This window comes from Denticeps clupeoides, chromosome 1 (assembly GCF_900700375.1).
Source record: "Denticeps clupeoides chromosome 1, fDenClu1.1, whole genome shotgun sequence".
NCBI lineage: Eukaryota > Metazoa > Chordata > Actinopteri > Clupeiformes > Denticipitidae > Denticeps > Denticeps clupeoides.
In genome coordinates, this window is record NC_041707.1 from 17,764,984 (window position 1) to 17,909,162 (window position 144,179).

The following is a 144,179-nucleotide window of genomic DNA, read 5'->3' on the forward strand; positions in this document are numbered from 1 at the left end:
GGCATTTAGGAATTGCCAGAAGAACCAGAAGAATGCAGAACTACACCTGACATTTTGCACCTTCCATGTGCAGAGTTTATGAGATGCAACACTAAAACAGAAAATACATTTATTAATGTTTTATTTTATGAAATGTAAAATTGCTCAATGTTTACTGTAACCACTGTTTGTTCACATTATATTATGTATTCTTGTATTTAGAAATAGAGCTAGCCATACCTCATTGTATAATATTGCTTGTTATATTTTCACTGTAATCAGAATTAAGCCTCAGTTTGTGTGTATATGTGTGTATAGTATTATAGAGTGCATCATATGCCACAAAGATACTCCATCAATGTTTATTTCCAATCCTAAACTCATTAATCAATTGTTTATTGTTATAAAACCACCAGGTCCACTACAATAAGTCAGCATTTATAGCATTCATACGAATGTCTCACAATCAGATGATGGCCAAAAAAATGGCTGACAGTGGAGACTTCACTCATTGTGATGACGCTGAATCCTCTCTAAGCAATATCCAGCTGTTGGAATTTGACCACTGGAACCTTTTACTAACCTTTACATGAACCTTCTAAAATGGTAGGATAGTTTGAGATCTGTAGAGTGCTCATGAATGCACTGAATTCAACACTCACATTGAACATTGTGTAACTATGAAAATTTTAATTATTTTGGAACCTTGATCCTCTTTAGAAATTCCAACATGAGGTTATTGGGATATGCATGGAGTTGACGAGGTGTCATAACTGTTAATCCTATATATTTATCACCTGCTGCTATGAGCCTGTCACCTAAACAGTATTGTTAACTGAAAATGTGTTGTTTGTGTCCTGACTGATACTTGTTTGAGAAGTTCATATTTGTAAGGACAAAAAAAAAAAAAAAAGTGTAAAAACAAAATTCTGAACCGGCACTACTGCAGTAGTTACTAATACCATTGTGCAATGATAAACCTATATTGGATCAGCAGCACTGTATCAGTAGTAAAATCAGATATATTGTGGCAATGTTAATCATGTTACAGTGACTTTGTTCATATAAGCCAAAGATGAACCTGTTCCATATATCTTCACTTTGCATGTTTCATAAATGTAGATGTAGATGTGTCACTAGATTCCATATCTTGATCTTTCTTTATACTGTTTAAGTAATGCAATGCAGAGAAGACAATCATTTTATGATGTAAATACATGTTAGAAACAATATTTAACTACTGACTATTTTTATTTTTAATTTTAATTAATTGTTACAACGTTTACTTTTTGTGTCATGGGCCAGTAATACAACATTGTTCATCAAATATGTTCAACTCACGTTAATGAGTTCTCTGGGTTTTTTGGCTAATTTGTGTTATAGCTAAATGAGTGAAAATGCTTACTCAGGTAAATGACACACATATAGTCATTTTAGATTTTTAATTTTTTAAGATTTTAATTTTTTATATAATGGTTGTTTAGTTGTTAAATGTGTTGAAAATGTCAAATTCAATCCATGAAGTGTTGAAAACTATAGAAGTGTTTTTAATTGAACATCAGTTGCATATTTTGGCTTTTTGTTTTAAATCAGTTTTTGAATATGTGCCACCTGGTATGTGATATGTCCAATCCCGGACAGGAATTTCTGAAGTATTCCCAATGCTATTATATACAAATCTGAAGATACTTGCTGTAAATAACACCATGCTAGGGATAATTTTTCAAATGCTACTGTATATTTATGTAAGTCATTGGAGGAGGAGTGATAAAACTTGAACATTTGTGCATCCATAGTTATTAATGTAAATGTTTGAAAAGCAAATAATAACTGCTGTTTTATGTTTACCTGTTTTCTTTTACTTTCTGGTGTAGATGAAAATTTTTATTCTGCTTCCCTTGTATGTTTCTGTTAAAATCTATCTTCTGCTGATAATATTTCCTATGCAGTTATACATAATTATTACCTCTTAGTATGTTTATTGTCGATTTCTTTAATTAGATATGCTAAAACAATACACCTGTAAATTGAACTCAATCTTATAACACAATAAAAATGTCATCTGTTCATTTTTAAGTCAAAAGTCTATGTAAACTTTGTCGTCTTGGCTATATACAGTCCAGTACAGAAAGACGTAGACGATTAGACTCCAGTTACAGTAAAAGAAGAAACAAATAGGACACAGAGTATGCATATTTAAATCGAGTATTTACATGAAAGTAAAGTGACTCATTGTGAAACACTGCACAGCACATGGTAATGCAACGAAATGTGTTCTCTGCTTTTAACCATCACCCTTGGTGAGCAGTAGGCAGCCATGACAGGCACCCAGGGAGCAGTGTGTGGGGATGGTGCTTTGTTCGGTAGCACCATGGCAGATCAGGATTTGAACCTGCAACCTTCTGATTACAGGGCCACTTCCTTAACCGCTAGGCCACCACTGCCCCAGAGTAGGCATGGTGTAGGCATTTATAAAAAGAATAAATATCTAGATACTTTAAGCTAGTGAACAGTCCGTGTTCGTGTCTGGAGTGGGGAGTCAGTTCAGAGGTACAGCCAGTGAACAGTCCGTGTTCTTGTCTGGAGTGGGGAGTCAGTTCAGAGGTACAGCCAGTGTTCGTGTCTGGAGTGGGGAGTCAGTTCAGAGGTACAGCCAGTGAACAGTCTGTGTTCATGTCTGGAGTGGGGAGTCAGTTCAGAGGTACAGCCAGTGAACAGTCTGTGTTCGTGTCTGGAGTGGGGAGTCAGTTCAGCGGTACAGCCAGTGAACAGTCTGTGTTCGTGTCTGGAGTGGGGAGTCAGTTCAGAGCTACAGCCAGTGAACAGTCCGTGTTCTTGTCTGGAGTGGGGAGTCAGTTCAGAGGTAAAGCCAGTGAACAGTCTGTGTTCGTGTCTGGAGTGGGGAGTCAGTTCAGAGGTACAGCCAGTGAACAGTCCGTGTTCTTGTCTGGAGTGGGGAGTCAGTTCAGAGTTACAGCCAGTGAACAGTCCGTGTTCTTGTCTGGAGTGGGGAGTCAGTTCAGCAGCCAGTGAACAGTCTGTGTTCGTGTCTGGAGTGGGGAGTCAGTTCAGAGGTACAGCCAGTGAACAGTCCGTGTTCTTGTCTGGAGTGGGGAGTCAGTTCAGAGGTACAGCCAGTGAACAGTCCGTGTTCTTGTCTGGAGTGGGGAGTCAGTTCAGAGTTACAGCCAGTGAACAGTCCGTGTTCTTGTCTGGAGTGGGGAGTCAGTTCAGCAGCCAGTGAACAGTCTGTGTTCGTGTCTGGAGTGGGGAGTCAGTTCAGAGGTACAGCCAGTGAACAGTCCGTGTTCTTGTCTGGAGTGGGGAGTCAGTTCAGAGTTACAGCCAGTGAACAGTCCGTGTTCTTGTCTGGAGTGGGGAGTCAGTTCAGCAGCCAGTGAACAGTCTGTGTTCGTGTCTGGAGTGGGGAGTCAGTTCAGTGGTCTCATGGCTTCTGGGGACAAAACTATTGCACAGTCTGGCAAAGCGTCTGCCCGATGGGTGGAGTGAAAAGTGTCCATGTGAGGATGTGCTTTTGTACGGTGAACAAGTAAATACAAGACATACATCTTGTTTACCACTTTTTACATCTACTTCCAGTTTTAATCTGGACACGCACATGGCGGTCGGCTCAGTAGGCTAGGAACCTTTTATTTTGCGCAAATGCTTTAGTCGGACGTTGTACGCTGCTACACAAGTCCCCTGCGCCGACTGAAAATGGTAAGACCCGCGTGTGCTTTCAATGTTAAGTTTTCATTATCTGTTTTTATTAGAATATCTGGTCATTGTCATTTACCATTACTGGGATAAAACAGTGTCGCTCTTCAGAGTACATCGCGAGAATCACGTTTTATTAAAATGGACATAGCTGGAGTGTATTATGTCTATATTGTGTTAATGAATATTCGGGTTAAAATTTTTCAGGCGGCAACTCTGCACACGGACCTGGGAGACTTCAAAATAGAACTGTTTTGTGAACGCGCTCCAAAGTCGTGCGAGGTGAGTTCCTGCTGCGTAAGGTGTTTCACGGATGCGTTATTGGCATTGCAAGGTCAAAATCAATCATAATTAAAAAACAAAATGTAACTTTTGATATAAATGTTTTTTTCTATAGTTCTTTATTGCGTTTCATGTGTCTTTTTAAAGTGCAAGCAAAGTGATTGTCATAGTGACACAATGCAGCACAGCACACGGTGACAAGGAAATGTGTCCTCTGCTTTTAACCCTCACCCTTGGTGAGCAGTGGGCAGCCATGACAGGCGCCCGGGGAGCAGTGTGTGGGGACGGTGCTTTGCTCTGTGGCGGATCCGGATTCATACCGGCAACCTTCTGATTACTGGGCCGCTTCCTTAACCGCTAGGCCACCATTTGTATTGGACCTGTCTTCACCAGATTTCAACAGTAGCTGACATTAGTCTTCTTTTGATAGAACTTCTTGGCTTTGTGTGCCAGTGGGTTCTACAATGGCTGCATCTTCCATCGTAACATCAAAGGTTTCATGGTTCAGACTGGGGACCCAACAGGTAATTTTAATGTGGAGTGTTTTAAAATAAAAATGACTACGCTAGACCCTTTTCCAGGCAGCTTGTTCTGTCAGGCGCATTTGTAACCTCAGCAGAATTCTCATGTAGGCCCTGTATTGTCAGATTATACTATATTATGATTTTCTAGATGCTTGTGTGAAAATCAGTCTTTACAACGAGCATTGTCTTCTTCATCTAACTTCTGCTTTTCTATCTTTATTTTCAGGAACTGGAAAAGGTGGAACAAGTATTTGGGGACGAAAATTTGAAGATGAGTTTAGTGAACACCTTAAAGTGAGTGACTTTGCTTTTTCATTTCCCACCGTTTGAATATGACAGTTATGACAGATTAAAAAAAAAAAAAAGAATGCTGAAGTTTACCTGAGTGCTTTTGCACCCTGCAGCATAATGTCCGAGGTGTGGTGGCAATGGCAAACAGTGGTCCAAACACCAATGCATCACAATTTTACTTCACCTATGGCAAACAGCCCCACCTGGACATGAAGTACAACCGTTTTTGGAAAGTACGTTGTAGTATATTTCATTGCCTCACACACATTGTCGTGTGGCTTTTGAACACGTTTAACCAATGCTCGTTTTTTTTTTTTTTTTTTTAGAATAATAGATGGATTTGAGTCTCTTGACGAACTGGAGAAACTTCCAATCAATGAGAAGACTTTTCGGCCCTTGACAGATGTTCACATCAAGGATGTTACGATTCATGCAAACCCTTTTGCTGGTTAATCTGTTAGTCAAGTCAAAATGGAGCATTTGCTTGTAATGTTTGAGTGGTATAATTAATATACCATTGGCCTTTGTTGTAAATGAACTTTTTTTATATTTTTTGTAATAAAATGTATAAAACAAGCGATTTATTTGATTTTCTGCATTTGCACATTTTATGTGCTAAAATTGTTTGAAATAGCATGTGCAGTGTCCTAAATAGTTGTTTGGTTTTAAGATCTTTTCATTCACAACTTGGGACTTTTAATTTGACGGCCAAGGGAATCATGACCCGGATGTTTTAGCGCTTTCACGTGTTCCTCAGCTGAAGTGAAGCCGCTCTGCCAGTTAGCTCGCGTTCCTTCAGTCTTTTAATTCATTTCAGCTTTTCCAAGTCATGGCAACAGAAGATGCCTTCAAGTACGCGTGAGAACTTTGCTATCATTTTGGTGTCATTTCCACCCGCAACTGGTGATGTATACATACCACGTTTGTCGAAATGCATTCATACGAGTATATCTGAGGCCATAACTAAAGCAAGGCGTGAAAGTGCGAGTTCGTGTAGAGTTCACGGAAAGTTTCAGTGGAGGCGCCTGGTTTCTGCGCGCAGGTGACGTCCCTGAGGGACAAAGTCGCCCTCATCACCGGCGCCAGTTCTGGAATCGGGGCCGCGACGAGCGTCCTGTTCGCCAAGCTGGGCGCCCGCCTGGCGCTGAACGGCCGCGACGTGGAGAACCTCGCCGACGTCGCCAGGCAGTGCGCCGACCGTGGCGCCGAGGTACGGCCCCGCCCGCCCGCAGCACGCCGCGACGGCGACACTGGCAGACGCCGCATGCTTTATCCCGCAGCCTCTGCTGGTGCCGGGAGACCTGACCGATGATGAGACCGTGAGGAAGACCGTGGAGCGGACTGTGGCCCACTTCGGGAGGCTGGACGTCCTGGTTAACAGTGCAGGAATCCTGGCCATGGGCTCCATAGAAACAACCGACTTGGAGCAGTATGACAAGGTCATGAACGTCAATGTCAGGTGAGACCAGCAGTTTCCATGTAGAATACGACATAACATGTCATTTAAACCGATTTAAGCAAGATTAAGCAGACATTGTACGACGTGAACAGGCTTTCAATTATATTTCTGCCCTTTTCAGATCCGTTTATCACCTGACCCATCTCTGTGTGCCTCATCTGATCAGAACAAAGGGCTCCATTGTGAGCGTGTCGAGCGTCAATGGACAGCGATCTGTAGGTATCGCAGTGTGGGGTGACCGAAGTTTCGTCGTTGTGGGCCGTGTGGGGAAAATAGTCAATAAATGTTTTGCTTGTGTTTTTGCGCTGCAGTTCCCCGGTGTTCTTGCCTACTGCATGTCCAAGTCGGCCATTGACCAGTTCACACGATGCGTGGCCCTTGGTAAGACCTCCTTATTGTTGTATTAGATGCATCGACTGTGCGTGAACACGTACAAGGAATTTGGTTTCCGGTTGATGGGGTCTCCCAAGCGGGAGCATAAAACATAAACAGCATAAAACAACGACAATATACAAAAAATGACTGAGATTATACAGGCAAGTGTGAAATGGCAACAGTTCAGCTGTTTAGGAGGGTGACGGCTGGTCCTCTGCCAGAGGTGGAGCGAGGTCTCAGCATTCAACCCGGACCGCTGAAGCAGTGTGTGGGGATGGTGTTTTGCTCAGTGGCACCTTGGCATCCTTACGATTCCGGGTCCACGTTCTTGCCTGATGGGCGGGTCATTGTCTCTGGGGTGAGGTGGGATAATCTGTCTGTCTCAGATGTGCAGCAGAAGCTGTTAAGTTCATCCGCCAGGCTTTTGTTTTGTCTGTAGCCGGCAATGTCTTGCAGGCGTCTCCACACTGACGCGGGGCTGTGGGCTGAAAACCTTTCTCTCAGCTTCTCAGAGTAGCTTCTTTCTTCCTTGATCTCCCTGGTCTGCGTGTTCCTGGCCTGCTTGTACAGCAGTAGGCTCCCTCCTTGGCCTGGCGGGGATGTTGCAGTTTTGGAATGACCCAGAACGTCTTGGTTTGCACACACACATCTTGTCACGGTGTCCAAATGATCAGGTGCAGCTTCAAAGACAGTCCAGTCAGTGCAGTCATTTACACATTTACGTGTGTAACACTTTAACAGTCAAAACCAAATGTGCCAAATTTAACCAAAATGTGCTTTCATTATAAAACATGCGACCATGAAATTGACCTTTGACTTCCTTTTTTTTTTTTTTTTTAAAGAACTTGCATCAAAGCAAGTTCGAGTGAATTCTGTCTGGTAAGTGTTCTTCACATTTGAGATGCACAATACCGAACTTTTTTTCTCTTTAACTATGTGTGTAGGTGTGTAGAATTTCACCATATAAAACCAAGCTTTAACATTTCTATTTGTTGCAGCCCTGGTGTGATCATAACTGAGGTGCACAAACGTGCTGGTTTGGACGCAGACGAATATGCCAAGGTATTGTACGGTAGAATAGTTTGCATTCATTAGTATAATTTGGTCAAGTGGACTTATATTTCATTTGTTTCCATCTTGTTTTAGTTCCTGGAGAGATGTAAGACGACCCATGCCCTTGGGAGACCAGGAGAGGCGGATGAAGTAGCACATGCAATTGCCTTTTTGGCCTCAGACGCTGCCACGTTCATCACTGGGGTGAACCTGCCGGTCGATGGTGGCCGCCATGCCATGTGTCCTCGATAACAGAGAGTTCAAAATCAGGGTTACAAGGTTACTAAACAGGACAAAAATAAAACGAAGCACTTTAAAAAAAATACATTGTCCTCTTTTAGAATGCCTCATTTAAAAAACGAAACATTGACATAAAACCCATTGTCATAAATTTGGTGAAATTGTTTGCAAAATAATAAAAGAAAATCTATATAACATGTCATAACATGTTTAATGGGTCAGTCAAGTTTTTACCTCAAGAGCAGAGAGGAATAAAAGATCAAACATGATACAGCAAAAGCATTAGTAACACTAAATAATATTGACAATGAGCATTTATTAAAAGAAAAAACATTACGCTTGGCTAAACGTTTCCCCTACATAGATTTTTTACAACACATGTAATGATATATATACACATCAAAAAGACATTTATTTCCTTCTCTATGAATGTAAGCACATCACAACAGAACAACTGAATTCAGAAATGAATTTTTGTAATTAATGAATTAAGTACATTGACTTGAAGCCTTAGACAGATTAACATTGTCATATCTTTTATGTTGCTCTTTAATTAAATTCCATGAAACAATTAATTGTTTCAATACTAGTTTCAAACGGCATCTTAAAACCTTCCTCTTTAGAGAATACTTAGACTAACTTGCAACTTTCTTATAGTCTGATTTATGCAAGATGATTGGTCCCAATGAACCAGAACTGATTACTTCATTGATGGCAACATGAAAGCACGTTGTAAATCGCTCTGGATAAGGGTGTCTGCCAAATGCCATAAACGTAATGTAAATTAAAAAGTGAATTGCTGTTAAACACAGATTAATACAGAATTCACATAATTAGTTTGAATTGTACTCACATTTCATGCAATAGCACAGAACTATGAACTGCCTGTAATCAATGGATAAACTCTGAAAAACAGGTTTATTGTAGGATACTGAACAGTTGTCTGCTGTCTTGATTACAGATTCTGTGGAGGTCTGACCACTAGAAATGGGAAGTGGTGTTTTCTGTGCTGCTTTTTATCTTTTAAATAAACATACTGAGTGTGCTAATTCTACCTATTTTAATATTCCTAGTAACATTCAGTCTGGTATGCAGTCCCAGTGAGAATGCGACCAATACAGACTGGATAACCTTGAAAAAGGATGATGGATGATAATGTAGATCAGATCGAGTCAATCCAATTTTGCTTTGAAAAACTGCTACAAAACGGTCCTCGATGAACAAAGACAAAAAAAAAAAAAAAATCTACAACATCAAGTTCTGTGAATCATTTTGATCCAGATTAAAATTTTTGAACAGCTAGGCCGAGAGCATAATCTTGTTTTGTACTCTTAAGAGATCCCTGGTCCAGACGGAATGTGTTGCTCATGCTGAGGGAGTCTAGAGCCCTTGAGACTGGAGACATCATGGAATTCATCCACACACCCACACATGCACATTTACACCTTTAATTCATGTAGCGACCTTTTCAACTGAGTGGTACCAGTTCAAGTGAAAGTCACCGTAATACACCGCAGCGCAGCAAACGGGGCCCGCTAGGCCACCCCTGCCCCAAATCCAGCGGCCTGGAGCAGCTGGTGTAAAGGCACACAACTCGAGGCCAAACCATCACGTGACGCTGCAGGTTTCTGATTGGTTGGAGAAAACGTGCCATCGCTGAGACCGTTATTGTGTCCCGATGCTGCCAGAGGAACGCAATCTGAGGTTCAGAAGGACGCTGCGCTGAAACACGTCCCCGTCCAGGTGCTGCAGTCGCCAACGGTAACGGACCACTACAGACATACGCTAACGTCAGCCAACAGGTCAGATCACCAGTTGGTAACGGGCTAAACTGGAACGACGCGGTTGAAAACGGCCAACGACAACGTTTTGTGTGACGCCACATATCACGGAGGACAAACGTCCGGTCCGGTCTCAGTCCCGTCTGAGCCGCAACGAGCACCTCAGCACTTAATGCTTCAGCCCGTACTGGTTTGTCTCTGCGTCCAGCTGGGCCGGCGGCCCGTGCGGGAAAACCGGCCCAGAGTCCTGTAGTCCGTACTCCAGTTCCTGCATGCTGCCTTCGTTGGCGTTGTCGAAACTGTTCTTGCCGTGGACCTGTTTGAGGTGCTTCCTGAGGACGGGCTTGTGGGCGAACACCATCTCGCAGTAGTTGCAGCGATGCGGCTTGTCGCCGCTGTGCAGGTTGAGGTGGTCGAGCAGCGAGCACTTCTGGGTGAAGGTCTTGCCGCAGATCTTGCACTGGAACGGCTTGATGCCGGCGTGGACGCGCATGTGCCTGTGCAGGTTGCCCTTCTGCGTGAAGGTCTTGCCGCACAGCAGGCACATGAAGAGCTTGTGCATCTTGAGGTGGTTGGCGTAGTTCTCCAGCTGCCGGAAAATGCGCGAGCACTTGGGGCACTGGTGGTGCCACTGCAGGCCCTTCTCCTGGCCGCGGAGGCCGCCCCACAGGCTGCCCCGGGCCGAGCCGCCCGCCGCCGGCCCCAGCGGGTACTCGGGCGCCTGCGTCACGGCCGTCTCCAGGTCGGCGGCGCGCGTCTCCACGGTGGAGTTTATGAGGGAGTGCTGCGGCTCGGGCGAGTGCAGGGGCCTGCGGCCGCCGACCGACTCCACCTTGACGATTGTGATGGGGCTGTCGTCTTCACTGTGGCTCTGGAGGGAAACCGAACGCATCTCCGGTTCTATGATTACATCGTCGTCATACTCCTCCTCCTCCTCCTCCTCTTCTTTCCTGCTCCACCATTTCGTCTTCTTGCTCGATCTGGACCGCTTCTACTGGGGAAGCGCTTTTGCTTTCGCTGCTAGGCCGCAGGTGCTGCCGCCCATCCTTAGCCGCACGTGGTTTAATGAACTTGCTGAGGGCCTGGGTGCACTGCTCCACGATGTGGCCCATCTGCAGAAAGCTGGCCACGGTCAGGTAGTTGACCAGCTCCAGCTCCGGGAACTCCAGAGCTCCGGTGTAGCAGGAGAGCAGAAGCCTCCGTCCTACTTCAGCATCCTGCTGAGTGCTGATCTGCACCTCGTGAGAGTCCTGGAGGAAGAACTGGTCCCTGAGAAACGGCGACCCCGCTGCAAACACCACCTTATGGCCAGGCACCTCCACGTCATTGATGCGAACGGACACGTCGCAGAACCGGCTTTGCTTGCGAAGGGCGTCCATTTTCTGCATCATGGACTCGCCAAATTCTGGGAAGCGGAACTGCAGAATCACCGGGTTCCGTGCCATGGCCCCCTGGGAACATACAGTGTGTGTTAGTTAACGAATGTATTACTCCGTAAGAGCCTCTCTACGACAAGGAATATCACAGGGGATAAAAAAAAAAAAAAAAAACTGTTCCGATTCATTTAGAACTGAAAAAAAAAAAAAAAAAAATCCAAATCTACTTAAGCGATCATTTAAGAATAAAACTGCATAATGACCTTCACAGAACATTTTAAAAGCGCCCTTGCTATGCCTGGTCAATCCATCATGCAGTTGTAATTTTAAAGGAAGCAAAGCAAGAAAATAATGCCCCGATAAAAATGTGGGATGATCCAGAATTTCTCAGAACTTTAACCATCACGACTGTAGAATAATTACAGTGGGGCTAAAAAAGTATTTAGTCAGCCACCAATTGTGCAAGTTCTCCCACTTAAAAAGATGAGAGAGGCCTGTCATTTTCATCATAGGTATACCTCAACTATGAGAGACAAAATGAGGATAAATAAATAAATAAAAATCACAATCCAGAAAATCACATCCTCTGATTTTTAAAGAATGTATTTGCAAATTATGGTGGAAAATTAGTATTTGGTCACTAACAAAAGATCATCTCAATACTTTGTTATATATCCTTTGTTTGCAATGACTGAGGTCAAACGTTTTCTGTAAGTCTTTACAAGGTTTTCACACACTGTTGCTGGTCTTTTGGCCCATTCAGGAAGTGGTGGCCTAGCGGTTAAGGAAGCGGCCCCGTAATCAGAAGGTTGCCGGTTCGAATCCCGATCCGACGAAGTGCCACTGAGGTGCCACTGAGCAAAGCACCGTCCCCACACACTGCTCCCCGGGCGCCTGTCATGGCTGCCCACTGCTCACTCAGGGTGATGGGTTAAATGCAGAGGGCAAATTTCACTGTGTGCATCGTGTGCTGTGCTGCTGTGTATCACGTGACAATCACTTCACTTCATTCTTCCATGCAGATCTCCTCTAGAGCAGTGATGTTTTGGGGCTGTCGCTGGGTAACACGGCCTTTCAACTCCCTCCAAAGATTTTCTATGGGGTTGAGATCTGGAGACTGGCTAGGCCACTCCAGAACCTTGAAATGCTTCTTACGAAGCCACTCCTTCATTGCCTGGGCAGTGTGTTTGGGATCATTGTCATGTTGAAAGACCCAGCCACGTTTCATCTTCAATGCCCTTGCTGATGTAAGGAGGTTTTCACTCTAAATCTCACAATACATAGCCCCATTCATTCTTTCCTTTACACGGATCAGTCGTCCGGGTCCCTTTGCAGGAAAACACCCCCAAAGCATGATGTTTCCACCCCCATACTTCACAGTAGGTATGGTGTTCTTTGGATGCAACTCAGCATTCTTTCTCCTCCAAACACGACGAGTAGACCACATGCAAATTTTCCACCATAATTTGCAAATAAATTCTTTATGTGATTTTCTGGATTTTCGTCATTTTGTCTCTCATAGTTGAGGTATACCTATGATGAAAATTTCAGGCCTCTCTCATCTTTTTAAGTGGGAGAACCTGCACAATTGGTGACTGAATACTTTTTGCCCCACTGCATTTATAGAAGATTTTCTTCCTGTTTGTCAAACCGTGACTTCTCTCGTTCAGAATCATCTTTATTGTCGTTGTGAGCCACATGCACTAATATGAAATATAACATTTTATAACAAATTAAAGGGCGATAGATCCCGCTGCGTGGAACACAGTAATGAAATAGTCAGGATAAAAAAAAAGCAGAAAGTTCCCGAAAGCGCCGCTGTTCTGAGATCAGACGGGCGGACTGTTCGTTCCTCGGATCGTGGCCTGTCGACCGCCGCGTCACGGACGTAAATAAACCCGGACACGCAACACGCACCGAGCGGTCCGTGCTAATGCTGCGTGGGCGCCGCTGCGGGTCACTTTGTCTGCAGCGTCCACGCTCCCGCCGTCGTTTAGCGCCGCGCGAACGCCAGACAAATCGCGAAATTACCTTCTTCTTCACTTCCAGACGCGCACCGACACCCCCGGCGACATCCGGGTCCCCCCCTTTTCCTCGCCTTCTTCCCGCGACGACGGTCCTCCGTGGGAGAGACTCCGCGCTCGTCCGACTCCCGCTGCGGGCTTCGGTGAAAATGGCAGATGTGCCGACGCGGAAGCGACGTGGGCCGCCTGCTGGAGCATTAAAGCGGTACGCAGCCGCTACAACGCCGCTACTCCAGCGCTGCTACAGCGCTGCTCCAACATATGCGCCTGCTCACCACATGTTACCATCAAAATGGCCCCTTTCTTCAAGCGATATATATATATTAGAGGTGGGCATAGATTAATTTGTTTAATCTAGATTAATCTCACTGTAATCTTGGAATTAATCTAGATTAAAATGTCTCATTTGGATTAGATTAATCTAGGTTAAAATGTCTCATTTGGATTAATCTACATTAATCTAGATTAAAATGGCTCGTTTGAATTCTGCCCAAGGCATTCAGAATGTGTGTGCTACCCAAATAATGACTAAAAGTAAGTCTTTGAGAACGGGTTTCTCAAGACAGGTGGTGCATTAGACCAGGGGCTCATCTCCTGTTTCCAAAATGCATCACAAACTGTGAGAAAGCGGTTTTGCTATGATAATTGGTGATGAAAAATAATTATGTTCTATAAGATGTACTTCTGTTTACCAACTGTTTATTAAAAGAGGTCGTGATGAACTGTTTACATTCAGTAGCTTTGTCAATCAGTCCAAGATCTATTTCTCCTTCTTCCACCAGTCACTCAGGCAGACCAGCTTGTTCACATTTTCCGGTGACAAAGTAGATCTCCTCTTCTGCACAATATGGCCTGCTAAAGAAAAACGTCTCTCGCATGGGACAGTTGTGGACGGAGACCCCAAGTATTTACGGGCAATGTGGGCCATCTTACCATACACAGCAGTGTGCTCCGACCACCACTTCAGTGGACACTGATCTAGACTGGCACTGGGCTCTACCTTGTACCTCTCCACAGTGTTGTCTTCTGGTGTCTCCTCATCTGATTCTGATCTTATCAGTAGCAGGGCTGTTTTCTTCTTGGGTGGCTCAGGGTTCTCCTCCCCAAGTGGCTGCAGAGCAGATTCTTCTCCCTTCACCAACTCACTTAGCTTTGCCCACACTGGCTCCCTCTCTGCTCTGGGCAAGCACTTGAGGTCCTTAAATCGTGGATCTAGAGCAGTCGCCACCTTTGATGAATAAAAAACAATAATTATTGATTGATGAAAATTTCACTTTCCACATCCAACCTCCATATTTCTTCATGACTCATTCATCTATTCATTGACCGATCTACTGTCTTAACAGTCTATAATGGTCAAACAATGCAGTTATGTTCTGGTAAGTCTGACATACCTTAAGCCATTCCAGGTTTATATTCTCCCTCCGCTGGTTGAGGTCCTTGGTGGAGGCAGCCTTGAATTGCCCAATATAGGCAGGATCATCATCTGAGATCTTCATCGCGTGCTGGAGGTGGCACAGGGCAGGTAGAACCACAGAGCAGGATACATACTTCTCCCCACCAAGGACCTCAGTGATGTACCTACACAGATAGACAGACACACACACACAGAAACAGAGCAATAAATAATTCATGGCTGATTCATTTAACTCAGATTACACATTTTAAAATTCTTAATCACATTACATTTAAGGGCATGTGTTTCTTAAATACAAAGTGACATTTAAAAGAACTTGTATGCCAATTCATGAACACTCCATCTTTGTAGACTATACCTGCATGGCTCCAGCAGTTTCTCTAGCTTTGAAACTGCTCCAACTTCTCATATTCAGCATTTGTTGGGAGGGCCAGATTGTGCTTCTGCTGAGACAGCGTTGTGTGCAGTGCATCTCTGTTGTGCCTCACGCGCTTGATCATCTCAAGGGTGGAATTCCACCGTGTTGGAACATCTTGCATGAGTGAACTTGTCCAAGGGAGGCTTACTGGACATTCAGCTCGTCTGAGTTGGCCGGACTGTGTTTGAAATGTCCGACCACTTTACGGCACTTGGCCAGTGCACCATCAAAACCTCCTTCCCGAAGTGACATTACAATAGCTCTCTGTACAACAAGCGCAACACAGGGCAAATGCTCGAATGGCAGTTTCCTCCCTGCTGCCACCATATTAGGAGCGCTGTCTGTTCCAATAGTGCTGATTTCGTCAGCTATCCCCCACCGATTAGCGACGTCGAGAAACTGCCTGGCACACGCTTCTGCAAAGTGACGCTCCTCTGTTTTCATCACACCTAACGGACAGACAAAGTAGATCAGAATAAGTTTACTACTAGTAGTAAACAACTAGAAATCATCAAGAAGCAAACATCATGTGCTGGTAATTTGTGGTGTCGTGGTAATTAATAGGCTAAGTAATTAAATAAAATTATGTAATTTAAAATAACATAACGTAGCCTACCTAAAGCGAAGGAGTGAAGTTCCCAGCTGGCATCAATGAAGTGTACAGTAACGGCGAGATAGTTATCGTTGTTGACAGATGTCCAATGGTCCCCAGTCAGTGCTACACACCTCGCCTCTACCATCTTCTCGTCTTTTGCGGCTTTCTCTGCGGCGTGCTGGTCATGTATTCTCCTCATGATAGTTCGCCTCGCAGGTAGTTTGTAAGATGAGTCGCCTGTGGCCGCCTGGAGAACAAGCTCGAGCCCATCATCTTCAACCACGCTGATAGGCCGGCAGCTGGTGGCAATCCATTGAGCGAGGAGATTAGTTAGCTTGGCTGATAGAGCTGTGCTGACGGGCTTGCCTCGGTTGCACTCAAACATAGCAGTTTGATGACGACTCTTCCCCTGCGCTTCATCAGTACTTGGCCCGGCATCCTCCGCATTAGCTAACGGATGCTTTGCGTTTATGTGGTACTTGAGACTGGAAGAACTCCTACAGTAAACTAATTCCACTTTGCACAAGGTGCAAACAACCTTAGTCTTGTCAAGGTTTCCATTGGGAAGCTTCTTAAAAATAATTTTTCCTTGAAGCAAACCCAGCCAGCTGCATCCATGTTACCACGCCACGTTTGATGTGGTAATTTCACAGTTCGAAGACTCGTTCTCGCCCCCTACAGTGCAATTTGGCTAGGTATACATCCGTGCTAAAATATCAAGGTGAAAGTCATCATAGCTTGCATAGTATAGACCCAGCTCCCAACCCAACTTTGTGAATAGATTAACGGCGATATTTTTTTATTGTGCGATAAGAGTCTCACGTTAACGCCGATAACGGCCCACCAATAATATATATATATATGTGAAGTGATTGTCACATGTGATACACAGCAGCACAGCACAAGATGCACACAGTGCATCTTGTGGCACCTTGGCGGATCGGGATTCGAACCGGCAACCTTCTGATTACGAGGGCACTTTCTTAACCGCTAGGCCACCACCACAGTGTGTGTGTGTGTGTGTGTGTGTGTGTGTGTGTGTGTAAATACATGAAATGAGCCGTAGTTATTTAAATACATTTTAAATACACTAATATTTAGAATAATAATTGTGCCGGCGAATTTACAGATTATGCCTTTATTAAAATTGGGATGAATTAACTGGCACGAGGTGTAAAGCAAAGTATAAAGTGCTGTTGTAGGTTATGTTTTGTTATTTAGCCACAAGGGGTCCTCGTTGTCGAACAAAATGTTGGTGAGAACACGGTGTCTCATGACGCTTTTTGGCCAACAGGAAAATGGTCTTTTCTAAGAAAGTACTCTGAAGGTACTATGGCAAATTATTCAAAAAAGGTGAAGAACCTACCTTGGCACAATCAAATGAGAAATTTATTAAAAATATGCCCTTGCCATAACCAAACATATGGTAAATATATATACAGTACAGGCCAAAAGTTTGGACACATCTTCTAATTCAATGTCTTTATTTTCATGACCATTTACATTGTTAGATTCTCACTGAAGGCATCAATCTATGAATGAACACATGTGGATTTATGTACTTAACAAAAAAAAGCTGAAATAACTGAAAACATGTTTTATATTCCTCTTTCTTCTAAATAGCCGCCCTTTGCTCTGATTACTGCTTTACACACTCTTGGCATTCTCTCGATGAGCTTCAAGAGGTCGTCACCTGAAATGTTTTTCCAACAGTCTTGAAGGAGTTCCCAGAGGTGTTTACAGGGTGGTACAGGGTAGTAGTAGCCTAGTGGGTAACACACTCACCTATGAACCAGAAGACCCAGGTTCAAATCCCTCTTACTACCATTGTGTCCCTGAGCAAGACACTTAACCCTAAGTTGCTCCAGGGGGACTGTCCCTGTAACTACTGACTGTAAGTCGCTCTGGATAAGGGCGTCTGGTAAATGCTGTAAATGTAAATGTTTAGCACTTGTTGGCCTCTTTGCCTTCACTCTGTGGTCCAGCTCACCCCAAACCATCTTGATTGGGTTCAGGTCCGGTGACTGTGGAGGCCAGATCTCCACTTTTTGTTAAGTACATAACTCCACATGTGTTCATTTCTAGTTTTGATGCCTTCAGTGACAATCTACCAATGTAAATGGTCATGAAGATAAAGAAAACAAAATTGAATGAGAAGGTGTGTCCAACCTTTTGGCCTGTACTGTGTATATCTATATACATATATATTCCATTTTCCTTTCCAAATGAAAACCCTACATAAAGCAGGCATAAGAAAAGAACCCACACAGCCTGACTGAGTATAAAAATCCCATTCCACCCAGACTGCAAGTCTATCAGCTCCCAGGGAAAAACAGAGAATGTGGCTGAAACTCAGGCAACCAAGGGGAAAAATGTCATCCAGACAGAATTTCCTACTACAGTCAGGATGCCCTAATTCACAACTGGGCCGTACATTTAGGCAGGTAAAGGACACGGAGGAACTGACATCTTGAGCTAAAACTTCTTGCTCCAGTGAGAACAATGAATTCAAGAAGCGGACAGAAAACTGAAGGGATCAAATGTAGAACCTGATTGGACCTGCGGGCTTCTGTTTATTTAACTTTTTTTTCAGTTTGAGTGTGATAGGATCAAACCATCACCTGAAATGTGCCACCCCAGTGCAATTTTCTAAATGGCTTCCATCTAATTTTTTTTAATCTGTGAATTCTCAGGGGATGTATTGCTACAATTATTCCTGTGTACTGGTTTTCTGTTGATATCTGTGGACACTGCAATTTATTGTGCTTTTCCCACAAGCCCAGAGTGTCGGGTGACAGGAATGGTACAGCTCAGTGATCAAAGGCCTCCCTGCTAAATCCAAGGTCATTTTTCAGGCCAAAAAAAACATGTTTTATGATTCAATTTATTTTAAATGCACTTTTTTGGTTTTAACTTGCGGATTACAGACTATATGCGGCAGTTTGTTCATTGGCAGTGAAAATTATCAGCTGTACATGTCGGATTTAGGTTGGTATGTCGTATGCTATTATGTCATTTGATCGTAACAGTAACCTGCAGTAATGTAATTCTGATACTGAAACCATGGTAAATTGTGCGATTGTGAGCTTATTGTTATCCTTGGGAAGGTATTAGCCCGGACAAACAGACCTTGACTCAAGTTCATTCTGAATATCGCAGTCTGGACATGACGGCAGGATGAAGAATCCATTTTCTTGTAGTCTGTGAAAGAACAGACTTCACTAAGCTGATATTTGAGACCTCAGGGGGATGGGGACTTGGCAGCCTTGCTGCCTGTTCTCACACTGGCCGGTGTCTGTGTCTCTATGATTGTTTGCCTTTAAAGACATCCTAGTTCAACACTTTCGCTTCAATGATTGTGTTTTAAAAAAAACAAACTGTAGACCGCCAGTCAAGATAACAATATTTATTTTCCAAAAATCATGAAATCATACCATTGTTATACTTTTCATTTGTTTTATGCAATCCCACTTCCCTCTTTGATGCTAATAACAATTTTGGATATTTTGTTTGGTAGTGATATACACCTCCAATGCAATAAAAAAAAAGAAAATAATGATTTTTGCCATAAATCTTGAAAGGTGTTACACCTCCTATGCTGTACTTTAAGGTCCTGACTTGAAAGTCTTCTATGACGCGCTTTAATCAAAATTTCTCATTTCTTCTGGTCTTCAATTTGTTCCACTTCACTGGACTCATCCACCACTTTGCCATTGACCATGGTCTGGGTGACCACCTTCACGATCTTCCTGGTTCTTACCTCAGGCTCTTCTGCAAAAACAGAGGAAATATGAGATGGACATCGTAATTCCGTTTTAGGTTCAGTTTTCTAAAATGATGACATAAATCATTTGTTTGAATAGCATCTCTGATGGCCCTGTTTCAGACAGAAATACCTAATAGAAATACAGCTGTTGTCAGAAGCACGGTGGTTATTACTATTATTATCATAATGAAGATTATTATAATGTTCTACATGGATTTTGGCTTGCAGGGAGACATGTAACTGAGAGAGAGAGATTACAGGCATGAGAGAGATTACAGGCAGGGCTGGTGAGAAGGAATGCAGGCAAATGGTTGCTTACTTTTGGGAGGAGGCACTTCCTTCACCCTAAAAAACAAAAACAATTTACAATACAATATCAGATATGAGACTAAGGTCAAATCTGTAGATGGGATGATATAGTGTAACAATATAATGTAACTATTGAATTGTAATGGATATTTTTAAACCACTTCGAAGCGGGAAAAATGACTAAATAATTATCCCCTCCGCTCACATTTCCTCTCCCTCCAGCAGCCTCCTGTACGTGGCGATCTCCAGCTCCAGGTTTTGCTTGATGCGCAGCAGCTGCTCATAGTCGGTCTTGGTGCGCTGCATCTCCAGGCGCAGCTGGGCCAGCTCGTCCTCGAGCTGCGACAGCGTGCTCTGCAGACGCTCCATCTCCTGGCTGTACTTCACGCCGGTCTCCGCCAAGTTGCCCTCCAGCACGCCCACCTGCAGGCCGCAACCAGCGCATTTTTAATCCTCGTCTCCTTCGATCACTTCCATTCTGATACATGAATCGCTAGCGGTACAGGTAAACGGCAGAGCATGCTGAGTCCACAGCACAGTGTAAACGGTCCTCTGAAGACTATGCCTGAACACGTTAACCCACTCAAACATGTCCTGGTTACTGAAGTAAGAGCTACAAAGTGCTCAGAACCGTGAGTGGGCGTGCTGATTTTGCAACATGCCTTTGTTGTCCACTCCTAAGTGAGCAATGCCTCCTTTGTTCAGTAACCCCCCACCGTCAGCTCATTCGTTTGGTCGTATGTAATCGTGTATAATTAGAATCTTTGTCCAGGTATGACAAAACGCTGGCTGCCGGATGCAACAAAGAATCCGCAGAAAGACGTGACTCATGTATGTTCAGCTGGCTCTGGCTGTCTGGAGACTATTCAGGGTGGCAATTAATCAGTTTCCACACACCGGCTCGTACACAGCGCAATCAGTACACACCCTCTTAAGCCATTTTGGGGTTCTGGGTAATGACTTTGTTTTGATTGGTTGTTTTTCTGCCAGTTTTCCGAGAGGATTAAAATGTTTAATTCGATTTTCACAGATCAAACGTCACCCACCTGCTTGCGCAAGCTGTCCAATTCCACCTCCAGGGCCTGCAGGAAGCGCCGCCTCTCGTTGAGTTCACCCTGGGCGCATCGTAGAGCTTCGTTGCTCTCCCTCACCTCAGACTGCACTGCCTCCAGCTGCATATGAACGCAAAGTACACACATAAATAATACAGCACAACACAATACAACACAAAACATTATAAAGCACATTTGGTACTCCAATAAAGTGTTCTAAATGTCACTTTATAAGCCCTCACCTTCTTCAGGTACCAGTGCTCGGCATCCTCTTTGTTCTTCTGAGCAATGCCCTCGTACTGGGACCTCAGCTCAGCCATGATGAGCCCCAGGTCAGGACCCTTGGCTGCATCAACCTCCACGCTGACTTGCTCATTGGCCAGCCGTGCCTTCATGGTGCTTATCTCCTGCAATGGTGGTTTAGGTCAACTTCAAATGCATGCATGTGCAGAAGAATATTTTTATTTATAATTAAACTGTGTTTGAAGTTTTTAATTATTTAGTGACAGCCAAGCAAGGCTTTATAATGGACTGTGGGAACCTTTTGAAGGTCCTTGATGTTGTTTTATATTTGTATTCCAAAAAGTGCTTCCTCAAATTACGGTACTGACTTATTTCAAGTAATTAACTTTATTATAATTATCATAAGTAAATTGGTTGTCTTAAAACAAACACACTCCTTAAAAGTAAATTGTTATGAATATTGTGCGATAGCTGGAAATTTGGCTTTTGCATGACAGCAAGATATGAAATACTGGACACCACACCTCTCTCTTTACACACACACACACACACACACACACACACAAATTCAGACATTACTGCGTGTTGTTATGTTTACTGACATCACATCTACAGGGCCAAGGGAAACAATATGATCAGGGTGTGTCTTCTTACAGCCCACAGAAGCAACCACATGATTTAACTGATGTGCTAGTTTTTCTTTCACACGGACAACAGCTTCAAGGAAAGAGGATCTGATTAGGTATATAGGTCACGTACACAAAAATTAAGAAGTAGGCAACCAAACGCTGGGTGTGTTCCTGTTAAGCAGTCCCTTCCCATGAAACATTGAGACTTTGAGGTCGTCCGCAAGCAAGAATTTCTGCTGCGTCAACATTGTGAGTCTGTCTGTCAATGTGTTTTCTCAAGCTGTGGAGACACCGCTTACCTCGTCATGGTTCTTCCTTAAGAAATAAAGCTCCTCCTTGAGGCTGTCCAGGTCCCCTCTGAGAGTGGCGATGATCTGGTCGTGGTCAGATTTGGCCCTCCGCAGAGCCAGACAGTCCCTTTCTACAGACTGACAGAGAGCAGCCTCTGCTTCCCACCTGAGCAGAGGGGTTTCAACAAAAATGGGGAAGCCTGCCTTTTACTCTGTGTTTCAGTGGAACAATAACTGAAAATATTACAATTCTAAATATGAAATTCATTCTTCATTTGGTGATCGTACATGGACAAGCTATATCATGTATGTCAGGCTGTCTAGATTGAAAGGCTTGTTCCAGATTGTGTGATAAAAATATATAGGAAGAAAAAGTGCATGATACCCATATCATGGCTTGGAAAACCTGCAACAAACTGCATACTTTTCAGTGACATCAGGTCAAATGTACATATAGCACTGAGTAAAAATGGCATGTTTCAAAAAGCCTTGGTAAAGATTGCACGTCTTATAAAGAAAACAGTCAAGTATCATTTACATGTATTAATGTGAAGTTACAGAAGGAGAGGCACTCACTTAACCCGGAAGTCGTCTGCGGCAAGTTTGGCATTATCAATCTCCAGCATGATCCTGGCGTTTTCCAGAGTCTTTTTCCTCAACTAAAGAGCAGATTCCGCATCAGAGGAGCACTTAATCATTCTTTTATAATAAGTCAAACATTTCAATGTCAGCTATGGCTGTAGTCTGCAAGGTCATGCAGCAGTGTAGTGAGGTCTATTGTAGTTAATTGCTAAATCGCTTCATGTACTGATTTTCTCAAAGACCAAGCTACAAAGATAAAGATAGTTGATGTGGAATTATATAGAGAATAACATTTTGAATGTTTGAACCAATGGGGTACCAACCTCCTGACCAATAGCATGTGCCTGAGCCATCATCCCATCAATGTCATGGCCCTTTGGAGCCTTTTCAATCATTAGCTGCTTAATCTTCATCTCCAGGTCAGCATTTGATCTTTCGAGGGAGCGCACTTTGTCTAGGTAGCTGGCCAGCCGGTCATTCAGCCCCTGCATGGTCTCCTTTTCACTGGCACTGGTTCCAAAACCATTGAGCGATAGGCCCATGGAGTTAAGCCCATTCCCCACAGACTGGGAGCGGGAGAGGGACAGGGTGCTAATGGAGGAGAGGGTAATGGGTGAAGCTTTGGAGCGGACACGGCCACTGTCCTTCAGAGACATGGAAGAGAATGAGGGCTGACGTCCCAGAGAGTAGCTGCGCATGGAGAGGGCTGAGGTCATGGTGTCCACAGGAAGAATTAAAAACTGACGAAAGAGACTGAAACCACTGCAAAATACATGAAATATAAAAACAACATGTTTACACACTTTACATAATTATTTTAAATTATTAATATTGTTCTTATTATTTTTGAGTACTGTCTTTCTGGCGCAGCATCTAATTAAACATTTCTTTTAGCTTTTTGCTTTTCATCCAGTGAAATGCTACTGAACGTCAGACAAATCATACTGCAAGATGCAGTGACCATGCATGCAAAACACACCCACAATAAACAAACAAAAATCATTCATAAACCAATAAATATATATGAATACTTGTTTTATTATGCCGATGTTTAAAATTTGTATGTGTTTAGAAGGTAACCTTTTATCCAAATGCTCACATTGTTTCAGACAAAAGCAAATAATGAATATTTGACCACAGGAATATAAAAGATAAAATAATTGAAGCAAACTTTAAATATCTGCTCCAGTCTCACTGCACCTTGTAGCAGCTTAGTATGGTCCGCGTCAGTCAGATCTTTAATGCTATGATTGGCTGATAAGAATTAGACCCGCCCCTTACCTCCTATAATTTGTTTTGAATGAAGTTGTTTTACAAATATACATTACTCTCAATATGCATTACAGTTTACTCTCTGAATTTGTCCAAAATGTGGAAAATTTACAATCTGAATCAAAACTATTTTATGGTAGTGGCTTTATCATTTGTTTAACTGCAAGTATCACACCCAAAGGTTTGTCTACTGTAGTAAATGTCTTACAACAACCTGGGAAAATGTATTATAATTCCACAGATGCATTCATCTAAATGTTCACAATTTAAAAAAAATTGGAACCATTAATTACATCTAACAAGATTTATAACATGTTAAATCCAACTATATATCTTATTTCCACATTTGTCATACAATTAGCAAAACTGAGATAACTAATGTCTGAAGCAGATGAAAAAAATTCAGTTTTTCATTATTCAAGCTTAATGTTTTCGTTATAACCAGTACTTACATGGATGCTTGCTCAAAGGGACTTGTTGGATGGAGGACTGACTGGGTGATATTTATATCAGCTGAAGTGAGGTGTGGACGCCTCGCCTCCTACCAGCTGATTGGCTGCTGTCAGTAGCTGGCCCCTAATTAAACATGTTTTTTAAAGGCACTTGGAATACCCTGCCCTCAAATGGTAAAAATACAAGTAGACTGCTTATTAGAGGCATGAAAAATATATATTTTTAAGATGAGAGTTAAAAAGGATTTTAGAAAAGTTTTACTCAGCTCGCCTCTTAGTTTTGTTGCAATAGTAAACAATAGATACCAGTTAGACATGAAACGTGTTTTATTATTACAAAACTTGTACAAGGATTTGCCAGACAGACAAAATAGTAGAAACCAAATAACAGTATTCGTTGTAGTCAGCGTTCGGACAGATGACAAGGAGACAAGCTCCATTGCTTTGAATGATCATGGAGTTGCGGAACACTGGCTCCCATTCACGTTTCGGCAGAACCAGTTTGGGTTCCTCAGCAGATGAAAGAAGGCCCACTCTCTTGACAGTGAAACCCATTGAGCAGCCAGGGACAAAGCAGGCAACACGAGAAGGTTGCTCCACTTGTGTCTAAAGCCCCTGGAGTAGGGGGAAGCTGAAAAATGGAAAGCTGTGACAATGGTGGTGGAGAAAGAGCAGAAAGGAAAAACCCCTGAGAAATTGTCCCATGGCTGGGTGAGGGGGACGGTAAAACTCTCACACATGCCTGACTTGTCTCGGATTCCCTCCGCCTTTCTGCGCACGGCTAGAGCCGCTGTCTGCAGAGTAAACACAGGATTACACCGGACCGGTGCTGCCACACTAAACAGCGCTGGGATGAAAGATGACACACATTCTTTATCCAAAGTGTTTGTATGATTGGCAATTGTGTGAAATCATAACAAGTGCTTTTGGTTTTAGGAAAATGAAGCTTCACATGACAACCGCTTATTAAAAAAAAAAAATAAATCACATTTTTTGCATGGGAAATGTTATTTGGAATATTGCATGACTATTGCCAGGTGCTGTGCAGAATTTCCCATTTGTGGGTCTGATAAAGGATTGTCAATATTTTAAGGGTTATCAGTTAAAATATTTTGTTTTATTAATACATTTCCGAAACTTCTCAGACCTGTCAAGACATGGACTCCACAAGACCTCTGCAGGTATCTTGTGGCATCTGGCACCAGGACGTTAGCAGCAGATCCTTCAAGTCCTGTAAGTTATGAGATGTGGTCTCCATGGCTCGTGCTTGTTTTTCCAGCACATCCCACAGATGATCGATTGGATTGAGATCTCAGGAATTTGCAGTTCATGTCACACATTATGGTTCTTGAGTTTTCACAGTCTGGTAGGGAACGATCAGTTGGGGTGGTTTTACTTCACTTGTTCCTTTTCTAATTTGCAGAGATGGAAATTGGGTTTCAGATTAATTGCAACCTACACTTCCCAGTAGAACATTGCCCACTGCCTCCACTAAGAAGATCTATTGCCAGATATTCCTTGCCACCAGCCAAGGTCCAAGATAAAACACAAATTACAAATTACAACTTCAATAGTTTCTTCATTTTCCAGGTTTTACGCTTGACAGTCAGTTGCCACAGAGCCTTGAGCGACCAAGATCATAATTTGGATTAGTTCAAAATGAAGCGCAGCTCACAAGATCTGCTGATTTAAAGCTCATCTTGGCATCACAAATTTGCCCTCATCTGAAATAGACCCCTTAACAGTTGTCACTGTAACAAAAGATTCAAAGTTATTTACAGCGTGTGACGTTTTTATGTTGGAGGTGATCAGCGTGCTCTGAACAGGCTCTTAGGATAAAGTGATATTGCAGCGCCACCCAGTGGATAAAGATGTCTGTTCACTATCATTATCTGAGTGCTGCCACTGTGAAAAAAAAAATAGCAAAGCAATGGTCCCAAGTGAATTTAACACGACTCACAACACGATCTTTAAACCTACTTCATTTTAGACATACATACCACATACTGTACATGTGTTTATAAGGTGAACTATATTCTTACACTGGGCCTTGCGTTAACTATGACTGGAAATAAAACCTAAACATAAAAGAAGGGCCCTACATAATATTTATTGGCATCAAGTAATCTAAACCAACATAAAAAAGACAGGAGTCACACTAAACACCCACGTTGAAATTCAAGCAAGTTCAATGAATAGCTTAAAATAGTAAAAAAGTAAGCGGTGAACTGCCAGGGTTAAAACACATGTAAGCTTACTCAGAAAATAACATACAGTTCCGAATTCAGAGGAACTGTGAAGAGAGTCAACATGTTCATCCTACAGCAAGGGAATGGCCCAAAACACAAGCCAACACTAATCCAGGACAACGCTAATGAAAAAATAAGAAGGTAAGCTTGAAACCATGGGCTGGCCAGCACAGTCTCCAGACCTAAACCCCATCGACATGGTTTGGGAGTGAAATCAAAGCAGCCTACAAGTGGTACACATTTTTGTGAACTTCTGCAACAGAACAGGGATGAACTCTCCGAAGAATATTGGATTTCTATTGTACAGGGAATGCATGGAGTTCAGCTGTTATATCTGTCAACAGTGGCTGCTTTGACAAGTCATTTTTTTAATTTTTTTACTTCAATTGTTTATTTGTTCTATGCTTTCATTTTCAGAGTACATACATTACACATTTTTGTAATAAAAAGCTGGAATAATGGGAGCGTTCTAAAACGAAAGTGAATGTGACTGAAATAAACACCTATGAATGTTATTGAATGTCATCTTCTGACCTGTTTTTTAAAAAAAGAAGGCTTAATGGGAAACTCTGGCAATTGATCCGGTAAAAATAAGGCTCATCTATCCATATTCTCATATGAATTGTGGAAAAAGCTTCTGGCGCAGGCAATTGTGTGCAGCACTTTTACCAGTTTGCAACAATTATGCTGATCTGTTTTATCTGTCCTGCCTTAGAGCTCGTTCCAACCCCAAGTAAATTGTTCTTTACAACAGCTTTGTTGTCACAGTGCAGCCTTTATTATCCTTATCATAGAATCATAGAGGGGCAGTGGATGCCTAGCGGTTAAGGAAGCGGCCTTGTAATCAGAAGGCTGCCAGTTCGAATCCCAATCCACAAAGGTGCCATTGAGGTGCTGCTGCCTGTCATGGCTGCCCACTGCTCACTAAGGGTGATGGATTAAAAGCAGAGGACACATTTCGTTGTGTCACCGTGAGCTGTGCTGCAGTGTATCACAATGACAATCACTTCATTTTCTTTCAGTCTAGTCCATGGGTCTGATAAGGGATAACGAAGCTTATTGTGACTACTGCACAAAACACACACGACACACATTCTAATTTAGGCAAGAATATGGCACAGAGTAAATGTTATTTAGCAGGAAATTGGATTTTATCTTTAATTTCTAATGCCGATCTTGTGTACATTCATAAAATGCCCGCTAGAGGGCAAACGAATGTAAATTATGGAAAAATGATTCTCCTTCAGTGGTTGTTTATATCATTATTACTGGTATGATGGAAGATTTATATGTTTATTTATATTATATTAACACTACAACAGCAGTTAGAAACTGAAAATCCAAAATCTAACCGCCCCAAAAGTTAAATATATATATTGATGTTTACACCCGCAAACTTCAGACTTTCATATAACATTCAGGCTTTCATATAACAAATAATAGAAATTTCGAAGTGTGACATTTATTTTTTACAAGGAACACAGATTTAGGATGATATGGGTAAATGTATGAATGAACATTTACTTTACATTTTAAAATCTTAAAAGACTTTCAAAGCTTAACAAGAAATTCATTCCAGCCTTCATTCAGCGCCATATAATCACAATCACACATACGCTTTTTTCAATTTATAAAATGCACTTTACAACTACCACAAACATCATGTGAAACAAGTCAGTGATTTAAGCACCAGACTAGTAAACAGGAGTCCTGGGTTCAAGTAACCTGACCATTTACTGCACCGTTGAACATTATTCGTTTTCAGAAGGGTGAAGGCCATTGCTCCAGCAAATGCCAGTGAAGACCTGAACAACTGGAATCTCTTGACACTGTCGTTGTGAGGGCCACGATCGATAGGTTGGTGGTACCCCAGTGGTTGACATACTTACTACCATTTTGTTGCTGAGCATGACCCTGATTTGGGGGAACAGATTTAGGAGAAAGTGATCATCTAATATGTAATTTTGATTTTGCACTTGGATGAAAAGTATTTGCTAAATGAACATAAGATTAAGTTAGTCTCAGCATTGACAGATTTTTAAATGCTGATAACAATGCATTGTTAGTTGTGTTAAATAATACTTTAAACTCTATGCCTACTGTGACAGACTGAACATTTTTGCTATTTCACACGACTGGAATGTGGAAACCATTTATTTCTATATTGAAGAAAAATAAAATAGATCTCAACTGAAACTAAATGAGCTCATCATTTTTGAGGTGTAGCCAAGCATGCCTCCACAATGCAGTCACAGTGCAAAAGAAAATGAAAAGCACATTTTGCGTGGCGAAAGCCAATTGGGAACGTAGCCTGTCAGGATATCAAAGTGAAGCTCCGGTGCCAGAGGTCTGTATACCAGAAATGTCAGTTCAGATTTACTCGAGTGCAGCAAAAGTTCATCATAAAGGATTGTCCTGTTATAATTGTGACTGCTTTATTTACATTTGTCAAGCGGAGTGGCAGTGGATAGAATTCCCCGGGCAATGTAGGTACACTGCAGAATGAACTCACGTGTCTTCACAGATCTACTGCACATACTGTGACGGATCAGTACACTGATCGTGATATATTAAAGCTGAAATGTATCATCATCCAGCAGCATTGATCCTAAAGAAAGGATTGTGATTTGATTAAAATGAAAGTGAATAGAATGTCAAAATCAGCTTTCCTTGATTTTGAATATTGTATATTCATTATATGATGGAAGTGAGTCATATTTACAATACAATCCATATGGCATGATTCTCATTACAATCAAGAGATTTCTTCAATCTTCTGATGCTATAAACTTAAAAAAGGCTAACTGAGAAAATTCAACTCAATATGGAGACTGTCCATAGCACTTCTATCTACTTTTGCCCAATTGTCACTCTTCTATTACTGCAGTGCTACTATGGACTTAAGTGCTGTGGATCAATACAGCTCTTTGTACAATATCTCTACAGAGAGATTTATGAAAGCAGCTCATCAATAGCCAATGGCTGAAATTGTAATTGCTGGACCTGTCATTAAATAAACTGTATTTCCTATTCAGGGTTTAAATTGGAGACCTTGTAAAGTGTCCTGTGATGAATGCCAACAAATTCATCTCATAAAAGCTCATACAGAAAGGTTCAGAAAAATGCTGGATGTAATGGATTGACGAGTCTTTGGCTAAAAAAAAGGTGAATTAAAGAAGAAAGAGAGACAGTTGCCTTCCACTTCACACATTTACACATGCGACACAATCTGTACATGAAATAAAATGACATTCTGTGCAGAATTTTTAAAGGACTTTAAAATACTTTCAAGTCATATTTACACAGACATTAACATACTGAAACAAATGCATGTTTAGTCTAGATAATGCATGACAACCATGGATATCAACCCCTTTTACCAGCATATGTAGCTCTATGTTCCTGTTTCTTCCTTGTTCTTCCTGTTTCTGATGCATTTTTTTTTTAAATCTATGGCCAATACGATTTTGCATTGTCTGTCTGATGACAACAAAGGCATCCTGCATCATTCCGGTTTCTGTTATCTGTCGCCATCAATGTAGTCATGTTCCTCGCCAATGAATTACCGGTGTCACAGCAGACAGTTAGTGTCTGCCAGAAGGCAAGTCCCAGTTGTAGGTTGTAAGATTCATTTGTGCCAGGACTGGGAACGGACGATCTACAGAGATGGAGGTACGATGCTGTAGTGAGCCCACAATGGACATTTTGGATTTACATTTAATAGACAATCTTCTTGTTTTAGGTATTTTCCAAAAAAATGTAACGTCTAAATTCACTGTTAATTAAAATGAAACACGTATCCACATTATCGCCACAAAACACCCAAATTATTTTAATAAACGTCTGTTCACTTTATATTAGCTTCCATTTTTAAAGTCGTTTAACCATTACTTGAGGGAGACAACAAGCCAGTGAACTGATAACGTTAGGCACGTTGATCATCTTTTGTTGGGACGATTCTGACTTACTGTCAGTGAATCCCTGCAGAGGCCCGATGTGCGTCCTGCCAGGAGAGAGCCACTGCTCATCGGGCCCTGGGACTGGCAGGCGGGACCTTGTCATGCTCTGCAAGGTGGCGTACTGTAGGCCCGGGTGCTTTTTGTGTCTTGCTCTGCAGTTTTGAAACCAGACCTACGAAGATGCAACGTTACTGCAACTAACACTGGGTACAGGTTCACTTATTATGACTGAAAAGAAGAAAAGAATATATGACTCTGTGTGAGTTTAAAACCTGCTCTGAGAGACATATAACTTTCTGGCCTTTTTAAGTGACAGGACACAGACGGCCAAAATGGGAAACAGTGGGGAACATTCTCACTCAACACAGAGTTTTGCACTCTTTTTATACACACCGAAACACAGTATGAAGACTGATCAGATCATTGTGTCGTGCTCTAAATGTCACGAGTCTGCCTGCAAGGATGATGTTTCCAGACAGACTGAATGGTGAGCCACCAATAACCTGCCATTGCTCATCATCAAAACAAAGGCGAGGCGTATAGCAGGGAACAACTTGGAACACCCTTTCCTTCAGATTTCTGGGAACACACATCTCACATGGACTAAGGACAGAAAGCACACCGGCAGCTGTATTGTCATTGGTTGCTTTCACAGAAACTGCCCGATCAGCGTCACATCACAGGTTGGTGTGGCTTTCCAGCTGCGTGGCTGCTGACAGCAGAGGTCTCCAGAGAGTCATAAAATCAATGTTACTCAGATACCCACAAATATCATCAAGGTCTAAATGTTTCTTGTTGCTGCCCACTGGAAGGTGCTAGAAATCCATGAAATCTTGTGCATCACAACAGCAGCATCTGTAATGTAATGTACGCAAATAATCTAAGATTGCTGCTTTTATCCTTTATTTTTATATTTATTATTGATGCATATTTCATTTCTGCACTATGAACTGCTATACAGGGTAACCAAAAGGAAAAACTAGTTATACATTTTTTGGAAATGTTTTTAAAGATCATATTAGTTTATTAATTGATGAGTGGGCAATGTGTTTATCATGACCTGTTGGATAGTTTTATGTTATTATGTTTATAATTGATTGACTGTTCAGAGAAATGGTGTGAAGCAGGCCAGTTATTGTCAGTTATATATATTTTCATTTGTTTCTGAACACATATTTCATTGCACTACTGCAGTGAAACACTGCAGTGGTTTTAAAGGTTATTGAATTCAACTGACTAATTATGTTTCCTGGGAAAATATATAAGTAATATATAATATGTATGTATGTGTATACACACACACACACACACACACACACACACACACACACACACACACACACAGTGCACATACATAGTACAGGCCAAAAGTTTGGACACACCTCTCATTCATGACCATTTACGTTGGTAGATTCTCACTGAAGGCATCAAAACTATGAACACATGTGGAGTTATGTACTTAACAAAAAAAGGTGAAATAACTGAAAACATGTTTTATTCTAGTTCTAGTTTCTTCAAAATAGCCGCTCTGATTACTGCTTGGAAACACTCTTGGCATTCTCTCGATGAGCTTCAAGAGGTTGTCACCTGAAATGGTTTTCCAACAGTCTTGAAGGAGTTCCCAGAGGTGTTTAGCACTTGTTGGCCCCTTTGCCTTCACTCTGCGGTCCAGCTCACCCCAAACCATCTCGATTGGGTTCAGGTCCGGTGACTGTGGAGGCCAGGTCTCCACTTTTTGTTAAGTACATAACTCCACATGTGTTCATTCATAGTTTTGATGCCTTCAGTGAGAATCTACGTAAAAGAATCAATGTAAATGGTCATGAAAATAAAGAAAACAAATTGAATGAGAAGGTGTGTCCAAACGTTTTGGCCTATACTGTGTGTACATACACACACACACACACACACACACACACTGTCCGTAATTAGTTGTATTCTTACCTGGATAACACGTCGACTCAGGCCGGTCAAATCCGCGAGCCTCTGCAGTGTCGGACCATCAGGGTTGTTGTCCCGGGTGAACTGGGTCTGCATCACCTGCACAAGCACAGTTCTTTTTATTTGCCACTATGTCTTTCTTATTTTCTATGACAAACATTAGAGAATGTTCCTACAGAAACTTCTCGAAGCAGATCATCACATAAAAACTAAAAAACATTTTTTTGCCCCATAGATCACAATGCCATATAATTCAAATGAAATAGCAATTACTTAATCTCATATGTGTGTAATGCCTTCATATCTCTCACCTAATGCGCACTGTGTTTTTAGAAATATAGATTGTACTGAAAATATTGTCATTTTATACGACCTCAAACCAACTGTTATATATCCCTCATCGTATCCTGGGCCAGGTAAGGCTCCTCGACCGTCCATCCCCCCAAATGCAAAGTCACTGTTCATCTGGACAAATCACATTCATCTTATCTTAAACAGCACACAACACGCTGCACAAACACACGAGTGTCCAAATGACACAGGCCTTCACATCTTCATCTTCATCAAGCTCTCTCTCTCTCTCTCTCTCTCACACACACACACACAGACCTGCAGCTGATCTGCTGTAAAAGACGTCCGTGCTCGTTTTATTGCCTTGGGACGGTTTTCGGGGGGCAAAACGGCTTCGATCGCGACCTGGCGTCCTGATTACAGAGAGAAGGGGAGGAAACACGGCCCGCTTTAGTTCAGTTCCTGCAGCCGCGACGCTCGCTGCGTGATTGTGGGGCGCACCGCTCTCCGCCGCGCGTCCCAGGCTCTCCAGCACGGCGCCGTAGTGGGTGCGGCACAGCACCCTGTCCCGCAGGAGGCCGAACTGCTCGCCCGTGGACAGCTGCCGCTGGCAGGAGGAGCAGGAGAAGCAGGACAGGTGGTAGGTGTTGGTCCGGGCGCGTCGCACCCAGTCGCCGGCGACGATCTGGTGGCCGCAGCGGGAGCATTTTGTGCCGAAAGTGCTGGAGGAGCGAACGACAAGAGAGACGCGGAATTTTCGCGAAACTGCGATATAATTATAGGTAATTTATAGGTCTGCAAATATCGCTTTAGTTTGAGAAACGATGATAATGTAAAACTGTAATTAAAATTAAAGTTTCAAAAAGTTGAAATCACATTCAAGAACTTTTAACCACAAAAATATTTTATTTGAAATGAGTTATGAGAAATGTGAAAAATACCTGTCCGTACACAATATGTGGTATATTATACAGAACAGCTAAATGTTGTTTTGAATTATTAAAAAAAAATGAAAAATAAAAAAAACATTAAAAAACGTGGCACAATTAATTTGGTTGTAAAGGTTTGTAAATATGGGAATATGGGATTGGGGTCTAAAATTTGTACATTTGAAACTGAATATGTGATTTGACATAATTCCGATATATATAATTCCGTGATTTATATAATCCCATTTGATAAAATCGCGATATCATCCGTGATGAATTGAATCCTACTTGATATAATCGCGAAATAATACGTGACTGATACGATACTACTTGATTTACCCCGGACACAATCCATGACTGATACACTCCACTTTGTTAACATTAGGATATAATCCGAGATTGATATAACCCCACCTGATATAATCCGTTTTACAGAAGACGGCGGCGTTTTTCACGTAGCAGCTGCTGTGTTGGCGCAGCGGGGTTCTGCAGACGGAGCATTTCAGACACTTGACGTGCCAGTAGAGATTATTCACCTGCGGCCAGAGCGATTTACTGGTGAAACTGGACACTTTAATTCAACTTAATTAAAATGCAACGTGTAGAGTATTCAATAAAATAAAACAGGCTCGTATTACCGCGTATTATTGCAGAGTAAAGAGTATTGTTAAAAATACAGATTATAGTATTATTAAGGAACAGATTAGAGTATTATTAAGGAACAGATTATAGTATTATTAAGGAACATATTAGAGCATTATTAAGGAACAGATTGAGATGTAAAGGGTTTACCTGCAGCAGGTACCTGTCGCTGATCTCCGCCCCGCAGCTCGTGCACGTGTTCCGAGTGGGAGCAGATGATGGGGGGCTGGAGCGGCGCTCGTGGGGTTCGCAGAACACGGACTGAACACGGAGGATCCAAAAAAAATTAATTGCCAACACATGACACGATTTAATGAATTTAAACGCAGACCCAAAGGAACATATCGTTGATAATATGAATAATATTCATAATAGTATGTAATAGCATTGATATGTGAATACTTATATAATTAATCAGTGTATTATACCATTGCACAGTTCGTTTTTAAAATTGACAGGAATGAAATGGCATTTGATTGCGGTCAGAAATGAAGCAGAGAAGGGAAAAATAAGTCACTTGCCATGTTCTAGTAGCGCCTGGGCTCCAGACCTGGAGGAAACTCTGCGTCCTTTTTCTCGATCTTCAGCCTCGCATCACCTCTATATAAACCCCGTTCATCGTTGATCGGGACCCTAAACAATGAAAAATAATTCCTTTCCCGCCGCATTTAAACTAAACGTCCACAATAAAACACTATTTGGACCCCCTTTCGGTATCGATCCTTCCGCGCGCTGAACCCCCCCCATTCCTGAAATAACGGTGCAGCAGATGAGGGTGCGGGGTGGGCGCGGACGTGCACGGTGTCAATTTAAACTGTCAGTCACGGGGGGCGTCGGGCCACCCAGCAAAAATCGAACTGGCACAAAAATATATGGTCTTTATTCTTTTCTGAAGTGCTAGCCCCGGAAGTGACTGTAAAGTGCTTTCATTAGAATGTTCTTCCCCTTCACATTCAGAAAATAATAAATAGTTAACAATTAATAAAAAAATATCTAAAATAAAAAATCAATGCAGTTAAAAATATTTGATATTTAATGAAGATGTAAATACTTGATGACCTGGATGTTCATTTTATTCCTCCGCTGAGTTTTGAGTTATTTATTAAATATTGTAATCCTCAAAAATGAACAAAATCCTCTTCTGTTGTAAAATGCTCCGGGTCTGGGGTCTGGCTGTTACAGTTGCAGACCACCAAGGTTTTTATCCAGATCTGGTGGGGTCTGGAGTTTCTGCAACACCGAAATTAGAAGTTCATCATCATCTCACCCAACCATCATTCCTGCATCAATAAAACAATTAATATAATCCATCATGCAGGAAACAGCCACTGCAGCTACTCTCTTGTGTTAAATCCACAGGGGCCAGCAGAAGAGATCAGACCACCACTAAAAGAAGGAAAGACGAGGAACGTTCACTGAGGAGGCAGTGACGTCCCAGTGCTGATTAGAAGGAGTAGTGATGTGAGCTGCCGCAAACTGGTGCACAACTGGCTGAAGTTGGCTTCAGTCTGGCTCAGTCTGCTGAGGACGAGACCAGATGGTTTCATTACGTGAATTACATACCGTCATGTACTGCGTTCTCAGAGCAACACCATGGAAATACAGGAAATACTCGGCATGAGAGCAGGAACCTCAAGGTCAAATTGACACTGCTCAGTTGTGTAAACTCCAAGGAGTTTTTTTATAACGTAAAATGGAAGCATTTTTATTGATGATTATGGAGGATTGTACCTCAATTAACTGAACTTTTCGAGTTGAAGGCATTTTCTGCGCTTCCTTAATTTTTCCCCTCACATGAACAGCAGTAGAAAAAGTATTTGGTGTGTTTTTCTGATCTTTGTGACAAGGCCTGTGTGTGATCGCTGCCTGCCTCCTGTACGGGGGCTGCAGGGGGCAGATGAGGGTCTAGATTGCCGAGCTCCTGGACGCAGCACAATGCCAAGTGCCACAATGAAAGATGGCTGCGAAAAGCAAATGTTTAGGTTAGGAGCAATGGGCTGCGCTAATGCAGCAGAGCGCTCTTATCTTGTTTCTGTAGCTCCACTGCAGCAATGCTGGGATTTTCAAAACTTGCCACTTTCCAAAAAAACACACAAATATTTTTCAACCTTTAAATGTTAGGTTTTTTTTTATTTTATATCTGGTTCTGACAATATCTCAGCGTTGCCACTTCGAAAGCCTGCAGTGTGATAGGCTTGTATATTTTGGCCGGGAAGGCCAATGCATGATGGATGCGCCGAAGGAAAGAAATGGCCAGAAGACAGACATGCAAATTGGTTTCAGCTGATTGCTTCGTTTCGCCATGAGGTGACCTCCACTCTGCACCCGCCATTCGTGTTTACAGTGGAGAGGCGGCCGAGAGAGGATGACAGTCAAAGTGGCCCACGGGATTTTTCTCCCCCGCGCGATGAAAATATGAATATACTTGCACAGTGAGTGGCTTCACCAGATGTTCCCACCCATTACCAGGTGTGGGTCTACGCTGGATCCATCAATGCTACAAACCAGCCACTAGTTAGGAAACAATCTCAGATGGTATATGTGCACAATGCATTTGGAACTTCATCAGAAACGCCAACTAAAGGCAACACTAATTTCATTACTATTAACGTTTAGTATGACCTTGATATCCATGTGTTACTAAGCAAAACTGAACAATTTCATAGTCATGGATCTCCTGGTCGTTCACCAGAGAAAAACTTTCCCAAATGTTGTGAGTCATGTGCTGGGATCTGATGGGAACAGCAGTTCTGTTGCTGCATTCTTTGTTAGAACTAGAAGCAGGCAGAGTGTATAGGGGTGCGTGTCTGTGATGATTTGTTCACTGAATAAACGCAACATATCTTCAGCCAAAGCACCAAAGTTACCAAAAATATGTGAAACAACAACATCAGACAACGTTCAATTAGATTCAGGTCTGGGGAAGGTGCGGGCCAGTCCATAGCGTCAATGCCTTCGTCTTGCAGGAACTGCTGACACTCCAGCCACATGAGGTCTAGCGTTTGACAATCTTGGTGTTCTCTGGCAAATGGCAAAGTATTGGGCTATGTTGCCCTCCTACGACCTCCTCCACATCTCCTGATGTACTGACCTGCCTCCATGCTCTGGACACTACATTGACAGACACACGACCTCCTGCAGGACCACGCCTTTATTGGGGTCGTCTTGCTCATTGCCACTAATTTCCACCTGTTGTCTATTCCATTTGCACAACAGCATGAGAAATTTTTTGTCAGTGTTGCTTCCTATGTGGACAGGTTGATTTCACAGAAGTGTGATTGACTTTGTGTTGTTTTAGAGTTACATTGTGTTGTTTTAGTGTTCCCTTTATTTTTTGTGCAGTGTATTTTAGTAACAGCGCTGCTACTCTAAGGTGTATTTAAAATGATTATTGTAATTCAGTGTTTACTTCTATGGGGATATAACTATCCTCATTTGTATGCCATTTGCATACAAAAAACCAGCATTTAAAAAACGCTAAATGGGCCGGTTTCCTCACAAAAACACGTCTCTGAGTAGCACGCCTAGGGTGACAGTAGCATGGAAAAGCTCTCTGATGGAGGGGAAGAAATTCTGAGCAGAACCTGCTGTTTGGGAGCAGGCCCTCCCTCCCATCCTGGCAGTTTGGGAAATGTAAAGTTGTGAAAGGAGGATAAATGGAAGCTGAGAAGAGAGAATAAACGTGGCCTTATGAAAGAGCAGTTGCTGCTAGTGATGTAACAGTCCCAAATGAGTGCTCAGTATAGGAAAGAATACACAGAGGCATGGAAATAATGCTCAATAGACATTCTATTCAAGCAAAGCTGTATGGATGTATTGCAACACAAAGAAGTAGAAGCCCTTTTTAGGAGCATTATGTCAGAATATTTCCAATCAATGGCAAACATAATCCCATTTGTTCATGTCCTGAATAAACATTTTTTGTAGTAATGTTCCTTTTTTAATAACTCTGTAAATGTTCTGAGATTCCACTGCATTGCAGATGATCCTGCCCAGACTGCAGAATATAATGGCCTCAGGCTCTACTACAGAGGTTATGATACATACATTATATGCATACATTTATACATACATTCCTCCCAGGATCGGTGAAGTAGTTTTTTTTATTTTTATTAATAAAATTGCATGTTCCGTCATTGGCAGTTCTTACCTCAGTAACTGTGTATTTCTTCTGAAGCACAACATTGTGGTGTTTGGTCCCGCAGTCAATGCTGCTTGAGACAAAAACAGACCCAGTCGCTGTTTAACAGAAAACAGAATATCCAGAATAAAGGAAAGGTACCAAACAGCACTCAACGAGCACATATCCTGGGGGAGCAGCTACGCACTCTTGACTAATCACCTCATTTTTCTTCATTAACAAGGGGGAGAGGGCCTCTGGACGATGTGCAGTATCAGTTTGCACACATTATGGGTTAGCTGATGCTTATAGGTCTTCTAGGTTCTGAAGAGTCCAGAGTTTGGAGAAGAAACCTGTGTGGCTTCGTCAAAAAAACCCCATCTGAGATAATACACAACGTCCATGGCAAGAAGCCATCAGTCACTAATTAAGCCTTCGCTGAGTGGACAGGAAGTCTGCTAATCTGTAACCCAATCCAGAGGGTGATGGGGAAGCATGGGGGTGCAGGAACCCAACTTCAGAGCTTTCAGCATTATATTCATCACTGTGTGTCGGTCACAGGCTCACAACGCATCGGCGATGAGTTCAACTAAACATCTCCATAAAATAAATGTTTCCAGGTTACCGGAGACCCACAACCATGCAACCATCTGATCTCAATTACATGATGCCACTTAGTCCCACCTCCTACTCAAAAGACCTGTGGGCCTGTATCACCACAGCTAAAGCTAGAATATATTTAGATGGGGTGGAAGCAGGGATTTGAAAATGACACTTGAAGTGGAAGCAGTGGCAATTCCGACCTGAACCACCAGCAAGATGCTGCCTGGTTTGCCCGTATGAATGGAAAAGTGGAAATGGAATGCTTACAATTTTGGATCTTTTTGGACTTTATTAAAGAATGTTACGACAATAAGATCTAAATGGTAACCACAAAAATAACAACATCCTCAGTAGCGATAATAATAATGAAACTGATTAATGACAATTAATAAAAAGGATAATTAAACCAAAAAAAGAGAAAATAATCACTCGTGGCAGAACAGCACCATCTACTGTTTAAAATAAATAGATGCATCTCAATATCGAAGCCGAAGCCAAGGACTTTGGAGGACCACGGGTTAAACTAAATTATGTCACTATCAATTCCAGTTTGTGGTATAAACACGATAAAATGCTTCTGTTGCGTGTTCATTTTTGACAGAATGATTTTCATCCTGGCCGGCGGGGGGCAGTAATGCGCGTCGGCGTTTCCCTCTCGGCGATTCCCGTCACCCAAGAAGGAGTCCGCTACGCTTCTTCATTTGAACTGTTGAAAAAGATCCACATCAGGTGACTATTTTCTTTACGGCAGCGCGAAATGGATCGCAAATCTCGTTTATTTTCTAATTATGAAATTCTCACAGTATTCATTTTCATTGACCATGGTTAGTCGATCGGTTCTGTATTTACAAAAAGAATAAAAAAAAAAAACCCAGAAAAGTTAGCTGCTTGAGCTAGCCAGTGGGAATGAATTCAATCTTGTCTCAGATTCAACTTTTCCTGTGATCACTTTCCGAGGATCAAATGAGACATGATTTACATTGAAATAAACTCTTACCTTGCCGTTTTCAGCGCGGTCTGCCCATGAATTATGTAGCATTTGTTAGTTACAGATGCTGTAAATATTGTTCTGCTGAAGTTTTTTTTAAACACAGTGTTCCTGTTGGCCCAGTTGTCTGAATAAATTGATGCTTTTTATGGAACGTGTGAGGTGGGGGCACAGGGCTGCGGGACTGAATCCTAGGGCCGTGAATAAAAAAATGGCTTCATTAAAACCATGAACCTGGCCTCTTGCAACAGCTGTGTCTGAGCTTTTAAAACCCACAAGTCTGATGTGGACAGTGTGAATGAGAGTAAACATTTTCCCTGGTGTAACTGCATCGTTTTGTTCTGATCTTTAGGTGTCAAAGAAAGGACCAGTCTTTCAGACTATGATTGATTTTCGAGCCTGGGCGGAGTACGTGGTAGAGTGGGCGGCCAAAGACCCCTACGGATTCCTCACCACTGTGATCCTCGCCCTGACGCCCCTCTTCATTGCCAGCGCCTTGCTGTCGTGGAAGCTTGCGAAGATGATTGAGGCCAGGGATCGCGAACAGAAGAAGAAGCAGAAGCGCCAGGAGAACATTGCGAAAGCCAAGCGGGCTAAGAAGGACTGAATAGGTGGCGGGATGCGGCAGAGAGGGGCGTGCCAACTCTTATCCCACAGCTGCCGCAGCCATGACCCACCCTCGGCGTGGTGGAACGACGGTTCATCCTCAGCATGTCTTCTCATGCTGGTAACAATGTTGAACAGAGGCGAGCATTTTGCCTCTTGTATGTGCAAGGAAGCAGTCTCCTGTTCCCTGATATTAACAATTATGGCATTCCATTTATTATGCTATCAGCAGTTCAGTCTTTTTCATTATTAAAAAATTGTTTAACAATGTTTTTATTAAATACATTTTGAACAAACGTTCGATGTTGCCTACAATATCAATGCATTTAACCTTGAATTGAGTGGCTTCTTATTGGAAAGTTCATATTGACCATTTAAATGGGCTCAACATGCCTTAATTAGTTGTTCTTGAGCCCAACTGGCTATGGTCATAAATGCCTGTTTACAGATAATGAGTACAGCGTTTCTATTATAAATAATGGTGGAGGCTGATGCAGCACTATGTTGTGTTATGCTGTCTAGTGATACGTCAATGTGCTGATATCCAGGATTGGACAATTTACAGTTTGATGTATCAATTTAATATGTGTGGGTTTTGGGTTTCATATTTTACAAGATTGATATTTGACCACTAGACAAACTCAATGGCCTTATGTTTTGAGCTGTTTTTAAGTATGTGCCTGATCAATGCAAATATCTTAAAATAAAATTGCTCCCCCCACATAAACATACTTTTCACATTTCCATGTGAAATCAATCATTAATAAACAATGCCACTGTAGATGCTCTTCACTTTATTCAAATCACTGCAAATGATAAACATTGATAACAGCATTACTTCCACACATCTGCTACTTCAGAACTATGCGCAGTCTTAGCAGCAGGGTTGCAACAAATTAATGTTCCATTCATATATATATATATATATATATATATATATATATATATATATATATATATATATATATATATATATATCAACTTGCTTCTTGAAAGTGAAACCAAAAGCTGAATGTTTCACAAAAACTCTACAATCCAGAAAAGGACTGCACCCATCCCTTTTGTGAGAAGCGTGCTCCTTGAAGATGATTATTTCAGTCTACTTCTTTTCTCCTGGTGGTGCCCACGTGCCAGGCTGAAAAGTGTTCCCGGCACTCACGGGGTCCTCGCTGGTCTCCGGCCGCCCAAACTGGGTGGCAGCTGCGTGACCCCTGACATGCGCCAGTGCCGGCCGCGCCACAAGGCCATCTTCGTACTCCTTGCCTTGGAGGGCCCGATCCTTGTCCTCCACCTCAAGTGCTTTAACCTTAATCTGTTCTCTGTACTGCACGTTGTTCAGGATTTCCTTATCAGAGTCAAGAAACAGAAACAAGCATTTCCCGTCTAATATAGTTATACACATACATACAGACTACTCTTCTCATGTTTAATTCTGAAAAACAACATAAACCCCAGCAGCACTTGCACTTACACACTCTCTCTCTCTCTCTCTCTCTCTCACACACACACCCGTTTCCAACGTTCACCTTTCTCACAAATATGTACCCCATCATCACGTTGAGGTGAACCTACCTGTTCCGTGGGTGGCTGCTTCCGTCGACCACGGATCCAGGCTGAAAGTGAAAGAAATCAGAGCTAAAGGAGGCCGTGCACACGAGCACCTGTGCACACGAGCACCTGTGCACACGAGCACCTGTGCACACGAGCACCTGTGCACACTCACCGTCCCACTCTGAAGGTATGCTGCCTTCCCTGTAGTCCAACTCGGAGGGGTTCGCGGCCACCACCATCCTCTTGGCTCTTACGACCCGGCCTGAACGGCAAAAAAGAACGACCAACTTGATTATTTTGTAAAGGGCAGAGTCACGCCTCCATTAAAATAAAATAAAAGCCCCCTCGGTCCGCAGCCAGGCCACCTTCTGTCGAGCTCACCTGTCCAGTTCTTTTGCTCGGGTATAAAGTAATATTTATTCCCCACATGATCCGTGCCAACGTGTTCTCGCACCAGGCCAAACGTTCTCCTGAGCAGAGACGCGATTCGACTCATCTGGACGCCGAACGATCGGGTAAAAGTCCTCCGCCCTGCGCGACGCGACCTACTGCGAGACTTGGCATAATACGCCGGGAACACAGCTGACTGCGCATGCGCACCTCTCACGCTGGCGGCGCAAAAAAACCGTAAACCTCATAATACTTGCGGCGACGAAAAATTCTACAGTAAATCTTTGACAAAAAGGGGACATAAATATTTGCCTATGTATTGGCACGTGGCGAACAATGGTATTTAGAGAATGTACACAAACAAGCAAATAAAACAATTCTATATTTATTGTTTTGTAACACAAACATCACACCAAAAGGATCAAAGTTTGTATTTTATAGTGAGATAAACCAAATCCACCAAACACACGATGAATGTTAATTAGTAAAACAGTACAAATGTATTAAAAGGCAAAAACACTACAATTAGTGTGCGGAACGAGAAAAAAAAACAAAAAAAAAAACAGCACGCGGTATATTCATATTTTATCCACGCACGTTCCGTAAATATCTCCTGCAGGTGAGAACCAGCGTTGGACAGAAAAGCCGGAGGAGCTCCGGTCTCAAACGGATTCTTCTACACATTAGAAAAGTGCTGAAACTAAGTGGTGAAAAATGAGAAAAGCAGCGGGTTTAATGAACACGAACAAGCGTGTGTCCAGTCGCGGGAGAGAGAGAGAGAGATCAGACATTAAAATTTAATACCAATATTGTTTATTTCATTCATTTCAAATCATGGAAAGTGAAACGGCTTCTTCACGGACAGTCGAAATGTATACCTATTTTTATATCAAGCTAATACTCGGCCATTCAGTATAGCTACGTGAAGGCTAAAGTGAACCTTGCATGGAAAATAATTAATTACTTCGTGTAATTAAAAGAAATGAGTGGGGAGAATGAAGTTGAACGTCTGTCTCTCTCTCTCGCTCACCTCTTGGTCAGCGCCGGACACACCCTGCCCCACACCGTCCTCCACACGGCCAGGCGCAGCGCCGGGATGCGCCACGTGTACAGCGTCGGCGTGCACACCGCGTTCAGACGCGCCATGATGGCGAACGCGTTCGTGCCCTCGTTCCTGATCGTCAGCCCCTTGGACGTGAGCTGCCTGACGATGATGTTGACGAACGAGGGGACCCACAGGACGAGGAAGCAGATGACGACGTAGACGATGATGCGCAGCGACTCCTTCTTGGCGTCCCTCTCCGCGCCTCGCGTACAGCTTGACGGTCATGACGAGCTTGGTGACCACGATCAGCTGCAGGGTCATGACAGTGAATGCGCCGATCTGGGCCGCTTTGGAGATCGGGGACACCGGGTTCTGGATGGTGAGTATGAAGTAGGTGTGGGTCCAGCTGTACGCACAGGCGCCGAGGACCACGGGGCGCGTCACGTAGCGGCCGTAGAAGAAGGGGTGGCACACTGCGAAGTAGCGGTCGAACTGAGCGAACAGGAAGGTGATCACGTTCACTCCGAGGAAGGAGGGCAGGATGTGGAGCGTCCCGTTCCGAGACGGGGAGCCCTCCTGCACGTCGAACAGGCCCAGGTAGTAGACTGCGAAGCCGGTCAAAGTGTGGCTGATGCTGGTGTTCAGCATGAAAAGGAAGCGGTTCTGGCTGTGGAGGGCCCTGGTGGACAGGATGCCGGTGACCACAGAGCCGGCCACCAGCACAGCGCAGGTGCCGAAGACGATATGGAAGAGGAAAATGAAGTCATCTTCGGTGTGGGTGAAGTCTACAGAAAAGGGGATGGTCAGGTTTGTAACTACTCCGGTCTGCTCAAAAGGACTTCACGCTTCGTACCGATATCCACTGACGTTTATTTCTCTAATACAGGTTATGAAACGCTGATGGAACACCGTGAAAACTAAAATAAGTTCAATATTTCAAATGAACATTCATCACAAAATATAAACACAAATTGCACATTCCAGATGTAACAAGGCAATAATAGCTTCATAAAATAATATTTACCGTTTGCGCCTGTTTGACCAGTAGTTGAATGAACGTTTGTTTCTTTATCGTTCCTCTTTCGTATTTCTCTGATTTCTCGACTTCTCTCATAACTTTTCTCTCCCGCTACTCCCACATACACTGAAGGCTGCTGGGAAGGAAGGAGATACAGGTTGGTGATGTGGATGGTAGATACTGGGTCTACTTTTCTGTACTTAGAAAAACATGCAGCTACTGATCAATAAAGCCACACTGACCATGGTGTCAATCCGTTCTGTTTTTACTGAGGGGGATTCCAGGCAATGGCAACCTTTTCACAATAAAACATTTACACACATTTACACGACATTTACTGAAGTTAGCATGCTAAGCCTGTGTCCTGGAATGGGCTCCAGAAGCCGTGACCCTGAATAGGACTAAGTGTTTATGGAAAATGAGTCAGCGAGAGCATGCAATGGACAGTGAGATGCTATAGAATTAAGTCCTGAGTCTCCTTGGTCATGAGGACCAAGTCCTATTGCTCAGTATTTCTCCCATCTGCCAAACTGAAGTGGAATTTCTTGAAATTCCAACCACCCATTTACTTGGATTCAGAGACATATTGCTGTGATTTTAGTGGTGGAGGTCACGTTGTGGGTGTCATGACCGGAGGTCAGAAGAGGAAGGAGGAACAGCAGCAGGACATTTGAAGGAAAATGATTTATTATGAATATAAAGAAAACTGGTGCAATGCCCAAAAAGGAAACACAAAAGGAACTTAAATGGACATGAAGGTGTGAGACATGAACATCTGGAACAAAACAAACCAAAGACAAGTTTGGAGTGTCTATATCCCACTTCTGCCAGTATCCATGATCCAATCGGCACCTGGCACCTTTGTTTACTTCTTTTGTACCAGATGGACAGGTTGTGGAGAGGGTTGGACATCTGGCCTCAAAGATGGCATCGGAACTTCAGCTATAGCCTAATAAGATGATCCTTTATTAGTCCCACAAGTAGGAAATTCAATACAAACTTCCCGGTAGCCTATTGGCTGTTGGTGGCTCGAGCTGTGCCTGCTGGCCTGTCCTGGAAAAGGAGATGACCATGAATTGGTAGTAGCCTAGTGGGTAACAAACTCGCCTATGAACCAGAAGACCCAGGTTCAAATCCCACTTACTACCATTGTGTCCCTCATTAACCCTAAGTTGCTCCAGGGGGGACTGTCCCTGTAACTACTGATTGTAAGTCGCTCTTGATAAGGCCATCTGATAAATGCTGTAAATGTAAGTAATTTTTTCAAGGATTTATTTAGTTACACAAATCACTATAATCTAATGGCACCTAAAATATTATTTTAATATTATTGTCACGATGGCTGGACATGGCGAGGAAGAAGGAGGCATTAGCACGACCTGGGTCTTCTGGTTCATAGGTGAGTGTGTTACCCACTAGGCTACTACCTACTACCTCTGCGATCGGCGTTAACTTAATTGCGCATTCGCTTTTTTTTAATGCCGCATTAATAAGCACCAATTTGAGCCGCGCTGGCCTCAGGCCCATCCCGACCCTGACCATCTTCGAGAACGCACTGCTGTTCCTCTTTAGCCTGACCCTGGACACCACGGCCGTGCTCCTCAACGTCTTGGCCTTTCTCACCGTCGCGATGGACCATGTCCACACTGAGCACGGGGGCATCCTACTGTTACTGCGGCTTCCTGGACATGAAAGACAGCTATGTTGTTGTAATTTTTAACTGTGAGATGCCGAGAAAAAAAAAATCTAAACCGAATATCTAGACAGTATAATTTGTGTGCTGTGTGATATGATAAACATAGGATATGAGAAAATATAAACCACTGTAGACTGTATAGTGCTCGTAACAGATGCATCTTTTGCAACTGTGTCATTTTGAAGATATAAAATAACCGGTGTGACACCAGCCCTGTCACCGCACGCCATCAACCCTGGGATCACGTGAGTACTGATCACCGCACCTATACGAGGGTGGTTATTTTGTGAAATTACCAATAAATTTGATGTGTCACATGACCCTCTTCCTATTGAACAGGACGTTAATATCACCAACCATTCCCATTTTATTAAGGTGTATCCATATAAATGGCCCACCCTGTAGTTATGATGCTGTTGTTATGTTCTTATCAAGACAGATTTGATTGTATTTCCCAATAAATAAATATATAAGTAAAAACTCAGACCGAAAAAGTTGTGGCTATCTCTATTTCTATTATAAACTATTTCTCTGGTCCTCTGTGTCATCATGGTATAAATAGTCCTCCTGATACAGGTGGTACATAGATAAAGTGACTCAAGAAAGTATTCACAGAGCATCACTTTTTCCACATTTTGTTGTGTTACAACTTTATTCCAAAGTATATTCAATGCTGCATGATTTCTGCTGTGGAGTATGTTAACCAGCTTATTCACTGACTCGGGTGAGGAGCACTAACCTGGATCTCCGAGTGATTCTGCTTTGGTTATGTTTCTGGCTAGAGGATCCGCTGGATGCACTGACTCCAGCGCTAACATGTCTGTGAGCAATTCAGATTCATATGGTGCAAAGAAACTGTAAGTTATACAATGGTAGTAGTGTATTTATGTGACAGCATGTACAATTAAGACACAGTGTAGTTCGGACTCAAAAGATTTGGTTCAATGGAGACCTCAGATTTGTGACTCATGAGTTATTTAATGGATCCGGGGGATTAACCTGGGTGAGTCATGAATCACACAGCACTACTGGCCATTCTACCATACAGGCCTTATTGGTGGATGCCCTAGCTCTAACAGAGTGACCATCAGATTCTTGCTCACCTCCCTGACTAAGGCCTTTCTCCCCTGATTGTTCAGTTTAGGTGGCCGGCCAGCTCTAGGAAGTGGTTTTGAGGATCAGTGAGGCCACTGTGTTGTGTTTTTTTTTTATTTTTAATAAATTTGCCAAAACCTAAAGTAAATTTTTTTCACATTGTAATTATGGGGTGTTGTATGTAGAAAATTCTGAAGAAATTCTTTTCAGATGCACTGTATGCACACTTTGGATTTGACCTGGGTTTAGCCTATCTGTAAGTATTTCAGTTTGGGTTGCACTTAATTTTAATCATTTTAGTCAGACTCGCATGGTAAATGATCGGTCAGCAAACACGAACTTCCAGACTATTAAACCTATCTGTTCCATATGATTTGATGCTTGTTTATTTGTTTTGGTGATTGGTATGTTGTTCATTTATAAAATAATAAATATTATTATTATTTATTTATAATAAAAAAATAAAAAAATAATACAAATAATAAATTTCTTTTATTAAATGTAAATGGTTTCATCAAGTGATTAATTTTTAATTGTTGCAAGAAAGATACTAAAATGCGTGCAAATAAAGCTGGGCTTTTAAAAAGCTGTACTTGTCAGGTTGGAAATGGCTTTTCAGGTTTCAGCTCTAAATGCACAACGCTCATATGTTTTTCATTTCTGCAAAAAACATTACAGTACATTTCTTTCATTTATCAATTTATTTATTGATTATTATGTAGTAAATTGGTGGTAAATATTATAAAAAATATTCTAAAAAACATTATAAATGTTTTCCCCATGTAGTATCAAAAACAGTTTGAGTTTGAGATTTCAGTATCACGGCAAACCAAGTGGTTTGTTGATCATGTGCAGTTTTTAAGTTGCACGTTCAACTGCCAATCATGTCAGTTTTATTCTCTCATTGCCCAATGTTCCATTATTCTAACATTCACTATTTAAAAATGTCCCCTTAGTCTCACATTTGTGGAGAGCAGCATTGTTGATTAGTCCAGTAGAATTAGCACTGCTTGAAAGTCCACAGATAATGACCCCCATGGAGATTGTTGGCAAAACTCTTTGTCTGTTGGTATCTTAATGGAAGCTCTATTTCCCCGTGGAGTTTTCTGTGTTTCACAACATGCCATTGGTTATGAATATGTGTTTAAGCAAAACATTCCATTCCAGTAAGTGTTTATGACACTTCTGCTGTTGTCAAAGTGTCACGTTCCCCTCTAGCTCAGGTGATGAATGGAGGACGCAAGTTGAAAAATGAGAATGGCGTATTTATTTTCAACTCAGGAAAAAAAGGAAACAACAATGTCCTTTCTTGTAGTGCCACGCCTCTCCTCAAGAGGTCTTGTTGTAGGATCCTCAGCGAGGCCCTCAGTATGAGAGCCGAAGATCGCCCTTGTCCTTCACAGGCCTCGAACCGGTGTCTCCGGGAGCTGCGGCATGGCAGAGCTGTAGTGAGACAGCTTGTCTTCTTATCCTTTGATTATTATGCTTGTAAATCATATTTTCCCCATGCTGCACTCACTGCTGCATGGCTCTGCCTACCCCCAAGTTTTCTGGGGTTACTGCATGACATAAAATCTAACGAGACTTGACTGTCGCTGCCAGTACTTTTTAACTGGTGTTTTTTTGTCTTATACCTCAGTGTGTCCTTTGTGACCCTGTCTAAACATACCCCTGCTAACAATATCAGTGCATTTCTATAAATGGAAGGCTGGGAGCATGAAACCTTGGCGAATGCCATAGGATCCCTGTTCATGATTTTGCAGAGTTGCCAGAAAATATATTAGAGTACCTGAACTTAATCTTGAAGTAGTTGTTGCACCTGTCATGGACGATTTTGAGTGATTTCTGAGAGATTTTTTAACTAACTTAAACTGACATCCTAACCTGTTCATACTATTATCTTAGGTGTCTTCCCAATAAGTAGGACTGGCCTGTGTGAAAAGGACATGAACATTCAGAAGTCGTGTGGCCTCAGAGGCCTACAAAATATACAACACACTGAGCTCAACACTGGCTACTTGGAACGTGACAGTTCTATATTGTTCTCTCTCTCTATATATTACTACTTGGAAAGACAATTCACAAGCATAATATCGACTTCCACTGATAAGCAGATGACACACAACTGTACATCTCAGCCAGATGCAGGGAAGAAACTGAAACATCTAAAACTGAGAACTGTGTAATAGACTTTAAAGAGTGGATGAAAAGCATCTTCATGTTAGAAGACTGTTCTGAAGACTATGATGCACAGATGGACTATGCATGGTGCAGAAAATCAACAACTGTAATGTACCACTTATTGGATGTCCAGCATCATCACTCAGTAAACTCCACCAAATTCAAAATTCTGCCACAATAATCCTAAATGAACAAGAAAATTTGAACACATAACTAAGATCCTGCCTTCACTGCATAACTGTAAAATTTAGCATCAGCTATTTTGCCAACAACATACAAAGCTAAGATAATGGGCGAAAAGCGTTACAGACAGGCAAAGGGAAGCCTCGTATAATTAGCCTGTATACAGAGTTGACTCTGCTTCGAAAGTATGACGGAATATATCATACGTGCAGCCTTCCAGAAGCATACAAACCATTTGCAGTCCATGTAAAGTGAGGAGCCAATTCCTTTCGCCGACTAAACTACGCAGTTACGAGGATACAGAGGATAAGTAATGACAGCGCGACTGCAGCCAAGTGCGAGGCCTGGTTCAGTGAGTGCGAGTTACCAGGGATCCGAAGGTCTGGAGAACATGTGCTTCAGATGTGGCTTAAAAGGACAAAAAGCAAAGACATGCCAACGCAAACAGTGTAAAAGTAGTCAGTGTAAAAGTTCCACACATCGTGACACAACCTGCAGTCGAAAACAGCGACGCGATGATGCGCAGAAAGCTTCAGAGGAAATGAACACGGTGTACGCGTTCCTGATGAACGATGAGAAAGTGGTGATTAAAACACCGCGTGGTATAAAGATGACTGGCTTGATGGTGGACACTGGAGCAACTTCACATATTGTCGCGGATATCTCTAGGTTTATCCAGGATATCTGTGTGGCGTTAGCTGATGTGCTAGGTGCTGATGGCACTCAACTGCTTCGTGGAGTGCAGAGTTCTGGATTGGCGATAACAAAAGGGCAGCGTCACATCACACCGTTGAAACGAGCCTTGTTCATCCCTTCATTCCCGCCGGACATATTTTCTGTGAAAGCAGCTACTACCAACCATAGTCTTCAACACAAAGACGGTACGAAATTCCACATTCATGAGGATAATAGACTCTATTACTTGCAGATTGTAAATGATGAATATGATGACCAGCGCAAGGGTTTTTATGATATGCAGACATGGCAAGAGATTAAGGGGCACTGCAATTAGGGGCAGTGGTGGCCTAGCGGTTAAGGAAACGGTCCTGTAATCAGAAGGTTGCCGGTTCGATTCCCGATCCGCCAAAGTGCCACTGAGGTGCCACTGAGCAAAGCACCGTCCCCACACACTGCTCCCCGGGCGCTTGTCATGGCTGCCCACTGCTCACTCAGGGTGATGGGTTAAATGCAGAGGACAAATTTCACTGTGTGCATCGTGTGCTGTGCTGCTGTGTATCACATGTGACAATCACTTCACTTTCTTTTCTTTCTTATGATAACATTCTGAAATTGCAAGCTGTTGTCGATGGTATGAAAATTAAGGGTAAGCCAAACACATCCGACCAACAGTGTGAGGTGTGTATTCAGGAGAAGTTAATCAAACACGCAACAGAGAGCCTGATGTGAGAGCCAAAGCAGTTCTAGAGTTTGTGTATACAGATGTGGCAGGACTAATATGCAAATTTATGTCCAGAGATGGATATACATTTGCATAATCATTCACTGATGATTGTTCCAGCACAATTTTTGTGTACTTTCTTAAAAAGAGTGACACAGCTTCTGCAACATAGAATTAGGTGCATTAGGTCTGATAAGGGTGCAGAATTTATGGGGAGGAACTTCCAAACACTACTGAACAAAAATGGCATTAGACATGAAACCTCCGCACCATACTCGGCACACCAAAATGGCATCGATGAAAGAAATTGGCGGACATTGTTTGACATGCTAATAGAAAGTGAGCTGCCGAGGGAATTGTGGACTTATGCAGTACAGACAGCTGCTGTAATAAGAAACCGATACTTTAACAGACATACAAAACAAACACCGTACTAAATCCTGACTTGAAGACAACCAAATCTGTCTAGAATGCATACGTTTGGGTCAACATGTTTTTCTTTCAAATAGGACAGGAGAAAACTCGATCCAAAATGTGAGAAAGGAATTTTTGTACGACAGACTATATGGTCTATTATCCTGAAAGTGGGAAGGTTCAGAAACACAGATGGCAAAATTGTTTTGGAATAATGTCCAACAGAACAGATGTTCGATAGAGAGCGCTGTGACGGATAAGTTCTGTCTGTGTGTGTGTGTAAATAAAGTTCTGTAGTTGAATACATACAAGGGAGCACCACCTAAAATCTTGCCTATGGCTCCTAATTTTTTACGGCTAGCCCTGAATAATACTGTATAATAAAAATATAACCTTGTTTAATTATTAAATGGGTTTGACTAAAAGAGAATGTTGCTTTTGTCTCTTCTACTAGGTGCATGTACTATATTGTCTGGATGAAAAAAGAGATTAAAATTGAATTTTCATTGACTAAAATTAAATTAAAATGTAATAGTCATAATAATTCAGACTAGAATCAGACTAAAATGCTCAGACTTTTAGTTGACTGAAACTTGACTAGACTAAAATGAGAATAGATGTGACTAAGACTAATAATAACTAAATGACAGCTTGATGAACAAATACTAGTTTTCGCAAAGTTTTCTGCTTCAGTGTTTTTAGATATTTTTGTCAGTTTTTTTCTGTGGTGTACTGACATATAATTACAAGCATTGCAACAACTGATTTGCTTTAATTGACAATTACATCAAGTTTATGAAAAGAGTTATTTGGAGTGTTGGCAATTCAGCCCTGGCATGCTGTCAATCAACTTCTGGTCCAAATCCTGACTGATTGTTGGAAAATGTATATAAGTTATCATGCAATTACCTTTTTGACATATATATCTCACATTAAACTGTATTAATCTTTGGATTACGCAAACTATGTTAATAATTAGTCTCTTGGGTGAGAAACTGGTGGGCAGGACTTTTGCAGGACAGTTTGCAGAACAGAATGACCATGATTTCAACTGCTGAGAAGCCTATGTGCCAGCGAGCATTACCTTGTGATGTAGCGTCTACCAAGAAACAAACCTACGTGCTAAATTCCTATGATCCTATGACAAATGTACCGCCCTGTACTAAATAAAAAGGCAGGATGCGTCTGAGACTGTAGAGCTGTTGGAGGCATGATGTAATGCGCATCTCTGATCGCTCTCCTTGCAAGTAAAAAGAACTCAACTGCTTCGTGTCTTTCTTCTCTAGTTTATAAGTGTTGGAACGACGTATAACTCTAACACTGATGCAACCCCTTCCCTCATAAACAGTGCTTAGAGTTTGTCAGTTCTTAATTGGATCAAGGTCCGGGAAGTTTCCTGCCTTGTGATGATCTCGAGCCTTGGGCTGGTCAACACGCTGACCTGCGTTAACAAGAGGATTACTGAAATGATCTCAGCAAGTCATTTTGTGGCAGGGCTGAAATGCAGTGGAAATATTTTTTTGGGGGGGTTAAGTTAATTTTCGTAGCAAATAGGAACTTTGCTATTCATCTGATCACACTGCATAACATTCTGGAGTATATGCAAATAAAATGGAAACGGCAAACTTTGTGAAAACCAGTATTTATGTCATTCTCAAAACATTTGGACATGTCCATAGGCAAGTGGCTCACCTGATTGAGCTTGTGGCAAGGGCGTACCTTGACAGGGATGCAGGTAGAATTCCGTGATACTCACGTTATATGGTGTTTTATGTAAGTCTTTTGAGTTTTTAATCTGTTTAGGACTTTATTTTGTGTTTCCACTTGGGGAACATATTGTGATAGTAATCCTGTGATAACGAAATATGACCGAAACTACTTTTTCAGGCTGTAAAAGTTTAGGCTACAGACAGTCAGCATTGATGTTAATTGCCATTGATGCTTAGCATTGATGCTAAAACTGATGATAATTACTGGGCAACATTCTCTAACTGCAGTAAAGATGACATTGTTTGTGTCAAACAAGTTATGTTTAAAAATAAACAAACATTTTATCTATTCAGCTTTTGATGTCATAGTTGTCACAATTGCACATTATCTAATCATCTTTTTCATATAAATAACCCTCAATCAATTAACAAAATAATTCACTATTATATACTGTTAAATGTTCATTCTTGCAATATCTACATTAAAATAGATTTTTCTATGTTCAAAACAAGAAAGTACACCTTGATGCGTACCTAATTACAATGATTTTTCTGTCCACTAGGTTGCGACTCACTCACGCATTCACAAGGTTTTATAAAACTCTATTTTTTTGAAAGCACAAGCATATTTTTCTTGACTGAAATCTGGAAAACATTTGTGGTCAAAATGTGGCAGTGTTTAAGGGGTGTTGGGCGCATTGCTTGAAAAAGGTCATTAGTTATAGTTATTGATGACTTCTTTTTGTGACAGCAGGTGTCACAACTGAACTGAACAAAAAAAAAAGCAGTCCTCATGATCAATAGGTGAGGGGTGTGTGTGTTAATCAGCCAATTGAAGTCACTTTGGTACCTCACTCCCATGTCCTGCATCATTGGTTTATCATCACCTGCTGCTTTTTTCTTTTGTCTGTGTGTTCATCCATTGTGCCAGGTTTTCTTTTTGTTCATTAAAAATTAGGTAATTATCATAAAGTTTATTAAAAATCATGTCATGCTCCTGTGCCTTGTCCATTCCCCTACATAACCGATTATAAAAGCAAGTAGTTACTGAAAAATGCTACTTCTGAACTCACCATTGCTGTGTCTCTCCTGCAAGTGTGTGTTTGTGTAAACACACGCCCACCTCTGCTTCTGGTTGGCTTACCATGAAGTTTAATCCAATTACCCCGGTGTTGTAATGATGGGAACAGTAATTGGTTAAATTGCCTGTTACTGAAATTCCTTTTTTTGGTAACACTGTTATTTTAATTGCATTTCCACCAGGACTGGGGAACATTCACCTTTCACAGTCATAAAAAAACATTCATGTCAAAACGGTGGTATATTGTAACACTATTACACTGCTACATCATGGGATATTGCTGTGAGATACTGGCACTGGTTCACTTTTCTACGGCAATTGGCCTCTGGCTGCATTGCGAGCATGTAACAGTATAGTGGCCATATTTTTTATTTTTCTTATAATCATTTCTATGTTTCTTGGACAACTGAACTTCTAATATTTAATACACGTGACCACAAAAGACCAGAAGAATATTGCGTCCCTGCAAAAATCTGTCTCTACTCTGCTCTGCCAAACACACACACACACACACACACACACACACAGAAACAAAGGAAAGCATCATACATATCTGTGAAAAGACAGAGGTCACAACTGATAACTGAACCATTAAAAGATAACGTTTTCAGAATGTAGAATAACACCAAGTAATGTCATCAGTCTCTCACTATTTGAATGAACTTAAAACTTAACATTCATTTGAGAAATCTGCAAGTGTGCTTTGTTTTACAAATTTCCCAATGTGAGGAGGCATGTGACGGTGACATAAGCCCTGTTACCCTCGCTCAGGGTGCCACCTTTCACCTGTAAAAAGGTGGGTTGGGTCAGTTTGCATTGGCCTGTTAATATTTAAAGTTGTAGCCTGGAGTAACAGTCAAAGAAAAATGCTGAGCACACGCCTGCTGCTCTTATTTCAACTGCATTTTACTTATGGAAGTATCAAATGGAATTATGTTAACTGATGAGATGGAAAGAAGAGAAGTTGACAGAACAAGAATGGAATTAAGAGAAAATGACTTGAGGAGTGTGTGTAGCAGATGCCTGAGACGTGCCCGCAACTTGATACCCATTGGGTACAAACAAGAAGTAGTTCAGCTGTTTAAAATAGCTGTACCTGTGGTGAGTAATGTCCTATTTTACATAGTGTTTATAATATATATTCTATTCTTAATAAATGAAGGCAGAATACATGTTTTCTGTCAAATGTTATGTTGGACCCTATGACTAAAAATGTAACTGATGATTCCATAACTGTCATGTTTGTCAGTGAGACAAAAAATCGGATCTGGTTAAGATAATTACAAATGAAAATGTCATATAATGTTGCCATATAATGTTGCTGTAATAATGTTTTTGATTCAGATGAAATCAACATTTGGCAGAACACATTTCAAGCAATGTCATTTTGGGCAATGTCTAAATAAAACGGGCTTTCTATGTGAGGGGCTTTGAGTTGGAATTAAAAGAATTCAGTTTGTTCAGATTGTGATGCAGCTGAATCTTAAACGTGAATGCATTGTTTCCATACCCTACAGTGCACGTCTCAGCTTGCTGGCTATTCTACGTATTTCATCAGTACCGTCTTCTGTGGACATTTGGGAAGGACTGAGCTGGCTGGGGTTGCACTTGCCAATGCTGTAAGAAACCTACATATGAATATAAGGTCAAACTATGCATATGCATCTGCAACAAATCACAATACTGTGATTAATAGGTGAACAATATCGCTGGGGTCTCCATTGGCTATGGATTATCATCAGCATGTGACACACTAATCTCTCAGGTACAAACCATACTCTGTTTGCACAAACATTTATACAAACATTTTTTTCAAAATTGTGAATTGCAGGTCTGGGCGCCGATTGTGTCCTCGTGTTCATTTAAACTTCCACTGTTTGGCATGCAGGTCAGGTGAACTGGTAATGCTAAGTTGAAAAATGGGGATAAACAATCCCAACACTACAACATACTAGGGCATTAAAAGAAAATCCAGGCTGCTGATGCATCAGTGTCAGAGTCGTAAGTCGACACTCTTTGAGGGAAATTGACAAGTCATGTTTTCTTTCCCTCTCTCTCTCTGTGCACTTTTGTTGTGTAAATGATTCACTCCATGACAGAAGGTGCTGTGACATTTTACTAAACACTTAAAGATGTAGTTGTGTGAGCGACCCCTCCCAGTGCTGTGTGGAGCTGCAGAACCAAACCTGTTGCATGCCGCCCACTGTTGGTCCAGGTGACGTGCACGTGGAGGAGAAAGCAGCAGTGGAAAATGTGGGGAGAGCGGAGGGTAAAGTGATGCTATAAGACGTTTCTTCGGTCTGCCACAGGACTTGGCCAGCTTGGATTATTTCTCCCACCCACTCCAAAGCAGACTGAATGGGAACCATTCCCTTTTAATGCAATGCAGTATACACTACCCTTCAAAGGTTATGGATCATTTAGAAATATCCTTGTTGTTGAACAGAAAACAAATCTTTCGTGCATTAAAAATATATAAAATGGGTCAAAGCTCCAGTTTAGGCATGATACATGTTATAAATAACTATGGTAGCTGGAAAGTACTTTTCATATTTTGTCAGGGAAATATCTAATTGTCAAGGCCTGACTCTGAAGGGGTTTTAGAGTTTTGTGTTGTAATCACCTGATTTCCCTAAGTGTGTGCACTTGTTGGTATGTGTATAAATGCAGTCCTATTGTGTGTTGTCTTAGTGACACTAATTTGTGTTATGGTTTATATTTTGTGCAGTTATAAGTAAATCCCCTGTCCAGTCATAGTTGTGCAAATGCGTCCTTCATTTTCTGTCCCATGACACTAACTGACTTGTGATTGGAAGTGTATATTAAACTGATTGATAGATACCAATAAATAGGTACAACTAATAGAATAAATCTGTACAAATAATGCTTACATCATACATTTCCTTACAGACTTTTGGCAGTGGAAACCTCAAAAGAGTTGGTGTGATTTTGCAGAGGGCTATTCTCATTTCCCTTTTAACATGTCTGCTGTGCTGGACCGCTCTCCTAAACAGTGAATACATTTTAATGGCCTTCCGGGAGGATCCAGAGGTCATCAGGTGAATTTCTGTCACAGGACACTAATAATTTCTTAGATTAAATTAGATTGGCATTCTTATCTGTTTGTTTGTGCATGATTTATCCAAATATACAGAAAGAGGTGTAGATGAATTGGGTTATTTTGATCTGATTATGCAGTTTTCAACCATTTGAGGTCACCAATGTCTTTTAGGGTTGCTCAGATGTATGTGAAGATTTTTATCATAGGACTTCCGGTAAGTATCCCATCACACATATCTGTTGACTATATGAAGGTTTTAGTTACTTTACTTGATGCTCATCCAGAATTGTATTCATAGTTAACCTGCATGAGGTAGTGGGAAGGCAGGCAAATGTTCATCATAAAAGCATCATAATAGATATATCTGCTGTGGCTAGTCCCCCAGTCAACTAGAGACGGAGTCATGAGTACCCAAGGCTCATTAACACATGTTGATTGAATAGTTTGTGTGGTCTGATCTCACAGAGGAGCTACAGAAGCAACTCAGCGTGACTGAAACATCTAACATCACTGATCATAAAGTTGTATTAACAATTTAAAAGTCATTTTTCTAAAGATTTATGTTGTCTACCAATTCCATTCTTATAATCTGATTAACTACAGTTATTTTTTTATTTACACATGCACCAATTTTAAGGAAGGATATTAGAGTTAGGTTTGCAATTCTCAGTGCTGTAGACTATTCACAGTGACTCTTTATTTGAAACTTGCAAATACATCAAAAAAGGAGGGAAATGACAGTATACTGTTTTTCACAGGCAATATTTCTTGTCCAGCTTCAAGTTAAGTATCTACAGAATCAAGTGAGAAAACACCTTTATCTTGCTACTGAAAAGTGAAAATAATACTGTAATCAGCATTTTAATGACTGATTTAATGACTTCGTAAACTACTTCTTTTTAGGGCATAGTATGGCCTTTGTGCATAACTGATATCTTCGCACTAATAATCAGTGCTCTCAGCAACTACATTTTCCTTTATGTTCTGAACCTTGGTGTTGCGTGAGTACTTTATCTTCAAGAGAAAGTATAAAACTGTTGTATTTGCCCTCAAACTGATGTATCATTGTGCTCTAACAGGGGCTCTGCAGCAGCGAATGTAATTTCCCAATACTCCTTAGCCACTATGATATTTCTTTACATTCAGTGGAAAGGTCTTCATAAGGACACGTGGGGAGGTGAGGTCAAACAAAATCCATCAATATCTCCACAAGCCCTTTTGTTTTGTTCTTGTTCTGTGATGGAAATGATACTAATACTGTTGTCCTAATTCATGTTTGGTGCACAGGCTGGTCTAAAGACTGTCTTCAAGAATGGGGTGCCTACATGTGCCTGGCCATTCCCAGCCTGGTGATGGTTTGTCTGGAGTGGTGGACGTACGAGATTGGGGAATTTCTAGTCACAAGGTTCAAGTGAGCCTTATCATTTTAGCTACATACAGTACAGGCCAAAGATTTGGACACACAAAATGAGAAGATGTGTCCAAACTTTTGGCCTGTACTGTACATGGGACTAAGGCAGTACAAGAGTAACATTTAAGGCAAGCAAAACATGTAGACAACAAAGAAAACAGACAGTGCAAAACCAGTGAAACGAAAAGATAATATGTGTGTGTGTCAGTCCAAAGTCCTTCAGTGTTCATGTGTCTGATGGCTTGTGGAAGGAAACTTTTTTTCTGGCAGTTAGGGCCCATTTTTCGAAAGGGCAAGAGGGTGAAGAGGCATGTGAGGGGAGTCCTTCACAATGCTGGTGGCTTTCCTGATGCAGCGTGTGTGGTAAATATTCATTATGGAGGGAATAGAGACTGTCCTCACAATCTGCTGTAGGGTCTTGTGGTCCGATGCGGTTCAGTTCCCAAACCAGACAGTGATGCAGCTGGTCAGAATGCTCTCAGTAGCCCCTCTATAGAAGGTCAATTTCCAACAACTGGAATTGCGTATCTATGAGACAGCTGGTAGATGAGAAGTTAACAACTATCATAGTTATTATAAATTCTATGCTCTGCAACTACACTGTCTGTAGAAACTTGTTTCTCTGTGTTTATGATACTTTGCCCGGTTTCAGGTCTTATAAATGAAGTGGAACTGGGGACGCAGTCTATTGTCTACGAGCTGGCCACCATGGCATACATGGTACTCTAATCTGTGTTGATATGCATTATAGATAACTCAGTTAAGTCAGTTTAAAGTTGCAGTAATCATACTCAGTTTTGTCCACTTTCAGTTCCCTGGTGGTTTTGGTGTTGCAGCCAGTGTGAGGGTAGGGACTGCCCTGGGATCAGGAGACACAGAACAAGCAAAATTATCTGCCCAAATGTCCATGGCCTGTGCAGGTAAGAACCAGAAAAGTTCTCAATTTAATTTCCTTTCCAGGAGCTAAGGTCAGTCCTTTCAGTGTGTTTGCAATGATTACAATGCTTTTTTTTCCTTTTTTTTTTAAATGCAGTTTCAGTGTCATTGGTCATAGCAGTTGTCTTTGGAACCACAAAAGACATAATCACTTATATTTTCTCTAGTGATGAGTAAGTACTATTTTGTTGAATTTGCAAGTGAGCAAATGAACACTTTTAGTTTATAACTCTCTGCTCCCATCTGGTGGATATATTTCACCTTGACAGCTGACACCTAAAAGGTTTTTATTTATCGGTCATAGTGGAAGAGATGCTGTTATCCAAAGAAATCAACTGTCACTGCTTAGAGGGCCTCTCCAGCATTTGTGTCTCTAAGATAGCATATATCAGTGATATGTTAGGTTGGTAAATTTGAACCAATGTCTTTGAGGGCCATTAGGTTAACCATATTTAGATGACCATAGTGGCTGTTCCATAACTGCATGTCCTTAGTTCATATGGAGAATTAACCATTCATTTACTATAAATCTACAATTACTCTTAGGCCCACAACTGTTTGGAGAGTGAGAATGTTCATAGTATGGAATTTATAAAAATGTTCTGTTTCAGGCACCTCCGTAAACGAGTTAGTGAAGTGATGGTCATTTATGCTCCTCTCCATCTTATAGATGCAACAGCGGTAAGGCAAAACAGCTATATTGCCAAAAGTCCTGTCCTTGTTGACATATTGTATATATCCTAACAAACCTAATACAAATTTTAGGCTGCTGCTGGTTGTACTGTGAGAGCACTGGGGAAGCAGAAGATTGGGGCCATTTGCAATGTCTTTGGTTACTATGGTCTTGGTCTCCCCATCGGAGCATCCCTTATGTTTGCAGCAAAACAGGGAGTGATGGGTATGCAATGGGCGGAGGAACGATGTTCAATTAGGAAACTGTGTTGACGCTTTGGTGTGTTTCATGTTTGTTGACTTTGCACCCAGGTCTGTGGACGGGTCTATTTGTCGGTGTGCTTGTGCAGACAGTTATCATTGTTGTCTATCTCATCAAACTAAACTGGAAGAAAGCTACGCAGGAAGTAAGTGCTTGTGACCTTGTCTGTGGCCAAATGTAACCGCAGACTGCATTAATGTGTTGCATCTCCACCAGGCACTGGTCAGAGCTGGAGTGCATGTGAGTATCACAGACACAGGTACGGTCCATTCATTTATTGCATTTACTTCCATTCACTGAGTGCAGGTTCAGTCCCCCTGCAGCAATGCAGAATGAAGTGTGTTGCTCACTTATGCAATGGTGGTAGGAGGAGGGGGAGTTGTTTTCTATGACTGCACAGTATGCAGTTGGAAAATGTTTCTGCTGGACTCATGGTCCAACATGAATTTAACGGTTGAAACAAACAAGTGCTGACAAGAATTGCATCAGTTGTACTGCGATTGTAGTACCAGGGCAAGTACATGTTTAGATGGATATATATTGTAGCCTCTCATTTTGCAACTTCCCAACAGACATGTCGCAAGAAGTTCCATCTGAGAATACAAGCACCTCTTTACCTTACACCGAGAATGAGATCTTGTCAGACACTGTGGACCATGGTGCTGTGACCACTGTAGGAGAGCCTCTGTCCAACAAGGATCTTGCGTTGCGTCGTGGAATGACCCTGGGGGTCATTCTTATCATCTTTACTGCAGGAGTCATCACTCATGTGCTGTTGACCATAAAAGAGTGACACACACCAGGGGTCTTATTTATAACCACTGCGTACGCCCAAAATGGGACCTAAATGTGCCCCTCTTCCTATGTATCCGTTGCAATTTTTAGTGCAAAATATGCACACGTTCATGCAAACTCTGGTCCATGTGTGCAAACATTTTCTGGTTTCCTGTTAGAATACATAGAGAAAATAAAGGCATGGGCACAGATGGCCCAGAGTATCCTGTTGGATGTATTCCCTGTAATTTTGAAATAAATGAAAACTACACTTGTCCATCTATTTATTAAGGAACATGTGTGAACCTCTATTAGAGAATTTGAAGGTGAAATTAGATATCTAATGAAAATCTGGCATGATTGGAAACTGCGGCATATTTATAAAGAAACGTGGTTCAAACAACATCATTAAAGGTCCAACAAATAAATATATTAACATGGGGTACATTACAAAAAAGAATTGAAAAAAAAACAATCATGGGTTGCATTAGCATTTATTGTCAGTTTCAACCAAACTCCAGGTAAACCCTTTATTTAACACTCTGCCTGCTCCAGTACATGCACTATATATACAGTCCATAAATGAGAAAGCAGCAATCATTCCATTTTATAGGCAGTCAACAGGTCATACGGAGTGGGTGACCTACACAGAGTAAGTACTGGTTTGTATTCTTTGTAACATAGAAAACAGGAAGGTGAGATCCTTCCAGTCAATGAAATATAGTTTTGTTCCAAGGCATCTTTGTTCAAAATCAGTATTAGTATTGACCAGTAGTAGTCAATAGTAGTAGTCAATAGAACGCATAAGATAGGAAATCAGGAAGGTTTACGGGTGGGGTATTAATATAGTCAACTCACCTTTTGACCTGAGTTTTTATCCTAATTATTTACTGATGGACATCAGTAACTAAGTTCTACCCCTTCAAATCTGATGAGCCGATTGGCCTGATTGCATCATTTTATAAATATATTTTTCAAGCTCAAATATGTAAACGTCAAATGCTAAAGTGGTTGCAACCATGAGTTGAACTATAAAGCACTACTAATTTCAGACTAGACTACTGAAGGATTACGGGGAGGGTATAAAAAGAAGAGATGTCATCATAGGCGCCTACTATTGTTGGGGGGCTGGGGGGCATTACCGTGTCATACAGCATGCCGATATAAGCTGACTTTATTAATACAAAAATGGTATACTACACCGTTCTTGATGCAATACCACAATGGTGCCATAAATATTTTCAAGTTTGCAAACATCTGCTTGTAAACTGAGAAAACTGGAAAAATGTTCAAGGTGCATGTTTTACAGGTCCATGGTGCGTGGCCATTGACACTGACAATACAGATCTAGAAAGTACAGATATAGTCTTAGTGTTTTAGATGCAAAAATGAAAACTGATCTTCTTTATTTTTTCATATTTTTCATAGTCTGACTAGTTATTAGATCTTGAGGTAAAACATTATTGGTGCTGCAGGCTCCAACATACCCACAGAGTTGGCACCTATGGATGTCATCGTATGCATCTTAACACATCTTATACAACGCAGGTGGTCAGGGGTACAAACACATATGATCTCTACCAAGTAGTTGACTTATTTGATCTGATTCCTTGACATTGAAGCAGGTTCACTGTATATTAATTCTTGGTTCCTCAGAACAAATTCCCAATATGCAGAAAATGGCTTACAGAATCACCGATGGTTTAATGTTTCTGGAGAGATGGGATCTGTGCATGACTTTGTCAACAGAAGTTTGCCTTTGTTAACAGATTTTTGTAAGTAAATGTGACAAAGTGTTTTGCTTATTACATTAAACATAGTATTATCAGTGATATATCCAAAGATTTCTGCTGAAATTTATTTTTTACATTTTTTTTTAAACAAATTTCTTTATTATTTCTGTTGCTTCTTATCTTTTCTGGTCACACGCTGTTTAATGTATTCATCAGTTAGCAAGCATCAAGCATATTTAACAGGACAAGATGCCACTCCTTTGAAACGAGTTGTTGAATGTACAGTTATTCTCCTTTCAACAGAACGCTTTATGCCAACAGTGTTGCTCACTTGCTAGAACTGTCGTTGTTATTTACATGTCTGCATTTGGAACTGTAGATGGCTGCCAGGCTGATATGTATTGGTTAAAAAGTTCACCCACATACATCTGCCTGGCAGGTTTTTCTGTTTGATGTTGATCAGTTTTTAGCCACTTATGAAACTACTACTATTTGAGTCTAAAAGAAAAATTAGTATTTTAATAAATAAGGAGTTTCAATTTGGGCATTTTGATGTTCACGTTTATGCGCCAGAGCAAAAGGGTGGATAATGTCACTATATTTGATGGGAATATGATACCGTATTACCGTATATGATAAGGTGTTCCGTTGCAGCTGCTGCACAGCACATCCGAGCAACAGTTGAAATTCGGGGCTTGGGCTGCAGTTGTAAACAGTTGTAGTGCGAGTGGGTGGAGATGTAAAGAGTTTTGGAATAGGACAGTTGTCTCTTTTTTGTCATGCAGGGCAGGTTGTAGATATGGAGGCGGTGGTGAGTCAGGGTGGGTGCAGAGCAGCAATCTTAATCACTGGTGTCATGGTTCTCATTGAGGAGGGTGTGCCAGCGCTCAATCTTCTTGTCTTTGTTCTTCAGACACTCGTACCAACACTTCAGATGCTCTCCTTTAGCAGAGATGCCCAGCTGGCAACCTCCTGTCAAGGGTTGAAGGCATTGAAAAAGATGTGTTTGATAAACATGTTAATCTCCTTCTACTGAGGAATTACATTTCTGAGAATATTTTCATATGCTTACAGTTATCCTTACTTTACATTCTCTCTATCACTACTAAATGATACATTTGTGGCTGGTTCTTTGGTCAAGATGGAGCATTCATTTTGTTTTATTTTGCCCCTGTTTGGGACATTTTCTGGATAAATAAAATGTCAGATTTCCAAATACATACCACTCTGTTGAAAGCAGGATTTCACATAAATATGTGACAAGCTCATGCTGGGTACAAAAGTGAATGTTTATTTAAAATGTATTTAATGTGTTTTCTAGTTTTACCTGTCTTTTTTTCTTGTTAATGCATAAAATGTTCTGGATAATGTACTGTAAATGTTATAGATGTATTGTCTTTTACATAAAAGGAAAAATAGAAAGTGCTGTTATTTTATATTTTCAGATCATCTTGTGTAGCTTAAGCTTTGTTAACCTTTTAAGAATATAGTAAAATATCTTTATAGCAACCTGATCATCATAAAAAAAGAGCACTTCAACTAAAAGCAGTTAGAGAAAAGAACATGTGTGAATGCCATGTCTTTATGGACTCAATAAAAGTCAAGAGGGGGTCAAGAAGGTTGACCAATTAAAAAGAAGCAATGAGTGCTGCCTCTGTTCTCACCAAAGTAGTCATTAAATTTGCCAATGTCGTAGTCCCAAACTGAAATGTCCAGTATCTTCTTGGCCAGTTCTGCATGTTTAATTTCATAGCTAAACTCCTGTAAAATAGCCACATGTAGGCTCATTAATTAAATAAATGACTATTTTAATATATAAAATATATTCAATACATATACAGTATGTATTCATGGTTGGCGCGTGACCTGACACCTCCAAGGCTGTGGAGTTTTCATGCTTCCCCCTGTTTTGACGCTGGTTTCCTTCAGATTCTCCCGTTTCCTCTCGCCATCCACAAGCACGCACACTAATTGGATTGTTGACTCTAAATTGACTGTATGAGCGTGTGATTGGATGGTGTGTTGGTGTGTGTGCACCCTGCCCTGGTTGAATCCCCAGTAACAGCCACAACCCTGAGTAACAGCACTACGCGGTTAAGGAAAGTGTGTTCATGAAGTCAGTGCTTGTGTGTTTGTGTGTTCTTGTACATTTGAAAGATTTAGCTTTACTGTAGTGAGCTTAGTGGGTACCTTCTGAGGTTTAAAGGTATGGCTAGTTTGCATATAATTCACTATCTGTTGGCTGTGTGTAATGGTGACTCACAGGAATCACTCTTTCCAGACAGACATTGAAGTTCTTCTTCTGGTTCATCTTCAGCTTCTTAAGGGCGACTCGGGTTTCTCCGATGAACTGTTATGTCCAAACTTGTCCTCATCGCACACAGACAGCCTGCAGTGGAGACATTTGGGATACAGTCAGCCCCACCCCACGCCTCCTGTCACCTGAGCCACCCTGAGAGCGAGCTCACGGATCTCCCTACCTCAGGGTTTTACGCTGCATGTCCTCATCTGTGATCCCGTGATACACAAGAGTCTCATTCCAGGTGGGGTTTCTGGTGTTGCGTAGGGTCTTTGTGCGTAGCTTGGTTGACTGCAATGTGGATAATTTGGTGATAATTTGATATTTTGGGAATTTAAAGTTTAACATAACTTGAACATAACTTTAACTATAAACACACTAAATTAGAAGATTATAAAAATATATCTGCAATGATTTGGCTGTGGTGGCCTTCGAGGCAGCGGTTAAGGAAGTGTCCCCGTAATCAGAAGGTTGCCGGTTCCAATCCTGATCCGCCAAGGTGCCAATGAGGTGCTATTGCGCAAAGGACAACAACAACAACATTTATTTTTATATAGCCCAAAATCACATACAGTATGTCTCAATGGGCTTTGACAGGCCCTACATTTGACACCCTCCACACTTGACCCTTCTGCACACAAGGAAAAACTCCACACAAAAAAAACTCTAGGAGAGAGAATTTATTTGGATTTATTTGCTGGTCTATTCACTGGGGTCTGCCAGTTGTCTGTGTGTTTGATTCCGTGTCTCGGAGAAAAACAAACAGAAGCAGCGGAAGATGGTTGCACTGTACGACCGATACTGAAATATGTGGTATATTGGTGCTACAGTGGACCGGTACCCTAACTAGGACAGCCTAACTAGGGTGAATTTAACTTTTTCTGTGTCTAACAGTTGATAAACTGGACTTTATAATTGACACTGCATCAAAGTGAAGTGAAATGAGGGTCTAGGATTTTAACAAAAAGCCAGAGAAAACAGATAGGTTTTGAGATTGGATTTAAACACTGAGATAGTGTCTGAGTCCCGGACACTGACTGTGGAGCTCTACAGGAGAAGGATCTGCTCCCAGCTGTGACCTTCTGTACTTTTGGTACCAGTAGTGACCCCCGCACCCATTGATCGAAGGGGGCGTGGCGGTTTGTAAAGAACATTTACATTTACATTTACGGCATTTGGCAGACGCCCTTATCCAGAGCGACTTACAACGTGCTTTCAAGTTACCATCGATGAAGAGATCAATTCCGGTTCACTAGGACCCCAACTATGAATACATCTATTTAATTCACTCTGTTGTAGATTCTGTACACAAAGTTTGACAACAAGAAAATTACAATTTAATCTAAATATTCTTTAAAGAGGAAGGTCTTGAGCTGTCGTTTGAAGGTGCTCAGTGGCTGAGCTGTTCTGACCTCGAGGGGAAGTTCATTCCACCACCGAGGGGCCAAGACGGAGAAGAGTCTAGCTGAATGTTTTCCTTTTACCTTCAGAGATGGAGGGACCAGGCGAGCAGTACTGGAGGCTCGGAGTAGACGAGGTGCAGTGCGGGGTGTAATAAGGGCTGTGAGGTAGGATGGTGCTGCTCCATGTTTGGCTTTGTAGGCCAGCATCAGTATTTTGAACCTGATGCGTGCAGCTACTGGGAGCCAGTGAAGGGAACGTAGCAGAGGGGTGGTATGGGAGAATTTGGGAAGGTTGAAGATCAGTCGTGCTGCTGCATTTTGTATGAGTTGAAGAGGTCGGATGGTACATAGTGGTAGACCAGCTAGAAGGGAGTTGCAGTAGTCCAGTCGTGAGATTACTAAGGACTGAACCAGTAGTTGGGTGGCCTGGGTTGACAGGTAAGGGCGGATTCAAAAGTTCACTCAGGTATTGGCGAGACCATTTAGAGCTTTATAGGTCAAAAGTAGGATTTTGTAGTCAATCCTAAATTTGATGGGTAACCAGTGCAGTGATTGTAAGACTGGGGTGATGTGGTCAAATTTCCTAGTTCTAGTTAGAACTCTGGCTGCAGCATTCTGAAATAGCTGGAGTTTACTCATGCACCTACTAGAGCATCCACACAGTAATGCATTGCAGTAATCTAACCTTGATGTAATAAATGCATGGACCAACTTTTCTGCATCATGCATTGAAATGATATTTCTTATTTTTGCAATATTTCTAAGGTGAAAGAATGCTATCCTAGTGACATTATCTACGTGCAAATTGAATGAGAGACCTGCATCAATGATGACACCTAGATCCTTTACTTCAATACTTGGTGAGATAGAAAGGCTATCCAGGGTTATGATGTAGTCAGCCATCTTATGCCTGGCTGCTTGAGGCCCAAGTACAAGCGCTTCTGTCTTGTCAGGGTTTAACAGGAGAAAGTTGGTGAGCATTCACTGTCTAATGTCCTTCAGACAATTCTCTATTTTGTTCAGCTGCTGCCTCTGATCTGGCATTGCTGACAGATACAGCTGTGTGTCATCAGCGTAGCAATGAAAGCTAATACCGTGTTTGCGGATGACGTCACCTAAAGGTAACATGTATAGTGAAAAAAGTAACGGACCTAGGACAGAACCTTGTGGAACACCAAACTCTACTTTACTATGTGAAGACGAAACACCATTGATGTCCACAAACTGATATCGATTGGTCAAATATGATCTGAACCATTCAAGGGCTGTTCCCTTAATCCCAACAACATTCTCTAACCTGGCAAGGAGAATAGCGTGATCGATAGTGTCAAACGCTGCACTCAGATCAAGCAGGACAAGCAGCGAGATCAGAGGCCAACAGCAGGTCACTTTAACCAGCGCTGTCTCAGTGCTATGATGAGATCTAAATCCCGATTGATATACTTCCTGGATATTGTTACAGTCTAGGTATGTGCTCAGCTGCTGGGCTACGACTTTTTCTAAGATTTTTGATATAAACCGGAGGTTGGATATCGGTCTATAATTTGAAAGCTGACTGCGATCAAGATCAGGCTTTTTAATCAGGGGTCTAATGACTGCTACCTTGAACGAACTTGGTACGTGGCCGATACTAAGCGACGAGTTAACAATTTTGAGGGTAGAATTTATAATATCGGGTGCTATTTGCTTAAGGAACCTTGTTGGAATCGGATTCAAAGTGCAAGTACATTGATTTGACGACCAGATTAATTTAATTAATTCATGCTCTTTAATAAGGTTGAATCGTTCTAATCGGTGGTCGTCTATTAGAAGATTATTTTCCATGGAAATATCGGCAGAGCTATTTGTTGTGCTTTTAATCTTCTCTCTATTCGCGACAATTTTAGTATTAAAGAAATTCATAAAATCATCGCTACTATGATGATATTGAGTGGTAGTATCCGTTTCTGTCTTATTCCTGGTTAGTTTGGCTATAGTTTTAAACAGGAATCTGGGATTATTTTTGTTCTTGTCTATTAACGAGGAGAGATACGTTGATCGAGCCGCGCTAAGAGCCTTCTTATAGTTAAGTAGGCTCTCCTTCCACGCTATTCGGAATACGTTTAATTTACTTCGACGGCATTTGCATTCTTCTTAAGCGAGCGCGTGTGATCATTATACCAAGGAGTTAAGTTTTTATCTCTTACTATATTCCTTTTGAGGGGAGCGACTTTATCTAACGTACTACGCAGTGTTAATTCTAGGCATTTGGTCGCTTGGTCGAGTTCAGCGGGGTCTGACGGTGAGTTTATTAGCGTTGATAAATCTGGTAAGGTATTAATAAACCTCTGTGCCGTACTTGATGTAATTGTCCGTTTGTCTCTATAACGAGGGGGATTGAGTTTGTTGTGTCTGAGACATATTTTAAAAGTGATGAGGAAATGATCTGAGATCATTTCAGATTGCGGAAGAGTAACTATATCTTCTATATTTAAACCGAAGGTCAGTACAAGATTGAGCGTGTGACCACCTTCATGAGTAGGTCCTGTTATATGTTGGTTAACTCCAACTGAGTCTAATAAAGACAGGAATGCTGTTCTTAGTGAGTCTTCTAATTTATCACAGTGGATGTTAAAGTCGCCGACAATTAGGGCTTTATCCACAGATACAACTAAGTTGGAGACAAAATCTGTAAATTCACTAAGAAACTCAGAATAAGGTCCAGGGGGGTCTATAAATAATAATCAATGGAATGAATTTAGGATTTTTATTTTGTGAGACTACATGAGTTATATTGGTATGTAGAATCTCAAAAGAGTTAAATCCATGTCCAGGTTTATGAGTAATACCGAGGTTATCTTTATAAATTACTGCGACGCCACCTCCTCTTCCAGTTAAGCGAGGTTAGTGTACATAGCTGTATCCAGGAGGACTAGACTCGTTCAATGCTACAAATTCGTTTTGTTTTAACCAAGTTTCGGTCAGGCACAGCACATCGAACCCCTGATCTGTAATAATTTCATTGACAATGAGCGTTTTAGGTGTGAGAGATCTAACATTTAATAATCCTATTCTTATGTCGGGGGTGCTGGTGGTACGTTCAGAAGGAGTGATAGTAACGGGTAGTATGTTCCTGAAACAGACACCCCGCCCAGCCCGTGGAACAGACACAGTGTCAGCATATTATTGAGTTTTATTATTAATGTTTCTTGTAGAATCTCTTGTTTTAATAGAGCGAGGTAAAGACACAGTGACAATATTGTACACGCTGGGTGGCGACTCTACGCAGATGGCAGACACTCGGTTTAGCCGGTCTGTCTGCTGCCTGGTCTCGGCTCTGGCGAGTCAGTTTTGTTTTTTGGTTCTAAGACTATGAGCTAAATTTTTAAGACAACTGAGTGGCGCCCGCCCAGTTGGGGTGGATGCCGTCTCGCCCAAAAAGACCAGGCTTCCCCCTAAATGTTGGCCAGTTATTAATAAAACCCACTTTATTTTTTGGACACCACTCCGACAACCAGCGATTTATGTCGAGGAGCAGCTACAGATCTCGTCGCTACGCCGAAACTGCGGTAATGGGCCAGAGCATGTTACTTTATCCGACATCGTTTTAGCCAGTTCAAGCATCTCTATAAAAGTATCTTTAGTTATTTCCGACTGGCGTAGCCGGACGTCGTAGCGCCGACGTGAATCGCTATACTGGAGTACCTGCGGTTACAGGGTTTTATTCGCTGGTGCCGCTATCCTCACGTTTCTAACTAGAGTCGCCAATGACGAGAGCCGGTGGACTGTAGGACCCAGCGGATGCCTCGCTGAAGGGGGGAGAAGCGGTTCTGAACGCGGACCGGTGTGTGGTGCCCAGGTGGTGGGGGAGCTTGGCGGGAAGCTCGCTTGCGTGATTTACGCCGAGCCGTCACCCAACTGCCCTGCTGTCCGGAGGGCGCTACTGGTACCGGCGCCGGGGTAGACACACTCACCGGCTGACTGGGCTGGTGCGCGTCCGGAACTAGAAAGGAGTCAATTAAGACTTCTGTTTCCCTAATTAAATATAAATTTCGGATGCGCTCCTCTAGCTCGGCTATTTTCTCCGTCATTTCAACTAGTCTCCTACACTTCCCACAGGTGAAATCCTCACTACTGACGGAGTTCGTCAAGCTGTACATTTCACACACTGCACATGGGATTAGCGAGGGAGCCATAACTTACGTTTTTGGTGAATTTGCGTGAGGACCTTCCCCACACACTGCTCCCCGGGAGCCTGTCATGGCTGCCCACTGCTCACCAAGGGTGATGGTTAAAAGCTGAGGACGCATTTCGTTGTGTCACCGTGTGCTCTGCTGCATTGTTTCACAATGACAATCATCACTTCACTTTCAAATTCGGTGGATGAAGAAACAGATAAAACTATTCTGCATGTACCTTGTACCCTCCTTCCCCAAAGCACTTATCACACCCTGCACTGCACCTCACCCTGTAAGATCATCTAAACTCTTCTCTGCTTTGGCGTCTACAGTTGGAACAGACCATGGGATATTGCAGGTTTTCTTTGTTAATAAATCAGACAAAATGTAAACAATTCTGTATTATCTGTCAGTATGGGGTGCTGTGTGTACATTAATTAGGAAAAAAATACTTTTATTTTAGCAAATGGTTGCAATATAACAAAGAGTGAAAAATTTAAGAGGGTCTGAATACTTTCCGTACCCTCTGTAGGTGGTGGAATGAACTTCCCCTAGATGTTCAAACAGTGACTGGGGGCTTTAAACAAAGGCTAAACACCCATTAAAAAGTCTTCCTTTTTGTTCTTATTCTACATGCTATATATGGAAAAAAAAGTTTGACTGATGATATGTTTAGACCAGATTTAGACCAGATTTTCACTGATAGTGAATGCCATCACAGCACCTGTCAAATGCTGTAAATATAATGTAAATTTCCTAAACAGCCCTGCGTTGAGTCCCCACGTCCACCAGGTGGCACCAAATGCAGCCTCTGTCACTCTCTTTCTCCCTCAGGACTGGTTAACTGTAGTTACCTTGCTGGCTCCAGGCAGCAGGTGCAGTTTGATGTAGGGGTCAGCCAGACCATTGGAGTCCATCGGCTTCAGACCCTGCAGATGGAGCACCAGTTTAAATTAGGCAACAAATAGACTGCAAGTTTGATCCTGACACATTGTTTGATTAGCATATACGTAATTTATATATTCAAGTATGGGACAATGAAGCAGTATCTTGTGAAGACATTCACTTTGTCTTCTGGTAACACGTAAGGTGTGAAGATGTGCCCGCTCTACTGTAATGCTGCGGTCCTCCTGGAGAACTAGGTGTCGGCTTTCAGCATCTGTGTTCGGCCCCAAGTCACTTTCAGCTGCTTCAGAGTTAGGTAATTAGGGCCCCTTAAGAGCAGGGTAGTGCCCACACTCGCCTTCACTCGAGATTGTGTAATGCTGCGTGATTCTTTTTTTGGTTTGTATGTGCTTTTTCAGGCACATATTTCTGTTTACATTATTAAAACCCATTTATGTTAACATGGCACGGACTGGTATCTTCATCCCTCAAAGATGTGGCATGACATTTACAATCTATTAATAATTTATAATCTATAAATCTACAATTATTTAATGAGATCAATATATAAAGTATATCCCACAGCAGTGATGGCACAAAATGGGTTCAATAAACAAACAAACAAACAAATAAACTAATAAACTAATGTCATAGTAAACATAAGAATGTATGCTTTTTGCATGAATATTGTTCCTGCTCTCTTACTTTTCCTCTAATGATGTTGCAGTGAAGGCTGCTGTTGTCCTGGTCATACAGAAGGCTGAACTCCAGAGCTCCCAAAGTGGCTGAAAGAAGCACAGAGATGATCCAAAACATTTACAATGGAAAACACAATGGGAGTTCCATGGTGTGTCAAATCTACTCGAACTTTATATGTATTGGAAATCCAGTTTAACCCTTGTGTTGTGTTAGAAAGCTGTAACACCTGTGGTGTTAGCGGGTCAATTTGGACTCATGATTTAAAAATGCTTGAAAATGCTTAAAATCACCAGTTTTCTTCAAATTTTGGTTTTCAGCTAATTGCTGGCTTAGTATGTAGTCATATAAATGGAACCAGTGTGTGAATAGTTTTTTAGTTGGCTCCACACACACAGTATTTTAAAATATACCACTCGTTTTTGATTGCAAAAACTGTTTAAATTCACTAAATATATTTCTTTTTCTTATAGAATGAGTAATAATAAACTATAAATATGTTATAAACTAATATTAGAGTACACCTACCAAAAATGTTTATTTTTTTTTTTTTATTATTTAAAATAATTAATAATAGTGACATCTTTGGTGTTTCGGGACAAAACGAACCCACATAGATAAATGGTAGGATAAAGACAAGAAGTCAAAAACAATTTTCCATAACCCAAGTCTTGTCTCCCTGTTGTCAAAACGTAGCACACTTGATAATGCATGAAAGGACTGAAGCAATATTGTGGCACGAAAAATAGGGCGTCCTGACTCACTATGCCATAAGCTGCCCGTAGCTTCATTACAGGATCTGTATACCCTCGCAAGAAGCAACAGTCCCATGTAGGTATTGAGCTGTGTTTTGTCCATCTCTGTCCAGCTATCACCAAACACTCTTCTTCCTTCCATGTTGGTCATCTCAAGTAGGATATTCTGAATAGGTCGTGAAAAGTACAGTTCAAATGCTGTCTTGGGCGTGTGACACCACGTATCTAGTAGGCCCTGGAGTCATTCTGAGGATGTTCTCTGTTGGTGCCCTGGATTGGGTTTGAAGAGGGCTTGATAACCATGAAATGTCACCTTTTCTGGACTTGAAAACCTCTTTTTGATCATCTGTGACATCTGGGTCCTCCTCATTGGATGTTTGGTCTTGTTCAGGGTCATACTGAACGTCATCCTCATCCACAGACACATCCTCCTCAGCTTCACTTTGCCCTCTATCCTCAGGATCACCATCATTACCAAAGATATGATCCAGTGCCTCATGAACAGTATACCTTTTGCTCATGTTGTCTGATGCTCCTACAGAATTCAACTGATACTATCCCACTCTTTATATGTGCCAATGTTTATAAACAATAAATCAATATGCTGCGAGAAGGTTTGAGTTCACATGGGGGGTGGTGTATGTGCACCTGTATGCATGTGTTTCTGAATGTCTCTGTCTGTGCCTGTGCATGTGAAAGAGGCCTGTGTGTGTGTGTGTGTGTGTATGCGTGTGTTGGTGATATGGGCCATAACTGTGCACATTGGGCCATACTTGATCCTCAGAGCAACCCATAGATTTAAGTGATGACGGGTCATTTTGGACCCGTAACACCACATATGTAACTTTTTTTTTTTTGAGACCTTTAGAATTTAAGAAAATTGTGAAAATTGATTTACTGCATTTAAATAAGTGTGTCTGAGGATTAGGTGAGGTCTCATTCCAGGACAAAAAAGGAAAGTGTACTTTTTACACAGTGTCACGGGTGGGCTGGCATGAAGGAGGACGCATTCGCAGGACAGGGGTTTAATCCAAACTTCACAAGACAGGGGAACATCTACACGCACAATGACCCGACGGCGAACAGACACGAACAGGATAGCTTTATACAATTATATAAATATACACCAGGTGAACACGATCAGGGAACATTACATTACACGAACATGAAACTCCGGTCCAGACTACGGATCCGGAGTAACCCCTGCCGTTCCGGATCATGACACACAGTCACAACAGAAGGGTTAATAAGAGCAAAAATAGGCCACTGTGTTAACACCGAAAGTCAATTACAAAAGAGTCACTAAAGGAAAACTAGATTACAGCAATGGGACAGACCCTAATCAGAAAACAATCATTTAGGGCATAAAATAACACAAGTCACATTACATCACAGCTAAAACTATTTCCAAATATCTGTTTAAGAATACATTTCTAATAAAATACCTATTTACTGCCTCTGTCAGGAAAAAATGTCATTATATTCTAATTTTATTTGTCACATACATAATCATACTGTCAAGTCCATGACGAGGCAGGTGTACGGAGAGGAGGACGAAGAGTGACGAGAAGACGAGGAATGAAGGACGCAATCACCTGACATCACGAAACCAGGGTTTAATGGCACAAGACAGGGGAGACATCCGAGACGTTGACACTGGTGAACATGGAACATAACTTTAAAGACCTGACGGCGAACAGAAACGAACAGGGCAGCTTTATACAATTAACACAGGTGAAAACGATTAGGGAAGATTTCACATGACAACAGTGAAACTCCGGTCCGGATCGTGACACATACATGGTATGATATGCAGTGAAATGCTTTAGCGACTGCTACAGACCACAGTATTGCAAGTATACAATGAACCAAATATTACAAACATAACCAAATATTACACTTTTATGTCTTTAACATTAAACATAAAATATATGTAACAGGTAGGGTGAAGGTGTGCAAATGAGTGTACATTTTCACTTAGGGGCGTATTCACTTTTGTTGCAAGCAGTTTGGACATTATAGTCTGTGTGTTTAGTTATTTTGAGGGCGGAGCAAACTGACAAGCTGTACATTGTTTACTTTACATTTACAGCGTCACATCTTCAGTGTTGTACCAAGGAAAGATATAATAAAATATTTTCATATTCAAACCGCAAACTTCTGATAATGGATCCCAGCAACACTGTAACTTCCAGTCACCCTCCTCCTTCAATGAGGAAGTGGGGTTTGTGACAGCTGTCAATCACCAATATGTTTACCTCAGATTTTTTGTTACATTATTATAGTTCAATTCCTATTCTACATTACATTTTCAATTATATTGAATTCATAGATGATCACACTGGATTAAAGATTCCATTGACATATTTAATTCACATTTAGTCAGTGGTGCAGGTAGCCCAGTGGGTTTGTTGTAACTGTAATATTTTGGGTCAAATCAGTGGAGGGCTATATTTAGGGTTCGACAGAATTGTTCCAATGTTCATAAGAAATCATAGCGCATACAATTCTACAAAAAGTCTTATGTTAATATGCTAAAGTATATGATTGCATTTATCATTACATAAGAATTATCACTTGTGGAAAAAGTACTGAAAATGTAAAAGTGTCTTTACCTTGCATAATACAGCACTTTTATTCTACTTTTAGGTGGTATAAATGTACAAACTGTCTTCAGACCACCCCATAAAACATTTTGAGCACAGTTGGCCACAGAAGCACCAAATTCTGAATTGTATGGTACAATAAAAAGAGAAAAGAAAACCCAAAGTATCCAAAACTGTGAAAATGTTCAACAACTCCTTATTAACAAGCTTCTTGTTTTTCCTACATCAAAGATTAATATACAGATTAATATATTTGCTGGTCTTAAGCTCATCATTCGCTGATGACCACATTGTTGTGTCTGTAGGGTGTCATATTGTTACATAAGGGAACATAATTGCATATTTTCTTTGAATAACTTCTGTTTAAAGAGAAGTAGCACTGTGTCAAGACAATAATATATAACATAACCATATAACCATGGTTTATCTAAGATGCAAGCAATTTTGTTAATGCATTTGAACAAACGCTGATCAAATATTGATTTATCTTAACCGTGCAACAAATTGTGCAACAATGACAGAAATACAGTCATGTTCTCCATCTGCAGACTTTTGCTTGTAGGAGATCATTCCTTAGTTTACAGAGTTGGAAGAGACCAACACCCAGTTCTTCTAGCACATGTCCACATATCAACATGAAGATTATGGACACTTTCACTTTTTAGACAGCATTATGTGTGTAATTTACACTTTTTAAATAGTACCTTCCTGAACACTTTCTGTTGGGTACTGCTGTATAACAGGTCGTGTGTAAATGGTACAGTAAGTGCTGGCAGAGGTGATATAAGAATAAGAGTCAGTAAGCGAAGTTGATTTTTGAAAAAATTATCTTATCTTTTACAAACGCTCAGTCAGGTTGTGGTCATAGGGTAAGCAATACATTAAAACAATGCAACACAATGAAGAACTCAAAGAAGAAAATTATAATGATTTTTATTGCCAACATTCAAAAATTTAAATATTTGTAAAAGCTGAAAGCACGTCACTATATCATAACAAAATATGATAAACAAATGAAATAAAAGAAGAAACTGTGACTGCTGCTATATAAAGGACAGAAAAAAGGGGAAACCCACCAACACTCTAGAGTTAACTTATCTTCCAAACATCAAAGTCCAAAAGAAGACAATAAAGTCATAACGGTGGCTCTGAAACAGCTTTTTACAAGACATATAGCAGCAGTAGCCCACCACACCAAGAAAAGATCTGCTGATGTGTAGCAGACTGCTATGAGCAGGAGGAAGTGGAGAAGGAAGAGTAGAACTGCATTTGTCACAAACCTGACCCCCCAATCAACATTTTCATTAGGTCAAATAATCACCATATTAATTCATTAAAAGTAAAGTGATCATGGGTGGCACGACTGAGGGCTGATGGGAGAAGGAAGCACACAGATGGTACATCTGGGAAAGGGGAGTCATTTAGTATCACAAAAAAAAAACGGCACAACGGATGGAAACGGATGGATCAGGACTGCATAATCTGCCGCATGGGCATCTGCTGTGACGGACCCGTGGCCCCGGGACATCATACTACCCTCCACTCAAGGGTGCAGCTCTGATGGCAGCGACAACCACAGGGCTCCGGCACTGCTGTAGTTGGTGGTCCTCCCTGGCACTGAAGGACCCGGAACCTCCGGATGCTGTCCTGTCATGTGACATAGCAGTGGCTCCTGCTCCACGGGACACCTGACATATGTCTGGTGTGTCTGTGTTCTCCTGCAGGGTACTGGCTGATCAGACACTGCAGGCTGTGGTGGACACCCAGAAAAAGCTCTACCAGCCCGCTTAGAGTGGTTGAAGTACAGGGAGCAGTCATAGGATGCTGAAGATGGCATGGCACGACTGCAGTGACCAGGCAGAGGGCAGGATGCTGCGCTACTGACGATGGTGGGCGTGCAATGGTGGTAGTAGGCGACCCCTGTGGACTCCTCTCGAGTGGTGGTGGTAGGCGTGAGCAGGGAGGAGGAGGGGGTGATGTTCTCTGCTGTGGGCTGGAGTGCTGATACAGTGCTGTTGCCTGCGGGGGGACATCAGTGCAGAAGGAGAATGAGTTTACGATTAACGCAGGAGAGGCGGGGTTACCTCAAAGCAGGACCGACATCACAGCATCTGGCTGGCAGCAATCCATCGCATGCTTTGTCCAGCACTCCACCGGATCGCAAAACTCCTCCTCGCTCTCACCATCTTCATGCACCAGGAAGTCATGTGGGCCCACACCACACTGGTGACAATTCAGGAAGGGCACTGTGGGAGGTACAGACCCTACACTGTCCAGACACCAGCTTGCGTTGTTCTCACTCTCGTTGCTGTCTGTGTCATCCGCATCAACAGGGAGGCTTCACAGCAGGACGCAGAGGTCCTCGCCCGACATCTCGAACATGGTGGGGGGTGCGTCCTCCATGCCCACACCGATTCCTCGCCACTATCATTGGCCTCCTCGTCGCTCTGCCAACTCAACTGCAGATTGTGCCACTTCCAGGAGAGCCAAAACAAAGGAAACAGGATACAAATGGAAACTAACTCACAGGCGTGAGGCACTAGGCCAGGAACATAAACAAACACAATGTCCACATTAATGCAGCAACGATGTCTGCATGCTGCTTCACAGGTTTTATGAAGTCCCGATACATTGGTGTCAACTGGGATGGATCAGGACTCCATAAAAAGCTGTGACGGCCCCATGGCCCCGGTACGTCACAATGGGAGCTCATATATAATCCAGTGATTGCTCTGTAAAAGACAAATCACAAATTCCTGTTCATGAAGAGCATTTTTATATTACATGTATTATATTATTTATAGTAATGTATTTTATGTCATATAATATGATGTCATTATATAATAAAGAACAGACAAGAGACAGACAAACAGACAGATAAAAATGAAAAACAACAATGTTTAGGGCAAACCAATTATTCAACCCAGGCCAGGATTCGAACCCGGTATTTCCACCACGAAGGTGAATGTGTTACCAATACACCACCAGGGTTTTTGGTTTGGTTTGCCAATTCATACTGGTTCACAGAACAACCAGTAGATTGACTAAATTTAGCTGCCAATTTAAACTAATTATAACTCAATTTTGGCTTGGAAAGCAGTGAAAGTTTAAAAAACGATAGGATAAAAGGATTAAGAGGGAAGAGTGGAATTGTTTTAGAATAAGTTAATTTTGTGGAATGGGTAAAATTGCAAAAAGAGTAGAGGAAAGAACAGAAAGAGTGTAATGCTAATGCTAGCATGCTAAAATTAAAAAATGATAACTGGGCCTGGTCACAATGCGTCACATGAAATCAGGGAGGAGCATGTTCAAAAATTAAACATGTTACGGAGGATGAATAGCAGAGATGGAAAGAAAAAAGGAGGAGTGGAGAAGAAGGAATTAAGAGAAAGAGGTTAAATGCGGTTGAATTGGTTAAACTGGTGAATAGTTGAAATGTGTGGTGGTTGAAAGGCTGAAAGTGTTATCATTGTTGCTGTGTAAAATGGAATAATAATAATAATAAGAAGAAGAAGAAATAGAAAAAGAAGATTTTGGGTTTTCCAAGCCTAAATTGGAAATAATGTTTTGAATGTACTGAGTGTGGGAAACCGGAGTACCCGGAGAAAAACCCACGTGAACACGGGCAGTGTGCGCAAACTCCACACAGAAAGAACCCGGGCCAGGACTAGAACCCAGTTTCTTTCTATAAGGCAGCAGCACCAAGCACTGTACTACCGTGTCACTAGAACAGAACACGTAAACAAAAAGACATCATATCAATTATATCACATATTACTAAATAACTATTACAAACCTAGCTTACCTCTCACTTACTTACCCATTACTTGGGACAAATTTAAGGGTAGTGCCAGTGGTAAGCCAGTCTGCTGCAGATCCTGGACGCCTCTTCTTGCTGTCGCTGGGCCTCTCTCTTCATGTCTTCTCGCTCTGATATGATGCTGGACGATGTGAGGCGAGAAGGCGGTTGCCTCCCAGATGAAAAGCACACAGCGCTTGGTGGATTCGACTTTTCCATCTTTGTGCTGAAGAGAAAGTCCAGGGGGTAACTTAATAACTATTATAAGATAACTTACTACATATAACTATAACTACCTCACTTGCTACATACTACTTACTAACTAGTACAACCTATCTTACTTAATATAACTTAATAACTATTACTACTTACCTAACTAGATACTACCTATTATTATCTAACTTACTACATATAACTTAATAACTATTACAACCTAACTTAATACATTTTACTAAACAACTATTACAAACCTAAATTACTACATATTACCTAACTTACCTCTCACTTTCTTCCCCATTAATTAGGCCAAACGTAAGGGTAGTGCCAGCGGTCAGCCAGTACGCTGCAGTCTATCCCATTACGAGTGATCCTGGCCGCCTCTTCTCGCTGCTGCTGAGCTTCTCTCTTCTTGTCTTCTCGCTCTGATATCGTGCTGGACGACAGGAGGCGAGAAGGCGGTTTCCTCCCAGATGGAAAGCACACAGGTGGATTCGGCTTTTCCATCTGTGTGCTGAAGAGACGGACCAGCTTGTCCCGGGGCAGCTGGGTCCAGGTGGTGGTCGGGTCTGGCTGCATCCCGGTGGCCTTCATGCCTGCCTCTGGTGAACTGGTCACAGCGGTGACAGGCAGAGGCAGCATGGTGGATGTTCCAGGCTGGGGTCTTCTGTAAGGACAGCTCGTCTTGTCTCTGCCTGACAAGGTGCCTGGACTGGTCCTCCTGGCTGCAGTGTAGGGGAGAGGCGGCTTGGCTGTGGTGCCTGTCAGGGGCAGCTTCATCATCCCGGCCTTGGGGTGTCGCTGGGGCTTCCTGGCTGCAGGGTGTCGCTCCAACTTCTTCGCCCTTTTTGATGGTTGGGGCATTGGCTCAATCAAAATAGCCAAACCTTCAACAGAGACAAGATTTACCACGAGTGTAAAATCTACAACAGTAACGTGTAAGACTTAACAAGATAACTGGGAATTATGCGCTTGTTAAAATTGTCGTTTACTTTAAATCTGAGATGATTCTGAAATCTTTACATTAATTATAATGCATGTTGGGATGGAAAACACTGATTCTTGAAACTTTAGCAAAAACATGTCCTACTAAGAAAAGTGGCCATTATGTTAGAAATTAAAAACATTTTCATGAATAAAAATAATCAGGGTGTTTTTTGCACATTTGTGAGGCTTCTTTTCTAGGTGTACTAAAAAAAATTATTAATTTAAATTATTATATGCTGGCCACTGCTGACAAAATCAATTGGCCTTCGATAGGAGATAACAATCTTCTCAAACCCACATTATCGTCACCACCGTCAGATATTTATAAAAAGCAATAAAATCAGGCAACTACAAAGTCAACTACATTCCTGAGGACCCATTTTCAAACATTCAGCTCTAGTGCAGGGTTCCTGTAAGGTCGCTTTTTCTCTTAAACTTTGGACACATAATTTTGGACACAGCTACTTTCACAACCATAACATGTCAACACTGTCTGTTTTTAAAAAATATATATTAGATTAGATAATGACATTAATGTATACTGATAAAGAAGAGGTCTGAAGTAGCAAAAGAAGGCAAACTATATTTATAATGTGAAAAACTTATGCATATCATGTGAAAGACTAGGTTTTTGTCCCCAGTGTCAGTCGTCACCACTGTCAGATTTGGTGGTGGTGGCAAAAATCTCCAAAATTTGACAGTGGTGACAAAAATCTCCAAATGGTCCTCAGCAGAGTATAGAATACTCTCACTAGAATATAACTGTTTATCACAATATTTAAAAAAAAAATCATTAATTAAAACACCACAAAAACATGTGAAGTTTTACCCTCAGTCGGATTCGTCCAGGTCCGAGCGCCCAGTAGATACGCAGCAGCAGGACGCTGAACTGGGTCTGGGCCGACCGCTGTCCTCTTGCTGCTGTTGGTTCCTGGATGTCCCGGTCCTCCTCGCTGCTCCCTCGTGATCCTGGCCGCCTCTTCTAGCTGCTGCTGAGCTTCTCTCTTCATGTCTTCTCGCTCTGATATCGTGCTGGTCGACATGAGGCGAGAAGGCGGTTTCCTCCCAGATGGAAAGCACACAGGTGGATTCGGCTTTTCCATCTGAGCACTGAAGAGACGGACCAGCTTGTCCCGGGGCAGCTGGGTCCAGGTGGTGGTCGGGTCTGGCTGCATCCCGGTGGCCTTCATGCCTGCCTCTGGTGAACTGGTCACAGCGGTGACAGGCAGAGGCAGCATGGTGGATGTTCCAGGCTGGGGTCTTCTGTAAGGACAGCTTGTCTGGTTCCTCCTGGACAAGCTGTCTGGTCTGGTCCTCTTGGCTGCAGTGTAGGGGAGAGGCGGCTTGGCTACAGTACGCCTCAGGGGCAGCTTGGTCAACGTGTTGACCTGTGACGTCCCGGCCTTGGGGTATCGCTGGGGCTTCCTGGCTGCAGGGTATTGCTGCACCTTCTTCGCCCTTTTTGCTGGTAGGGGCATTGGCTCAATCAAAATAGCCAAACCTTCAACAGAGACAATAACAAGATTTACCACGAGTGTAAAATCTACAATAGTAACATGTAAGACTTAGTTAACAAGATTTACTTGAATTATTTGCTTGTTTACTTTAAAACTGTGCTGATTCTGAAATCTTCACAATCACCTCACTTTCACAAAACTCAACTGAAAGGGATCAGTGGTTTTTATCATTAATCAAGAAAACACAAAAAACATGCGAAGTTTTACCCTCAGTTGGTTTAGTCCAGGCCCGAGCACCCAGTAGATACGCAGCCGCGCACCGCTGAACTGGGTCTGGGCCGACTGTCGTCTTCCTGCTGCTGTCGATTCCTGGATGTCCTGGTCCTCCTCGCTGCTCTGTCATGGTCTCCATCCGGATGAATATCGTAATCTGCTAACTTTGATCAGCTTCTATCTCTGTTTAAATTAAAACACAAACACGATGACGTCACTGACCGGAGCACGTCGCTTTTTTAAGTTCTTTAGTCACCACGTGATTTGTAGTGAGATTACATCTAGAAACCCTGAATTCACCTTCCTGAGCAGTAAAAGTACACAGGCAAACACAGCAAACGACAGCCACACAACCAGACTACGAAATGGTTTTATTTCATGTACTACTCGCTCACTACACCAAGTAGCTTCTCCCCGTTTTTCAAAATTGTGAAGGTGAAGCTGCCAAATATGCAAATTAACCGCGAATTAGCAGAAATACATAAATAAACGAGGATATCTGTATGAATAGTTGTCTGAGAGTCTATTGCTGCGAGTATAAACCTATTTGCTCTGGAAAGAGCAGCTAAACCGATGTCGGCTGGATAAACGGGGACTATTTTAATTAGTAAAACATGGCGCCGGTCCCGCACTGAAGGGTTAGAGGTCACAAACCAGCCGGTCCACGCAAAAATAACATTTTAACATTGTACTCCCTACTCACCAAAAACGATGTCGCTCCTCTCGGTCGCTTTACAGCTCTGAGAATCAACAAACTCCGTTTCCATGACAACGACGTTCTCGTCCGACGCGACGTGCGGCGCAGCGCGATTCTAACATTAAACACGGAGGCGCTTATGAAACGCGACGGCGATTTTAAATAAAGCAAATAAGGATTTAATTTTAATTTGGTTATTTGATGAAGCTTCATTAAAGTAGTAATAAGAAGCAATACATGCAGTTAAATACTAAAACCAGTAATAAATAAACTTGTTGTAAAGTCCAGTTTTTAGAACAACTCAGTCGCCCAGTAATTGCTAGACAGGGTAGAAGCTATTTCGACTCGTGCACGCATTGTTTCCTTCATAATGACATTTATTTTGATCAGGAAAATGTGAGGCCACCTCAATCACTTCGGCCTTTACAGGTGAGCTCACCGATGGAACTATTTTACCTGCTCCTGCCCCTCTAAGTGTTTAACCCTTTTTTAATCCCCCTCCTCACCTATTCCTGAATTATGGTGCGGTCTGAAAGCCGCTGTTTTCTCTGGTTTGCGCATCTGAAGTGATAGCGTTAACCACGCCCACTTGTCGCGCTGAACCCCGCGACAAGAAGTGGGGTGTTTCACTGTATTACGTGACATTACACCGTAATGTGTGACTCTAGTGGCGCTGTGTCATGATGCGATTTTAAGTGACGCTGGGACTGTCCCTGTAACTACTGGTTGTAAGTTCCTCTGGATCAGGGGATAAATGCTGTAAATGTAAAATGGCGCCAGCGTTTTTATAGGAGGGAAGTCGTGCTTTTAAAGTATACTGGCGACGATAAAGTTTTGTTTTGTGCTCAGAATGTACTCATATTTCGGGAAATATATCACCTGAACGTATAATGTGAGCTGAGCGCGGTGACTCCTTGCTGGTTTATGAATATTAACCTGTGATATTCCAGTCATAATTGCTCATATCGAAATGATGGGCTATTTTTCATGTGATGAAATAAGACATAAACATTGTTTTGTGTTTATTTAATGCTTGAGTAATATTAAATATGAATGGAGGATGAATGCCTCTGGAAAAATAAATATAACTGAACAGAAAAATCTTCTGCCTGTTTTTCTATTTGTAGCTGTGGCACATATCACTGTCGGTAGGGACGCACACAGGAACCCCCACAACTAGTCTCCTTAACCCCATCTCCAGCCTGGCTCCTTGCTGCAGCGTGCACATCACCACGGTGACCACCACTTGCTACTTCTTCCCACCTGTTGGCGATGCGTGGCGCTGCCTGCTACTGAACTCTTTCACATACCTGCCCTGCTGCATGAGCATCAACATGGCAAACAGAAGTTGTTCCAGATCACCTCTGCCCCTGCCCTGTTTCCATGAAGCTCTGCCCACATGTATATTCACCCCACAGTCTGCTTCCAGCTCCAGCCCCATGTCAGTGAAGGCACCCCCTGGATCAGCCTTGACAGTATGAACGAACCATAACAGGCCTTTTTTGTTTTTCATGAGATTAAATTCAAATTTGATGTATCATAAAATAAGTAAAAAATGAACAAACAACATGTTCAAAAACAGTTATTCTCTGCTGTGGAATAAAAGGTGTACGTTGCATTTTTGCACATAATTTTGGGTATTCCTGTGAACCCAGGAACCCTGCACCTTCCCTTTTTTATTATTACATTATTGGCCAGTGTGAAGTATTGGTCATGTGGACATCTTGGTTTGGAATGGGAGCCGTGGGCCTTGTTTCCTCCTCATCTCCACCACTGGTTCATACTTTCTTCCTGGCACTTTGAATTTCACAATCTGGTGGAGGGATGTATAGCCATGCAGAATGTAGTAGAGAGCCATCTGAGTGACGTGTTCCCTGGTGTCCAAGAGGAACTTCTACTGTCATCTTCATTATCACTGATATCTGTTTCAGAAACATAAAGTTTGAGTCAGTAAAATTGCAACCAGAATAAAAACAGCTTGATATTACACATCAAATTTGATATTAAAAATCTGTATTGAGGGTAGAGATACACTTCTGGTATTTTTTTGGTGAACACTTCTAAAAAAAGTCTCAAGCAGGTAGGATTTTTTAGCAGGTTCAACTAAACACTCATTAGATGTAGTGATTGGTTGTTTTTTCAGTTCAAAGAAATTCTGGTGACACTGAAGTCCTGAATTTTGAAGCCCTAATGACGTAAAAATTACAGATACACACTTTGCTGAAAAACGGAGTTCGCTGAGAATCTGAAGTTTGTGTGTTATTAGCGCTTTGTATCGCTGGGCCTTAATAACGAATATTTAAAGTGATCTCACGGGATGCGAAACACGATTTTGACACCCCTGCCTTAAAGAATCCTAATACATTAAAATGAAGGAACAATTTGGTCAAATTAAATGGAAATTAATAATAGATAGAATCGTGAAGAGCATTACAAATTCATGACTAGCATTTAGATATTTAGCATTTTATTTACAGTCAGCAGTAGATTCATTTTTTGGACATTCAGAATCTGTATGATTTTCTACAAAGATCACATCCAAATTCATGCATTTGTTTTTTTATCTATTTTTTTTTGCTGTGGATTATGAGACTTATTGTTCCTGTTGTCATCTTAATGGTTATTTTTTTATATTTTAAATTAAAATTTTATGTTTTAAAATCCTTATTTTTGGGGATTCAGACTCTGTACCGAAGGTTCTGGAAAGAGTTTGATTGTGTGACTCATGAGACGTTATTTTATACGTTACAATACAGTGGGGTCCCCAACTCCTTAATTAAGATTCTATCCTTTTGATTCACTCATCAGTCTACGTATGTTAAATGGGGTAATTGTGTGTCCGTCCTTTTTGATGTTTGTCATGTGGTTAGTAAAGGAAGTGTTCTGTCATCTCTTCTTTTTAATGTGTACATGGATGTGTAGTCGGTGGAACTATAATCAATAACCTGACGTGTGCAGATGATTTAATGATCTACTGTCCATACAGTGCTGGCCTTCAAACGTTACTGAGGGTCTGGTCACAGCACGGTTCAGAGTTTGAGATCACTTATAATGGCAAGAAAAATCGTAAGGAAAGAGAAACATTATACAGACTGTTAGTATTGTGTATAATCTGCATTTAAGTGTTCTCTCTCTCATTTTCCATGACCGAAATGTCATGTGACATATTTTCTGTTCCTTTGGTGCGCAAAACTCTTTACCATAGACACACCTCGTAGATATATACACTAGATGTTGCATTCAGCCCCTCAGCAAAGTCACTGCCATATTTTGACGTGGTTCCGAGCTAATTAAATCACACTTCTCACACCGGCTGGTCTCCACCCAGTGAAATTCAGCTCTCGTTTCAGTCTCTGACTCTCTTGAGCTGCCACCATCTGGCACTCAGATTCCTGTTCAAGCAACTCTGCAAAACCCACAAGGTTGTAGGAGGTATCCGGCTTCGCTGTGCGGGCATGTCTGGCAAAGGTTGCCATGAGGTCTGAAGAGAGCTTGGCCAGGAGCTGCTGTACATGTGAAGAACTGCCTGACTCTGCAGCTACCTGATTAGTGTCCAGAGACTGGAGCAGGCCTACTAAGACCCGACTCCGTACTGCAAAGTCCCTGAAGTGTTTGGAGTCACCAGAGCGCACCAGAGGTCAATTAAGAATTGTGCTTATTTCTCTCAATACTAAGTGGTGGGGCTGCCCATATCTTTGCTGAAGGGCTGTCAGAGCATGTTTGTATGGAAGTGGGCTATTCTCAGATTCATGATGAAGTTATGCAGAGCCATTTTCAACATAGCAAACTCTAAAGGATCATCATGAACGAAATTAGGAAATGAAGGGGCTTCTATACATCGTCAGTATGTTCTTGGGGTGACTGGGAACTAACCGAAGGAAGATCTACATGCTGGGAACATAAAATATCAGGTACCTGATTACAGGCCTGAGTGGGAACCTGCATTACTGTGCTTCTAGTTAGAACTCCACCTGGTGGTCATGGATGGGATTGGATGACACGCTATAACATGGACATTATGACAGAAATACGTGGCTGCAGTAGCTGTTGCTGCTGTACTGGGTTAACATACGCTGGGTCTGTACAGAGTGTAGCAGAGTTGCATCTGAAACAGGCAGAATACTAATGGCTATCTGGACATGAAAAGGTGAAGCGAGGTGTTTCCTGGGAGGAGGAAGAGCAGGCAGATAGCTCCATGGCACTGATGGCTGCTGACAAGAGACTGACACTCGTCCTACTGCGGCAGTGGGCAGCCATGGCAGGCGCCCGGGGAGCAGTGTGTGGGGACGGTGCTTTGCTCAGTGTCACTTCAGTGGTACCTTGGCGATTCGGGATTCGAACCGGCAACTCTCTGATTTTGGGACCGCTTCCTCATCACCTACAGAGGAGGGGTTAATGCAGAGGACACATTTCATTGAGTGCATGTCTGATGTGCATGCTGTGACAAAGACCCAAAAATCACTGATTATTATAAAACCCTTTCAATAATCTTAGTACATAAGATAGTTATGACACAACAGATGTGGGTTTGAATACATCATTATTTCAATGTTTGTCCATAACTATTTATTATCTTCCCAGTAATTTTTCTATACTTTTAATCGAAAAACAAGTAAAATACTGAATGATCCACAAAGTTTGAACTGTAGTGTAAAAAAACAGAACACTTTTACCTGTATGTTGTGTCGTCCGCGGTGGACCCTGGCCCACTCCACGGGGGGTGGAATTAAAGCTCATTTTATTCACATGAATACTACATTAAACCCCACTGAAGATGAAGGTGAACTCCATCTGCATCTATGCAGCAAAGCATCTCATTTTCATTTTTCTTTTCCACAGTTAAAAGCCGGCAGTGTAATCTGACACTGAAATATTCTCCCCACAGTCTCACGTCTCTGTCTCAGTACATGTTCATCTCATTTTCGGGATGGAAACTAATGTGATAATTACAAGGGTGTTAAAATATAACTAGTTTAACAGATTAAAACCTAAAATGGGAAATGAGTGTGTGTGTGTGTTCTGGCACTCCAAGTTATTGTTCAGTTCATAAATCCTGGCAGATTAAAATAAACTCATCAGGCAGCGAGGATGGAAGCATCTCCCAATTTCCTTGTTAGAAATCCGATGCCTTTCCAAAGCCTGGTGGTTGCCTGGAAGGAAACGGGACCATCTGTAACCCCCTGAATTTACATTCAGAATGGTTCTAGACGCAGATAATAAACAGTTACTACAACTAACAACATTCTATAGTTCATGTAATACCAACAGAACTAACATACTGATTTACTAAACTAGTTAACATTCCAAATTAAATAACTCAAAGCTGCATTACCATAGAGCAGTGGTCTCAAACTCCACTTTAGAAGTTATTTTAAACTGTGTAATTCACATAAAACCTTTTTTTGTATATTTGTATGCATCTTTACTGTGTAACAGCATTCAACGTGCAATAACTCCCCAAATTCTACCTATAAAGAATAAAGAAATATTAATGAAGGGGACAACATCACTCACTCAGAGGTACAAAGTTGGGGTGATGACTCGCAGCTTGGCGTAGATGGAACTCGCCTCCTTTCCTTTCTGGCTCTTTGTTTCTCTCCTGTCTGGTTTCGCCAGGCGCCGCACTGCTTGTAGTGTCGTTTTTTTTATTTGCTGAGTTAAAACTGTCTAGAACGCCACGGACACCATCGCCATCATCCTCACGTCTCCGCCGCAGTCAGTGCCAGAATCTGCCGAGTTTTCACGACTCTGCCGTAAAGCGCCAAAAAGACGCGCCCCGTTAGGAGAGAGAAATCCTGCCCGTAAACTTTGTAAAAGCTGTGACGCACGAACTCCCACATTCTCATCCTTTTTTACAAATAGCCTAATAAAAACATTTCATTAGGCGCACTTTAAAATGAGCCCTTAAGGTACACGTGTCAAACTCGCGGCCCGCGGGTCACATCCCGCGAGATTACTTTGTATAGATCTATTAATATAACTCGGCGATATGAAGCGCTGATTGCACACAAACTACAGATCCCAAAATGCCGTGCGCACGTTGCTGAGCGCCCTACGCATTATTTGAATCGTTACATGCTGCAACACACGGATTTCGCCTGTATAGTTCAGCTCGACAAAAAGTCAGGAAAATAAAGCTCTACATCTGGGGTATTCAACTAAATTTAAAGAGGATCAGTTAGAAAAGATTTCTAGAAACAAAAGTCCCAAAGATTATAACTGTTTAGTGTCAATAGTGTCCTATTAATTTTTCATTTAATCAACATTTGATGTAATTAATTCCTGAAAGTCAAATCAAATTAATTCAGAACAATTAAAAAACATTGACAATATTTATTGTCACATTACACAGAACTGAACATACATGTATGACTGCTGATATGCATGTTTTATAGTTTACTAAAAAAGAGTAGGGCTGCATTTCATAATAAAAGGAAATTGTGCATAAAAATTGTGCATTTTTAAATAAAGTTCTGAACTTCAAAAAAATAAAGGGAGAATTTTGACTCAGCAGATTTTATAAAAAATAAACCAACAATTTTTAACAGTTAAACTATTTTAGATGCTCACTTTCTTCCCCTGTTATATTCCCCTGCCTTTTTGTTCAGTGAGAGAATTGATCTCTAGCTTGTCCTGCCAGGATTTTAAACATGGGCTTGAATGGAGTCAGGGCCATTCTCATACACATGTGGAGGTGCTCGATCGAGAGCCTGGAATGATATTTAGTTTTAATTATGTTCATTGTTGAGAAAGCTGTCTTGCAGTGGCGTGTGGAGCCAATCATGGTCAATATGTACAAGGCTACTTTGCTCAGACCAGGGAAAGTTGTCATAATAACCATTTGAAGCCAGAAAGTGGAAGGGTCAGTTCTTACAAACTGCTCTTTCAGGGTCACATCTTCTTGGAGATCGAGCAATTCCATCTGGAGAGGATCCACCATTTGCCCATTCAAAGTGCTGTGTGACTTCCTTTGAGAACCCTCTGACAGCAGTGATGAGAAATAGATTCTGAAGGAACGTGGTGAGTTGCTGTCCAAAGCTGAAGCTGTAAAAACGGCTGCTGAAGTTCACAATCAGCTTATCAATAAAGCCAACGAAAGAAACAGCATCTCGTCGTCCCTGAACCTGTTCCTGCACTGCTGGGAAGTGCGTGAAGTCTCTATGCAAGTTTTCCATGAAGACGTTTCCTCTGAAAGGAGCAGACAGATGTCATCAGGTCACAAATTGAATTGTCCTTTCCTTGTAGCCTCAAATTCAGATCATTCAAATGTGAAGCGATATCAACCAAAAAGGTCACATTGTCCATCTGTTTCTCATTTTGTAAAAAGAGAGAAAACTCTTTTGCCTTCTGACTTCTTAGTTCTACCAAAAAAGATGCTGCTTCCCTCCTAATGGACCACAAGCATGCTAACACCCTGCCTTTGCTGAGCTGTTTCGCATTATCGTGCAGAAAAAAATCATCAGCATCGACTTCTCTGAGGAATTCTCGATGCGATGCTGGTAGGAAGAAGATGCCCTGAGAAAAATGATCATTTGCATCATTGTATTCATCACCTCAGCATGCTCGTCTGACAGGGAGACACTGAGGACAGATTGGTGAATGATGCAATGGTAAGATGTGAATTCAGGATTGTCTTCTTTCAGTCTCGCTACAGCTCCTTTCTCTCTCCCTATCATAGCAGGGGCTCCATCTGCAGTTATGTAGATGTCTTCTGGTCTGAAGTGAGATGAGCCCTAAAAGATCTTCACAGAATTCTGTGGTCTGTGTTGAAATACCAGACGGACTAACAGTTGAACATCGTTACACAAGTTAGTGGACTAATCCACAGATAAACCTTCACATGGTGCCGTACACTGGGGCAGTGGTGGCCAAGCGGTTGAGGAAGAGGACACGCAATCAGCAGGTTGACGGTTCGAATCCCGATCCACCAAGGTGCCACTGAGGTGCCACTGAGCAAAGCACCGTCCCCACACACTGTTCCCCGGGTGCCTGTCATGGCTGCCCACTGCTCACTCAAGGTGATGGGTTAAATGCAGAGGACAAATTTGTGTGCACTGTGTGCTGTGATGCTGTATATCACATATGACAATCACTTCACTTTCTTTCTTCTTCCTTACACATGGCTTCATCTAGCTGGTTTAGAACATCCTGAGACAATATTTCCCTTTTCTTTGTGGTAGGAGATGCTAACAACGGTATCTGTTTTATTTTATCTCAAAGCTCTTGTTTTCCATCAAGTAACGTTACTGACAACCTCTCAATCAGTAAATGGCTTTTTTGTGTTGACCCAAAATCCAAGCAGCTCTGAGGGAACACACATGAGAACATTGTTGGGCAGTGAATGTTTGACTCGTGATCCCTTTGGGCTGGTCGTATTGGATTCTGAGACTGCTTATTTTCAGTGATATTACCTCAGATTTTATTGGGAATGTTTCCATTATGTCTCATAATGCCGTTTCACATTGGCACTTTTAATAAGAGCCACGTTTTCTGAACAGATGTGGCTCGTAAGAATAAATGTATTTATCATGAACATGGACATTTCCATGCAATATAAAAAGGGTTTCAAAGTTTTGAGCCACTAAAATCTGATTTATTTAGGGTAAAAGAGCAAATGTACAACACTGTTTTCACTGTAGAATTCACCTGGGAACTTTGCTGTAATGCACATAGGTTTATTAATATGTACAATTCCATGTAATATAAATAAGGTTTCAACTTTTTGGACAACTATTAAGGATGACCTTACTAATATAACATCAGACCCAAGGGGAGGGGGATCTTGCAAGGCTTTGAGAAACTGTTCACCTTGGCAAGGATGTGCATATGGGTTAAGTTCCAAGGCAAATTGTACAGTGAAAACAGGGTAGTATTTCTACACATCCTATTTTAGCCTAAACAAGTGAGTTTTCAATGGCACAAAACTTTTAAACCCTATTTATTTTATTGTGGTCTCATGCTGAAGTAAAGAAGGCTGCTCACCCGGATGAGCAGATGAGATCAATACATGGATCTCTGTTCATAGCATTCTATGGTAAACAGGTTGGTAATGTTGCCTGGAAGATCTTCGTGGACTGGGGGCTTTCTCTGCCATTAAACCCGCCGTTTACATATCTCTGATATTATCATAATGTCACATCTTAGTGGAACACGAAAAGGCAAAAGAGACTTACAGGTCACACACGCACTCATGTGACACTACAGGTGTCATATATTTAATGCCACTGCAATGGTGCTGATATTTAATAATAGACGCTTTATCTGTGAGGTTTTAGGGTGTACAGATATTACCAGATTCATAATGGTGTGTGTGATTGTATCTGCATTTGCAGTGGCTAATCCAGATTCATTTTCCCTTTCAGAGGTGTCCCCTTTGACCCTCCGGCCTTGCAGCCATCATGAGGGTCTGCAGGACCTGCGGTGGGACTGACATTGATGTTGACCAGTCCAGGGGACATCCAGTCTGCATGGGCTGTGGATCGGCCCTGGAGGACAACATCATCGTCTCCGAGGTCACTTTTTCGTAGAGCTCCAGCGGGAAACTATTGGCTGTGAGCCAGTTTTTGGCTGGAGATTGTGAGAGCACACTTACTTAATTATTTACTCACACCCGCTCGTTGGAAACCTGGTGGTGGCCTGGTGGAACTTGCATTATTTTTTCTTATTCTCATTGCACTCAATGTGTCTTTTAATGGCCACATGCCTAAACATGCTGTGTTCATTCTTAGATATCTGATTCAGAGGATACATGTTGGGAGTAGATGGCGAGATCTCCCTAAATTCTCCCTAAATGCAGGCGCGAGAAGAAAATATAATTTAACCCAACCCACAATTTATTATCCCTCCATGTCAGGTCACTAGTGTGGTTCAAAATTATTTTATTAAGTTTACTTTAGGATGTATTGAAACTAATTATAGGTTTTTCATCTTCTAAATGTAAAAATAAAAAGACAAATAAGTACTACTTTCCGATTATGATCGTCATTGTGAAACACAGCACAGCACATGGTGCATACAACCCAGCAGCCATGACAGGTGCCCGGGGAGCAGTCTGTGGGGATGGGGCTTTGCTCAGTGGCACCTTGGTGTTTCAGGGATTTGAACCTGCAACCTTCTGATTATGAGTCCATTTCTGTATATGCTAGGCCACCACTGCCCCACAAAACATCAACGCAACAAGAGCGAGAATCAAACCCCTAGTGGGCTGGCGATGGGGCAAAAGTCCCGTTTAGTGTTTAATCTGATGCATGGTTGTGATGTATTATTTATATTCCTAGTATACACACATAAAAAGGGCACTCTTTTGTTTAATTTTTTTTCAACTAAAACTATTTGCCTGGTTGCGATGTGTCACGGGAACAGGTTGAGATGCAGAGGTCTTTTTTCCCCAGCAGAGATCGGTGCTCTCGTTTGTAATGCCCCCTTTCCTACCGATGCCAATGCGTTTAATATTCTTTTTCCAAAATATTTCAGTATTTTGTCACTGTGTTTATCTGATCAACACTGTTGCATGTAAATGTCTGTAACGTTTTCTTTGTTTTTCTTGGCTGTTACATTTTGGTCTGGTTCTCGTTTCAGCTGCAGGAAATGCCCCTTCCATGGGTTCTGCTTTCTTTGCGAGGACAGGCAAGGAGTCCCAAGCCCAGACTGTGCAGAATGGTGAGCTAATCATATACCTATTGCAATTTGAAGATGATTGTACTTTTAAAAACCATCTTTTTGGTTTTATTTCCTCTTCTAGGTATACATAGCTGCAGAATGTTAATTTGATGTATGTGTGGGTGGTTTTTGCATTCATTTTCATATACCTGTACAGCATCATCAGTAGCTTATACCATAAATAAAAATAACCTACACCATAAATAGCACCAAAAATGGCTGATTGCTTGCTAATGATTAGTTTGGTGACATTTGTACTGAATTTATGTATGTCCCCTCATCCACATTGACTAATTACAGGTGAGTCCCCTGGGTCAGTGGTGGGTTAAGTATGTGGGTCAGCTGGGTCACAGGTACCAGGAACCTATTTCTCTTACCGCAGATTCAGCCTGAGCTTATTTACTGTACTGTAGAAAGACTTGGATGAAAAGACTGAGATGGGATGTCAAAAGGTGAGTTCATAGACTGCAGGACATGACACACTCACGCACACACACACACACACACACACACACACACACAAGCTGCTCACATTGTGTGTACTGATATTGTCATAAATTCTGCAGTTTCAACCCTAATAACTGTGTTGGTTCTTTTAAAATACATGACATCACTTCCCGCCTCACAGCAGGCTCTTCCTGTGCCAGGCCCAGAGGTCTATTAGCATGTCCTCTGGCGCCACACCTTAAATCTCAGACTCTCCGATCAGAATCATCTGAATCGTTTCCAGTGTCTCGGGTGTCTGAGTCTAAAGAACATCCATTAGGTCGGGGTGGGAGGAGGGGACGACGCACCCATCCTAATCTTACCTCGGGACTGCTGCTCCAATGGACCGAAAGAATGGTGTGGATAACTAGACTGGCGGACAGATGTCATTGTCCCCGAAACCAGTGATTCTGGCACCACCAACCGCGCAGAAAATAGCATGTGGCTGTCGTTTCAAGTTCATTGGATTGAATTCATTTACAATTCCAGCATTTATAAGATGCTCTTATCCAGAGCAAATTACAATCAGTAGTTACAGGGACAGTCCCCCTGGAGACACTCAGGGTTAAGTGTCTTGTTCAGGGACACAATGGTAGTAAGTGGGGTTTGAACCTGTGATTTTTGTGGTCCTCTGGTTCACAGCTGGGTGTGTTTCCTACTAGGCTACTACCACCCCATGTTAAAATAATTCATTCATTTTTATCTCTCAGGATGTTCATCGTTGTACTTGACGCCTGAAAAAAAGTGCAATCCAGTCACATGACTAAAAGTTATCCAGAGCTCCCTGATCGCCACTGAGCAAAGCACTGTCCCCACACACTGCTCCCCGGGCGCCTGTCATGGCGTCTGTCATTTCTGTCTGCCCCCTCATGTATGCCTATCTAGAACAGGCCCTGCCGAGAAGGGATAATGGCTCATTGGGCACAACTTGTACATTTTCACCTAGGGGCGTACTCACTTTTGTTGCAAGCAGTTTGGACATTATAGTCTGTGTGTTAGTTATTTTGAGTGCAGAGCAACTGTATACTTTACATTTACAGCATCACATCTTCAGTGTTGTACCAAGGAAAGATATAATAAAACATTCAAACCGCAAACTTCTGATTACGGGTCCCAGCAACACTGTAACCTCCAGTCATCCTCTTCACTTCAATGAAGAAGTGGGGTTTGTGACAGCGGTCAATCACCAATATGTTTACCTCAGATTTTTTTTACATTCTTATAGTTCAATTCCTCTTCTATATTAGTTACCACAATTAATTACAGCAATACTAGGACAATCTCTGGATGATCTAAAGAGATTTTGTAATGTGCTGCCAAAAATTTTGTCAAATAAGCATTTATTTTTCATGGGGGATTTGTTTAAATTTTATGATCATTTCAATTTAACAATGAGTGCAAAATACAGTGGAGGGTTCTGTATACAGAGACATGCTAAGCTGTAAGTACAGATGAGATGTACACACATTCAGACCTTCTTTCTATATATTCACATAGAGCATTTTCAATTCTGTTTTGGCTGTGCGCTGAGCCTGAATTAACACATTGAATTAATAGATGATCACACTCATATATTTGGGGTGGGACAGAATTGTTCCAATGTTCATAAGAAATCATAGAGCATACAATTCTACAAAACGTCTTTTGTTAATATGCTAAAGTATATGATTGCATTTATCATTATATAAGAATGATCAATTGTGGAAAAAGTACTGAAAAAGTCTCTTTACCCTGCATAATACAGCACTTTTATTCTACGTTTAGGTGGTATAAATGTACAAACTGTGTTCAGACCACCCCATAAAACATTTTAAGCACAGTTGGCCACAGAAGCACCAAATTCTGAATTGTATGGTACAATAAAAAGAGAAAAGAAAACCCAAAGTATCCAAAACTGTGAAAATGTTCAACCACTCCTTATTAACAAGCTTCTTGTTTTTCCTACATCAAAGATTAATATACAGATTAATATACTTGCTGGTCTTAAGCTCATCATTCGTTTGTGACCACATCGTTGTGTCTGTAGGGTGTCATATTAAAAAATACAGTCCTGCTTTATGTTACATAAGGGAACATAATTGCATATTTTCTTTGAATAACTTCTGTTTAAAGAGAAGTAGCACTGTGTCAAGACAATAATATATAAAATATCCATATAACCATGGTTTATCTAAGATGCAAGCAATTTTGTTTATGCATTTGAACAAATGCTGATCAAATATTGATTTATCTCAACCGTGCAACAAATTGTGCAACAATGACAGAAATACAGTCGTGTTCTCCATCTGCAGACTTTTGCTTGTAGGAGATCATTCCTTAGTTTACAGAGTTGGGAGAGACCAACACCCAGTTCTTCTAGCACATGTCCACATATCAACATGAAGATTATGGACACTTTCACTTTTTAGACAGCATTATGTGTGTGATTTACAATTTTAAATAGTACCTTCCTGAACACTTTCTGTTGGGTACTGCTGTATAACAGGTCGTGTGTAAGTGGTACAGTAAGTGCTGGCAGAGGTGATATAAAAATAAGAGTCAGTAAGCGAAGTTGATTTTTGAGAAAATTATCTCATCTTTTACAAACGCTCAGTCAGGTTGTGGTCATAGGGTAAGCAAAACATTAAAACAATGCAACACATTGAAGAACTCAAAGAAGAAAATTATAATGATTTTTATTGCCAACATTCAAAAATTACAATATTTGTAAAAGCTGAAAGCACGTCACTATATCATAACAAAATATGATAAACAAATGAAATAAAAGAAGAAACTGTGACTGCTGCTATATAAAGGACAGAAAAAAGGGGAAACCCACCAACACTCTAGAGTGAACTTATCTTCCAAACATCAAAGTCCAAAAGAAGACAATAAAGTCATAACGGTGGCTCTGAAAGAGCTTTTTACAAGACATATAGCAGCAGTAGCCCACCACACCAAGAAAAGATCTGCTGATGTGTAGCAGACTGCTATGAGCAGGAGGAAGTGGAGAAGGAAGAGTAGAACTGCATTTGTCACAAACCTGACCCCCCAATCAACATTTTCATTAAGACAAATAATCACCATATTAATTCATTAAAAGTAAAGTGATCATGGGTGGCACGACTGAGGGCTGATGGGAGAAGGAAGCACACAGATGGTACATCTGGGAAAGGGGAGTCATTTAGTAACACAAAATAAAGAACGGCACAACGGATGAAAACGGATGGATCAGGACTGCATAATCTGCCGCATGGACATCTGCTGTGATGGACCCGTGGCCCTGGGACATCATACTACCCTCCTCTCAAGGGTGCAGCTCTGATGGCAGCGACAACCACAGGGCTCCGGGACTGCTGTAGTTGGTGGTCCTCCCTGGCACTGAAGGACCCGGAACCTCCGGATGCTGTCCTGTCATGTGACATAGCAGCATCAACAGGGAGGCTTCACAGCAGGATGCAGAGGTCCTCGCCCGACATCTCAAACATGGCGGGGGGTGCGTCCTCCATGCCCACACCGATTCCTCGCCACTGTAATTGGCCTCCTCGTCGCTCTGCCAACTCACCTGCAGATCGTTCCACTTCCAGGAGAGCCAAAACAAAGGAAACAGGATACAAATGGAAACTAACTCACAGGCGTGAGGCACTAGGCCAGGAACATAAACAAACACAATGTCCACATTAATGCAGCAATGATGTCTGCATGCTGCTTCACAGGTTTTATGGAGTCCCGATACATTGGTGTCAGCTGGGATGGATCAGGACTCCATAAAAAGCTGTGACGGCCCCATGGCCCCGGTACGTCACAATGGGAGCTCATATATAATCCAGTGATTGCTCTGTAAAAGACAAATCACAAATTCCTGTTCATGAAGAGCATTTTTATATTACATGTATTATATTATTTACAGTAATGTATTTTATGTCATATAATATGATGTCATTATATAATAAAGAACAGACAAGAGACAGACAAACAGACAGATAAAAATGAAAAACAACAATGTTTAGGGCAAACCAATTATTCAACCCAGGCCAGGATTCGAACCCGGTATTTCCACCACGAAGGTGAATGTGTTACCAATACACCACCAGGGTTTTTGGTTTGGTTTGCCAATTCATACTGGTTCACAGAACAACCAGTAGATTGACTAAATTTAGCTGCCAATTTAAACTAATTATAACTCAATTTTGGCTTGGAAAGCAGTGAAAGTTTAAAAAACGATAGGATAAAAGGATTAAGAGGGAAGAGTGGAATTGTTTTAGAATAAGTTAATTTTGTGGAATGGGTAAAATTGCAAAAAGAGTAGAGGAAAGAACATAAAGAGTGTAATGTTAATGCTAAAATTAAAAAATGCTAACTGGGCCTGGCCCATGAAATCAGATGAGGTTTGGAGCATGTTCAAAAATTAAACATGTTACGGAGGATGAATAGCAGAGATGGAAAGAAAAAAGGAGGAGCGGAGAAGAAGGAATTAAGAGAAAGAGGTTAAATGTGGTTGAATTGGTTAAACTGGTGAATAGTTGAAATATGTGGTGGTTGAAATGCTGAAAGTGTTATCATTGTTGCTCTGTAAAATGGAATAATAATAATAAGAAGAAGAAGAAGAAGAAATTGAAGAAGATTTTGGGTTTTCCAAGCCTAAATTGGAAATAATGTTTTGAATGTACTGAGTGTGGGAAACCGGAGTACCCGGAGAAAAACCCACGTGAACACGGGCAGTGTGCGCAAACTCCACACAGAAAGAACCCGGGCCAGGACTAGAACCCAGTTTCTTCCTATAAGGCAGCAGCTCCAAGCACTGTACTACCGTGTCACTAGAACAGAACACGTAAACACACAGACATCATATCAATTATATCACATATTACTAAATAACTATTACAAACCTAGCTTACCTCTCACCAAATTTAAGGGTAGTGTCAGTGGTAAGCCAGTACGCTGCAGATCCTGGACGCCTCTTCTTGCTGTCGCTGGGCCTCTCTCTTCATGTCTTCTCGCTCTGATATGATGCTGGACGATGTGAGGCGAGAAGGCGGTTGCCTCCCAGATGAAAAGCACACAGCACTTGGTGGATTCGACTTTTCCATCTTTGTGCTGAAGAGACAGACCAGGGGGTAACTTAATAACTATTATAAGCTAACTTACTACATATAACTAAATAACTATAACTACCTCACTTGCTACATACTACTTACTAACTATTACAACCTATCTTACTATATCTAACTTAATAACTATTACAACCTAACTTAATGCATTTTACTAAACAACTATTACAAACCTAAATTACTACATATTACCTAACTTACCTCTCACTTACTTCCCCATTAATTAGGCCAAACGTAAGGGTAGTGCCAGCGGTCAGCTGGTACGCTGCAGTCTATCCCATTACGAGTGATCCTGGACGCCTCTTCTCGCTGCTGCTGAGCTTCTCTCTTCATGTCTTCTCGCTCCTCCCAGATGAAAAGCACACAGCACTGGGTGGATTTGTCTTTTCCATCTGATTAACAGTAACATGTAAGACAAGATAACTTAATGACAATCAGGCTTAATGACAAAAAATGACTTAAAAAATGATTGGTATCATTAATTTGTTCAAGAAAACACCACAAAACACATGTGAAGTTTTACCCTCAGTCGGCTCGTCCATGTCCGAGCGCCCAGTAGATACACAGCAGCAGGACGCTGAACTGGGTCTGGACCGATCGTTGTCCTCTTGCTGCTGTTGATTCCTTCATGTCCTGGTTCTCCTTGCTGCAGAACTGGGTGGAATCAGCTTTTCCATCCGACTGCTGTAGAGACAGACCGGGGGGTAACTTAATAACTATTATTACCTAACTTACTACATATAACTAACTAACTATTACTTCCTAACTTACTACATACTATTATTACATATAGCTTAATAACTATTATGGCCTAACTTACTACATATCTCCTAACTTACCTCTCACTTCCTTCCCCATTAATTAGGCCAAACGTAAGGGTAGTGCCAGCGGTCAGCCAGTACGCTGCAGTCTATCCCATTACGAGTGATCCTGGCCGCCTCTTCTCGCTGCTGCTGAGCTTCTCTCTTCTTGTCTTCTCGCTCTGATATCGTGCTGGACGACAGGAGGCGAGAAGGTGGTTTCCTCCCAGATGGAAAGCACACAGGTGGATTCGGCTTTTCCATCTGTGTGCTGAAGAGACGGACCAGCTTGTCCCGGGGCAGCTGGGTCCAGGTGGTGGTGGGGTCTGGCTGCGTCCCGGTGGCCTTCATGCCTGCCTCTGGTGAACTGGTCACAGCGGTGACAGGCAGAGGCAGCATGGTGGATGTTCCAGGCTGGGGTCTTCTGTAAGGACAGCTCGTCTTGTCTCTGCCTGACAAGGTGCCTGGACTGGTCCTCCTGGCTGCAGTGTAGGGGAGAGGCGGCTTGGCTGCGGTGCCTGTCAGGGGCAGCTTCGTCATCCCGGCCTTGGGGTGTCGCTGGGGCTTCCTGGCTGCAGGGTGTCGTTCCAACTTCTTCGCCCTTTTTGATGGTTGGGGCATTGGCTCAATCAAAATAGCCAAACCTTCAACAGAGACAAGATTTACCACGAGTGTAAAATCTACCAACAGTAACGTGTAAGACTTAACAAGATAACTGGGAATTATGCGCTTGTTAAAATTGTCGTTTACTTTAAATCTGAGCTGATTCTGAAATCTTTACATTAATTATAATGCATGTTGGGATGGAAAACACTGATTCTTGAAACTTTAGCAAAAACATGTCCTACTAAGAAAAGTGGCCATTATGTTAGAAATTAAAAACATTTTCATGAATAAAAATAATCAGGGTGTCTTTTGCACATTTGTGAGGCTTCTTTTCTAGGTGTACTAAAAAAAATTATTAATTTAAATTATTATATGCTGGCCACTGCTGACAAAATCAATTGGCCTTCGATAGGAGATAACAATCTTCTCAAACCCACATTATCGTCACCACCGTCAGATATTTATAAAAAGCAATAAAATCAGGCAACTACAAAGTCAACTACATTCCTGAGGACCCATTTTCAAACATTCAGCTCTAGAGCAGGGTTCCTGTAAGGTCGCTTTTTCTCTTAAACTTGTTCATAATTTTGGACACAGCTACTTTCACCACCATAACATGTCAACACTGTCTGTTTTTAAAAAATATATATTAGATTAGATAATGACATTAATGTATACTGATAAAGAAGAGGTCTGAAGTAGCAAAAGAAGGCAAACTATATTTATAATGTGAAAAACTTATGCATATCATGTGAAAGACTAGGTTTTTGTCCCCAGTGTCAGTCGTCACCACTGTCAGGTTTGGTGGTGGTGGCAAAAATCTCCAAAATTTGACAGTGGTGACAAAAATCTCCAAATGGTCCTCAGCAGAGTATAGAATACTCTCACTAGAATATAACTGTTGATCACAATATTTAAAAAAAAAATCATTAATTAAAACACCACAAAAACATGTGAAGTTTTACCCTCAGTCGGTTTCGTCCAGGTCCGAGCGCCCAGTAGATACGCAGCAGCAGGACGCTTAACTGGGTCTGGGCCGACCGCTGTCCTCTTGCTGCTGTTGGTTCCTGGATGTCCCGGTCCTCCTCGCTGCTCCCTCGTGATCCTGGCCGCCTCTTCTAGCTGCTGCTGAGCTTCTCTCTTCATGTCCTCTCGCTCTGCTATCATGCTGGTCGACATGAGGCGAGAAGGCGGTTTCCTCCCAGATGGAAAGCACACAGGTGGATTCGGCTTTTCCATCTGAGCACTGAAGAGACGGACCAGCTTGTCCCGGGGCAGCTGGGTCCAGGTGGTGGTCGGGTCTGGCTGAGTCCCGGTGGCCTTCATGCCTGCCTCTGGTGAACTGGTCACAGCGGTGACAGGCAGAGGCAGCACGGTGGATGTTCCAGGCTGGGGTCTTCTGTAAGGACAGCTCGTCTGGTTCCTCCTGGACAAGCTGTCTGGTCTGGTCCTCTTGGCTGCAGTGTAGGGGAGAGGCGGCTTGGCTACAGTACCCCTCAGGGGCAACTTGGTCAACGCGTTGACCTGTGACGTTCCGGCCTTGGGGTATCGCTGGGGCTTCCTGGCTGCAGGGTATTGCTGCACCTTCTTTGCCCTTTTTGCTGGTAGGGGCATTGGCTCAATCAAAATAGCCAAACCTTCAACAGAGACAATAACAAGATTTACCACGAGTGTAAAATCTACAACAATAACATGTAAGACTTAGTTAACAAGACAACTGGGAATTATTTGCTTGTTTACTTTAAAACTGTGCTGATTCTGAAATCTTCACAATCACCTCACTTTCACAAAACTCAACTGAAAGGGATCAGTGGTTTTTATCATTAATCAAGAAAACACAAAAAACATGCGAAGTTTTACCCTCAGTTGGTTTAGTCCAGGCCCGAGCACCCAGTAGATACGCAGCCGCGCACCGCTGAACTGGGTCTGGGCCGACTGTCGTCTTCCTGCTGCTGTCGATTCCTGGATGTCCTGGTCCTCCTCGCTGCTCTGTCATGGTCTCCATCCGGATGAATATCGTAATCTGCTAACTTTGATCAGCTTCTATCTCTGTTTAAATTAAAACACAAACACGATGACGTCACTGACCGGAGCACGTTGCTTTTTTAAGTTCTTTAGTCACCACGTGATTTGTAGTGAGATTACATCTAGAAACCCTGAATTCACCTTCCTGAGCAGTAAAAGTACACAGGCAAACACAGCAAACGACAGCCACACAACCAGACTGCGAAATGATTTTATTTCATGTACTACTCGCTCACTACACCAAGTAACTTCTCCCCGTTTTTCAAAATTGTGAAGGTGAAGCTGCCAAATATGCAAATTAACCGCGAATTAGCAGAAATACATAAATAAACGAGGATATCTGTGTGAATAGTTGTCTGAGAGTCTGTTGCTGCGAGTATAAACATATTCGCTCTGGAAAGAGCAGCTAAACCGATGTCGGCTGGATAAACGGGGACTATTTTAATTAGTAAAACATGGCGCACTGAAGGGTTAGAGGTCACAAACCAGCCGGTCCACGCAAAAATAACATTTTAACATTGTACTCCCTACTCACCAAAAACGATGTCGCTCCTCTCGGTCGCTTTACAGCTCTGAGAATCAACAAACTCCGTTTCCATGACAACGACGTTCTCGTCCGACGCGACGTGCGGCGCAGCGCGATTCTAACATTAAACACGGAGGCGCTTATAAAACGCGACGGCGATTTTAAATAAAGCAAATAAGGATTTTATGTTAATTTGGTAATTTGATCAAGCTTCATTAAAGGAGTAATAAGAAGTAATACATGCAGTTAAATACTAAAACCAGTAATATTTAAACTTGTAAAGTCCAGTTTTTAGAACAACTCAGTCGCCCAGTAATTGCTAGACAGGGTAGAAGCTATTTCGACTCGTGCACGCAGTGTTTCCTTCATAATGACATTTATTTTGATCAGGAAAATGTGAGGCCACCTCAATCACTTCGGCCTTTACAGGTGAGCTCACCGATGGAACTATTTTACCTGCTCATGCCACTCTTAAGTATTTAACCCTTTTTATTCCCCCTCCTCACCTATTCCTGAATTATGGTGCGCTCTGAAAGCCGCTGTTTTGTCCGGTTTGCGCGTCTGAAGTGACAGCGTTAACCACGCCCACTTGTCGCGCTGAACCCCGCGACAAGAAGTGGGGTGTTTCACTGTATTACGTGACATTACACCGTAATGTGTGACTCTAGTGGCGCTGTGTCATGATGCGATTTTAAGTGACGCTGGGACAGGGGATAAATGCTGTAAATGTAAAATGGCGCCAGCGTTTTTATAGGAGGGAAGTCGTGCTTTTAAAGTATACTGGCGACGATAAAGTTTTGTTTTGTGCTCAGAATGTACTCATATTTCGGGAAATATATCACCTGAACGTATAATGTGAGCTGAGCGCGGTGACTCCTTGCTGGTTTATGAATATTAACCTGTGATATTCCAGTCATAATTGCTCATATCGAAATGATGGGCTATTTTTCATGTGATGAAATATGACATAAACATTGTTTTGTGTTTATTTAATGCTTGAGTAATATTAAATATGAATGGAGGATGAATGCCTCTGGGAAAATAAATATAACTGAACAGAAAAATCTTCTGCCTCTTTTTTTATTTGTAGCTGTGGCACATATCACTGTCGGTAGGGACGCACACAGGAACCCCCACAACTAGTCTCCTTAACCCCGTCTCCAGCCTGGCTCCTTGCTGCAGCGTGCACATCACCACGGTGACCAGATGCTTGCTACTGCTTCCCACCTGTTGCCGGTGCGTGGCGTTGCCTGCTACTGAACTCTTTCACATACCTGCCCTGCTGCATGAGCATCAACATGGCAAACAGAAGTTGTTCCAGATCACCTCTGCCCCTGCCCTGTTTCCATGAAGCGCTGCCTACATGTATTTTCACCCCACAGTCTGCTTCCAGCTCCAGCCCCATGTCAGTGAATGCACCCCCTGGATCGGCCTTGACAGTATGAACGAACAATCAGTAAATATATTATTTTTAAAAAATCATGAAATAAGTAAAAAATGAACAAACAACATGTTATTCTCTGCTGTGGAATAAAAGGTGTATGTTGCATTTTTGCACATAACTTTGGGTATTCCTGTGAACCCAGGAACCCTGCACCTTCCCTTTTTTATTATTACATTATTGGCCAGTGTGAAGTATTGGTCATGTGGACATCTTGGTTTGGAATGGGAGCCGTGGGCCTTGTTTCCTCCTCATCTCCACCACTGGTTCATACTTTCTTCCTGGCACTTTGAATTTCACAATCTGGTGGAGGGATGTATAGCCATGCAGAATGTAGTAGAGAGCCATCTGAGTGACGTGTTCCCTGGTGTCCAAGAGGAACTTCTACTGTCATCTTCATTATCACTGATATCTGTTTCAGAAACATAAAGTTTGAGTCAGTAAAATTGCAACCAGAATAAAAACAGCTTGATATTACACATCAAATTTGATATAAAAAATGTGTATTGAGGATAGAGATACACTTCTGGTATTAGTTTGGTGAACACTTCTACAGAAACCCATCAGTTGTGTAAAATCTGTGTACAGTAAATCTGTCAAAAGGAATGCATGTGCTTTTTAATGCATAAAAGTCTTTAAATTTGCATAATTTGACTTCAGATTGTAAATCTGGAAGCTGAATTTTACCAGCCCATGATGATGGTGTACGGTGATTTCCACTCTAAATGATGTACAAACTACAGATCCCATAATGCAGTGCACACTTTGCTGAGAAACGGAGTGCCCGGCGCACTGAGTTCGCCTAGGATCTGAAGTTTGTGTGTTATTAGCGCTTCGTATCTCTGGGCCTTAATAATGAATATTTAAAGTGATCTCTCGGACCACGATTTTGACACCCCTGCCTTAAAGAATCCTAATATATTAAAATGACCAATAAAGACCAATTTGGTCAAATTAAATAGAAATTAATAATAGATAGAATCGTGAAGAGCATTACAAATTCATGGCAACGTAGATGCCTAGCATTTGGATATTTAGCATTTTCTTTACAGTCAGCAGTAGATTCATTTTTTGGACATTTCAGAATTTGTATAATTTTCTACAAAGATCACATCCAAATTCATGTATTTGTTCTTTTTTATCTGATTTTTTTACTGTGGATTATGAGACTTATTGTTCCTGTTGTCATGTGAATGTTTATTTTTTTATTTTTTAAATTTAAATGTTATGTTTTTATGTTTTAAAATCCTTATTTTTGGGGATTCAGACTCTGTACCGAAGGTTCTGGAAAGAGTTTGATTGTGTGACTCATGAGACGTTATTTTATACGTTACAATACAGTGGGGTCCCCAACTCCTTAATTAAGATTATATCCTTTTGATTCACTCATCAGTCTACGTATGTTAAATGGGGTAACTGTGTGTCCGTCCCTTTTGATGTTTGTCATGTGGTTAGTAAAGGAAGTGTTCTGTCATCTCTTCTTTTTAATGTATACATGGATGTATACATTAATACATTAATACAATGTATACATAATGTATACATTAATGTATACATGGAAAGTTATGTTAACAAAAGGCTTCTCTATCAATTTACGAACCAAAACAATAAAAATCACTTCTCAAATTTGCCAGTTTATGTATTCTGTATTTTGTATGACACCTTGCCTTCCAGATGTTCATTCATTTAGGAGCTCTACCCAGACCTATTGACGCATTTGCTCCCAAAAAAATTTCCCATGCAGTATGGTGTTCCGGCTGGTCTCTTCCCAGTGAAATTCAGCTCTCGTTTCGGTCTCTGACTCTCTTGAGCTGCCACCATCTGGCACTCAGATTCCTGTTAAGCAACTCTGCAAAACCCACAAGGTTGTAGGAGGTATCCGGCTTTGCAGTGCAGGCATGTCTGGCAAAGGTTGCCATGAGGTCTGAAGAGAGCTTGGCCAGGAGCTGCTGTACATGCGAAGAACTGCCCAACTCTGCAGCTACCTGATTAGTGTCCAGAGACTGGAGCAGGCCTACTAAGACCCGACACCAGAGCGCACCGGAGGTCACTTAAGAATTGTGCTTATTTCTCTCAATACTAAGTGGTGGGGCTGCCCATATCTTTGCTGAAGGGCTGTCAGAGCATGTTTGTATGGAAGTGGGCTATTCTCAGATTCATGATGAAGTTATGCAGAGCCATTTTCAACATAGCAAACTCTAAAGGATCATCATGAACAAAATTAGGAAATGAAGGGTCTTCTATACATCGTCAGTATGTTCTTGGGGTGACTGGGAACTAACCGAAGGAAGATCTACATGCTGGGAACATAAAACATCAGGTACCTGATTACAGGCCTGAGTGGGAACCTGCATTACTGTGCTTCTAGTTAGAACTCCACCTGGTGGTCATGGATGGGATTGGATGACACGCTATAACATGGACGTTATGACAGAAATACGTGTCTGCAGTAGCTGTTGCTGCTGTACTGGGTTAACATACGCTGGGGGCTGTACAGAGTGTAGCAGAGTTGCATCTGAAACAGGCAGAATACTAATGGCTATCCGGACATGAAAAGGTGAAGCGAGGTGTTACCTGGGAGGAGGAAGAGCAGGCAGATAGGTCCATGGCACTGATGGCTGCTGACAAGAGACTGACACTGATTCAAAAATCATTGATTATTATAAAACCCTTTCAATAATCTTAGTACAGCACTGAATGAAGAAACAAAATTGGCCTTCATGACACAACAGATGTGGGTTTGAATACATCATTATTTCAATGTTTGTCCATAACTATTTATTATCTTCCCAGTAATTTTTCTATACTTTTAATCGAAAAACAAGTAAATTACTGAATGATCCACAAAGTTTGAACTGTAGTGTAAAAAAACAGAACACTTTTACCTGTATGTTGTGTCGTCCGCGGTGGACCCTGGCCCACTCCACGGGGGGTGGAATTAAAGCTCATTTTATTCACATGAATACTACATTAAACCCCACTGAAGATGAAGGTTAACTCCATCTGCATCGATGCAGCAAAGCATCTCATTTTCATTTTTCTTTTCTACAGTTAAAAGCCGGCAGTGTAATCTGACACTGAAATAATCTCCCCACAGTCTCACGTCTCTGTCTCAGTACTTGTTCATCTCAGTTTCGGGATGGGAACTAATGTGATAATTACAAGGGTGTTAAAATATAACTAGTTTAACAGATTCAAACCTAAAATGGGAAATGAGTGTGTGTGTGTGTGTGTGTTCTGGCACTCCAAGTTATTGTTCAGTTCATAAATCCTGGCAGATTAAAATAAACTCATCGGGCAGCAAGGTTGGAAGCATCTCCCAATTTCCTTTTTAAAAATGCGCTGCCTTTCCAAAATCTGGTGGTTTGCGCAACACTGGAAGGAAACGGGACCATCTGTGACCCCCTGTATAAATGTACATTCAGAAACAGTTACTACAACTAACAACGTTCTATAGTTCATGTAATACCAACAGAACTAACGTACTGATTTACTAAACTAGTTAACATTCCAAATTAAATAACTCAAAGCTGCATTACCATAGAGCAGTGGTCTCAAACTCCACTTTAGAAGTTATTTTAAACGGTGTAATTCACATAAAACCTTTTTTTGTATATTTGTATGCATCTTTACTGTGTAACAGCATTCACTGCCTCCAACGTGCAATAACTCCCCCAAATTCTACCTATAAAGAATAAAGAAATATTAATGAAGGGGACAACATCACTCACTCAGAGGTGCAAAGTTGGGGTGATGACTCGCAGCTTGGCGTAGATGGAACTCGCCTCCTTTCCTTTCTGGCTCTTTGTTTCTCTCCTGTCTGGTTTCGCCAGGCGCCGCACTGCTTGTAGTGTCATTTTTTTTATTTGCTGAGTTAAAACTGTCTAGAACGCCACGGACACCGTCGCCATCATCCTCACGTCTCCGCCGCAGTCAGTGCCAGAATCAGAATCAGAGTTTTCACGACTCTGCCGTAAAGCGCCAAAAAGACGCGCCCCGTTCGGAGAGAGAAATCCTGCCCGTAAACTTTGTAAAAGCTGTGACGCACGAACTCCCACATTCTCATCCTTTTTTACAAATAGCCTAATAAAAACATTTCATTAGGCGCACTTTAAAATGAGCCCTTAAGGTACACGTGCCAAACTCGCTATTAATATAACTCGGCGATATGAAGCGCTGATTGCACACAAACTACAGATCCCAAAATGCCGTGCGCACGTTGCTGAGCGCCTTACGCATTATTTGAATCGTTACATGCTGCAATACACGGATTTCGCCTGTATAGTTCAGCTCGACAAAAAGTCAGGAAAATAAAGCTCTACATCTGGGGTATTCAACTAAATTTAAAGAGGATCAGTTAGAAAATATTTCTAGAAACAAAGGTCCAAAAGATTATAACTGTTTAGTGTGAATAGTGTCCTATTCATTTTTCATTTAATCAACATTTGATGTAATTAATACCTAAAAAGTCTAATCAAATTAATTCAGAACAATTAAAAAACATTGACAATATTTATTGTCACATTACACAGAACTGAACATAAATGTATGACTGCTGATATGCATGTTTTATAGTTTACTAAAAAAGAGTAGGGCTGCATTTCATAATAAAAGGAAATTGTGCATAAAAATTGTGCATTTTTAAATAAAGTTCTGAACTTCAAAAAAATAAAGGGAGAATTTCCCCTTTTCTGACTCAGCAGACTTTTAAAGAAAATAAACCAACAAATTTTAACAGTTAAACAATTTTAGACGCTCACTTTGTTCCCCTGTTATATTCCCCTGCTTTTTTGTTCAGTGAGAGAATTGATCTCTAGCTTGTCCTGCCAGGATTTTAAACCTGGGCTTGAATGGAGTCAGGGCCATTCTCATACACATGTGGAGGTGCTCGATCGAGAGCCTGGAATGATATTTAGTTTTAATTATGTTCATTGTTGAGAAAGCTGTCTTGCAGTGGCGTGTGGAGCCAATCATGGTCAATATGTACAAGGCTACTTTGCTCAGACCAGGGAAAGTTGTCATAATAACCATTTGAAGCCAGAAAGTGGAAGGGTCAGTTCTTATAAACTGCTCTTTCAGGGCCACATCTTCTTGGAGATCGAGCAATTCTATCTGGAGAGGATCCAGCATTTGCCCATTCAAAGTGCTGTGTGACTTCCTTTGAGAACCCTCTGACAGCAGTGATGAGAAATGGATTCTGAAGGAATGTTGTGAGTTGCTGTCCAAAGCTGAAGCTGTAAAAACGGCTGCTGAAGTTCACAATCAGCTTATCAATAAAGCCAACGAAAGAAACAGCATCTCGTCGTCCCTGAACCTGTTCCTGCACTGCTGGGAAGTGCGTGAAGTCTCTATGCAAGTCTTCCATGAAGACGTTTCCTCTGAAAGGAGCAGACAGATGTCATCAAGTCACAAATTGAATTGTCCTTTCCCTGTAGCCTCAAATTCAGATCATTCAAATGTGAAGCGATATCAACCAAAAAGGTCACATTGTCCATCTGTTTCTCATTTTGTAAAAAGAGAGAAAACTCTTTTGCCTTCTGACTTCTTAGTTCTACCAAAAAAGATGCTGCTTCCCTCCTAATGGACCACAAGCGTGCTAACACCCTGCCTTTCCTGAGCTGTTTCGCATTATCGTGCAGCAAAAGATCATCAGCATCGACTTCTCTGAGGAATTCTCGATGCAATGCTGGTAGGAAGAAGATGCCCTGAGAAAAATGATCATTTGCCTCATTGTATTCATCACCTCAGCATGCTCGTCTGACAGGGAGACACTGAGGACAGATTGGTGAATGATGCAATGGTAAGATGTGAATTCAGGATTGTCTTATTTCAGTCTCGCTACAGCTCCTTTCTCTCTCCCTATCATAGCAGGGGCTCCATCTGCAGTTATTAAAATCACTTTTTTGGCTCTAGTCCTCTCTCTGTTAACAGCTCCTTAATGTCCATGTAGATGTCTTCTGGTCTGAAGTGAGATGAGCCCTAAAAGATCTTCACAGAATTCTGTGGTCTGTGTTAATACCAGACGGACTAACAGTTGAGTATCGTCACACAAGTCAGTGGACTCATCCACAGATAAACCTTCACATGGTGCTGTACACTGGGGCAGTGGTGGCCAAGCACTGAGGTGCCACTGAGCAAAGCACCGTCCCCACACACTGCTCCCCGGGTGCCTGTCATGGCTGCCCACTGCTCACTCAAGGTGATGGGTTAAATGCAGAGGACAAATTTGTGTGCACTTCACTTTCTTTCTTCTTCTTTACACATGGCTTCATCTAGCTGGTTTAGCACATCCTGAGACAGTATTTCCCTTTTCTTTGTGGCAGAAGATGCTAACAACGGTATCTGCTTTATTTTATCTCAAAGCTCTTGTTTTCCATCAAGTAACGTTACTGACAACCTCTCAATCAGTAAATGGCTTTTTTGTGTTGACCCAAAATCCAAGCAGCTCTGAGGGAACACACATGAGCACATTGTTGGGCAGTGAATGTGTGACTCGGGATCCCTTTGGGCTGGTCGTATTGGATTCTGAGACTGCTTATTTTTAGTGATATTACCTCACATTTTATTGGGAATGTTTCCATTATGTCTCATAATGCCGTTTCACATTGGCACTTTTAGTAAGAGCCACGTTTTCTGAACAAATGAGGCTCGTAAGAATACATTTATTTATCATGAACATGGACATTTCTATGCAATATAAAAAGGGTTTAAAAGTTTTAAGCCACTAAAATCTGATTTATTTACTTTTAAACCCTATTTATTTTATTGTGGTCTCATGCTGAAGTAAAGAAGGCTGCATATCCGGATGAGCAGATGAGATCAATCAGAATACATGGATCTCCGTTCATAGCGTTCTATGGTAAACAGGTTGGTAATGTTGCCTGGAAGATCTTCGTGGACTGGGGGCTTTCTCTGCCATTAAACCCGTCGTTTACATATCTCTGATATTATCATAATGTCACATCTTAGTGGAACATGTAAAGGCAAAGGAGATTTACAGGTCACACACGCACTCATGTGACACTACAGGTGTCATATATTTAATACCACTGCAATGGTGCTGATATTTAATAATAGACACTTTATCTGTGAGGTTTTAGGGTGTACAGATATTACCAGATTCATAATGGTGTGTGTGTTTGTAGCTGCATTTGCAGTGGCTAATCCAGATTCGTTTTCCCTTTCAGAGGTGTCCCCTTTGACCCTCCGGCCTTGCAGCCATCATGAGGGTCTGCAGGACCTGCGGTGGGACCGACATTGATGTTGACCAGTCCAAGGGAGATGCAGTCTGCATGGGCTGTGGATCGGCCCTGGAGGACAACATCATCGTCTCCGAGGTCACTTTTTCGTAGAGCTCCAGCGGGAAACTATCGGCTGTGGGCCAGTTTGTGGCCGCAGGCACGAGAAGGAAATATAATTAAACCCAACCCACAATTTATTATCCCTCCATGTCAGGTCACTAGTGTGGTTCAAAATTATTTCATTAAAAGACTTTTACTAGATCTTGTAAGCACACTTACTGCTGGTCTAGCTGTTCTCAATAAAGGTTTTTGGATTGCCCTTTGTAGGGCAATAAAGCATTCTTTTTTTATGTTTTTTTATTGATAATATTAGTCATTGAAAAACGTACTATTTTTTCATAAGATGACACCGTGTGCATATAAATTGTATATACATTTTTAAAGGATGTAGTGAAACTATAATTATAGGTTTTTCATCTTCTAAATGTAAAAATAAAAAGACAAATAAGTGCTACTTTCTGTTTAAGGCCACCACTTCCTCAGTATGAAAGTGAAGTGATCGTCATTGTGAAACACAGCACAGCACATGGTGCATACAACCCAGCAGCCCTGACAGGCGCCCGTGGAGCAGTAAGTGAGGACGAGGCTTTGCTCAGTGGCACCTCAGTGGCACCTTGGTGTTTTAGGGATTGAATCTGCAACCTTCTGATTATGAGTCCATTTCTGTATCTGCTAGGCCACCACTGCCCCACAAAACATCAACGCAACAAGAGCGAGAATCAAACCCCTAGTGGGCTGGCGATGGGGCAAAAAGTCCAGTTCAGTGTTTAATCTGATGCATGGTTGTGATGTATTATTTATATTCCTAGTATACACACATAAAAAGGGCACTCATTTGTCTTTATTTTTTTCAACTAAAACTATTTGCCTGGTTGCGATGTGTCACGGGAACAGGTTGAGCTGCAGAGGTCTTTTTTCCCCAGCAGAGGGCGGTGCTCTATCGTTTAATGCCCCCTTTCCTACCAATACCTGAAGCGTTTAATATTCTTTTTCCAAAATATTTCAGTATTTTGTCACTGTGTTTATCTGATCAACACTGTTGCATGTAAATGTCTGTAAATTTGCTTTGTTTTTCTTGGCTGTTACATTTTGGTCTGGTTCTCGTTTCAGCTGCAGGAAATGCCCCTTCCATGGGTTCTGCTTTCTTTGCGGGGACAGGCAAGGAGTCCCAAGCCCAGACTGTGCAGAATGGTGATTAGTTTGGTGTCATTCGTACTGAATTTTTTTATGTCCCCCTCATCCACATTGACTAATTACAGGTGAGTCCCCTGGGTCAGTGGTGGGTTAAGTATGTGGGTCAGCTGGGTCACAGGTACCAGGAACCTATTTCTCTTACCGCAGATTCAGCCTGAGCTTATTTACTGTACTGTAGAAAGACTTGGATGAAAAGACTGATTAATACGTCTGTCCATGGCGCTGATGTGAGATGGGATGTCAAAGGGTGAGTTCATAGACTGCAGGGCATGACACACTCATACACACACACACACACACACACACACACACACACACACACACACACACAAGCTGCTCACATTGTATGTACTGATATTATGATAAATTCTGCAGATTCAACCCTAATAACGGAAAGTGAAAGTGAAGTGATTGTCACACGTGATACACAGCAGCACAGCACACGGTGCACACAGTGAAATTTGTCCTCTGCATTTAACCCATCACCCTGAGTGAGCAGTGGGCAGCCATGACAGGCGCCCGGGGAGCAGTGTGTGCGGACGGTGCTTTGCTCAGTGGCACCTCAGTGGTACCTTGGCTGATCGGGATTCAAACCAGCAACCTTCTGATTACGGGGCCGCTTCCTTAACCACTAGGCCACCACTGCCCCAAAAAATGTCCATTGCATTGGCCGGGAATCGAACCCAGGTCCACTACTTGGGAAGCAGCTATGCTCACCACTATACCACCAATGCACTGCGTTGGTTCTTTTAAAATACCACAGATTCTGCATAAGATGAGCACCAAGTGGCTTTCTTTTGTACCTACAGCTTGTGAAATCTCCTGCTGACCAAATCTCAAACTCCACTAAATCTGTTTTTACTGCCTGCCTGAAATTACAATTAAAACAGTGATTTGTTTAGCAGCTGTTGCTAAGTGACTGACTGACTGGTCTCCAGTAACAGCCTCTGTTAGCAGAGCCCTTTAATTATGGGCTGAAGTGATCCTTAAATTCACAGTTCTCATGGACGTGCATCCTGATCTTCATGATGTTCAGTTATCTGCGTTCTTTCCCCAGATCTTTCAGATGGGTCACCCCTGGAGGCATGACATCACTTCCTGCCTCACAGCAGGCACTTCCTGTGCCAGGCCCAGAGGTCTATTAGCATGTCATCTGGCGCCACACCTTAAATCTCAGAATCAGAATCGTCTGAATCGTTTCCAGTGTCTCGGGTGTCTGAGTCTAAAGAACATCCATGAGGTCGGGGTGGGAGGAGGGGACGACGCACACATCCTAATCTTGCCTCGGGACTGCTGCTCCAATGGACTGAAAGGATGGTGTGGATAACTAGATAACTAGTAAGTGGGGTTTGAACCTGTGATTTTTGTGGTCTTCTGGTTCACAGCTGGGTGTGTTACCTACTAGGCTACTACCACCCCATGTTAAAATAATTCATTCATTTTTATCTCTCAGGATGTTCATCTTTGTACTTGATGCCTGAAAAAAGTGCAATCCAGTTACCTGACTTAAACAGTTATCCAAAGCTCCCTGATCGCCACCCCACCCATTTCCCACCTCTGTTGCCACCATGCCACTGGGGGCAGTGGTGGCCTAGTGGTCCCAGCAACACTGTAACCTCCAGTCATCCTCCTCACTTCAATGAGGAAGTGAGGTTTGTGACAGCTGTCAATCACCAATATGTTTTCCTCAGATTTTTTTTTACATTATTATAGTTCAATTCCTCTTCTACATTAGTTACCGCAATTAATTAGCGCAATAATCGGACAATCTCTGGATGTGTGTTGCTCACTTATGCAATGGTGGTAGGAGGAGGGGGAGTTGTTTTCTACGGTCATTCTACAGTATGCAGTGGGAAAATGTTTCTCCCAGACTCATGGACAACATGAAATGAAACAATAAGTGCTGACAAAAATTGCATCAGTTGTACTGCGATTGAAGTACCAGGGCAAGTACATGTTTAGATGGATATATATTGTAGCCTCTCATTTTGCAACTTCCCAACAGAAAAGTTGTCAAGAAGTTCCATCTGAGAATACAAGCACTTCTTTACCTTACACGAATATGAGATCTTGTCAGACACTGTGGACCATGGTGCTGTGACCACTCTAGGAGAACCTCTGTCCAACAAGGATCTTGCGTTGCATCGTGGAATGACCCTGGGGGGGTCATTTCTGGTTTCCTGTTAGAATACATAGAGAAAATAAAGGCATGGGCACAGATGGCCCAGAGCATCCTGTTGGATGTATTCCCTGTAATTTTGAAATTAATGAGACTGAAAACTACACTTGTCCATCTATTTATTAAGGAACATGTGTGAACCTCTATTAGACAATTTGAAGGTGAAATCTAATGAAAATCTGGTATGATTCATAAAGAAACGTGGTTCACGTTCAAACACCATCATTAAAGGTCCAAAAAATAAACATGTTAACATGGGGTACATTACAAAAAATAATTGAAAAAAAAAACAATCATGGGTTGCATTAGCATTTATTGTCAGTTTCAACCAAACTCCAGGTAAACCCTTTATTTAACATGCAAAACAATACAGGTCCAAACATACAGGCATTACTCTGCCTGCTCCAGTACATGCACTATATATACAGTCCATAAATGAGAAAGCAGCAATCATTCCATTTTATAGGCAGTCAACAGGTCATACGGAGTGGGTGACCTACACAGAGTAATACTGGTTTGTATTCTTTGTAACATAGAAAACAGGAAGGTGAGATCCTTCCAGTCAATGAAATATAGTTTTGTTCCAAGGCATCTTTGTTCAAAATCAGTGTCAAGTGCTTATTAGTAGTGACTAGTAGTAGTCAATAGTAGTAGTCAATAGAACGCATAAGATAGGAAATCAGGAAGGTTTTGGGGTGGGGTTTTTTTTATCTTAATTAGTTACTGATGGACCCCATCAAATCTGATGAGCCGATTGGCCTGATTGCATCATTTTATAAAGTTCAAATATGTAAACCTCAAATGCAAAGTTGCAACCATGAGTTGAACTATAAAGCACTACTAATTTCAGACTAGACTACTGAAGGACTATGGGGAGGGTATAAAAAGAAGAGATGTCATCATAGGCGCCTACTATTGTTGGGGGGCTGGGGGGCATTACCGTGTCATACAGCATGCCTAAATAAGCTGACTTTATTCATACAAAATGGGTATACCACACCGTTCTTGATGCAATACCGCAATGGTGCCATAAATATTTTCAAGTTCACAAACATCTGCTTGTAAACTGAGAAAACTGGAAAAATGTTCAAGGTGCATGTTTTTTTTTACGGGTCCATGGTGCGTGGCCATTGACACTGACAATACAGATCTAGAAAGTATAGATCTAGTCTTAGTGTTTTAGATGCAAAAATGTAACCGAACTTCTTCATGTTTTTATTATTCTGCAGAAATAAGGCATAGATATTGGACCTTCCACCTGAATACTGTCAAGGAGAATAATATAAAGAATCTCCATAAACATATTTTTCATAGTCTGACTAGTTATTAGATCTTGAGGTAAACCATTATCGGTGCTGCAGGCTCCAACATACCCACAGAGTTGGCACCTATGGATGTCATCGTATGCATCTCAACAAATCTTATACAACGTGAACAACACCAGATCATGCATTGGTTTTTCTCATGGAAACTTGCAATATAATAGCACTAGAAAGTCTTGAGGTCATTCTACCATGTAGAAGTGTGTGCTTTCTTTTTCACTTACACACGTCGGGGCTTGGGCTGCAGTTGTAAACAGTTGTAGTGCGAGTGGGTGGAGATGTAAAGAGTTTTGGAATAGGACAGTTGTCTCTTCTTTGTCATGCAGGGCAGGTTGTAGATAGGGAGGCGGTGGTGAGTCAGGGTGGGTGCAGAGCAGCAATCTTAATCACTGGTGTCGTGGTTCTCGTTGAGGAGGGTGTGCCAGCGTTCAATCTTCTTGTCTTTGTTCTTCAGACACTCGTACCAATGCTTCAGACGCTCTCCTTTAGCAGAGATGCCCAGCTGGCAACCTCCTGTCAAGGGGTTGAAGGCATTGAAAAAGATGTGTTTGATAAACATGTTCATCTCCTTCTATGTTATTCAGTATTAACAGACACTGAGGAATTACATTTCTGATAATATTTTTCATATGCTTACAGTTATCCTTACTTTACATTCTCTCTATCACTACTAAATGATACATTTGTGGCTGGTTCTTTGGTCAAGATGGAGCATTCATTTTGTTTTATTTAGCCTATGCAAAATGTCTGTTTGGGACATTTTCTGGAGAAATAAAATGTCGTAGTCCCAAATAAATACCACTCTGTTGAAAGCAGGATTTCACATAAATATGTGACAAGCTCATGCTGGGTACATAAGTAAATGTTTATTTAAAATGTATTTAATGCATAAATGTTCTTGATAATGTACTGTAAATGATATAGATTTATTGCCTTTTACAAAAAAGGAAAAATAGAAAGTGCTGTTATTTTATATTTTCAGATCATCTTGTGTAGCTTAAGCTTTGTTAACCTTTTAAGAATATAGTAAAATATCATTATAGCAACCTGATCATCATAAAAACATAGAGACAAAAAAACAGCAATTCAAATAAAAGCAATTAGAGAAAAGAACATGTGTGAATGCCATGTCTTTATGTACTCAATAAATGTCAAGAGGGGGTCAAGCAGGTCAGCCAATTAAAAAGAAGCAATGAGTGCTGCCTCTGTTCTCAACAATGTAGTCATTAGATTTGCCAATGTCGTAGTCCCAAACTGAAATGTCCAGTGTCTTCTTTGCCAGTTCTGCATGTTTAATTTCATAGCTAAACTCCTGTAAAATAGCCACATGTAGGCCTCATTAATTAAATAAATTTCATATATTTACATTTATTTAAATAAATACATTTATAAAAAACATACATCAATGGCAGCTTCTAACCTCATTAAACTCAGGGTTCAAGGTCTTCTTCTTGATCTGTGTCTTATTCTTAGCCTTCTTTCCCATGTCAGGCTTCAGGCATCTGTATATAGAAGCACAGGCAGCAAATGATAAATTATGATAAAAGCATATTAAGTCACCTTAAATTGTTATTTACTGGATTCATTTAGGTTTTTGCAAGATAATCGATCTTATATCGAGAGAACTTTCAAAGCTCAGCCTTATTCTCAAGCAATTTAAAAATTTGCCCACCAGGAACATTGTTGCACCAATTGTCTATGTTTGGCTAGGAATGAGGCCAACAGTGCGTCTCTCTGTTACTGCAGAAGCTATTTTGCTTAGATAAAAGAGGAACACTCCCTGTGTGATGCAGGTAAAATCATTGATATGAAAAAAGCTATTAATGTACTCACATTCATCAATACATGTGTTAGGATGCATTAATGAAAGTGTAAATGCATGTAAGAGTGGATAAATGAGCATGATAACTCACATTTTGACGAAGGGGTCTGAATACCCATTTGCCTCCATAGCAGCAAGGTGAACACAGCGAACAACCCGAACAATCAGCCGACTCAGCTGAGAGTTGTACGTCAGAGAGATTAGGATCCGGCCCTTCTCCTCCACATCTGCTCCATCTTTTACAGACTGATAAATAGAAAAAAGAAAGGAAGAATTTTTTTTTTTTTACTGTATAATACCTGTATATATATATATCATTCATTTATTCTCCTTGTACCTCATCCTCATAAAGAGCAATGCCTCGTGCTCCACCAGCTGTAGCAGTTCTCTTTGTCTGAGAGAGACAGTATGAGAGTTATGAAAGGTAAAGTGGGTAAACGGGTTATCTCATTCATTTTCATAGTAGATGCTCCATATGCATGTATTTCATTTGACTTGTTTCAAATCTATATTTTGGTTATGGGTCTCAACTAGGCCTGTCCCAAACGATTATTTTCTAAATGATTCATCTAGTGATTATTTTTTCGGTGCATCGATGAATCTAACGTTTCCTTTTTCTTAATCAGTTGGATTAAGTAATCCCACATTAATTGACTAATATAGTTATTTATAAATTCTAAATTTGTGGCAACGCAATTGATGATGTCGACAGGTGAGGACAGCTCTAGTCTCAACACAAACATGAAAAAATAAAATATATTCAATACATATACAGTATGTATTCATGGTTGGCGCGTGACCTGACACCTCCAAGGCTGTGGAGTTTTCATGCTTTCCCCTGTTTTGACGCTGGTTTCCTTCAGGTTCTCCGGTTTCCTCTCGGCATCCACAAGCACGCACACTAATTGAATTGTTGACTATATTGACTGTAGGTATGAGCGTGTGATTGGATGGTGTGTTGGTGTGTGTGCACCCTGCCCTGGTTGAATCCCCAGTAACAGCCATGACCCTGAGTAACAGCACTACACGGTTAAGGAAAGTGTGTTCATGAAGTCAGTGCTTGTGTGTTTGTGTGTTCTTGTACATTTGAAAGTTTTAGCTTTACTGTTGTGAGCTTAGTGGGTACCTTCTGAGGTTTAAAGGTATGGCTAGTTTGCATATAATTCACTATCTGTTGGCTGTGTGTAGTGGTGACTCACAGGAATCACTCTCTCCAGACAGACATTGAAGTTCTTCTTCTGGTTCATCTTCAGCTTCTTAAGGGCGACTCGGGTTTCTCCGATGAACTCCTTATGTCCAAACTTGTCCTCATCGCACACAGACAGCCTGCAGTGGAGACATTTGGGATACAGTCAGCCCCACCCCACACCTCCTGTCACCTGAGCCACCCTGAGAGCGAGCTCACGGATCTCCCTACCTCAGGGTTTTACGCTGCATGTCCTCATCTGTGATCCCGTGATACACAAGAATCTCATTCCAGGTGGGGTTTCTGGTGTTGCGTAGGGTCTTTGTGCGTAGCTTGGATGACTGCAAGTGGATAATTTGGTGATAATTTGGGAATTTAAAGTTTAACATAACTTTAACATAACTTTAACTATAAACACACTAAATTAGAAGATTATAAAAATATATCTGCAATGATTTGGCTGTGGTGGCCTTCGGGGCAGCGGTTAAGGAAGTGGCCCCGTAATCAGAAGGTTGCCGGTTCCAATCCTGATCCGCCAAGGTGCCAATGAGGTGCTATTGAGCAAAGGACAACAACTACAACAACAACATTTATTTCTTATATAGCCCAAAATCACATACAGTATGTCTCAATGGGCTTTGACAGGCCCTACAGTTGACACCCCCCACACTTGACCCTTCTGCACACAAGGAAAAACTCCACACAAAAAAAACTCTAGGAGAGAGAAAAAAAAAAGAAAGGAAGAAACCTTGGGAAGGAGTGATACAGAGAGGGACCCCCTTCCAGGGTAGAGTGAGCCAGCAAATGGTGTCAGTGCAGGGTTATCTAAAGTGAAGTGATTGTCACATGTGATACACAGCAGCACAGCACACGATGCACACAGTGAAATTTGTCCTCTGCATTTAACCCATCACCCTGAGTGAGCAGTGGGCAGCCATGACAAGCACCCGGGGAGCAGTGTGTGGGGACGGTGCTTTGCTCAGTGGTACCTCAGTGGCACCTTGGCAGATCAGGAATCGAACCAGCAACCTTCTGATTACAGGGCTGCTTCCTTAACCGCTAGGCCACCACTGTTGGGGATGATATAATAATAAGTCCTACAGTTGTAGGGTTGGAGAAGTCCAGAATGTAGTCCAGTGTCATGGTCTAGATTACGTGTCCATAATGATGTTACTGGTCCACTTGAAGATCCTTGAAGCGGTGGTGGTGGCTGTGGTGACCCTCTGGTTTGTTTCATGGTATGTCCTTGTTTAGCAGTTGTCAGGAAGTGAAGTGAAATGAGGGTCTAGGATTTTAACAAAAAGCCAGAGAAAACAGATAGGTTTTGAGATTGGATTTAAACACTGAGATAGTGTCTGAGTCCCGGACACTGACAGGCAGGCCGTTCCACTACTGCGGAGCTCTACAGGAGAAGGATCTGCTCCCAGCTGTGACCTTCTGTACTTTTGGTACCAGTAGTGACCCCCGCACCCATTGATCGAAGGGGGCGTGGCGGTTCGTAAAGAACCAAAAGTTCCCTCAGGTATTGCGGGGCGGGACCATTTAGAGCTTTATAGGTCAAAAGTAGGATTTTGTAGTCAATCCTAAATTTGATGGGTAACCAGTGCAGTGATTGTAAGACTGGGGTGATGTGGTCAAATTTCCTAGTTCTAGTTAGAACTCTGGCTGCAGCATTCTGAACTAGCTGGAGTTTACTCATGCACCTACTAGAGCATCCAGACAGTAATGCATTGCAGTAATCTAACCTTGATGTAATAAATGCATGGACCAACTTTTCTGCATCATGCATTGAAATGATATTTCTTATTTTTGCAATATTTCTAAGGTGAAAGAATGCTATCCTAGTAACATTATCTACGTGCAAATTGAATGAGAGACCTGCATCAATGATGACACCTAGATCCTTTACTTCAATACTTGGTGAGATAGAAAGGCTATCCAGGGTTATGATGTAGTCAGCCATCTTATGCCTGGCTGCTTGAGGCCCAAGTACAAGCGCTTCTGTCCTGTCAGGGTTTAACAGGAGAAAGTTGGTGAGCATCCACTGTCTAATGTCCTTCAGACAATTCTCTATTTTGTTCAGCTGCTGCCTCTGATCTGGCATTGCTGACAGATACAGCTGTGTGTCGTCAGCATAGCAACGAAAGCTAATACCGTGTTTGCGGATGACGTCACCTAAAGGTAACATGTATAGCGAAAAAAGTAACGGACAGAACCTTGTGGAACACCAAACTCTACTTTACTATGTGAAGACGAAACACCATTGATGTCCACAAACTGATATCGGTTGGTCAAATATGATCTGAACCATTCAAGGGCTGTTCCCTTAATCCCAACAAAATTCTCTAACCTGGCAAGGAGAATAGCGTGATCAATAGTGTCAAACGCTGCACTCAGATCAAGCAGGACAAGCAGCGAGATGCGTCCCTGATCAGAGGCCAACAGCAGGTCACTTTAACCAGTGCTGTCTCAGTGCTATGATGAGATCTAAATCCCGATTGATATACTTCATGGATATTGTTACAGTCTAGGCATGTGCTCAGCTGCTGGGCTACGACTTTTTCCAAGATTTTTGATATAAACGGGAGGTTGGATATCGGTCTATAATTTGATTGCGATCAAGATCAGGCTTTTTAATCAGGGGTCTAATGACTGCTACCTTGAACGAACTTGGTACGTGGCCGATACTAAGCGACGAGTTAACAATTTTGAGGGTAGAATTTATAATATCGGGTGTTATTTGCTACAAATTCGTTTTGTTTTAACCAAGTTTCGGTCAGGCACAGCACATCGAACCCCTGATCTGTAATAATTTCATTGACAATGAGCGTTTTAGGTGTGAGAGATCTAACATTTAATAATCCTATTATTAAATCGGGGGTGCTGGTGGTACGTTCAGAAGGAGTGATAGTAACGGGTAGTATGTTCCTGAAACAGACACCCCGCCCAGCCCGTGGAACAGACACAGTGTCAGCATATTATTGAGTTTTATTATTAATGTTTCTTGTAGAATCTCTTGTTTTAATAGAGCGAGGTAAAGACACAGTGACAATATTGTACACGCTGGGTGGCGACTCTACGCAGATGGCAGACACTCGGTTTAGCCGGTCTGTCTGCTGCCTGGTCTCGGCTCTGGCGAGTCAGTTTTGTTTTTTGGTTCTAAGACTATGAGCTAAATTTTTAAGACAACTGAGTGGCGCCCGCCCAGTTGGGGTGGATGCCGTCTCGCCCAAAAAGACCAGGCTTCCCCCTAAATGTTGGCCAGTTATTAATAAAACCCACTTTATTTTTTGGACACCACTCCGACAACCAGCGATTTATGTCGAGGAGCAGCTACAGATCTCGTCGCTACGCCGAAACTGCGGTAATGGGCCAGAGCATGTTACTTTATCCGACATCGTTTTAGCCAGTTCAAGCATCTCTATAAAAGTATCTTTAGTTATTTCCGACTGGCGTAGCCGGACGTCGTAGCGCCGACGTGAATCGCTATACTGGAGTACCTGCGGTTACAGGGTTTTATTCGCTGGTGCCGCTATCCTCACGTTTCTAACTATAGAGTCGCCAATGACGAGAGCCGGTGGACTGTAGGACCCAGCGGATGCCTCGCTGAGGGGGGAGAAGCGGTTCTGAACGCGGACCGGTGTGTGGTGCCCAGGTGGTGGGGGAGCTTGGCGGGAAGCTCGCTTGCGTGATTTACGCCGAGCCGTCACCCAAGTGCCCTGCTGTCCGGAGGGCGCTACTGGTACCGGCGCCGGGGTAGACACACTCACCGGCTGACTGGGCTGGTGCGCGTCCGGAACTAGAAAGGAGTCAATTAAGACTTCTGTTTCCCTAATTAAATATAAATTTCGGATGCGCTCCTCTAGCTCGGTTTTTTCTCCGCCATTTCAACTAGTCTCCTACACTTCCCACAGGTGAAATCCTCACTACTGACGGAGTTCGTCAAGCTGTACATTTCACACACTGCACATGGGATAAGCGAGGGAGCCATAATTTACGTTTTTGGTGAATATAACAAAGAGTGAAAAATTTAAGAGGGTCTGAATACTTTCCGTACCCTCTGTAGGTGGTGGAATGAACTTCCCCTAGATGTTCAAGCAGTGACTGGGGGCTTTAAACAAAGGCTAAACACCCATTAAAAAGTCTTCCTTTTTGTTCTTATTCTACATGCTATATATGGAAAAAAAGATTTGACTGATGAGATTTTCACTGATAGTGACTTCAAAGCAAAAGCCATCACAGCACCTGTCAAATGCTGTAAATATAATGGAAATTTCCTAAACAGCCCTGCGTTGAGTCCCCACGTCCACCAGGTGGCACCAAATGCAGCCTCTGTCACTCTCTTTCTCCCTCAGGACTGGTTAACTGTAGTTACCTTGCTGGCTCCAGGCAGCAGGTGCAGTTTGACGTAGGGGTCAGCCAGACCATTGGAGTCCATCGGCTTCAGACCCTGCAGATGGAGCACCAGTTTAAATTGGGTTTGTATGTGCTTTTTCACGCCTTATTTCTGTTTACATTATTAAAACCCCTTTATGTTTAACATGGCACGCACGGGTCTCTTCATCCCTCACCGATGTGGCATGACATTTACAATGACAATCTATTAATAATTTATAATCTATAAATCTACAATTGTAAGATTTAATGAGATCAATATATAAAGTATATCCCACAGCAGTGATGGCACAAAATGGGTTCAATAAACAAACAAATAAATAAACAAACAAATAAACTAATGTCATAGTAAACATAAGAATGTATGCTTTTTGCATGAATATTGTTCCTGCTCTCTTACTTTTCCTTCAGTGAAGGCTGCTGTTGTCCTGGTCATACAGAAGGCTGAACTCCAGAGCTCCCAAAGTGGCTGAAAGAAGCACAGAGATGATCCAAAACATTTACAATGGAAAACACAATGGGAGTTCCATGGTGTGTCAAATCTCCTCAAACTTTATATGTATTGGAAATCCAGTTTAATAAGAGCAAAAATAGGCCACTGTGTTCACACCGAAAGTCAATTACAAAAGAGTCACTAAAGGAAAACTAGATTACAGCAATGGGTCAGACCCTAATCAGAAAACAATCATTTAGGGCATAAAAGCTCAAAATAACACAAGGTAGAAACTGGCCGGTCACATCACATCACAGCTAAAACTATTTACAAATGATCTGTTCAAGAATACATTTCTAATAAAATACCTATTTACTGCTTCTGTCAGGAAAAATGTCATTATATTCTAATTCTAATTTTATTTGTCACATATATAATCATACTGTCAAGTTCATGACGAGGCAGGTGTACGGAGAGGAGGACGAAGAGTGACGAGAAGACAAGGAATGAAGGACGCAATCACCTGACATCACGAAACCGGGGTTTAATGGCACAAGACAGGGGAGACATCCGAGACGTTGACACTGGTGAACATGGAACATAACTTTAAAGACCTGACGGAGAACAGAAACGAACAGGGCAGCTTTATACAATTAACACAGGTGAAAACGATTAGGGAAGATTTCACATGACAACAGTCATGTGACACATACATGGTATGATATGCAGTGACACATACATGGTATGATAACAACAGTGACACATACATGGTATGATATGCAGTGAAATGCTTTAGCGACTGCTACAGACCACAGTATTGCAAGTATACAATGAACCAAATATTACAAACATAACAAAATATTACACTTTTATGTCTTTAACATTAAACAAAATATATGTAACAGGTAGGGTGAAGGTGTGCAAATAAGTGTACATTTTCACTTAGGGGCGTAATCACTTTTGTTGCAAGCAGTTTGGACATTGTAGTCTGTGTGTTATTTTGAGGGCGGAGCAAACTGACAAGCTGTACATTGTTTACTTTACATTTACAGCGTCACATCTTCAGTGTTTTACCAAGGAAAGATATAATAAAATATTTTCATATTCAAACCGCAAACTTCTGATAATGGATCCCAGCAACACTGTAACTTCCAGTCATCCTCCTCACTTCAATGAGGAAGTGGGGTTTGTGACAGCTGTCAATCACCAATATGTTTACCTCAGATTTTTTGTTACATTATTATAGTTCAATTCCTCTTCTACATTACATTTTCAATTATATTGAATTCATAGATGATCACTATGCTGCCCTCGCTCTGGGTTTTCTAGTCTCCACCAGCTAGACAGCGAGATAACAATGCTCCAATAAACAGACTTGTATTTGCTTTTCTGTGCTGATTTATTGAAGAATGGCCTCTGACCATTGCCTTCTCTATGACCATCGTAAAACTGAAAAAATACAAATGTGACGATCAGCTAAATAACATAGCAAATTAGCTCGTTACATGCGCACAGCAAACTAATACAAAATACACATTTCTAACAAAACAAAAAGAAATTGCTTATCTCGTCATAACCAATACTTACAGACAAATCTTGTCCAAAGCAACAACATTCTTGCTCAATACGGGAATGCTTCGGCACTATGTTCCGCCATCTAAGTTCTTATTCTCCCGTTTTCAGAGTAACCAAAAATAATATTACGAGACAGCCACTAGAGGGAGCTATAGGCCAACTTACTGCCTGCACAAGGCAGAATACTCCCCACCTAGTACAATATAATTGTGCTACTTAAATGTAACCTTTTACATGAACATTTGAACAGTTAAAACAGTGTACAGGTCTAGTAACCTTATTTATCATCTGCTAAAAGCAAAACCATATCAGCAATGGGTCTCAAAAACACTTTTACATTGCCGTCTTTAACAACCTTCACTTCTGCTTTTCGAACCTTATTGTCCTTGCTCTCAAAGGTTCTCACAACCTTTCCCATAGACCAGTCATTTCTATGTGTGAGAGCATCTTTCAATAACACAATGTCACCAACATTTATGTTTGGCTTATCATCAGTCCATTTTCTTCTTTGCTGTAAAGTCAAAAGGTATTCACTTTTCCACTGTTTCCAAAAAGAGTCTGCCAGACACTGCACTTGCTTCCATTGCTTTGTGTAGAGGTCTGGAGGTGCAAAGCTTCCTGTTGGTGCAGATACTGCATTAGTCTTTTGGGTAAGAAGCATTGCTGGAGTTAGGAGGTTTGGATTGTCTGGGTCTGTTGACACTGGTACGAGTGGTCTTGCATTCAAAATTGCCATTACTTCCGCCATGAATGTACTCAACACTTCATGTGTGAGTTGAATGTGTGCAGCTTTCAAAAGAATTCCATCGAGGATGCGCCTAGCAACCCCAATGAGTCTCTCCCATGATCCACCCATATGTGAGGAATGTGGGGAGTTAAACAGCCATGTGCATCCTTTCTCCTGTAGGTAAGAGTTTAGTCCTGTGTCCTGGTAATCAATTTTCAGCTCATTGCATGCTCCAACAAAATTTGTTCCTCTATCAGAACGGAGTATTTGAGCTGGACCACGAATGCTGAAAAACCTTCTTAGAGCATTAATAAAGCTGGATGTTGACATTGATTCAATGAGCTCAATGAGTACAGCTCTTGTAGACATGCAGGTGAAAAGTACAGCCCAGCGTTTACTGTCTGCAGTTCCTCCTCTAGTACGACGTGTAGTAACTGTCCAGGGACCAAAGACGTCCAGCCCTACACTTGTGAATGGTGGCATGGGTAACAGCCGGTCAACAGGTAAATCTGCCATTTTTTGTGTCTGCAATTGTCCTCTAAGTTTTCGACAGAGAACACACTTGAAAATGACAGAAGAGACAAGACGTTTACTGCCGATAATCCAAAATCCAGCTGCTCTGAGCGCTCCTTCTGTTATATGACGCCCCTGATGCGCCACCTTGTCATGATAGTATCTAACAAGAAGGACAGCTACATGATGAGCATTAGGGATGATGAGTGGATGTTTCTCATCTTTAGTTAGGTTAGCAAGTACCAAGCGCCCTCCTATTCTGAGGAGTCCTTCGTCATCAATGACAGGATTTAACTTCCTGAGACAACTTTGTTTTGGAAGTGGCTGGTCTGCGTTTATGCATCTGTACTCGTCTTTGAATGTTTCATTTTGTACTGTGTGAATGATAAACTTAGCAGCTTTAGACACTTCATCTACTGTGTTAGTATTATTAAAACACTTCCAACCTTTACTTTCTGTGTCTGTTTTCTTGAATGATGCCGCCACACGTTTTAGTGATGCAATAGTGTTGCATAATCTCATCCATTGAGAGAATCTTTCAAAACGACATGGCTCTAGCTGGTCTGATCTCTGCGTCTATGCCAGGGTCGATCAGAGCAAAGGTGTCACAGTAAGATGTCTCTGTGTCATGTTGCGTCAAAAAAGAAGGACCACTGAACCAGTTGGTGGAAGCTAATGTGGAAGCCGCAATCGGTCTGGTAGCTTTGTCCGCTGGATTGTCGCTTGTAGGTATGTAAACCCACTGTGCTGGATGTGTGGTCTTTCTGATTCTGCTCACTCGGTTAGCAACGTAAGTGTAGAACCTTCTTGTGTTGTTGTGTATATAACCAAGGACGATTTTACTATCCGTGAAAAATCTAACAGTATCCAGTTCAATGTCCATCTCATCTCTGATCCGCTCGTACATCTCTACAGCTAAAACCGCTGCACATAACTCTAATCTAGGGACAGTGTGGGCAGGTCGGGGGGCTACTTTGGACTTGCCCATGATAAAACCTGTATGACACTGACCTTCACTTTCGAGAGCTCTCAGATATGCCACTGCTCCTATGGCCATGGTGGAGGCATCTGAAAATATGCACAGCTCCTTTTTCACTGCAGTAGCCTGTGAGAATGGAAGATAACACCTTGGTATCTGTAGCTGCTCAAGATCCTTCAATGAGTCCCTCCATTTGTTCCATTCCTCTTCTCTATCCACAGGAAGAGGTTCATCCCAGTCCTCTTGCCCTGTAGATAGTTCACGGAGAAGAGCTTTTCCCTGCATTGTGATGGGTGACACGAAACCTAGAGGATCGTATAAACTGTTCACAATGGCCAAGACACCTCTCCTGGTGAATGGTTTTTGTTCAGTAGTGACATGGAAGGTAAAGCAGTCATTTTCAAGGTTCCACAGTACCCCTAAACTCCTTTGCAAGGGTATGTTGTCCTTTTCTACATCCAAGTCTTTTAGATCCTTTGCTCTCTCTGCAGCAGGAAATGCTTCCACTACTTTATGGTCATTAGAAGCTATTTTGTGTAGCTTTAGGTTTGATTGCGCCAGCATGCTTTGCGCACTTGTGAGGACCTTGATAGCTTCTTCTGCTGTTTCTGTGGACGCAAGGCCATCGTCCACATAAAAGTGTCGCATGACAAACTGCTTTGCATCATGTCCATGCTCCTTTTCTCCCTCGACTGCAGCACGCCTCATGCAGTGAATAGCTACAGCTGGAGAGGGGCTGTTTCCAAACACATGAACCTTCATCCTATAGTCACAAATGCCTTTCTTAGGATCATTGTCTTCATACCAAAGGAATCTTAAATAGTCCCTATGATCCTTTCTCACTTCAAAACAATAAAACATTTGCTGTACATCAGCTGAAAACGCTACAGGCTCCTTCCTGAAACGCATAAGGACACCTAGTAGTGTATTGTTTAAGTCGGGTCCACTTAACAATACCTTGTTAAGGGAATGTCCTTCAAACTCTGCACTTGAGTCAAACACAACTCTCAACTGGTCTGGTTTCTGAGGGTGGTACACACCGAAGGATGGTAAGTACCAGTGTTCTTTGTCTGAGTCCAAAGGAGGTGCGAGCTCCGCATGGTCATTGTCCAGCATGTTTTGAATGAACTCTATGTACTGTCTTGTCATTTCTGGGTTGCGATCCAGTGTTTTTCTGAGGCACTGGAGGCGTTTAAGTGCTTGCATTCTGTTACTTGGAAGCTGTGGTCTCGGACAGCGAAATGGCAAAGGTGCCACCCAGCTATTACCTTCGTTTTGATACACTTCCTTTTCCATAATATCAATGAAGTCCTTGTCGTCTGCTGACAGAGCCGGTTTGTCATCATCTGTTGTTGTGTGAAAAACCATTTCTCCAAGTTGGTTAGCGTTGTTTTGAGGGGTAGATGTGGTACTACACTGGTATTTGTAACCACCTGACTCCTCGATCTGGAACGTGTTAGGGCATGGGCAGAGATAAGAAGCACGGCCGTTCTGAAGAACATGTGTTTTGAGAACCTTCACATTAGTTGGTTTATGCATCTTCCCCATGCAGACTTCCCCAACTATAACCCAGCCTAAATCTAGACGCTGTGCGTAAGGCATGTTGTGTGGCCCATTGATTTTCTCTCTCACCTTGTGTACCTGTATAATGTCTCTTCCCAAGAGCAATAGAATAGGTACTTGTTCTTCTACAGGAGGTACCTTTTCATCTATCTTCTGCAAGTGTGGAAACTTCATAGCAACTTGTGGAGATGGGATCTCTGTTCTGTCATCTGGAATCATGTCACATTCGATCAGATTTGGAAGTGGGAGCTTAACTCTGCCGTCTACTGACTCAATCACAAAGTTAGATGCTGTTCTTCCAAAATTATCCGACATTCCTGAGCATGTTCTGAGTTTGTAGGTGCTTGAGTATGTCTTCATATTGAAAAGCTCAAAAAACTGAGACTTAGCTAGTGACTTGTTACTTTGTTCATCAAGCACTGCGTACATCTTTTTTGCCTGTTCTCTTTTGCCGTCTGGATAGACTAACACAGGGCTTATTTTTGAGCAGGAATGTGGTCTATCTGCATCACCACATATTTCTGTGCATTTAGAAATGACTGAGACATTCAAATTATCCTGTGTCTCCCCACCATCCTCTTTATTGGCCTCAGAACTCTCAACTGGAGCAGGGGGTGGACCTGGATGCAGCACTGCCAAGTGTCTGTCGCTGCCACACTCCGTGCATTTTATTTGCACCCTGCAATCCCTTGCTAAATGCTGAGTAGAGCCACAACATTTAAAACAAATTCTGTTGTCCTTTAAAAATGTCTTACGCTCGTCCATGGGTTTTGCTCTGAAGCTTTTACACTTCTTAAGTGGATGAGGCTTCTTATGTATAGGGCACAACTTGTCTGGACTCTCTGTAAGCACACTGTGTCAGGATCCGGTCCGAAATGGGGGTTACTCTGGTCCGGATCGTTTCATTGTTGTCCTGTGTAATGTTCCCTAATCGTTTTCACCTGTGTTAATTGTATAAAGCTGCCCTGTTCGTTTCTGTCCGCTGTCAGGTCTTTGAAGTTATGTTCCATGTTCACCAGTGTCTATGTCTCGGATGTCTCCCCTGTCCTGTGATTCACTAATTAAACCCCTGTTCCGTGATGTCAGGTGAAAGCGTCCTTCATTCCTCGTCACTCCTCGTCCTCCTCTCCGTTCACCCACCGCGTCATGCCCGCATGGACGTGACACACTGTACCTATTTTGAGCTCCACTAGCTTCCGTAGGGATGTCTGTTTTGTGTACATTAATCACTTGCCTGTTGCTGTCTTTAAAGCTTTTCTCTCTTCTGAAGTTGGTGTTAGCAGGAGGTATGATGACAAAACTTGGGTCATTTCTTATTTTGGCTTGTTGTCTTACAAACTTTGAAAAGGTGCTGAAAGGGGGAAAGGCGACTCTGTATTCCTCCTTGTACTTTGCTCCTGTTGCAATCCATTTTTCCTGTAATCCATATGGTAATTTGTCCACAATGGGGTTGACTCCGCGAGCCGTGTCCAAATACGAAAGTCCCGGTAGGTATCCTCCATCTTTTGCACATTCAATTTCCTGCAAAACGTCACCCAACTCTCTTAACTTTGTGTTGTCTTTGCTGTTGAGTTTAGGAAACTGATCAATCTTTTTTAGCAGTGCATTTTCCACTACCTCAGGAGATCCGTAACATTCTTCGAGTCTTTGCCACACAAGGTCGAGAGCTGCTGCTGGGTTGAACACGTGTGCTGAGCGAACTCTTTTGGCCTGCTGACCAGACTCAACTCCAAGCCACTTAATCATAACATCTAACTCTTCTTGAGGTGTAACCTGCAAATCTTTAATAGCATTTTGTAATGACGCCTTCCATGCCCAGTAGTTCTCTGGTTGGTCATCAAACTGCAAGGGTCCTGTACTTAACATTTCTCTCCGTGTCAAGTACCTTGTAATGTCCTGTACACCCTGTGTCTGCTGATGTGTGAAAAGTGTCGTACGGATACAGTTTGGGGGGATTCAGTCTCCCTTTCTGCTGTGTTTGGTCCTCCACTTTGATCCCGACCTTCTCTGCCGTGTGAGAGCTGTTATTTTTCATTACTGTGTACATATCCTTTTCAGTTTGCTCATGCGCAGCTTTGTGACGGGTGGATGGATCAACTTGCAATGCGAATCCTTCATAGCAAATGTCTGAATGTTTTTGTACGTACTCTGCTGTGCGTTGTACTGGACCGACAGGTGTTCCCTCTATATCCCGACTCAGTACACTTTTTGAGAGAGCCTCCTCCTCTTCATAAACTGCAGCCTCAGCTTCAGCAACTGCAACAGCTTTTTCACAACTCAAAACATGTAAATGAGCCTCAAGTTCTGTTTTCTGTTTCATTATGGCTGCTTCTTTTTCTGAATATGCTAACTGTGCACGTGCAGCTACTGCCTTTGCCCGTGCTTTTAGTGCTGCAGAACTTGTTGTGGAACGTTTGGATGCATGCGAGCGAGAAGACCTTGACTGTGTGTCTGTGTTACTCGCGTTATCCAATTGTTCTGTTTCCATTTGGTCTTGTGTTTTTTCCTCTTCTAGAAAAGCCAAGCCATATTGATTCCCCGATCGTAGGCTCATGGTTGGTGTGCTGGATATCTCCTCCTGGTTGTGCTCGTTGCGCTAGTTGTCTTTTTACTATGCTGCCCTCGCTCTGGGTTTTCTAGTCTCCACCAGCTAGACAGCGAGATAACGATGCTCCAATAAACAGACTTGTATTTGCTTTTCTGTGCTGATTTATTGAAGAATGGCCTCTGACCATTGCCTTCTCTATGACCATCGTAAAACTGAAAAAATACAAATGTGACGATCAGCTAAATAACATAGCAAATTAGCTCGTTACATGCGCACAGCAAACTAATACAAAATACACATTTCTAACGCTACTAATATACAAATAATTATATCGTAAACACAAAACAAAAAGAAAGTGCTTATCTCGTCATAACCAATACTTACAGACAAATCTTGTCCAAAGCAACAACATTCTTGCTCAATACGGGAATGCTTCGGCACTATGTTCCGCCATCTAAGTTCTTATTCTCCCGTTTTCAGAGTAACCAAAAATAATATTACGAGACAGCCACTAGAGGGAGCTATAGGCCAACTTACTGCCTGCACAAGGCAGAATAATCACACTGGATTAAAGATTCCATTGACGTATTTAATTCACATTTAGTCAGTGGTGCAGGTAGCCCAGTGGGTTTGTTGTAACTGTAATATTTTGGGTCAAATCAGTGGAGGGCTATATTTAGGGTTCGACAGAATTGTTCCAATGTTCATAAGAAATCATAGAGCATACAATTCTACAAAAAGTGTTAAATGTTAATATGCTAAAGTATATGATTGAATTTATCATTATATAAGAATTATCAATTGTGGAAAAAGTACTGAAAATGTAAAAGTGTCTTTACCTTGCATAATACAGCACTTTTATTCTACTTTTAGGCGGTATAAATGTACAAACTGTGTTCAGACCACCCCATAAAACATTTTAAGCACAGTTGGCAACAGAAGCACCAAATTCTGAATTGTATGGTACAATAAAAATGGAAAAGAAAACCCAAAGTATCCAAAACTGTGAAAATGTTCAACAACTCCTTATTAACAAGCTTCTTGTTTTTCCTACATCAAAGATTAATATACAGATTAATATATTTGCTGGTCTTAAGCTCATCATTCGCTGATGACCACATTGTTGTGTCTGTAGGGTGTCATATTAAAAAATACAGTCCTGCTTTATGTTACATAAGGGAACATAATTGCTGAACATATTTTCTTTGAATAACTTCTGTTTAAAGAGAAGTAGCACTGTGTCAAGACAATAATATAGAACATAACCATATAACCATGGTTTATCTAAGATGCAAGCAATTTTGTTAATGCATTTGAACAAATGCTGATCAAATATTGATTTACCTCAACCATTTGTTTAAGACAAATTGTGCAACAATAACAGAAATACAATCGTGTTCTCCATCTGCAGACTTTTGCTTGTAGGAGATCTTTCCTTAGTTTACAGAGTTGGGAGAGACCAACACCCAGTTTTTCAACATGAACATTATAGACACTTTCACTTTTTAGACAGCATTATGTGTGCGATTTACGCTTTTTAAATAGTCCCTTCCTGAACACTTTCTGTTGGGTACTGCTGTACAGTAAGGGCTGGCAGAGGTGATATAAGAATAAGAGTCAGTAAGCAAAGTTACAGTCTGTTCCCTGTTTCCCAGCTCTCCCAGACACATGTATGAGGGTTTATGCTCCCGAGCTACGGAAGCCCAGGTGTGAAAACACACACACATTATATGCTGTGCTGCTACTATCTTGCTGACTCCAAACCCTTATGTTAAATTTCTGTTTAAAATGTTGTCTTCTGTTCTATAATGTGTTAGACTTGTCTGTGAGATTCAGCAGACCACTGTAACCCTTTTTTATCGAAAGTTAACATTTCTTCTCCTGTTGGCCACGCTCGCTTCGGTCATTTTGCCTAAACAAAAGTGGATGTTGTTATTCTGTTCAATAAAAAAACCTTGATCTAGTCAGAATGAGTTCAATAAGTTCTATAATGTCATATTTTAATCTGTGCATGGCATAGAGAAGAACCACATCAATGTTTTTATTTAATAATTCGGATTAATGAAAGATTTTTGAAAAAAATTATCTCATCTTTTACAAACGCTCAGTCAGGTTGTGGTCATAGGGTAAGCAATACATTAAAACAATGCAACACAATGAAGAACTCAAAGAAGAAAATTACAATGATTTTTATTTCCAACATTCACTTTAAAAGTATTTGTAAAAGCTTCACTATATCATAACAAAATATGATAAACAAATGAAATAAAAGAAGAAACTGTGACTGCTGCTATATAAAGGACAGAAAAAAGGGGAAACCCACCAACACTCCCTAAAGTGAACTCATCTTCCAAACATCAAGTCCAAAAGAAGACAATAAAGTCATAACGGTGGCTCTGAAACAGCTTTTTACAAGACATATAGCAGCAGTAGCCCACCACACCAAGAAAAGATCTGCTGATGTGTAGCAGACTGCTATGAGCAGGAGGAAATGCCACCACTATGTCTTCACTGGAGTCTTGTAGAGTAGAACTGCATTTGTCACAAACCTGACCCCCCAATCAACATTTTCATTAAGTCAAATAATCACCATATTAATTCATTAAAAGTAAAGTGATCATGGGTGGCACGACTGAGGGCTGATGGGAGAAGGAAGCGCACAGATGGTACATCTGGGAAAGGGGAGTCATTTAGTGACACAAAAAAAAAACGGCACAACGGATGGAAACGGATGGATCAGGACTGCATAATCTGCCGCATGGGCATCTGCTGTGACGGACCCGTGGCCCTGGGACATCATACTACCCTCCACTCAAGGGTGCAGCTCTGATGGCAGCGACAACCACAGGGCTCCGGGACTGCTGTAGTTGGTGGTCCTCCCTGGCACTGAAGGACCCGGAACCTCCGGATGCTGTCCTGTCATGTGACATAGCAGCGGCTCCTGCTCCACGGGACACCTGACATATGTCTGGTGTGTCTGTGTTCTCCTGCAGGGTAATGGCTGATCAGACACTGCAGGCTGTGGCGTGAGTGTGGTGGACACCCGGAAAAAGCTCTACCGGCCCGCTTAGAGTGGTTGAAGTACAGGGAGCAGTCATAGGATGCTGAAGATGGCATGGCACGACTGCAGTGACCAGGCAGAGGGCAGGATGCTGCGCTACTGACGATTGTGGGCGTGCAATGGTGGTAGTAGGCGACCCCTGTGGACTCCTCTCGAGTGGTGGTGGTAGGCGTGAGCAAGGAGCAGGTTGCCAGGAGGGGGTGATGTTCTCTGCTGTGGGCTGGAGTGCTGATACAGTGCTGTTGCCTGCGGGGGAACATCAGTGCAGAAGGAGAATGAGTTTACGATTAACGCAGGAGAGGCGGGGTTACCTCAAAGCAGGACCGACATCGCAGCATCTGGCTGGCAACAATCTATCGCATGCTTTGTCCAGCACTCCACCGGATCGCAAAACTCCTCCTCGCTCTCACCATCTTCATGCACCAGGGCCCACACCACACTGGCGACAATTCAGGAAGGGCACTGTGGGAGGTACAGACCCTACACTGTTCAGACACCAGCTCGCGTTGTCCTCACTCTCGTTGCTGTCTGTGTCATCCGCATCAACAGGGAGGCTTCACAGCAGGACGCAGAGGTCCTCGCCCGACATCTCGAACATGGTGGGGGAGACGTCCTCCATGCCCACACCGATTCCTCGCCACTGTCATTGGCCTCCTCGTCGCCCTGCCAACTCACCTGCAGATCGTTCCACTTCCAGGAGAGCCAAAACAAAGGAAACAGGATACAAATGGAAACTAACTCACAGGCGTGAGGCACTAGGCCAGGAACATAAACAAACACAATGTCCACATTAATGCAGCAAAGATGTCTGCATGCTGCTTCACAGGTTTTATGAAGTCCCGATACATTAAGACCAATTGGTGTCAGCTGGGATAGATCAGGACTCCATAAACAGCTGTGACGGCCCCATGGCCCCGGTACGTCACAATGGGAGCTCATATATAATCCAGTGATTGCTCTGTAAAAGACAAATCACAAATTCCTGTTCATGAAGAGCATTTTTATATTACATGTATTATATTATTTATTATAAGGTATTTTATGTCATATTATATGATGTAATTATATAATAAAGAACAGACAGATCAAAATTAAAAACAACAATGTTTAGGGCAAATCAATTATTCAACCCAGGCCAGGATTCGAACCCGGTATTTCCACCACAAAGGTGAATGTGTTACCAATACACCACCAGGGTTTTTGGTTTGGTTTGCCAATTCATACTGGTTCACAGAACAACCAGTAGATTGACTAAATTTAGGTGCCAATTTAAACTAATTATAACTCAATTTTGGCTTGGAAAGCAGTGAAAGTTTAAAAAAACGATAGGATAAAAGGATGAAGAGGGAATTAGTTAATTTTGTGGAATGGGTAAAATTGCAAAAAGAGTAGAGGAAAGAACATAAAGAGTGTAATGCTAATGCTAGCATGCTAAAATTAAAAAATGCTAACTGGGCCTGGCCACAATGCGTCACATGAAATCAGATGAGGTTTGGAGCATGTTCAAAAATTAAACATGTTACGGAGGATGAATAGCAGAGACGGAAAGAAAAAAGGAGGAGTGGAGAAGAAGGAATTAAGAGAAAGAGGTTAAATGCGGTTGAACTGGTTAAACTGGTGAATAGTTGAAATATGTGGTGGTTGAAAGGCTGAAAGTGTTATCATTGTTGCTCTGTAAAATGGAATAATAATAATAAGAAGAAGAAGAAATAGAAAAAGAAGATTTTGGGTTTTCCAAGCCTAAATTGGAAATAATGTTTTGAATGTACTGAGTGTGGGAAACCGGAGTACCCGGAGAAAAACCCACGTGAACACGGGCAGTGCGCGCAAACTCCACACAGAAAGAACCCGGGCCAGGACTAGAACCCAGTTTCTTTCTATAAGGCAGCAGCTCCAAGCACTGTACTACCGTGTCACTAGAACAGAACACGTAAACAAAAAGACATCATATCAATTATATCACATATTACTAAATAACTATTACAAACCTAGCTTACCTCTCACTTACTTACCCATTACTTGGGCCAAATTTAAGGGTAGTGCCAGTGGTCAGCCAGTACGCTGCAGATCCTGGACGCCTCTTCTTGCTTTCGCTGGGCCTCTCTCTTCATGTCTTCTCACTCTGATATGATGCTGGACGATGTGAGGCGAGAAGGCGGTTGCCTCCCAGATGAAAAGCACACAGCACTTGGTGGATTCGACTTTTCCATCTTTGTGCTGAAGAGACAGACCAGGGGGTAACTTAATAACTATTATAAGCTAACTTACTACATATAACTAAATAACTATAACTACCTCACTTGCTACATACTACTTACTAACTATTACAACCTATCTTACTAAATCTAACTTAATAACTATTACTACTTACCTAACTAGATACTACCTATTATGATCTAACTTACTACATATAAATTAATAACTATTACAACCTAACTTAATGCATTTTTCTAAACAACTATTACAAACCTAAATTACTACATATTACCTAACTTACCTCTCACTTACTTCCCCATTATTTAGGCCAAACGTAAGGGTAGTGCCAGCGGTCAGCCAGTACGCTGCAGTCTATCCCATTACGAGTGATCCTGGACGCCTCTTCTCGCTGCTGCTGAGCTTCTCTCTTCATGTCTTCTCGCTCCTCCCAGATGAAAAGCACACAGCACTGGGTGGATTTGTCTTTTCCATCTGATTAACAGTAACATGTAAGACAAGATATCTTAATGACAATCAGGCTTAATGACCAAAAATGACTTAAAAAAATTATTGGTATCATTCATTTGTTCAAGAAAACACCACAAAACACATGTGAAGTTTTACCCTCAGTCGGCTCGTCCAGGTCCGAGCGCCCAGTAGATACACAGCAGCAGGACGCTGAACTGGGTCTGGACCGATCGTTGTCCTCTTGCTGCTGTTGATTCCTGCATGTCCTGGTCCTCTTGCTGCAGAACTGGGTGGAATCAGCTTTTCCATCCAACTGCTGTAGAGACAGACCAGGGGGTAACTTACTAACTATTATAACCTAACTATACATATAACTAACCAACTATTACTTCCTAACTTACTACATACTATTATTATCTAACTTATTACATATAGCTTAATAACTATTATGGCCTAACTTACTACATATCTCCTAACTTACCTCTCACTTCCTTCCCCATTAATTAGGCCAAACGTAAGGGTAGTGCCAGCGGTCAGCCAGTACGCTGCAGTCTATCCCATTACGAGTGATCCTGGCCGCCTCTTCTCGCTGCTGCTGAGCTTCTCTCTTCTTGTCTTCTCGCTCTGATATCATGCTGGTCGACATGAGGCGAGAAGGGGGTTTCCTCCCAGATGGAAAGCACACAGGTGGATTCGGCTTTTCCATCTGTGTGCTAAAGAGACGGACCAGCTTGTCCCGGGGCAGCTGGGTCCAGGTGGTGGTGGGGTCTGGCTGCGTCCCGGTGGCCTTCATGCCTGCCTCTGGTGAACTGGTCACAGCGGTGACAGGCAGAGGCAGCATGGTGGATGTTCCAGGCTGGGGTCTTCTGTAAGGACAGCTCGTCTTGTCTCTGCCTGACAAGGTGCCTGGACTGGTCCTCCTGGCTGCAGTGTAGGGGAGAGGCGGCTTGGCTGCGGTGCCTGTCAGGGGCAGCTTGGTCAACGTGTTGACCTGTGACATTCCGGCCTTGGGGTGTCGCTGGGGCTTCCTGGCTGCAGGGTGTCGCTCCAACTTCTTCGCCCTTTTTGATGGTTGGGGCATTGGCTCAATCAAAATAGCCAAACCTTCAACAGAGACAAGATTTACCACGAGTGTAAAATCTACAACAGTAACGTGTAAGACTTAACAAGATAACTGGGAATTATGCGCTTGTTAAAATTGTCGTTTACTTTAAATCTGAGCTGATTCTGAAATCTTTACATTAATTATAATGCATGTTGGGATGGAAAACACTGATTCTTGAAACTTTAGCAAAAACATGTCCTACTAAGAAAAGTGGCCATTATGTTAGAAATTAAAAACATTTTCATGAATAAAAATAATCAGGGTATCTTTTGCACATTTGTGAGGCTTCTTTTCTAGGTGTACTAAAAAAATATATTAATTTAAATTATTATATGCTGGCCACTGCTGACAAAATCAGATAACAAGATGACAATCTTCTCAAACCCACATTATCGTCACCACCGTCAGATATTTATAAAAAGCAATAAAATCAGGCAACTACAAAGTCAACTACATTCCTGAGGACCCATTTTCAAACATTCAGCTCTAGAGCAGGGTTCCTGTAAGGTCGCTTTTTCTCTTAAACTTGTTCATAATTTTGGACACAGCTACTTTCACAACCATAACATGTCAACACTGTCTGTTTTAAAAAAATATATATTAGATTAGATAATGACATTAATGTATACTGTTAAAGAAGAGGTCTGAAGAAGCAAAAGAAGGCAAACTATATTTATAATGTGAAAAACTTATGCATATCATGTGAAAGACTAGGTTTTTGTCCCCAGCGTCAGTCGTCACTACTGTCAGGTTTGGTGGTGGTGACAAAAATCTCCAAAATTTGACAGTGGTGACAAAAATCTCCAAATGGTCCTCAGCAGAGTATAGAGTATCATTAATTAAAACACCACAAAAACACATGAAGTTTTACCCTCAGTCACTTTCGTCCAGGTCCGAGCGCCCAGTAGATACGCAGCAGCAGGACGCTGAACTGGGTCTGGGCTGACCGCTGTCCTCTTGCTGCTGTTGGTTCCTGGATGTCGCTGCTCCCTCGTGATCCTGGCCGCCTCTTCTCGCTGCTGCTGAGCTTCTCTCTTCATGCCTGCCTCTGGTGAACTGGTCACAGGGGTGACAGGCAGAGGCAGCATGGTGGATGTTCCAGGCTGGGGTCTTCTGTAAGGACAGCTCGTCTTGTTTCTGCCTGACAAGGTGCTTGGACTGGTCCTCCTGGTTGCAGTGTAGGGGAGAGGCGGCTTGGCTGCGGTGCCTGTCAGGGGCAGCTTGGTCATCCCGGCCTTGGGGTGTCGCTGGGGCTTCCTGGCTGCAGGGTGTCGCTCCAACTTCTTCGGCCTTTTTGCTGGTAGGGGCATTGGCTCAATCAAAATAGCCAAACCTTCAACAGAGACAATAACAAGATTTACCACGAGTGTAAAATCTACAATAGTAACATGTAAGACTTAGTTAACAAGATTTACTTGAATTATTTGCTTGTTTACTTTAAAACTGTGCTGATTCTGAAATCTTCACAATCACCTCACTTTCACAAAACTCAACTGAAAGGGATCAGTGGTTTTTATCATTAATCAAGAAAACACAAAAAAACATGCAAAGTTTTACCCTCAGTCGGTTTAGTCCAGGCCCGAGCACCCAGTAGATACGCAGCCGCGCACCGCTGAACTGGGTCTGGGCCGACCGTCGTCTTCCTGCTGCTGTCGATTCCTGGATGTCCTGGTCCTCCTCGCTGCTCTGTCATGGTCTCCATCCGGATGAATATCGTAATCTGCTAACTTTGATCAGCTTCTATCTCTGTTTAAATTAAAACACAAACACGATGACGTCACTGGCCGGAGCACGTCGCTTTTTTTAAGTTCTTTAGTCACCACGTGATTTGTAGTGAGATTACATCTAGAAACCCTGAATTCACCTTCAAGTAAAAGGACACAGGCAAACACAGCAAACGACAGCCACACAACCAGACTACGAAATGATTTTATTTCATGTACTACTCGCTCACTACACCAAGTAGCTTCTCCTCGTTTTTCAAAATTGTGAAGGTGAAGCTGCCAAATATGCAAATTAACCGCGAATTAGCAGAAATACATAAATAAACGAGGATATCTGTGTGAATAGTCGTCTGAGAGTCTGTTGCTGCGAGTATAAACATATTCGCTCTGGAAAGAGCAGCTAAACCGATGTCGGCTGGATAAACGGAGACTATTTTAATTAGTAAAACATGGCGCCGGTCCCGCACTGAAGGGTTAGAGGTCACAAACCAGCCGGTCCACGCAAAAAATAACATTTTAACATTGTACTCCCTACTCACCAAAAACGATGTCGCTCCTCTCGGTCGCTTTACAGCTCTGAGAATCAACAAACTCCGTTTCCATGACAACGACGTTCTCGTCCGACGCGACGTGCGCGCAGCGCGAATCTAACATTAAACACGGAGGCGCTTATAAAACGCGACGGCGATTTTAAATAAAGCAAATAAGGATTTTATGTTAATTTGGTAATTTGATCAAGCTTCATTAAAGGAGTAATAAGAAGTAATACATGCAGTTAAATACTAAAACCAGTAATAAATAAACTTGTTGTAAAGTCCAGTTTTTAGAACAACTCAGTCGCCCAGTAATTGCTAGACAGGGTAGAAGCTATTTCGACTCGTGCACGCAGTGTTTCCTTCATAATGACATTTATTTTGATCAGGAAAATGTGAGGCCACCTCAATCACTTCGGCCTGTACAGGTAAGCTCACCGATGGAACTATTTTACCTGCTCATGCCCCTCTTAAGTATTTAACCCTTTTTATTCCCCCTCCTCACCTATTCCTGAATTATGGTGCGCTCTGAAAGCCGCTGTTTTGTCCGGTTTGCGCGTCTGAAGTGACAGCGTTAACCACGCCCACTTGTCGCGCTGAACCCCGCGACAAGAAGTGGGGTGTTTCACTGTATTACGTGACATTACACCGTAATGTGTGACTCTAGTGGCGCTGTGTCATGATGCGATTTTAAGTGGTGCTGGGACTGTCCCTGTAACTACTGGTTGTAAGTTCCTCTGGATCAGGGGATAGATGCTGTAAATGTAAAATGGCGCCAGCGTTTTTATAGCAGGGAAGTCGTGCTTTTAAAGTATACTGGCGACGATAATGTTTTGTGCGGAGAATGTACTCATATTTCGGGAAATATATCACCTGAACGTATAATGTGAGCTGAGCGCGGTGACTCCTTGCTTGTTTATGAATATTAACCTGTGATATTCCAGTCATAATTGCTCATATCGAAATGATGGGCTATTTTTTGTGATGAAATAAGACAAACATTGTTTTGTGTTTATTTAATGCTTCAGTAATATTAAATATGAATGGAGGATGAATGCCTCTGGAAAAATAAATATAACTGAACAGAAAAATCTTCTGCCTCTTTTTCTATTTGTAGCTGTGGCACATATCACTGTCGGTAGGGACGCACACAGGAACCCCCACAACTAGTCTCCTTAACCCCGTCTCCAGCCTGGCTCCTTGCTGCAGCGTGCACATCACCACGGTGACCAGATGCTTGCTACTTCTTCCCACCTGTTGCCGGTGCGGGCGCTGCCTGCTACTGAACTCTTTCACATACCTGCCCTGCTGCATGAGCATCAACATGGCAAACAGAAGTTGTTCCAGATCTGCCCCTGCCCTGTTTCCATGAAGCTCTGCCCACATGTATATTCACCCCACAGTCTGCTTCCAGCTCCAGCCCCATGTCAGTGAATGCACCCCCTGGATCGGCCTTGACAGTATGAACGAACCATAACAGGCTTTTTTTGTTTTTCATGAGATTAAGTTCAAATGTGATGTACAATCAGTAAATATATTATTTTTAAAAAATCATGAAATAAGTAAAAAATGAACAAACAACATGTTCAAAAACAGTTATTCTCTGCTGTGGAATAAAAGGTGTGCATTGCATTTTTGCACATAACTTTGGGTATTCCTGTGAACCCAGGAACCCTGCACCTTCCCTTTTTTATTATTACATTATTGGCCAGTGTGAAGTATTGGTCATGTGGACATCTTGGTTTGGAATGGGAGCCGTGGGCCCTTGTTTCCTCCTCTTCTCCTGTATCTGTTGAGAAATCCCACCACTGGTTCATACTTTCTTCCTGGCACTTTGAATTTCACAATCTGGTGGAGGGATGTATAGCCATGCAGAATGTAGTAGAGAGCCATCTGAGTGACGTGTTCCCTGGTGTCCAAGAGGAACTTCTACTGTCATCTTCATTATCACTGATATCTGTTTCAGAAACATAAAGTTTGAGTCAGTAAAATTGCAACCAGAATAAAAACAGCTTGATATTACACATCAAATTTGATATAAAAAATCTGTATTGAGGATAGAGATACACTTCTGGTATTTGTTTGGTGAACACTTCTACAGAAACCCATCAGTTGTGTAAAAGACATACAGTAAATCTGTCAAAAGGAATGCATGTGCTTTTTAATGCATAAAAGTCTTTAAATTTGCATAATTTTACTTCAGATTGTAAATCTGGAAGCTGAATTTTACCAGCCCATGATGATGTACGGTGATTTCCACTCTTATAGTGTGGAAGTGGTGTTTTCAAAAAATGCCGTACTTTTAACTGAAATTCAACATGTGCTCAAACAGGTAGGATTTTTTAGCAGGTTCAACTAAATGATGTACAAACTACAGATCCCATAATGCAGTGCACACTTTGCTGAAAAACGGAGTGCCCAGCACAC

General features: G+C 41.9%; 9 protein-coding genes, 1 long non-coding RNA gene and 1 other non-coding gene across 12 annotated transcripts; 3 read left to right on the forward strand and 8 right to left on the reverse strand.

Annotated features, from left to right (window-relative positions):
* Positions 1–3,671: 3,671 nt before the first annotated feature.
* LOC114798304 (3-oxoacyl-[acyl-carrier-protein] reductase FabG-like) lies at positions 3,672–8,127 on the forward strand. Its single transcript, XM_028993881.1, has 12 exons — positions 3,672–3,699; positions 3,904–3,978; positions 4,409–4,502; positions 4,729–4,796; positions 4,907–5,026; positions 5,791–6,003; positions 6,074–6,252; positions 6,374–6,467; positions 6,564–6,633; positions 7,470–7,506; positions 7,626–7,689; positions 7,774–8,127. The coding sequence occupies exons 1-12, from the start codon at positions 3,697–3,699 to the stop codon at positions 7,930–7,932; spliced, it is 1,176 nt and encodes a 391-aa protein (XP_028849714.1). The 5' UTR covers positions 3,672–3,696; the 3' UTR covers positions 7,933–8,127.
* An 89-nt stretch (positions 8,128–8,216) lies between these two features.
* Positions 8,217–13,399, reverse strand: LOC114801862 (zinc finger and BTB domain-containing protein 26-like). Its single transcript, XM_029000288.1, is given in 3 exon segments — positions 8,217–10,647; positions 10,649–11,152; positions 13,109–13,399. Coding segments are annotated over 2 exon segments (1,275 nt in total). The 5' UTR covers positions 11,147–11,152; positions 13,109–13,399; the 3' UTR covers positions 8,217–9,870.
* Positions 13,400–18,922: 5,523 nt separating this feature from the next.
* Positions 18,923–24,152, reverse strand: LOC114787931 (keratin, type I cytoskeletal 18-like). 2 transcript variants are annotated; one of them, XM_028975902.1, is made up of 9 exons: positions 24,127–24,152; positions 22,726–23,164; positions 22,397–22,479; positions 21,830–21,986; positions 20,901–21,065; positions 20,653–20,778; positions 19,812–20,029; positions 19,617–19,642; positions 19,187–19,302 (listed from the first exon to the last, which is right to left on the reverse strand). In XM_028975902.1, exons 2-9 carry the CDS (start codon positions 23,116–23,118, stop codon positions 19,187–19,189), a joined length of 1,284 nt encoding a protein of 427 aa, XP_028831735.1. In that variant the 5' UTR covers positions 23,119–23,164; positions 24,127–24,152. The 2 variants fall into 2 exon arrangements, with proteins under 2 accessions (XP_028831725.1, XP_028831735.1); XM_028975892.1 differs by lacking the exon at positions 24,127–24,152 and having other exon boundaries at positions 18,923–19,302; positions 22,726–23,118.
* Positions 24,153–30,449: 6,297 nt separating this feature from the next.
* Positions 30,450–35,706, reverse strand: LOC114798376 (LIM/homeobox protein Lhx6-like; the record flags this gene model as incomplete). The annotated part of the gene is made up of 7 exons (XM_028994035.1): positions 35,701–35,706; positions 34,288–34,398; positions 33,910–34,031; positions 33,068–33,288; positions 32,885–32,979; positions 32,279–32,374; positions 30,450–30,506 (listed from the first exon to the last, which is right to left on the reverse strand). Coding segments are annotated over exons 1-7 (708 nt in total), but the record flags the coding sequence as incomplete, so codon positions are not given.
* A 3,806-nt stretch (positions 35,707–39,512) lies between these two features.
* On the forward strand, positions 39,513–40,791 carry LOC114798326 (small integral membrane protein 15). Its single transcript, XM_028993951.1, has 2 exons — positions 39,513–39,589; positions 40,201–40,791. The coding sequence occupies exon 2, from the start codon at positions 40,231–40,233 to the stop codon at positions 40,453–40,455; it is 225 nt and encodes a 74-aa protein (XP_028849784.1). The 5' UTR covers positions 39,513–39,589; positions 40,201–40,230; the 3' UTR covers positions 40,456–40,791.
* Positions 40,792–41,439: 648 nt separating this feature from the next.
* LOC114798298 (NADH dehydrogenase [ubiquinone] 1 alpha subcomplex assembly factor 2-like) lies at positions 41,440–42,596 on the reverse strand. The gene is made up of 4 exons (XM_028993867.1): positions 42,387–42,596; positions 42,178–42,267; positions 42,027–42,067; positions 41,440–41,799 (listed from the first exon to the last, which is right to left on the reverse strand). Exons 1-4 carry the CDS (start codon positions 42,499–42,501, stop codon positions 41,554–41,556), a joined length of 492 nt encoding a protein of 163 aa, XP_028849700.1. The 5' UTR covers positions 42,502–42,596; the 3' UTR covers positions 41,440–41,553.
* Positions 42,597–43,209: 613 nt separating this feature from the next.
* On the reverse strand, positions 43,210–46,097 carry LOC114798432 (olfactory receptor 4K3-like). The gene is given in 4 exon segments (XM_028994153.1): positions 43,210–43,704; positions 43,706–44,265; positions 44,701–44,753; positions 45,998–46,097. Coding segments are annotated over 4 exon segments (996 nt in total). The 3' UTR covers positions 43,210–43,421.
* An 8,993-nt stretch (positions 46,098–55,090) lies between these two features.
* Positions 55,091–61,603, forward strand: LOC114792744 (multidrug and toxin extrusion protein 1-like). The gene is made up of 17 exons (XM_028984124.1): positions 55,091–55,317; positions 55,734–55,835; positions 55,913–55,981; positions 57,127–57,275; positions 57,449–57,491; positions 58,036–58,080; positions 58,181–58,278; positions 58,357–58,454; positions 58,565–58,675; positions 59,338–59,408; positions 59,500–59,608; positions 59,722–59,797; positions 60,236–60,305; positions 60,390–60,522; positions 60,609–60,703; positions 60,775–60,817; positions 61,131–61,603. Exons 1-17 carry the CDS (start codon positions 55,129–55,131, stop codon positions 61,349–61,351), a joined length of 1,722 nt encoding a protein of 573 aa, XP_028839957.1. The 5' UTR covers positions 55,091–55,128; the 3' UTR covers positions 61,352–61,603.
* Positions 61,604–85,000: 23,397 nt separating this feature from the next.
* LOC114794893 (uncharacterized) lies at positions 85,001–89,036 on the reverse strand. Its single transcript, XR_003750394.1, has 4 exons — positions 88,810–89,036; positions 87,969–88,445; positions 87,615–87,673; positions 85,001–85,217 (listed from the first exon to the last, which is right to left on the reverse strand). It is a non-coding gene; the product is annotated as an uncharacterized LOC114794893 (long non-coding RNA).
* A 25,049-nt stretch (positions 89,037–114,085) lies between these two features.
* trnag-ccc (transfer RNA glycine (anticodon CCC)) lies at positions 114,086–114,157 on the reverse strand. Its single transcript has one exon. It is a non-coding gene; the product is annotated as a tRNA-Gly (tRNA).
* A 2,561-nt stretch (positions 114,158–116,718) lies between these two features.
* On the reverse strand, positions 116,719–136,345 carry LOC114798545 (rabphilin-3A-like). The gene is made up of 12 exons (XM_028994344.1): positions 136,287–136,345; positions 136,055–136,165; positions 135,725–135,972; positions 124,736–124,796; positions 124,308–124,404; positions 120,164–120,273; positions 119,946–120,072; positions 119,084–119,140; positions 118,838–118,992; positions 118,345–118,426; positions 118,140–118,236; positions 116,719–117,437 (listed from the first exon to the last, which is right to left on the reverse strand). Exons 1-12 carry the CDS (start codon positions 136,343–136,345, stop codon positions 117,307–117,309), a joined length of 1,335 nt encoding a protein of 444 aa, XP_028850177.1. The 3' UTR covers positions 116,719–117,306.
* Positions 136,346–144,179: the final 7,834 nt, after the last annotated feature.

Coding starts and splice junctions, on each gene's coding strand:
- LOC114798304 (XM_028993881.1), top strand. Junction 5,027..5,790: donor AGTACAACCGTTTTTGGAAA/GTACGTTGTAGT, acceptor GAGTTCGTGTAG/AGTTCACGGAAAGTTTCAGT. Junction 6,634..7,469: donor CACACGATGCGTGGCCCTTG/GTAAGACCTCCT, acceptor TTTTTTTTAAAG/AACTTGCATCAAAGCAAGTT.
- LOC114787931 (XM_028975892.1), bottom strand. CDS start 23,118: ATGACCTCAGCCCTCTCCATGCGCAGCTACTCTCTGGGACGTCAGCCC. Junction 20,779..20,900: donor AGCACTGGTACCTGAAGAAG/GTGAGGGCTTAT, acceptor GTTCATATGCAG/CTGGAGGCAGTGCAGTCTGA. Junction 20,030..20,652: donor TGGACAGCTTGCGCAAGCAG/GTGGGTGACGTT, acceptor TGCGGCCTGCAG/GTGGGCGTGCTGGAGGGCAA.
- LOC114798326 (XM_028993951.1), top strand. CDS start 40,231: ATGATTGATTTTCGAGCCTGGGCGGAGTACGTGGTAGAGTGGGCGGCC.
- LOC114798298 (XM_028993867.1), bottom strand. CDS start 42,501: ATGAGTCGAATCGCGTCTCTGCTCAGGAGAACGTTTGGCCTGGTGCGA. Junction 42,268..42,386: donor CGAGCAAAAGAACTGGACAG/GTGAGCTCGACA, acceptor TTTGCCGTTCAG/GCCGGGTCGTAAGAGCCAAG. Junction 41,800..42,026: donor AGCAGCCACCCACGGAACAG/GTAGGTTCACCT, acceptor GACTCTGATAAG/GAAATCCTGAACAACGTGCA.
- LOC114792744 (XM_028984124.1), top strand. CDS start 55,129: ATGGAAGTATCAAATGGAATTATGTTAACTGATGAGATGGAAAGAAGA. Junction 58,455..58,564: donor TCATAAGGACACGTGGGGAG/GTGAGGTCAAAC, acceptor TTTGGTGCACAG/GCTGGTCTAAAGACTGTCTT. Junction 59,798..60,235: donor TATATTTTCTCTAGTGATGA/GTAAGTACTATT, acceptor GTTCTGTTTCAG/GCACCTCCGTAAACGAGTTA.
- LOC114798545 (XM_028994344.1), bottom strand. CDS start 136,345: ATGGAGGACGTCTCCCCCACCATGTTCGAGATGTCGGGCGAGGACCTC. Junction 135,973..136,054: donor TGCCAGCCAGATGCTGCGAT/GTCGGTCCTGCT, acceptor GTTCCCCCGCAG/GCAACAGCACTGTATCAGCA. Junction 118,427..118,837: donor TCAGACCCCTTCGTCAAAAT/GTGAGTTATCAT, acceptor TTCTATATACAG/ATGCCTGAAGCCTGACATGG.